Genomic DNA, 144,179 nt, shown 5'->3' on the forward strand with positions numbered 1-144,179 from the left:
ATGTCCGCTGCACATCGATAAATGCCGACAGCATGCTGCCCCCTGGAGATTAGGGGTGTCAATCAACCCGATCGTATTTGATCGGGTTGATTTCTGTCCGCCGCCTCAGAGCAGGCGGACAGGTTATGGAGCTGCTGCTTCATAGACCGCTGCTTCATAACTTCTGTTTCCGTACGGAGCTTGATAAATTGACACCTTAGACATTTTGAGGTAAAATATCATTCTTTTTTACATAGAGATGTTCAGGTGATATGTTCTAGTCAGCTTTTTACAGCTATGCAGCATCGCTTTCAAATGTTTCAACATTTGTGTATCATGGCCCTTTAAGTATTAGTTATAGAACTTTGTTTGTGAAATGTGCATCATACACAGGTATCTTTTCAGTTTACATATTTATTCATGTCAAAATCTAACAAACCATTTGTGCACCATACAAATAACTACTACACACATTTAGCATTAAATCAATTTTAATCGTGTCACATTTGTCAATAAGAAAAGTCTAGATTTTTCTTGAGAATAAAAAATGAAACTGAGCAATGTATAATTGACAGCCACATTCTCTGATGTTTTACTCATTGTAAAATGGAAACATCAGTATGTTTGAAGCTTTATAAATATCACTCTTATAATTCCGCTGCAAAGCGGCCAAGTGCTGACATAATGAATTTGCAGCTTGATAGGAGATTAGTTTTCAGATCATGAGAGATCCATCAGTCATTTACAGTCATTATAGCATGATAGAATAAAATAAGCTTGGTATTATGCTTCTTATCAAGCCTTATAAAACATGTACAGATAAATGCTAGAAGATTAGAGTTTAGGTTTTTCCCTGTTTTGTAGTTTTAATCTTGTTTTCCAATATAAAATGGCTACATATTATTGCCAATTTTTATTTTTTCAAGTGTGCTTTACAAAATCACATACTAACATAATATAATAAGCACTTGTATTTGAGGTTTCATTCAGCTTTCCAATATCATTTTTTTTTATCTCTACTGAGTTTATACTGTATACTATATTATGTCTCCAAATAAAAAATATAAAGGCTTGTGTTTTTAATATCTGGTTATAAACTTACAAAGATTATTATACTCCAAGAATTCAGCAAAAAAATATAGGTATGTATGTGTCTCGCTCAGCAGAGTAGCTCCTGTGTGGAGGTGTCAGACATAGGGCTGTCTTGTGCACTAAAAGGGGCCTGGAAGATGGACTACACATTTCATGCATAGATGAAGAAACAGACAGTCAAAGTTTATTGTACAGTACACTGAAGGATCAAATACTGGAAGCAGGATAGGTGAGCAGGTGTGCCCACTTCAGAGCTGGAATCAGAGGTAATGCCCATGATAGGGCCAGGAACAGGAATGCCCATTCTATGGCCACAACAGGAATGCCCACTTGAGGCTGAATACAAGAATTCCCACTTGAGGCTGAATACAAGAATGCCCACATGAGGCCAAAGACAGGAATGCCCACTTGAGGACGAAGAGTGGAATGCCCACTTGAGGATGAAGACTGGAACAGGATACAGAAGCTGGGTGGATATCCACTGCACAGTTTGGGTATAATAGCTGGATACTGGTATGTTGCAGATACCCTCTGCAGAACTTGTAAGCAGGAACTGGAGACTGGCACTTGGCAGATACCCTCAGTAGAACTAGGCTACATGAACGGGATACAGGAACTTGACAGACACCCTCTGAAGAGCTTAGGTGCAGTAGCTGGAAACTGGCAGTTGACAGATACCCTCTACAGAGCTTGAGTGCAGTAGCTGGAGACTGGTACTTGGCAGACACTCCCTGCAGAGCTTGGATGTAGTAGCTGGTAGACTGGAACTTGGCAAGCACCCTCTGCTGGGCTAAGCACTGAAACAGGAATGGCAACATTTCGATGTGTTAACATTAGATAATTCTGAACAAATTACACATAGAAATTATTACTTCCAAATGTTGGGTTGTATAAAAGAAATATATTTATAAACTTAATAAATAATATTTTACTCTTATTGTTAAGCCTGTCCAATTTACATGTAGTTTACTATTCTCTGGGGGGGAGAAAGAAAAGAGTAAAGTGCCATGGCTATCGGAAATTCTTAGAGTTTACTATCTAAGGCTCTATATTAAATGAAAATGAAGGTAGAAGATTGGCTCACAACCCCACAACCCTTGACTATTTTTGATAACCACTTCTATGTCTTACAGGGGAAATTCAGAGCAATAACTGTACGTAGTGGTACATTTGAAATGGTCAACCCGCATCTAGTATTGAAGATATGACGTTATCTCTCCCCCTCATGACAGAAATTAATTTATCAGGTAAGCATAAATGTTGTTTTCTTTCATCAGATGTTTAGAGTCATCACATGTGGGAATCAATACATCCCCCCCCCCCTCTATATGTCATTCTATATGTATATTCATTCCATATGTACATCTACATGTGAATATTTGTTATTCATTTATTGTTCCTTTGTTCCCACTATTTATTCCTGATAGACTGATTTCATTATTTAGTACCAACCAGAACCTATCAATGAGTCTGATATGCATTAATAGAAAATCTTATATATAGCTACTATCACAATGTAATATGCATTAGTATATGTTCCTTTAAAGCCCACCTCTTTAAGAGTTGGATATGTACCAACAGATGTCTATTTATGATCGTATATATGTTGATTATCATAATGTACTGTATTAGCAAGATAAAATACGCATTAATATGCATTCTTTTAAGAGCTTACTCCTATTCATCATGAGAAGGAAAGATGTGAATATTTATGTGATATAAAGTGAATAAATTGTTGACACTTACTCATTGAATAGCATTTCAGATATAGGTTATCAATGTAAAAGAAAGAAAAATTCCACTGTTTGCCCTTTTCCATAATGGAATCCATGTATAACAATAAGGACATTAAACAAACTTGCCATCTTCAAAAATGGAGGACGGAGCGTGAAAAACTTTACGCATCACGCAATCGCCAATGGCAGGATTTTTTCACCGTATATAAACTACAGAGGAGAAGATGCACACCATCCCACTTCCTTGAAAAAGCTGTATGCTTACGCCGAAACGTATGTTGAAAAATAGTCACGCCCCCCACTGTCAGTCACCAGGACAGGTATTGTGTGTATCACTTACCCAGCATTTTTTTTTCCACTTTTTATTGTATTTCTATTATTGCACCAAGTGAATTTTGTACTTATTTGCTTTTTACATGTGGGAATCAATACCCAAGCCATGGAGTCCCCAAGATCACCGTGAATGGGGGGACAATCAGTGAAAGCAGGACGTAACTAACCAGGCACTATGGCCCGCAAAACATTCCTGCCAAAATCGGCCTCAGAAAAATTGTACACATCAAAGTGATAAAACTTTGAAAAAGTAGGTAAAGAAGACCAAGTAGCATCCTTACAAATCTGATCAATAGAAGCCTCATTACGAAAGGCAGACAATATTTTTAGGTATTGTGGGGTCAAGGGAAAAATACAGCTATAAGAGACACACTTTGCACTTGACATAGCTTTAGCAGCACTTTTCTTTGTATTACTATTCTACAGTTTACTACAATGCTCACAATTACCCCTGCATTGTGAGCTGGCTTGCCAGCCATTCCTAGTTTATTAAATACAAAGAAGGCACCTCCTAGTGCAATACTATGGGTATAGCCAATAGAGACCAATAATTCAAGAGAAACTGTTATACTTTCAAGCATGGCAGCACTCTCATGTGATGATAGAAGCCTGCTAGGATATCTAAATGGTCCAGCTCACTGAACGCCAGCATTGCACAGCTGATCAAAGCTCCTGTGGACTCCAACACAAGGGACTAGCTTGTGTGATAAAATATTAAAACTATTTACTAAAACATCTCATAAAAAAATAATGTAGAGGGAAAACAGAATCAATCCTCAGTAGCAGCATAACAGCAACACCTTAATTATGTTTTTCCCTCTACATTATTGTTTTTATAAGATGTTTTAATAAATAGTTTTAATATTTTATCACACAAGCTAGTCCCTTGTGTTGGAGTCCAGAGGAGCTTTGATCAGCTGTGCATTGCCGGCGTTTAGTGAGTTGGGCCACTGAGATATCCTGCTGCCATGATTGAGAGTATAACAGCTTCACAAGAATTATTGGTCTCTATTGGATGTATCCATAGAATTGCATTAGGTAGCACCTCCTTTGTATTTACATTTGTAGATGGAACTTTTATCTACATTTGGAAGAGCTGCCAAGTGTTATTCCTTATGATTCATATTTGGGACATTTATCCAGATAATATTTTATAATTATTCTAGCTGGTGTTGGTCTTTTTGGAGCTGCCCCCTAGTATCTGGAATTATTTTGCTCAGAGTTCTGTTATCTCTTTCATATTTGACCTGTCTAGTGACTAGTCAGCTCATTCCAGGACTAGCTGCAGGCTGTGGGGGAGTTAATGTAATGGTTAATGAAATCCAGCTACATACAGTCCCAGATTGGGTCAAGAGAGCAGCTGTGCCTTAATTGGCTGATTAACCTGTCACTTAGTAATGAACTCCTCCTCAGCTTTGCCATGCCTGTCAAGAATGTTTTGCAGGAGCTGCACATGGTCATACTTTCTAGTAAGCATTAAGCACACTGCCTAAGCTTACTTATATATTAAAAACCAATGCTATATATAGTTATGTATGCCATTTAGATATGTACAGTGAATATTTATATTTAGTGAATATTTATATTTATATATATACATGTTGTATATACATTTCCTATTGAGAGTTGTGAGTGTATACATAATTCCTTAAAGGGACTTGAAAGTGATGCTGCATAACTGTAAAAAGCTGACGTGAAAATATCACCTGAACATCTCTATGTAAAAAGGTAAGATATTTTATCTCAAAATGTCTTCAGCTCACTAGAGTAAGTGCTATGTGATCAGTTAGAGCTGCTGTAAAGCTGCAAGTTGAGAAAAAAAGAACACAATAGCCAATCAGCATCAGCATTGCTGAGGTTTTGCATTGCTTTGCTGTGATCTCATGAGATTTCACTCAAATCTCATGAGATTTCACAGTAAACTTCCTTAAACTGAATAGGAAAATAACATGACTGTGTCTGCATATTTTAGATGCACATTTCCTTGGAATTCCTGAGACTAAAGTCTCTTTACAGTGGGGTGTAAATACTTAGGAAATTTTGAGGTAAATATCTTCCTTTTTTACATAGAGATGTTAAGGTGATATTTTCTAGTCAGCCTTTTACAGCTATGCTGCATCACTTTCAAGTGCTTCAACATTTGGGTATCATGGCCCTTTAAATAGCACTCCAGTCATATCCTACTTTATTTTTCCACGTGCCTTCTTTTGCCTCTCTGATTCCTTCATGCACCTTGGATTTACAACTGAACCAAATAAATGTTTTAGGTTAATGTTTGAATTTTCTACAAACTACAATATTAATCATCAAAAGTGAAATCATTTTATGGGGTGGAATAATAGCCCTTTACCAATTTGTTGTGGGGGGGGGACAACAAAATGTATCTTTACCTGTGTTGTCAAAAATCCTTGCTCAGGCTGTGGTCACTTTAGGTAAGACATATGACACAGTGAAACCTGAGTAAGGATAAAGAGTGTGGCATCCACAATGGACCGTTACTATAAGGAGAGTTACTCTATAAAGATGTGTGGCATCTCAAATTTAGATAAACCAGCAAAGGTGCACACAATCTAGATCTAAAACACTTAGCAGAGGGAGGTCATACAGTGGTAGCAACACAATTCATGTTTCTTTTAAGGGCACCTTAACAAGCACCCCTAACCATATGGGAGATTACAGGGGTAAGAAGGAGCTATGCTGTTACTGACTGGGTCATGTAGACAGGCCTAACTATACCAGTAGCTGTATAAATCCAAATCAATATAAAATATGTTGTAACTTGATGAGAATATGGATTTTTAGTGGACTTCCCTTAAAATCACATATGTGTTTCACTAGCTGCAGTTAGAGAGGAGTCATTAAAACTTGCTCACTCCATATGCTCTGTGCTGTTCTTTCTACCGGGTGCTAACATTTATTTATAACACATACAGGGCTAGATTACAAGTGTAGCGTTATTCAATGCTCCCGCTCCAGCATTAACTAAGCTTTTTGCTCGTAAAAAGCCGAACTTAGAATATCGCTCACGCAATAACGTATTCACCCATAGAGGACAATGGAGCAAAAAAGTTGAAAAAACCTAACACCCTTTTCACACACAAACCCAATCCCATGTTCTCAAGTGCGCTAACCCACAATGAAAATATGAATTTTTCACATTCCAATGTTCATCACATAGAAGAATATGTTCTATTTATTTATAAATATATATAAATATATATATATATATATATATATATTAAAATTATGGGGGGAGATAAAAAACTGAAATTAAAATCCTCCATGTCTCAAAATTAAATCAATGTAAATATTTGCATAGGAAATTAGTACATCTAGGCAAGTATCCCCACTTGCTTTCCCCCAGAGACAAGAGAATTGTGGGTAAGATATGCAAATTAGGTATGCAAATTCTCAGTTTTTTTGCTTCAAAAATACTGTTTTAACACAGCGATCCTTTTAAACAGGAATATGACAGCAAACCAGAATTTCTGATCACGTTTACGTTCAACTATAATACGAGCTGCAAACCCGACGCACGCAAACAGCCGTGATAAACTTCTTATCGTTTGCGTGTAACTGTAATCTGGCCCACAGTTGTGTATAATTGGAGATTCCTCTGAAAAATAATAGTATTCTGTGTGTGAAGAATGATGTATTAGAAGGAAAATACAGCTGTAATTATAAGTCTTTCTGTTGGTAAACGTTTTAGGATTTTGGGGAGGGACTTTTGGTTCTAAACAGAGGAATTTCAGGGTTAGGGGTTACTTTACTTGGAGGCTGCTTGGGATTTCTATTTCTACTGCAGAATAAATTTGAAAATCATTTTGTGGTCCCAGTCCAGCCCTGCAGGGGGTGTAGCTAGCATTAAATGAGTATTGTATATAGCTAGTGATTTTAATCCCCATATATTTTTAATTTAAAGCAAGGTAAATTACATTTTTATTAATCATATATTTTTATTGGGAAATTAAATTGGGGGAAAACATTTGTTGATTTTAAAAGTTTAAGTTCTTATTCAAACACGAAAAAAAAAAAAATCAGGGAAATACTCTCTTAATAAAAATGTAATGCATAAACTGTGCACTGCTACATAAAACATTGTATTACATTAACAGCTCCTGAATATGTTTATTCAATTTAATGTGAAACTTACAGGAAAAGCATGATAACGCACAACTACGTCCTGTACAAATGTTTGAGTTTTATGTCCCTTTAAACTGAATTTCTTTTAATAAAATATTTTCTTGATTTTTCATTTAATGGAGAACTTTGTACTAACTATTATATATGTATTCTATACATGTTTTTAGAGTATCCAATATTATAGATGAATTAACTTGAAAAAGTTGGGACACCTGCACTATTCTCAGGAATCAATCCATTTCAAGTGATCTCTATTAATATAGGGCAAAAAGATAATATAATTGAGGTAAATAGCAAATCAAAGGCAACACAATGTCCCCTTATAGAAATAATACAAGACGACGAGACGGTTATACCTCATGTCTTTGTATTTACCACGTCCATAATTCCCCGGGGAATATGGGCCCTTTGTTTGCATGAGCTTAGCTAATGACAGTTCAAGTGGACTTTTATTATCAAAGAAGAGAAATACAATTTCATAGATTTCTTTACAAAACACTGCCTGCAAGCAATGGTTCCAACAAAATGTTAGTGTTATCTATTGCTATATATGTGTATATATATATATATATATATATATATATATATATATATATATATATATATATATATAATGATAATAAAAATGCCATATATTTTGTAATTGCATAACAAATTTGTTGTTTAAATAAAATATGTATCTTTTAAATAAAATCATAAAAAATGCTATAGATTGAGATTAAACAACAATATGTTTTTCTATGATTTCCATATTCAACAAATTTCCTGATTTTGTCATTTATGGTAACAAACATGATTAATAGCATAATTTTAAAAATCCTTGACAATGTTATATATCAGGTATGAGATAATTCACCTACATTAATGTAAGATCTTTCATGATTGATTCATTATTAGGGTAATTTATTGGTTATAATGGTTACAAAGTAGTATAGTACTTAAAGGGAAACAACCCAAAAAAAATATTTCGTGATTCCGATAGAGCATACAATTTTAAGCAACTTTCTAATTGACTCCTATTATCATTTTCTCTTTGTTCTCTTGCTATCGTTATTTGAAAAATAAGGCATCTAAGCAATCTTTTGGTTCAGACTATGGACAGCGCTTGTTTATTGGTTGTTGAATTTATCCACCAATCAGCAAGAACAGCCCAGGTTGTTCGCCATAAATGGTCCGGCATCTAAACTTACATTCTTGCTTTCCAAATAAAGATACCAAGAGAATGAAGACAATTTGATAATAGGAGTGAATTGGAAAGTTGCTTAATATTGCATGCTCTATCTGAATCACGAAAGAAACAATTTGGGTTCAGTGTCCTTTTAAGTGTTTGTATTGTGATTCAGTGGTATCTGAATTTTTGAGCTTATAAAAGATCGTGGAGTATATTAGCCCCCAGCTCATAACCTTCTGGGCTGCTTTAGAACAGGATCTCCCTATCAGCTCTTATCTGTCACTTCCTACAGTACAGCCCTCAATGATTTTCTAAACCAAATTCTCCAGGTTCTTTACAGAACTATAATATAATCCAAAATTACGATCAACTACATTCCTGGCCATTCTATTCATGATTAAGTCTATGGTTTACTACATAAGGTTAACTTGCTTCCATAGTCAGACTATTTATTTCTTTAGAGGGATACTGAACCCACATTTATTTCTTTGCATGGTCTATCTGAATCATGAAAGAAAAGAAATGGGTTCAGTATCCCTTTAACATTAGTTATTACTAAAGATAGAGACTTTTGAGTAGAAAAAGAAAATAGGAAACCACCCATGGCTATCCAGGACAGAATCATGTGTTTTTCAAACAACAAAAATCTGTAAAATATTTTGAAACGTCCTCTTTTAGAGTAAGCAAATACAACAGTAAACTACAGTGGCCCTTTAAGATTTATCAACTTAAATATAGTATTTTCAATTTCTTCATGGGTCAAATGTTGGAAACTATTAGTTATTTAGCTCCTTTGTTTTGTAAATGATATTTATTGTTGAGGTCTCAACAAGTTGTGTATTCATCTAAAACACTGTCTTACTTTTTAATCCCCAGGACGGAACAGCGTGCAGAGGTCTTTATGTAGGGAAGTCTTTTGAATGTCACAATGTTGCTATATCCGACATTCAAATGAGGAGCAATATTTAGTAAGTGATAAAGTGGTGCCAGATAGCTGCTGCTACACCTTTTAATGTCTCTAGTTAATCTTTGGTATACAACTGACCCATCTAATAATACAAGATTTTGCTGTAACAAGATAATTAAAAGTAAAAAGATACATATAAGTTAAAGAAGAAGGTGAATGTGATCCAGTGGAAAAATGAGTTCAGCTATAAAAAGAGCCTGAAGCATTATAAACACACTATCACAGAAGAAATAGAAACAATATTATGTCCATTAGATTATATGTCAGCAGATTCCCTATAATTTATTTTTGTTTATTATTACTGCTTGTAACAATCATTTGTTAATTGGAATGTTCATAATAAAAAACTAATTATATACAATTAATTCATTACTTAAACAGACAATATGTATGGACTATTTAAATTTTTAAATTTCCTGACTATTCTAATTTTACAGTGACTGTGGCGGTCATATAGCAGCTAAGTGTTAAAGGCCCTAATTTCTTGTGTTTTACAAAGGCCTTTATGCTTTTATTCATTATTCATATTTTAGTCACATAAAGGCTATAGGGTCAGATTACGAGTGGAGCACTATAATTTACTCACGAGCGATATTGGGTTTTCGCATTTGCACGCAAGTTAAATTCCGATGGTATTACAAGTTGTAAAGTTATAAAGGCTCAAGAAAAAAAAAGGAAGGCAAAGGGTTTTAACAGAGATACATACATATACATGTCTAAAGATGTATATATATTTCTGTCTCTGTATCTTGTTTGCATAGCTTTTAATACTGCACTGTTGAAATTTTCAGTATAGAAGGATTTTTCAAACTATTTAAAAAAAGGAATGAAGCCATTTGTCAACAATTTAATGCACACCAGCAGGTAAAAAGGATCCTGGAAAACAGAGTAGATGGGAGAAAATTTTACTGTACAATTTCCATTTAAACAAAAACATATTTTAATGCAGAAACTGCTAAATTGTGAACAAAATAACAAAAAGCATCATTTTTCCTATGTATTATGCTTCACTAAAGCCTGACTTATAATAAACTCAGGTTTAAGTTGCAATATGTGGACAATATTTGATAAGCCCCCAAATAAAATATGTTATGGAAGACCCAGAATCAGAATTTCCAACACTACAATTTTCCTTCTCAGAAAGCTTTAAATAGCTGTATTGTATGATAATCTAGGTGTAATCCAGGGCAGAACTATAAATGTGTACCATAGTTTTATGGCCACAGGAAAATGCGGATCTATAAATATGTGCTTTGGTAACTTCTGGTGGATGGACAATCAAAATGGCCACAACTCAAATGAGCTCTCTGAAAGGGAGAACAGTAAACAGGGGGTACCTTGCAAATGTACTTAAATCTAGCCCTGAGGCACTGGACATTCATAGGAAATATATTATTATTTGTGTGTTTGTCCAGCAAGTAAATAATAAGGCCCCTGGTTTTGGGCGCCAAAGGGGGCACGATATGATTGGCTACAGCCTGAATCGTCAGTGAAGCAAGAAATAGAGTATTCATTATGGGCAGAGGAATGGCGCAATATATGAAAACATGAAAGCGAAATTATTAAAATAATTAAGCGTTTACAAAGCTTTTCATCAATGAAAGTCCCCATCTTTTACTTTATGATTATAAATATTGTAAGTACAAACGATGAAGGTTACAATCTCTTCAAGGCCTCCAAAATATTGATCTGTGACCATCACTGATTAATCTATAGCCACAAAAAAATATAGAACTAGAGTTAGACTACTTTACCGTAACAAAACAGATATATTATATTACTAAATTATATGGGATGGAGGAGTTTTACTTGCATATTTAATGTTTGATTGGTTACTTAAACATGAGTTTTTTTAACATTGAATTTCTTTTTTATTGCAAAAAAATGTATATGTGTGCATGCCAGTGGTATATAGTGTGTATGTGTGTGTATAATCTAGCTTCCATGAGCACACACACACACACATATGTGTGTGTGTTTGTTTGTGTGTCAAGGTGATGTTAAGGGAGCAGAATATCTATTCATTGCTATTAAAACTAACATATTTAGCAAGTTATAATATGTAATAAATGTAGTTCACAAATAACTTTGCAGTCCATTATTATCACAAGATAGTGGTCCACGTATTCCCCCATAGAAGCCAATAGAGCAAAAAAAGAGGGGGAAAAACCCCTCTCAAACCCGATCTCATATTCTCAAGTGTGCTAAACCGACATGAAAATATGAATATTTCACATTCCAATGTTCTTCACATAGCAGAATATGTTCTGTTTATTCATAAATACATATTTCTACATATATGTATAATGTTATTTTGATACAATATATGTCTATACATATATATACATATATATATATATATATATATATATATATATATATATATATATATATATATATATATAATTATATATAGGTATAGATATATACAGATACTGTATATATAGCAATATCTATTTATAAATACAGAGAACATATTCTGTTATGTGAAGAACATTGTAATGTTAAATATTTACAGTAAATTTACTATTTTTGTAGTATAACACTTTATTAAATATGAATATTGCATAAATATGTTTATACATGTTTTTATCTACTTAAAGGGACAGTCTAGTCCAAAATATTCTTTCATGATTCAGATAGGGCATGTCATTTTTAACAACTTTCCAATTTATTTTTATTACGAATTTTGCTTTGTTCTCTTGCTATTCTTAGTTCAAAGCTAAACCTAGAAGGTTCATATGCTAATTTCTTAGACATTGAAGACCGCATCTTATCTGAATGCATTTTGACAGTTTTTCACCACTAGATGGTGTTAGTTCATGTGTGTCATATAGATAGATTGTGCTCACACACGCAGAGTTACCTAGGAGTCAGCACTGATTGGCTAAAATGCAAGTCTGTCAAAAGAACTGAAATAAGGGGGCAGTTTGTAGAGGCTTAGATACAAGGTGATTGCAGAGGTAAAGCGTGTATTAATATAAATGTGTTGGTTATGCAAAACTAGGGAATGGTTAATAAAGGGATTATCTATCTTTTAAAACAATAAAAATTCTGGTGGACACTGTCCCTTTAACTGCAATTCTATGTTATAGCCTCATATCTTTGAGCCCTTATAACTTTTTTGTGCAATATTTTTTATAAAATAATTTTTATTAGATGATGTTATTATGAGTGTAACTGTACTATGTAATGTATTTTTTATGTGTTCTGTGACACTTTTTGTTTCGCGAAACAGCTAACCAGAGCTCTGAGGACGCGATATACCAACGAGCGCAAACTTTAATTGTATCAATTGATCGCGTTTACTTTCAACTTGTAATACAAGCAAAAAACCTGACGCGCACAAACACCTGCGATAAACCTCTTATTGCTCACACGGAATTGTTAGCGCTCCACTCGTAATATGGCCCATAGTTATGATAGTAGTTCTAAACCTCGTACAGTTGCATGAGGTTCTATTACATAAGGGCCAAAAAAGCAGGAAAAAAACATATTCCATTTATTTCAAATAATAAAAGCAACGTGTTTCTCAGATAACTGTTCGATCAGGCTATTTCAGATAAGTCTTTCATATATATGATACCACTACACATACTCAGTGCCCTTCAGCCTATAGAACCATACGGACAAGTATCTGGGCCTTCAAATTACTCAATCTCATGCCAAATCACTACTCAATATGTGTTGATTATTAGATATTTATCTTATTTAAGTACTCATATCATTTTTGTGTTTAATTAAACTTTCAAAGACTAGGTTGTGTTAGATAAAGTTTAGATAAATAAAAGTACAAAAACATAATTTTGTAATTGTGAAACAATATGAAAGAAACATTAAAATGACTAGGAATAAATCAAACAAAACATATTTTAAACTGGGCGTTAGTAAACAACTCCTCTCTATTTTTTTTTCTTTGAAACATTCTGAACATAGCTAACTATTGTTAAACAGCCGCCTATTTAAACTATTTTCTGAAGTGTGAACAAATACAATATTAGTATTCTTCTGCCCTCTAGTGGTTATTTTATTTATTGGGTTTTCTAGTATAGAGTTGATTTAGAAATGGAAACACTTCGATTTATTATTATTATTATTATTATTATTGGTAATTTGTAGAATGCCAACAGATTCCGCAACGCTAAGAGTTTATTATTTTTCTCATAAAAAAGTTCACTGTTATTTATAGTAAATAGAATACTGATTATATACATTTTATAACCATCACCTAGATAAATTAAAGGAGCAGAAAATGCAGATATATAAGAAATACAGCTGAACAATTTATATGTTTAAAAGTAGTTGGGCCTTTTCACATGTTTTATTACTAAACTTACTTTCTCCTCAAAGACCATTAGCTAACTCACAGTCCTTAATGCACTCACCGATCATACCATTTCACATACTGTACATGCACAGATTAGTTTCACTTTAAACCATGAACAAATCTCCTAGACTCAATGAGCTGTTGTGCTTGCTTAAAGATTTAAATAATAATTTAATCATTCTATTGGATGATAAGAATTTAAAAAAAATAATATGTTGCTATTGGCTGATTAAAAATCAGCCAAGATGGATGAAGCGGTACCCCTATATAAAGCGGTTCCGCACATCCTGAAATTCAGTGTGCGGCAGAGACTGCATGAAGAGGAGGGCTATAGGAAGAGAGTTGAACAATTGAAGATGCGGACCGGAGGCACGGAAAGAGTCCACTGGGAAGTCCGCCGTTGCGAAGATGGACCCCGACACCTAGATCCTGGATGAAGAGGGCCCTGGCATGGATAAAGATCGTGGAGCGGAAGAGGGTTGTGGCAGTTTAGGGGTTAATAGTGTAGGGTACTTGCTGCAAGCTAGTGGTGTTTTAGGGGTTAATAGATTAGATGGGTACTTGCGGTGGGTATGTGGAAGTTGAGGGGTTAATAGGATAGATACTTGTGGTTGGTATGTAGCGGTTGAGGGGTTAATAGAGTGAGGTTAATCCTCTTTTTCTTAGATAAGCCCCTTGTGCAATCCGTGAGCATTTTTTTTGGTTTATACTTGCCTGAGGTTTTTTTACCTTGCCATTCATTACTAGTTTTCCTCAGACTTCTTGAGTACTAAACTTGGTTCTATCCTATTTGATGTGTGGTTTTCACTCTTACTTGCACATAATAATGATTTCTTGTGCAGCCTGTTTTCAGTACATACCTAGTTTAGTATTAACCCCTGCTATTATTAGGATTAACCCTTAATTGGTAATACCTGGGTTTGTTGGTACTCATCTCTTTTGGCGATCTCTCCTACCTTTTACTGTTGTAATGGTATTTCTTCTTTTTTTGAGTGCTCTAAGACTGTCTATCTTTTCCTCCTTGTTCAACTAATCTCTGATCAGGACAGTGAGCACCCCCCATCACCTAATAATAGTACACAAGGGTTATTAGACCCTATCTGCACTACTATAATCTTTTCTGGTAAAGAATTCTTTCTGGCAAATAATTTCCTATTTCCCTTTTTTTATTTAAGGTTAATAGAGTAGACAGGTACTTGTGGTGGGTATTTGGTGGTTAAGGGATGAACAGGATAGCTACTTGTGGTGGGTATGTGACAGTTGAGGGGCTAAAAGGGCAGACGGGTACTTGTGGTGGGTATTTGGTGGTCAAGGGGTGAACAGGATAGCTACTTGTGGTGGGTATGTGACAGTTGAGGGGCTAAAAGAGCAGACGGGTACTTGCGGTGGGTATGTGGCAGTTTAGAAATTCATTAGTGTAATGTTAGTTTGCGATACATGAAAAACCTAACTCTAAAAAACATTTAAGCTACCCATTGCTCCTAAAGGGGCATTTGTATGGGCATTACCGTTAAAAGGGCATCAGCTCTTTTACTGCCCTTAAAAAGGGCATTTACCCCATAAAATCTACTCACGATTCCTGAAGTCCGGACATCCATCTTCATCCAGGCAGCGAGAAGTCTTCATACAGGCGGTGACACCTTCATCCATCTATTTTTTGGGGTGTTTTTTTTTTAGATTAGGGCTTTGGGCAATTGTAAAAGAGCTGAATGGCCTTTTAAGGGTAGTAAAAGAGTTGAATGCCCTTTTAAGGGCAATGCCCATACAAATGTTCCTTTAAGGGCAATGGGTATTTTAGGATTTTTTAGAGTTAGGTTTTTTATTTTGGGAGGTTGGTTGGGTGGGGGGTTTACTTTTAGGGGGGGACTTAGTAATTTTTAAGGTAAAAGAGCTGTTTAACTTAGGGCAATGCCCTACAAAAGGCCCTTTTAAGGGCTATTGGTAGTTTATTGTAGGTTAGGGGGGTTATTTTGGGGGTCTATTTTATTTTTATAGGGCTATTAGATTAGGTGTAATTGTTTTTATTTTTGACAATTTAATTTATTATTTTTTGTAAACTTAGAGTTTTTTTATTTTTCGTAATTTTTACGTAATTTTTTCGAATAGTTATTAGAATAGTTTTTTTTTTTAAATGTCATAGTGTTATGGTTTTTTAAAATTTTAAATTTAGGTTTTTAATTGGCAGTATTTTTTTATTTTATTAGAATAGTTATGTTAGGTTAATTTATAGTTTAAACTTAGTTTTTTTTATTTCAGAGGTAAGTTTTTATTTTTTTAAAGATAGTTTTATTGTAATTTTAATTTATAGTTAGGGGGTGCTAGGTGTAGGGGTTAATAGTTTAATTTAGTGTTTTGCAATGTGTGGGGGCAGCGGTTTAGGGATTAATACTTTATTATAGTGTTGGCGATGTTGGGGGCCGGCGGTTTAGGGGTAATAAGTTTATTTAGGTGTCGGCGATGTCAGGGAGCAGCGGTTTAGGGGTTAATAGGTTTATATAGTGTCTACGATGTCGGGGCAGCGGATTAGGGGTTAATAGGTTTATTTAATGGTCGATATGCGGGTGGGATTAGGGGATGCAGATTAGGGGTTAATAAGTTTAATATAGTGTTTGTGATGTGGGAGGGTGGTGGTTTATGGGTTAATAGGTAGTTTATGGGTGTTAGTGTACTTCGTAACAGTTTAGTTATGAGTTTTGTGAAACATTTTTGTTTCGCAAAATCCATAACTACTGCTCACAGATGGCGGGATGGATCGTATTAGTATAGGCTGTAACGCAAGCATTTTAGCCGGACCGCACAACCTGTAATATGGCGCTATGGAAAATCCCGCATTCAAACGGGCTAAAGGCTAAAATGCTTGCGGTATAGTTATACCGTCGGGTTTAATAATATGCATTCCTGACCATTCCAACGTAATGGCCCATTTTTCAGCGTTAAAAGCCGTACTGCAAAACTCGTAATCTAGCCGAATGTTATTAAAATAGCTGGACATACAGGGAGTGCAGAATTATTAGGCAAATGAGTATTTTGACCACATCATCCTCTTTATGCATGTTGTCTTACTCCAAGCTGTATAGGCTCGAAAGCCTACTACCAATTAAGCATATTAGGTGATGTGCATCTCTGTAATGAGAAGGGGTGTGGTCTAATGACAGCAACACCCTATATCAGGTGTGCATAATTATTAGGCAACTTCCTTTCCTTTGGCAAAATGGGTCAAAAGAAGGACTTGACAGGCTCAGAAAAGTCAAAAATAGTGAGATATCTTGCAGAGGGATGCAGCACTCTTAAAATTGCAAAGCTTCTGAAGCGTGATCATCGAACAATCAAGCATTTCATTCAAAATAGTCAACAGGGTCGCAAGAAGCGTGTGGAAAAACCAAGGCGCAAAATAACTGCCCATGAACTGAGAAAAGTCAAGCGTGCAGCTGCCAAGATGCCACTTGCCACCAGTTTGGCCATATTTCAGAGCTGCAACATTACTGGAGTGCCCAAAAGCACAAGGTGTGCAATACTCAGAGACATGGCCAAGGTAAGAAAGGCTGAAAGACGACCACCACTGAACAAGACACACAAGCTGAAACGTCAAGACTGAGCCAAGAAATATCTCAAGACTGATTTTTCTAAGGTTTTATGGACTGATGAAATGAGAGTGAGTCTTGATGGGCCAGATGGATGGGCCCGTGGCTGGATTGGTAAAGGGCAGAGAGCTCCAGTCCGACTCAGACGCCAGCAAGGTGGAGGTGGAGTACTGGTTTGGGCTGGTATCATCAAAGATGAGCTTGTGGGGCCTTTTCGGGTTGAGGATGGAGTCAAGCTCAACTCCCAGTCCTACTGCCAGTTTCTGGAAGACACCTTCTTCAAGCAGTGGTACAGGAAGAAGTCTGCATCCTTCAAGAAAAACATGATTTTCATGCAGGACAATGCTCCATCACACGCGTCCAAGTACTCCACAGCGTGGCTGGCAAGAAAGGGTATAAAAGAAGAAAATCTAATGACATGGCCTCCTTGTTCACCTGATCTGAACCCCATTGAGAACCTGTGGTCCATCATCAAATGTGAGATTTACAAGGAGGGAAAACCGTACACCTCTCTGAACAGTGTCTGGGAGGCTGTGGTTGCTGCTGCACGCAATGTTGATGGTGAACAGATCAAAACACTGACAGAATCCATGGATGGCAGGCTTTTGAGTGTCCTTGCAAAGAAAGGTGGCTATATTGGTCACTGATTTGTTTTTGTTTTGTTTTTGAATGTCAGAAATGTATATTTGTGAATGTTGAGATGTTATATTGGTTTCACTGGTAAAAATAAATAATTGAAATGGGTATATATTTGTTTTTTGTTAAGTTGCCTAATAATTATGCACAGTAATAGTCACCTGCACACACAGATATCCCCCTAAAATAGCTATAACTAAAAACAAACTAAAAACTACTTCCAAAACTATTCAGCTTTGATATTAATTAGTTTGTTGGGTTCATTGAGAACATGGTTGTTGTTCAATAATAAAATTAATCCTCAAAAATACAACTTGCCTAATAATTCTGCACTCCCTGTAGAAGTCTTCGTAAAAGTAAAGAATTAGCACAACATCATTACTGGTGGCTTACCATGTCATTTGGTAAAACCACCTATACGAAATATGCGATAAATATATAAATATTGATACTCCATATCCACATAGTTAACAAATTATCTAATTAAAGGGACATACAACCCACATTTTTTTCTTTCATGATTCAGAACGAACATGCAATTTTAAACAACTTCACAATTTACTTCTATTATTTAATTATTATTCCTTCTCTTGTTATCCTTTGCTGAAATGTTTCTCTAGGAAAGCTCAGGAGCAGCAAAGAAACTAGGTTCTAGGTGCTGATTGGTGGCTGCATATTTATACCGATTGTCATTGGCTCACCCATGTGTTCAGTTAGAAACCAGTAGTGCATTGCTGCTCCTTCAACAAATGATACCAATAGAAGGAAGCAAATTTGATAATAGAAGTAAATTGGAAAGTTGTTTAAAACTGCATGTTCTACCTACATCATGAAATATTTTTTTTTGGGCTTCATGTCCCTTTAACACCTCTAATTATAATTTGTTCATATATGTCTCTCAGGAATTTTATCTTCATATGAACAAAATAGATCTAGCAAGTACACACATGTATAAAAAGTCACAATAATACTCCAGTGCTAAGAAGTTGTATCTCTTTATGGTGGGTATAACAGTGTAAGTAGGAGAGTCTAATACTTGCCCTGAGGCTGAAGGCTTTATACTGTCTGTATATGGAAAAGCATCTTACAGATTTGATCTTCTATATGGCCAAGGAAGATGTAGTGTAGTTAGTGTCAATTAAGTCTCCTCAACAGTACCTTTTTTTAAATATCACTACTAAATCTATACTATACTATACTATATCACTTTAAGTATCACTACTAAATCTATACTATACTATATCACTTTACGTATCACTACTAAATCTATACTATACTATACTATATCACTTTAAGTATCACTACTAAATCTATACTATACTATATCACTTTAAATATCACTACTAAATCTATACTATATTATATCACTTTAAGTATCACTACTAAATCTATACTATACTATATCACTTTAAGTATCACTACTAAATCTATACTATACTATATCACTTTAAGTATCACTACTAAATCTATACTATACTATATCACTTTAAGTATCACTACTAAATCTATACTATACTATATCACTTTAAGTATCACTACTAAATCTATACTATACTATATCACTTTAAGTATCACTACTAGCATCACTAAAGATAACTGTACTTTTATACTGCATACTAGCGGTGTGCAGGGAAGATAATTTCATTGGTTTTCCTAAATATTCGTTGCCTACACTATTCAGTTTTCATTTATTTTAAAATGAAACAAGGTATTAAGCTCTTAAAAAAAGAAAAGAATGAATACTGACAATCTTTTTCAGTATTTATTAGTTTTCTTTATTTTTGTTGGTGCATTCTTTTGGATTTTCGTGACAAATGTTCACACATACATGTACAGTCCAGATTTGTATGTGATATACATATATAACCAAAGGATTAAAACTTGTATTTAGTTATCCATTTAACATTCATGGTATAGTTATAGTTCAAGGCTTTATGTTCACAGCATATTTTTTCCTTCAATGCTGTAACAATAGATATAATGAAGCTCTTTAAACACAAAACATAACACTTATAATGTGGTTGATTGTGAGTTTGCATTTTGACATATATAATAGTAACAGAAGGCAAAGGTTGTTAAATGTAAGGTCAAAGAACTTTGTATTAATTCAACAAACAGCAGCTAACCAGCATGAAATCTTACAATAGACTTTATTTTATTTCAAACTAAATAGTTCTATTTATTTATATCCATAAAGACTGTATGTTGAAAGAATCAGAATTCAATAAACAGTGATTATGAAATGTCCCAAGCTGTCACTTTATTTGCTACTATATGTATGTGTGTTACACGTGATAAAGATAATGTGCCACCAACAGAAATCACACCCTGCATATTGCTACGCCCACACAATAAAGCTCTCAAAATACTCCGTTTTATAGATTTTCTTTCTTATTATTAAGCTTTTAGCATTGTCCTATAAAATACCTTTATGAAAAGGGCATAATAAACATTTTAAAATATGATGATGCTTTTATATAATTTGTACATTTTAAAGCAACTGCATCCGCTATAGCCGGTAACAGCAACAAATATCTGTATAAACTGTAAGACGTGCATTAAACACTAAATAAATGCTAGGTAGAATGATGCATTCAAAGAAAAGATTAGTCTGACAATAACATGTAGATGTATTTTTTTAAAGTAAAGTTTTAGTGTTATAAAACAATGGGAGCTGCCATGTTGTAACTTAGGTTATCTTCTCTGCTGTAGCCAATTAGGGGCAGTTATAAATAGGTCACTAGAGTGAGCAGTCAATGGCTGTGGGGATTATAACAGTGTCTTGCACTTCCATTTCTAACAGGAACTGAAATCCTCACAATTTCAGAATGGAATTACATGAAGAAGGGACAAAATAAATAAATATATTGCAAAGTTTTTTATATATACAATTTATCATTTTATATTACCATGTCAAAGTGTTTAATGTCCATTTAAAGGACCATGAAAAACAGACTAATTGCATAATTAGCAAATGCATAATAAAAAGCGGGAACATCTGGGTGACAGAAATGACCATGATCTCTTAAATAACATCAGATTTCTAGCCTAGTTACACTCTTTCTCAGCGGAGTGTATACCCCTGGAGCTGTTGCAGCTGTTGGTGGCCATATCCTCAAGCAGAAGATCGAGTAGGATCACACCACTAACCAGACTGGACTATACAGTACTAAAACTAATCTAAGCTGAGAGGTCACCCTAGGTACAGCTCAGGAGGAGATCAGTATTAGTGCTAATGTGCTGGAGATTCTATTAAGCATTTGCATCACCCATTCACTGCCTACTAACCTGCTGCTCAAGACGGAGAGATTAAGGAACATTGCAAAACTCTGCTTTCAACTATGAAATTGGTTTACCCGTCATTTAACCCAGAAGCAGATGAATACTATGGTTTGATAGGGCCTCATGACTTATACTTTATGCCTTTGCCTCCTCAGAGCCTGGTTGTTCTTGCATATCGGGTGCAGGGTTTATGCTCCTATGCTTAATACTACTGTAGTACTCACAATTATGTTTTTACTCCCTTTTTCAAGTTGTGGTATTGAGTTAGCTGTCAAATACAAATGTTCATGTACTATATAAATTGCATTGTATGCTTTTATTATATACCTGACATAACCACCAGTTATTATTTTATCCCTAAAATACTGTCATTACTGTGTTAGAGCTTCAATGCACCTATATACTGTCAGGTCTACCTTTATCTTACTATATCCCTTATACAGAGCTGTCTCTCAGCCCTGAGCATTTTGCAATATTATATAGCTCATAACCTGCTTATAAAATAATAGCTATAGCATCATGGTTGGTAGAGACCTAACATTGTTCCATTTTTATAGAATTATTAGTCTCAACATGTTGTATGAAATCTCTTGCACATACAGACAAAAATAAAACACACATTTTCTTTCACATTTCAGACAATTTTCTTTCATAATTCAGAGAAACCAATTTTAAACAACTTTCCAAATTACTTCTATTATCTAATTTGATTTATTCTCTTGATATCCTTTGTTGAAGAAGCAGCATTGCACTACTGGGAGCTAGCTGAATGCATTGGGTCAGCCAATAACATGAAGCATATATGTACAGCCACCATTCAGTAGGTCCTGAGCACACCTAGGTATTCTTTTAAATAAAGGATACCAAGAGAACAAACCAAATTAGATAATTGAAGTACATTGGAAAGATGTTTAAAATTCTATTCTATGAATTATCTAAATATTGAAAGAAAATGTTTGAGCTTCATGACCCTTTAATAATAGCTGGTGCATCTGAAAGTGTGCACATAAAAAGACTGTGCATTCTCCTCCAAGAATGACCAGCTGTCCATATAAAAATGGTTTGTTTGCACTAGTTTTTTACAGACGAGGGGCCAATTTACCAAAGTGAAAGCAGACACGATACAATGTAGCGTATCATGTCTGCCGTACATCGATAAATGCCGACAGCATATGCTGTCAGCATTTATCATTGCACAAGCAGTTCTGGTGAACTGCTTGTGTAATGCCGCCCCCTGCAGATTTGTGGCCAATTGGCTGCTAGCAGGGGGTGTCAATCAGCCCAATCGTATAGGACCGGGGCGGATTGATGTCCTCAGCCTGAAGGCTCGCGCGGAAACAGGGGCATCAAGCTCCATTCGGAGCATGATAATTCGACCCCATATGCTTTATTCAGACTCTCTTCATTATTTTTGCCATGGAGTATCCTGGTCTACTACAAAATTATTATTATATAACAACCTTTTTTTTTTTTAAAGCTAAACATTTGTGAGTTTGAAAAATAGACATTGTTGTTACTTGAGTGCATACTGTCTAGAGTAAAAGAGAGTTGACACTGCATGGAAGCAGCCAACTGATTTAGGGCCAGATTACAAGTGGATTGGTATATAACGCTCCTGCTCGCACACTAACCCCGCTAGAAGTAAGCTTTTGGCGTGCGTCGGGTAGTGCTAGTATTACAGGTTGAAAGTAAAACGTTTTTGCTTGTGCACTAACCCGATACGCGCAAAAAGCTGAAGTTACAATATCGCAATTGCGTTATCGTATTACCCCAAAAGTAAAAAGAGCACAAAAAGTGGAAAAAAACCTACTCAGGCATAAACCCAATCTCATATTCTCATGTGCGCTAACCTGACATGAAATATTAATATCTCAAATTCCAATGTTCTTCAAATAGCAGAATATGTTCTATTTATTCTTAAATACATATTTTTATATATATATATATATATATATATATATAAAATATACATACATATATACACATATAGAACACTTGTAATCCGGCCCTCTATGCACTACTGCCATATAGTTCTAACAACAAAATAAGTTAAATTTCAACAAAAAATAAAAATAAGTTAATTTGACAATAGATGTACCGTGAATATAAAAATCTATACACCCTTTTGCAGGTTTTTAAAATGTAAAGAAAAAGGGGGAAAAAACAACATGAATGTCAGACAAATAGTCAGCAAATAGTTTATTATTAGAAACTTTAAAGAAAATAAAACTACAACACCCTGATTGCATAAGTCGTAAAGAGGGCTCTAGCTGTGTTCACAGTTAACCAATCACATTCTAAATCATGCCTGTAGGTAAATAGCATACACCTGCCATCAATTAAAATAATTCTGATTAAACCCAGATAAAAGTCAGCTGTAGGATTTGCTTGAATGATTGGAGTTGCAGTCTACTGGGAGAGTTATGGCCTGCAAAGAGTTGCCAAACAAAATCTGAGAGCTAGTTGTTGAAAAGTACCAATCAGGAGATGGATATAAAAGAATATTGGATGCACCATGTTCTGAAGAGACAAAGGTTGAACTAAATGGTGAAAGATATGTTTGGTGCAAAGCTAATAAAGCTCATTAAAGAAAGAACACCATACAGACTTTGATGCATGGTGGTGGTAACATCATGCTATGGGGCTGCTTCTCTTCTGCTGGGTCAGGGGCTCTTGTCAAGATAGATGGAATAATGAATAGTTCCAAATATCAACATATTTTGGCACAAAACCTGCTGGCCTCTGTCAGAAAGCGGAAGATGAGGAGGAATTTAACATTCCAACATGACAATGACCCAAAGCAAAGCACACATCCAAGTCGTCCAAGGCTTCAGTATGGCTTCAGAAAAGAAAAATCAAAGTCTTTGAATGGCCCAGACCACAATCCCTTTGAAACCCTGAGGAATGACCTAAAGAGAACTGCATATAAGAGATCCCCATACAATTTGAAAGAACTTAAACTTTTTTTGCAAAGAACAGTGGGATTAAATTCCAAAGTCTAAATGTGAAAAGTTAATAGAGATTTATTCACAAAGACTTGCTGCTGTAATAAATAAATCGCAGACGTATGCAAACAGGGAGCCCGGTACTGTAAGATTTTTATTATTTAAAATGTTCCTAAATATTTGCTGTTTTTTTGTTTTTTTCTTCTCTTTTTTATTTGTTGGAAGATGACATTGCAGATGGAAAAAGTCTGACATTTACATTGTTGTCAATTCTATCTTTCAAAAAAAACTGCAATTTCTAAAGGGTTTGTAGAATTTTTTATATTCACTGTAAATTGGTATTTTAAAATAACACATTGTGAAACTTGAATTTTTACTTCTTTGTCCCTTTAACACCAGCGCATCCACCAAACACGTCCAGCTTGTAACATGTTCAGTATGAAGGCCTCACTATTAACAATAGGGAGCCAGTGATTTTTTTTTAATAATGGCTCCACTTTGCACCGGATATTGTAATCTGGCCAATATTTGGAAAGTACTTCCAAAGTCCTATACATCTGTATCTAAAGCTTCTTTTAATTTGAACAAAATGCAAGTTATAAAAAGCACACAAGAACATTAAACACATACTCAAACAGACACAAAAGTCATTTTTATTCTGTTAAATAGGGCATTTTAAAATATATTACATTTTTTGTAAAATAGATATTTCTGTAATTAGAAAAAGCAAACTGTTATGTTTACGAGGTGTTATACTGCCCACCATAATGCAGTCAGTCAGGCTTTATAGCCCAGTTGCACTCCCTGTTAGCTTCTAATTTAAAGCAAGAAAAAAAAAAAAGGAAAAAAGAATGACGATTAAAGGGCCATTATAGTTGAAAAATAACATCCATCATCTAAATTGTTAGAGCATGAAATTTTAAGACTAGCAACCCTGCACCTCTATGTGTTTAACCCCCGCAAACACACATGGTTTAAACACATAGTAGAAGCACAGCACTGAACATGCAGAGTACTACTAGAAATGGCCAATGCCACAATTAGCAGCACTAGTCACGCAGCTTAGCCCTCTAAGTAGTGCTCCTTCATATGCATAATAGATTGTTTTAGAGTTTTATATCCCTATAAATAGAACAAAAAATACTATGAGAAAAGGCTTTTCTTGGTTTTAACTGGTAGAGAGAATTTGTCCTTAAAAAGTTCCTCAATTGATTGCAAGCAACTAACATTTTGTAGAACGTTAACTCTGCACCAAAAAAAAAAAAAAAAGAATGAAATATATAGTTCATACATTGATAATATATTTTTGTAATCATTATACTTTATAAACCTTTTTTTTTTAATGGATGCATGAGAAACTATACACATATAAAATACATATAGCCGTTTTTTCCCCCATAATCCTCAAACACATTTTATAAAAAAAAAATATTTAAATGTTGCATTAGATAAGATAATAAGGCTATTCCTCCACTGTGCAAAGTATTTTCATTTACCATATTTATTTAATCTTTCTGCAAATTATTCCTATATAAGATTTGGAAAGTCTAATATTTGCATAAAAAGCTTTGATGATGATTGACTCAGATTTTTTTTCTTAGACCCAGGGTAAGAAGTGAGTCAGAATGAAAAGATGATGAATTCTTTACCAGCTGTGCACACAATCAGGAGCTCTGTATAAACTCAGAGTCATTTTTATGATAACCATAATGTTTTTGATCACATCCTCCACATGCTGATTTTATTAAACTTTTTGTATTAAAGGGCAATTGTGTTATCCTGCTCAAAGCTGAGGTTTCTTATACTTTTGTGAAATATTTAACTCTAATTCTTGTAACAGACTGTTTCATACAAACAAAATAAATGTGTAATATTTTTTTTAAGCAATTATAACTTTTAGTGGTAATTGTAGAAAAAAAAAAAATGTTTAAAGAAAAAAAAATTCCAATAATTTTTTTTGAGGACTATATATTATTAGTACACTTAGCATATTTGACTATATTTGTATCCAGTTGTATATAGACCCACCACCCCATAGCAAATACACTGAAAGAGCAAGAACTACAGAGAATTCAAAGCTATTCAATACCTGCTAACCGTTTAGCATTGATGTCACAGGGATGCCAGTGACATCAACACACGTGGCTGTGGTGGTTACCAAGCCCTGGACACACAGAAGTGCTGGGCTATAGCTTGTAGGATTACCAGCTGTCTTCCACCAAAATATGGGAGAATCTGTTGTTGATGGGGCACAATGATAGGAAGGCTCACACAAAGTGGTAGATTTATCAAAGCTTCAACTGATAATATGCTGGAATCACGCATCAAATTCAACGCAAGATTGATCCGCCAGAGTTAACAAAGCGTCAAGATCATCAAATGTTGAAACGTGTGATGTAATAAACGCTCCCGTGATCTCAATCCGACGCAGATCGATGCTTGCGTCATTCCAGATGTTTCAAATTCACATTCGACTCTATATGACCGACTTCCCAATTTATCAAACATTCAACAGGTACGCTCGCATCAATTCTGACGCAGCGTACCTATCGTTCAAACTTCCACCCTTGAGGCTGCGAATGCCATAGAAATCAATGGGAGTCTGAAAACACAGAAAGGTTATGTTCAATGCTGCAAGACAATGAAGCATATTAGATAATAAAAGTAAATTAGAAACTTTATTAAAATTGTATACTCTTTCTAAATCAAACAATATTATTGCTCCAAATTTGGTGCAAAGTATTGCTCCAAATTTGGTGCACTAGTAGATATAGGGATAAAAATGAAATACATTACTACTTATGGATTATGTTACATCTTTGTCTCTCAATACACAGCAAGGGGATAATATTATTGCTCCAAATTTGGTGCAAAGTAGTGCTCCAAACTTGGTGCACTAGTAGATATAGAGATAAAAATGAAATAAATACATAACAAAATATAGCTAACTTCCTTTTTTTTTGCTAAATCTATTTGCACCATGTTTAAGACATGTAATACAAGTCCCACTCTCCACTTTCACACCAAATTTGACGCAACACTTTTCGCACCAAATTTGACGCAATACACCTAAACAACCCACAAACTAGTGAAAGTTTCCACCACTTTTGATTGGGCAATGCATAATCACATGATTTATGACATCAGTCAATCTGATTTAAATACACATTTTATACTATCACTAACTAGTAAAATTGCTCGATACTTGTGTCATTGATCACTCATCAGAACTTGTAAGTACCATTTGTAAAAATTGTGTATTATACTTTGAAAGTATGTATATGTGAAATTAGTATTAAATTTAAACATTTATGATGACATTAGGACACACAGTGTAATACTTTAGACAATGATTTTAAAATTTGAATGATGTTTGATTCAATATAATCTTAAGCTGATAGCTCAAAGGGATAGTTTACCCAACATTAAAATCATGATTCAGATACAGCAGAAATTAAAATCACCTCTTTACTGTCATGCTATTTTCAGTGTTTTTGCTTCTTCTCTTGAATTTCATTTTCATTAAGAAATGTAATCTTATATGCCAGCCCATTTTATAACACCTGTGTAGGGGTGGTGTTTAAAACTAGACTGCAATCAGGAGAGGTTACACAGGTGCAGAGAGAAAACTGGCCCAGCTGTTAAAATATCCATTTGCAAATAAATACAATAGGAGTATTGCGTAAACTTTGGTGCGAAAAGTGTTGCGTCAAATTTGGTGTAAAGTGGAGATTGGGACTTGTATTAGGAAGTTGTATTACTAGGAAGTTAGTTATGTTATGTATTATTTAATTTGTATCTCTACATCTACTAGTGCACCAAGTTTGGAGCAATACTTCCCACCAAATTTGGAGCAATATTATTGTCCCCTTGTTTTGTAATGAGAGACAAAGATGTAACATAATCCATAAGTAGTAATGTATTTATTAAATTTTTAGCCCTATATCTACTAGTGCACCAAATTTGGAGCAATTATATTGTTTGATTTAGAAAGAGTATACAATTTTAATAAAGTTTCTAATTACATGTTTTATTATTATTCTGAACATGAATAATTGCAAATATATTTACACTATATACATATAGTATATTCATCTTCACATATTTTTGTGAAGATTTTACTGGTCAGTCTATTAAAATACTGGACTGTCCAGTTTACTACTGGACACCTGGCCACCCTAGCAGCTGGCAGAAGAAGACAGCGGAATCATAGCTCCTTTAAGGCCTATAAACCTCTAAAACTCACCTTTTGAAATAGGGTTGCCACTTTGGCCATGTTTTCCTGGACATTTATATGTTACACAAGCTGCATGGTGTGCAGAGAGGAACATACATTTTACCCCTGGACAATACTATTTATGTTCCTCCCTGCACATACTGCAGCAGTTGTAGCACATACCTGTCTAGAAAAACATGGCCAAATTGGCACCCCTAGTTTCAATCACTTGCTCTTTCAAATAGTTTTTATGCTGAGTGCATAAAGTTTAAAGGGACACTGAACCCAAATTTTTTCTTTCATGATTCAGATAGAGCATGCAATTTTAAGCAACTTTCTAATTTACTTCTATTATCAATTTTAATTCATTCTCTTGCTATCTTTATTTGAAAAAGAAGGCATCTCAGCTAAGGAGCCAGCAAATGTTTGCTTCAGGACCATGAACAGCACTTGTTTATTGGTGCTGACCAATCAGCAAGGACAACCCAGGTTGTTCACCAAAAATGGTCCGGCATCTAAACTTACATTCTTGCTTTTCAAATAAACATACCAAGAGAATGAAGAAAATTTGATAATAGGAGTAAATTAGAAAGTTGCTTAAAAAAGCATGCTCTATGTGAATCACGAAAGAAAATTTTTGAGTACAGTGTCCCTTTAAGCACTTTTTTTTACAACGATAGCAACAACAACTAAAACACATTGTGTACCAGTTTAGCAGTGTGTGTGTCCCTTGGCACACATGTCATGAAGAAGGCCTAGAAACTGTCAAGACACCTTGTTTAAAAGCCCAAACCCCATAAAAATGAAGGGCTTTAAAAACTGAGAAAATCTGCTTACCAGTTGTCAACTCCTGGAATATAAACAGCAGAAATTTGACAAAAAAATATTTCTGCTCAGGAAAGAATTTGAGATATTTCCCTCATGGCTAAGGGACTATGAGTTCCCCCTCATAATAAGCTAATGATTCAGCCACCAAAACAGAGACTGGCTTGTTCTGAAGTCTAGATGAATTCTCTGAGATAGCTAAGTCTGATCTCTGCACCATTTCCGAAGCATACAAAGCTGAAGAGGTCTCATGTAAAGATGAGCAAACAGAATAGCATGATCATAAGACATAATACCTCTATGTAAGTAGCAACTTAGGAAAGGAAAGAGACTAGATTTAGACAAGCAGACACTAACTTTGCCCTCCTTAGATCCGTCAAAGATAATCTCATGAAAACTGAATCTATCTGCTCCCCCAGAAAAGTAACCTTGGTCTGAGGAACCAATGAACTCTTTGGAAAATTGATTTTCCATGTTATTGAAGGAACAGGGGAAATAGGAGCTATTCTGCTAAGGGTGTAGGTAAGTGTGGAATTATATGCAATAGATAGAAGCATGTAAATAGCAAAGAAATTTAAATATCACTTTTTTACAATAGCAGTTAACTTCACATACCATAAAATATCATGGGGCCGATTTACTAAGCAGTCTATGCTGCTTATTCCGCACAAGCCTTCAGGCTCGCCTGAATCAGTAGTTAAGAAGCAGCAGTCTTAAGACCGCTGCTCCTTAACTTGTCCACCACCTCTGAGGTGGCGGACAGCAATCATCACGATCAGATACGATCTGGATGATTGACACCCCCTGTTAGCAGCCGATTGGCCACGAATCTGCAGGGGGCAGCATTGCACAACCATTTTTCTAGAACTGCTTGTTCAAAGTTAAATGCCGACAGCGTATGCTGTTGGCATTTAGCGATGTCGGACGACATGATCCGCTATAGAGGATCATGTCCGTCCTACATTTAGTAAATCGGCCCCCATGTATCCATAGAAGGCTTAAATGGACATTGTATTCAAACATTTCTATCATCTGTGTGAAAGAACAATATTTAATTTTAATTGATCTATTTTATTTGCCTGAGAAATATGTTAAAACTCTTATGAATGTAAATAAAAACTAATAAAGAAGTTCTATAATTCTTCTAAAGTTTATTGGTTCTTCCACCTAGTGGTCATCAGATCATACGTACTAAAGAGCATTACTAACAATTAGAGATGTGCAAGGAAAAAAATGTGATTCAAAATTTTCGTTGAGAATATTCGTTCCCTGCACTAATCGGTTTTAAATTAAATAAACATGTAATTTAAGTTAGACATTTACATTTGTTTTCGATAAAACGAATGTAAATGTTTTGAAGCTACGTACTTACCTTAACGTGCTCTGGAGAGCTCACTAACATAATCCTCTTCTAGCCAGAACCCTGGCCGCGCTAACAGGAGGCTTAGCAGTTCAACTCCCAGGACCTGCACTAAAGTTAGTGCAGATCCTGGGTGCCAAAGCGCTAAACCTCCTGTTAGCGCGGCCAGGGACCTGGCAAGAAGAGGATCGGGTTAGCAAGCTCTCCAGTTTAAGGTAAGTATAAAGCCTTAAAAATCAATTTAAAGAAAACAAATAAATACTGATGAATTTCATTAGTATTTTTTATTTTCTTTCATTTTTGTTGGTGCTTTTATTCAGATATTCGTTTTAGTTTCCGAAAACAAATATCCGATTTTAGTTACGAATGTAGATTTGTCTGAAAACGCATGTCTTCTAAGAATTGCCCATCAGACAATGAGCTGCATTAGTTTAAAGTTAAACAGCTTTTGTCTAACATTTCTTAAAGGGACATTATAGTCCAAAATAAACTTTCATGATTCAGATACAAAATGTAATTTTAAACAATTTTCCAATTTACTTTTATCACCAATGTTGCTTTGTTCTCTTGGTATTCTTAGTTGAAAGCTAAACCTAGGAGGTTCATATGCTAATTTCTAAGCCCTTGAAGCCCACCTCTTCTCTCAGGGCATTTTGACAGTTTTTCACCACTAGAGGGTGTTAGTTCATGTGTGTCATATAGATAACACTGTGCTTATACACGTGAAGTTCCAGTGAGCCAGTTTTGATTGGCTAAAATGGATGTCTGAAAAAAAAATTTAAATAAGGGGGCAGTTTGCAGAGGAGTAGATACAGGATAATCACTGTGGTATTTATATAACTGTGTTAGTTATGCAAAACTAGGGTATGGGTAATAAAGGGATTATCTATCTTTTTAAACAATAAAAATTCTGGTGTAGACTGTCCCTTTAAGGCAAAAGAAAAAACAACACATGATTAAATGCTGCTATGAAATATGACATTTTTAAGAACAATGTTCATTTAAACCTAATATTTATGTGTTATTAGTTGGCAAACTCATTCATTGATTCGTTTCACAAACAAATGCCGAATATGGCTGCGGGCAGTAGCATTCAGCAATTTTCAGCACTTTCATACAAATAAATCCGGTGCCAAAATTAGCTGAGTGCTGCTGACATTCGTTTGCAAAAAAAAATCAACAAATGTGCATGTCTATTACAGGTAGAAAACCCTTTATCCAAACTGCTTGGGCCCGGAAAAGGTTTGGATTTCAGAATAGTTTATATTTTGGAATATTTGCATCTGTAAAGTGGAACATCTTAGAGAGGGGATGGGACCAAGTGTAAATATCAATATCTTACATCATTTAGTCAATAGTTACATGTAGTAATACAACTTATACATGCAACCTAATGGTCATTTTATATAATTTATATTACTTTTATACATAGCCCATCAGATAGTACAGTACTGTAATCAAAAAGGTAATAGAAGCCGTTTTAAATAAATATAGACTATTTGCATTTTAGAACAGAAAAAAAAATCAAACAAAGGATACAAGCAGAGAAGATTGTGACTTACAGATGGGAAAAAGTGATGTTTGATCATTTTATTTATAAACAAAATATTAATTAAAAAGCTTTGTTTTCAGAATAAGTTTGGATTTTGGAAGTCTGGGATTTTTACCTTTATTTACTTTTGAAAATACTTAATAGATGGCTATGGAAAAGATCCAGATAAACTTTTTGACTGAACCTCTAACATAACTGTACAAGGTTACATATATTAAAAGTAATAATTTCTTAAAAAGTATTTTTACTTAACATATCTTCAGAAAGGCAAATTGCATATGAATAATTTATCAGTGAACGTATGCCGCTTTAAAATGTATAGTTGACATGAATGCTAATGTAATTTAATAGAGAAACTATGAAGCTCAGAAATTAAAGTCCAGAGGCTTTTATTGAGAACATTTATGAAATGCCTTTGATGAATCTAATTAGTATTGTGAACTTAAAAATATTAGAACATAAAAATGGGTAAAATACAGTTGGTTCTAATCAGTTTATCTTGATCAATGTAGTAAATTATTTAAATGTTCCAGAGGGCAATATCTTCTGAGTTGACAAATTTGCCCAATTTTATAATATTGTACAATGTAATCTTTCCAAATGAAATGTCTTTGCTCCAGTTTGCATGTGAAAGCTTTATACGCTTATCTTTTTAAAGAGACAAAATCCAGCATTCTCTTATGTGCGTTTAAAGCAGTGTTCTTACAAGAACATAATTATTAAGGTTCATACAATATTAAACTACTTTCCTGCTCACTTCCATTGTAAAATTAGCAAAATTCTCTTGGCATCCTTTGCCGAAGGAGCAGCAATGCCTTACTAGCAACTAGCTCAACACAATGGGTGAGCCAATGACAAGACACACGTATGTGCAGCCACCAATCAGCAGCTAGCTCCGTTGAGTGCATTGTTTCTCCTGAGACTACCTATGTATGCTTTTCAACAAAGGATACCAAAAGAACAAAGTACATTTTGGTATATCTGGGATCCTCTTTGTTCGGAAATAGCAGAAAAGCAAATATTTTCCATTGTTTTTTTGGTAATTAGGAGGCCGCTAATTGCAGCTATGCACCACACTTGTGAAATTACTGGCAGTGAAGGTGTTATTAAGTTAGATTCTAAGGTTAATATTTGCTTTAGTGTAGGAATCACCCTCTGATCCCCCCCCCCCCCAATCCAACACTGGTCATTTCTTACACCTACACTACATACTCTGCCAGCACCCAGTTTATCGATTTGTTTAAGATTTATGGATTTATTTTCTGTAGTGTAGGGATCCCCCCCCCCCCCACAAAGAGCTCTCTAACCCTCCCACTGTTTTTGCTGTCTGTTACGGGCTGCTAGTCTGCCAGTAACAAATTATAGTATTTTTTAAATTTATTTTTAAGATTTATTTCTATAGTTTTTTTTTTCTGTAGTGTAGGGACCCTCCCCATCCCTCTTTATTTCTATAGTGTAGGGTCCCACCTCCCCTTCCAACTGATTTTACCTTAGTGTAAGGGACCCATCCCTCTCTCTTCCCTAACATTCTTTGTTGCCATAGTTTAGGCAATCTGGCCCTCTACTAACACTTCCTGTGACAACATGCTGTATGAAATAATTTCCTGTGATAGTAATATGAAAGAGAGCACACTAAAAATTATAATACTAAGAGAAAAAAAATGCCTAGTGAAAAGTCCTACAAGGTAAGCAGATCTGGAAATATATTGTGACATAGCTTACATAAAGCTTCAGTAATTCAAGTAGTTGTACTATCTATGAATAGATGTTAAGATGCATTAGGCACATTCTTTAACTAAAACGTGCATTTAAAACGATTTAATACAAATATTAGTGTCTAGGTATCCTTTATTTGTTACGAGTCATTTTGGACTGTTATACACTTTAGGAAATTATGAAGAAAAAGAGCTAGGATAAAATTAAAGCACATAGAAAATTACATAGTAAATTTATAAAGCTGCTTTATTACACAATGTATTTACAAAATACCCTTCAGCTCTTAGCGTAGTGTTAAAAAATAAACAAATATTTTAGCAGTTTTCCTAAACCTAGGGGTTAATCTGACATGTTATCAAAACCCGATACATTCCTTTTCATGCTATTTCCCTTGTTTGCAGTCCATAACAAATACATTTTCTGTTTGCATTTCTCTTCTGCCCCCATGTGGTATAAAATAGTAATAACACGTTTTCTTCATTTTTTACTTTGTAAAAGGAGATTAAATCTTAAATGCACACCACTGTTTTAGATTTACTTATAAGCATTTTAGTAAATAACCTTGCATTTCCAAAAGTGATTGTGTAAAAAATGTCCAAGTACTTTGATAACCTCATCTATTGGCGCTCTACAAATAACTGACAATAATAAAAATAAATCATTGTGCCAGCCAAGCATTCATGCATCTGGCACACATTCGGCATTATTATGCCCCATTATATGTGCAGCTTCGAAAGATCACATCTGATGACATAAACTGTGACTGTCCCTGGTAAATTGTAACAGTTGGAAAGTATTTTAACTGGGGAACAAATACATATGAATCTAAACAAATCTATTGAAATCACATTGGATCTGTAGATAATAGCGCAATTTTTAGCTATGGTTATTGTAACAATGTGTAATTCTGTTCCAGCAATTGTTTCCAATTTGCTGTGTTCTCTTGCTATTCTTTGTTGAAGAGATATCTAGATAGGTAGCGTGCACTTGTCTGAAGTACTACATGACAGGAAATAGTGCTCTTACTAATGTATAACATTGTTGCAATGCTGCTGCCAAACTCCCTGCTTTTCAACAAAGGATAACAAGAAAACAAAGACACGTTGATAACAGAAGTAAATTGGAAAGTTGTTTACAATTGTATGCTCTATCTTAATCATGAAAGACAAATGTTGGGTTTGAGATCCCTTTAACATCAATGGGTTTTTTTAAAACTACAGTATATTACCTAGCCGTTAATTTTTTTTTAATTTATTTTTTTCAAACCCTGATCTACCATTGACTGCACCTACTATGCTTAAAGGTCTTCATATGCATATAAGACACAACTTAGTAATAAAATAACGATACACCAGGGTCATTTTTGAAAAGTAGAATAAAAACAACAGATTTGTTTTCAGTTCTCCAATAGGAATGTTAAGTAGCATCAACTAACAGGTAGGTTAGGGTTACGTTGTCAGCACTAAAAGTCCAATTTGATGCTGTATGTGTATGAATAATTAAAAATAAGCACCAAATAACAACACAACTCACACATCAACCAAATGGTGACACTTAATGAGGAAGAGCATAGGGGACAGAGGTTCTTCTTCACTGCTAGTGGTACAGAGGTGAAGGCTCTCAGAACCCATATCTTACCCCTCATACCGCAAGATACCCATTTAAGAGACGTCTATCCTCTTAGATGCAGGTAATCACCTAACTAGTCATCTGGGAGGTGCTTGATAAGAGAGATATGGGATCTCTTAGAGTCCCTATCACTCTGCCATAATGCACAGGAGCCTTAAGATCACATTTTGGAAGAGAGGTCTCAGACCACAGTCATTTTTATGCTAATAATCACCTAGCTGATGCGTTTACTAAATGGGGATTAGTTTCCCCAAGGAGCCTTTATCCACTAAGGATAGCATACCCCAAATACAATGCTGGTCATATGAAAGAAGGCATTGCCACAATCTTATAGATAAGGCTGGTTGTAATAGGAAGGGAAATTAACTGTCTACTTAAAGGGACACTCAATCAAAATGAAACTTTCATTATTCAGATAGAGCATGCTATTGTAAACAACTTTCCAAATGACTTCATTTAACAAAATGTGCACAGTCTTTTTATAGTTAAACTTTTTGAGTCACCAGCTCCTACTGAGCATGTGCAAGAATAAGTGTGTATGCATTTGTGAATGGCTGATGGCTGTCACATGGTACGTGTATGCATTTGTGATTGGCTGATGGCTGTCACATGGTACAGGGGGAGTGGAAAAAGACGTAACTTTTAAAATTGTCAGTAAAAAAATCTACTACTCATGTGAAGTTCAGACTAAGTGCTATTGCATTGTCTTGTTATCTTGCATTTGTTGATTATGCAAATCTACTGTGTTGACTGGTCCTTTAAAGTATTTCTCTTGAGCAATAAAGGTAGAGAATCCTAAAAACTTTAGTGTTTTGGGAAGTGGAACCAATGATAAATGGGGACCCATGAAGTGTGTTTGCATCTTTTTCTGCATTTCATATTGTAGGTTTTTCTTGTATTTTGGGTATTTCTGCAAAGTAAAAGTTATTTCTAAATGTGTTGAGTCTGCTGAAAAAAAACATCAACATGGTAAATGAAATACAAAAACGATTAAGCTAGTAAAATTTCTTAATTTACATCATTTTATTGTCATCCCTGTATTAAAGCTGTTAACTCATGTTTGGAAATTATCACAAAATAATTAAAAAGGGACATTGAAGCAATTTAATTTTTGGTTTCACCTGAAAGAGGAAGGTGCAGAAGTCACCATTAAAAGCCAGTGAGGAAGCTATCCCTAGTGAGCAGTTCAACATTTTCATCCAAAAAAACTAATATGATGTTACACATGCTTCATGTGTATGGGAGAGGTTTCTCTATTCATTTAAAACATTAAAAAATGAAGAAAAAAAAGCAGACAGTTCTACGTAAAGCATGAACATATAACCAAACAAAATAAATAAATGGTTATACAGTAGCCATATGCTATCATTGTATTTGCCTATGAACAAACGGTTTCATGTTTTATAAATAAAAAAAACTTGCCTTCAAATCATATAAAAAGATACATAATGAGCACCCATAAATAAAGATTTTAAACAGAATTGAAAACCTTTAATATTATGAAAACTATAAATATTTGCTGAGAGCCTCTAATTACAGCAAGTTGACTCGTATATAAATTATTTAAACCTTTTGTTCTGTTATGTAACAAGGATGATAAAAAAACTGAATGCACATTTAATATTATACAGTACAAGACAGAGAAATGGCAAATTTAAGGGACATTCAGTTATTATTAATGAAATATAACACAAATATTACCCAACAGTCTATGATGCCATATCGCAATAGGTTAGCCAAAAGGTATATACTGTGTATGTATATATATATATATATATATATATATAAATAAAGTATGAAATATACACCACAAATTGGAAGCATTAAAAATGTATAATCAAATGAAAATGATGTGACTTATTTACTAGCAATTCACAACAGTGAAAGTTGAAAGGCACAATGTATTTTATTTTTTTCACGACAAAGCTGAAAGGAAACACTGCTGTTTATTTGATTTTAAATGTTTATTATGGATTTTTCATTCACTTGTACATCCTTTCTGAACTTTTGCATACAAGGTTTCTTGATGCAATACCAAAGGGTTCAATGTTATTTATAGCTGTTGAAGCATATTATTTCTTGTACCTGGAACTGCAAAAGCAGAAGAGTCTATGGAAGTCAGTCTATAAATGTCCCAAACTACATTGACATATATTGTCCTTTACAAGGACAGTGATGTTCTTCTTACAAACACAAATCAAGGCAACGTTTTGATGTAAATAATATCGAATGGAAATGCTGGTTTACTTTGGCGACTTCTTTGCAATCACTGGAAGCTTTGCAGCTAATTTTTCAACAAGTGCATTATGGTCTAGCCCAACGCTTGCTAACAGTCCCCCTTCATTCCCATCTGATCCTGTATAAATAATTGATTCTCCTTTAAGGGTTGTCATGTGACCACCAAGGGCATTCAATATAGCATTCCCAGCACATATGTCCCACTTCTTAATAAAGGTCACATGAATATAGACATCAGCAGCATCTTGTTCTTCCTCAGCTACATCCAATAATGAAAGAACTTTATAACCTAAAATAGAAAAAAACATATCCATATGTGAGAGATATGCAGTATACAAACAACATATCAAAAGAAGAATATAAATAGTGATCAACGGCTCAACATCAGGGCATTACTCTTTTGATTAGAAGTATTTTGCAATACGGATGCAATACTAAAACATTCAATATTGTAGTAAGTTTTATGGTCCAAGTTAAAGTTCACATAAAAAAGGAAAAAACAAGGACATTCTGAAAGTAAATTTTCAAGCACAGACCCTGGGAGATTTATTCTAACATCATTGATGGTATTTGTTATACATAAGACAGCATCAATTACCTCATAAATGTCAAGTAATTCCATATAGCATCATTGTAATTTCATGTAGTCTTCTAATTTAACAAGTCTTTACCTCTTGAAATCATACTTTTGTCATATTTACATACAGCTTCTAGTTTATTTATATCTTTCTGAAGATATGGTCTCCAGAACTGTACTCAGTATTCCAGATTTGGTCAAACTAATGATCTGTAAAGTGGCATAAGAACCTTGCTATTTCTGCTACTAAAACCTCTTCCAATGCAACCAAGCATTTGACTGGCCTTGCTGGCTGCACTGCGGCATTGTGTACCAAATTTTAAATCATCTGAAATAATAATTCCCAAATCCCTTTCTTCTTTAATTACAGTCAGAAGAAAGGGATTTGGGAATTATTATTTCAGATGATTTAAAATTTGGTACGCAATGCAGCAGTGCAGCCAGTAAGGCCAGTCAAATGCTTGGTTGCATTGGAAGAGGTTTTAGTAGCAGAAATAGCAAGGTTCTTATGCCACTTTACAGATCATTAGATAGACCAAATCTGGAATACTGTGTACAGTTCTAGAGACCATATCTTCAGAAAGATATAAATAAACTAGAAGCTGTCCAAAGGAGGGCTACTAAAATGGTACATGGTCTAAAATATAAAACATACAAAGAAAGACTCTATGATCTAAATATGTATAGTTTAGTTTAGAGGATAGAAGGGAAAGAGGTGACATGATAGAAACCTTCAAATATATGAAGGGACTTAATAAAATAGAAGCTGAAAGCATTTTTCACAAAAAAATAAATGCCAAAACAAGGGGTCACAATCTAAAGTTAGAGGGTAGCAGATTCAGGAGAAAGTTAAGGAAGCATTTTTTACAGAAAGGGTGGTGGATTCATGGAATAAACTTCCATTTGAGGTGGTAAACACAAATACTGTAAAGGAATTTAAAAATGCCTGGGACATGCATAAGGCTATCCTAAGGAAAAAGTAACATGTAATATGGGTAGACTTGATGGGCCTTTTTGGTTCTTATCTACCGTCAAATTCTATGTTTCTACACCTTATACATGCAACCTATTCATAGTTTTATATTATTTTATTACTTTTGTACACATAGTACCATCAGAGAGATAATACAGTAAATGTAATCTGGAAGATAATAGCTGTGGTTATTATAAATATAGATAAACCATCATTTGCATTGAACTGTGCACAAGTTTAAAGGGACATAATACACTCATTTTTTTCTTTGCATAAATGTTTTGTAGATGATCTATTTATATAGCCCATAAAGTTTTTTTTTTTTATTTAAATGTATAGTTTTGCTTATTTTTAAATAACATTGCTCTAATCTTCAGACTCCTAACCAAGCCCCACAGTTTTATGAGAATACCGTCAGCTACCTTCTCCAGCTTGCTCTTGTCTGTGTAAAGGGTCTTTTCATATGCAAAAGAAGGGGGAGGGGAGAGTGTTTTATTTCCCACTGGCAGTGGGCTTTCCAGCTACCTTTTTAACAGAGCTAAACTGAGAGCTTCTAAGTAAGTTTTTAAATAGTTTTATACTGGATTTTTATATCAGTATCTGTGCATCTTATTCTTTATATTAGTGTATATTACATGCAGTTACATGGAAATGAGTGTATACTGTCCCTTTAAGGCAGATGAGGGAAAAAAATGCTTTAAAGTTGTTTTTTAAAGTGTAATCGTTTATTTTTTATCAAATAACAAAATGCTAATTAAACAAAAGGAAGAAAAATCTAAATCAAAAAATATTTGGTGTGAAACCCCCTTTGCCTTTAAAATAGCATCAATTCTTCTTGGTACACTTGAACATAGTGTAGGGAACTCGGCAGGTAAGTTGTTTCAAAGATCTAACCACAGTTCTGTGGATTTAGGCATCCTCAGTTGCTTCTATTTCTTTATCTAATCCCATACAGACTCAATGATGTTGAAATCACGGCTCTGTGGGGGCTAGAACATCGCTTTCAGGACTTGCTCTTCTTTATGCTGATGATAGTTCTTAATTGGCTGTAAGTTTGAGGTCATTTTCATTCTGCAGAATAAATTTGAAGCCAATCAGATGTTTTCATGATGGTACTGCATGATGGATAAGTATTTGCCTATACTTCAGTATTGAGGAGATTCTGAACAATTCCCCAACTCCATTTGCAGAATTGCTGTTGTCTGCAGTTACCAGTCCAGTTTGAGAGTGCAGTACATTTCCATGTTTGTTTATATATATATATATATATATATATATATATATATATATATATATATATATATATATATATATATTGTGACAGACCCTTCTGTCAGTACTGAAGGAGTTAATTGTGTTTAGCTAAGAAACTAATTTCTAAAGACAGAGTTGCTGGTTCCAGCTATAATCTAATTAGTGCTAAGCATTCTATTGTTTGATCACCTCCAGAGAGAAAACGCCTAAGTGATAAGAAGGGCCAAGAGTGTCTTGTGGTTGAAGTGTTTAAGTAATATAATTCTATTGTATCATGTCAAAGGGCTTGTTCCCTCCATGTAATGTACAACAGTCTTTCAACCCCCATCTGGGGGGGGGGGGTGTCAAACCTGTATAAATACTAGGCATCTAGCCTTTAATAAATGTCATTCTGTTTTAAACCTGAAACTGGCTGGGTTGTGAATTGCTGATTCCCTATGCAGGACATTGTTCCCTGGTACTAACCCTTGGTACACTGTTGGTACCGTAACAATTGGTGGCAAGCGACGGAATGAACCTTATCGCCCAGAAGAGCAACTACACAAGCCAGTAACCTCAGGAAGAGGGGGATTATTACAATACTGACTAAGATGGAAAGAGTACCAGGGACAGAAGGAACCAATGGGCCCAGCATATCAGACAGAACCCCTGAAGAAGCAAGCTTTGATCGGGCGGTTAAAATAAGACTGGCATATTATGGCCCCAACCCATCTGCGGAAATTATCGACCGGGTCATAGCAGCTGTGGAGGCCAACCTACTTCGCCAAAGCAGCGCTGCAGCAGCCCAAGTGGAAAAGAGAAAAGTAAATTTTGCAGCTTTTAAAAACTTCCTGGAAACAGAAGGAGAGATTGATGGGTTCCTTGCGGATTTTGAGAGGCAATGTGCACTACACAAGGTACCCGCAGAGGACTGGGTCACGATATTATCCGGAAAATTATCCGGCCGGGCCAGTGAGGCTGTTCGGGCCATTCCAGATGAGGAGGTTGGGGATTATAATACTGTGAAAGAGGCTCTGCTCTCCAGGTATGCGGTTACACCGGAGGCATACCGGAGGCGGTTCAGAGACACTGTTAAATTAGCTGGTGATTCCTACGTTGAGTGGGCATGTAAGGTGCACCGCACAGCAGCTCACTGGATAGCGGGGTGCCAAGCCGTATCTGGGGAAGAGGTGCTACAGCTATTCCTGTTGGAACATTGCTTTGACAAGTTATCAGCAGGAGTTAGAGAGTGGGTTCGGGACCGTAAACCCTCCACCCTGCATGAAGCTGCTCGCCTGGCAGATGAGTATATGGATGCCCGCAAACTGGACACTGCTACCACTAAGCCCCCTGCTAGAGTGGAGTACAGACCCCCAGTCACCCCAGCAGCTGCCAGTTACCAACCCCCGGCGCACCGCTATACCACACGGCCTCCGGCCACGAACTACCCTCAGAGAGCCCGGTTCAATTCACGGGGCTACTCACAGCCTATTTGGTGCTTTGGATGTAAGCAACTAGGGCACAAAAGACCAGAGTGTCCCCTAAATACAGCGAACCAAGCACAGTCCTGGAGAAGACCCGCCGGCGGAATCCCACGTAACTCTCAGCCTGTGGCCCGCTACGTAGAGGCGCAAGAATGCTGGAGCATCCTACATGAGGCAGACCTTGTGCAAGCTGCCCACCGGAATAACCGGCAACTGGTTAAAGTGAATGGGAAGAAGGTCAGTGGTCTACGGGATACTGGTGCTACCATGACCTTGCTTCAAAAGAACTTGGTGTCTGAGAAACAGTACACTGGAGACACTGTGGCTGTGAGGGTAGCAGGGGGCGATGTGTTCAGCCTACCTGTTGCCAGGGTACATTTGGATTGGGGAGTGGGCGCTAGACCTGTGAATGTGGGGGTCAAGAAGGACTTACCTGCTGATGTTCTTCTTGGAAATGACTTGGCTCCCCTTGTTTCTGCCTATGCTCCCATGGGTCCCGCTGATGTTAACCCTGTGACTACCCGTGCTCAGATCCGTGCAGCAGAGACTGACCCCCCTGCTGCTAAGCCCCAGGACGCTGAGCTCAGTAAATCTCTATCCGCTATTGATACGTGGAAGTCCCGTTACAATGCGCTGATGAAGGAGAAGAGGAGCGCAGAGGAAAAAGCACGTTTAGAACGTGAATCTCTGCTAGACAAGCTGCACCGACAGACTGCAGAAAACACCAGCTTGAGAGTGGGACATGAAACCTTAAAGACAAACTTAGCGACACTTGAGGAGAAGCTGACGCTGGCTCATAGTGAGGTGCAGCAACTCAAGGGCACCCTATGTCAGTATGAAGGGATTGTGGATACCTATAAAGAGCAGGTACAGAAAACTCGTAAAGAAGCTGATGGGATTTTGAAGGACTGTTTAGCCCTAGTCTGGGCACTGAGGAAGTTGAACCCTTCTTTGTATGGACAGGAATTCTCTCTCATAACGGGAATACAGATGGATTGTCCTGGCAAACTGACATGCCTACCACCTCCTAGTCCGGTCATCCCCAGGTTGACCCGCCAAAGGGTCAAGCCGGGTCTGCCGGAGTGTTCCACAACGGGGGAGATATGTGACAGACCCTTCTGTCAGTACTGAAGGAGTTAATTGTGTTTAGCTAAGAAACTAATTTCTAAAGACAGAGTTGCTGGTTCCAGCTATAATCTAATTAGTGCTAAGCATTCTATTGTTTGATCACCTCCAGAGAGAAAACGCCTAAGTGATAAGAAGGGCCAAGAGTGTCTTGTGGTTGAAGTGTTTAAGTAATATAATTCTATTGTATCATGTCAAAGGGCTTGTTCCCTCCATGTAATGTACAACAGTCTTTCAACCCCCATCTGGGGGGGGGGGTGTCAAACCTGTATAAATACTAGGCATCTAGCCTTTAATAAATGTCATTCTGTTTTAAACCTGAAACTGGCTGGGTTGTGAATTGCTGATTCCCTATGCAGGACATTGTTCCCTGGTACTAACCCTTGGTACACTGTTGGTACCGTAACATATATATATATATATATATATATATATACACATACATATATATATACACACACACATTTTCATTTATAAATAATAATTGGGTGTTTGGATCAGCAATTTCATTTTGATCTTTCAAATAACTGAAGGACACAGTGAAATGAGGTTTATTGGATTAACAGAAAATGTGCAATATGCATCAAAACGAAATTAGACAGGTGCATACATTTTGGCACCCTTGTCATTTTGTTTATTTGAATACCTGTAACTACCTAGCACTGATTAACTGGAACACACAATTGGTTTGGTGAGCCCATTAAGCCTTGAACTTCATAGACAAGTGCATCCAATCATGAGAAAAGGTATTTAAGGTGGCCAATTGCAAGTTGTTGTTCTCTTTGACTCTCCACTGAAGAGTGGCAGCATGGGGGCCTAAAAACAACTCTCAAATCACCTGTAAACAAAGATTGTTTAACATTATGGTTTAGGGGAAGGCTACAAAAAGCTATCACAGAGATTTAAGCTGTCAGTGTCCACTGTGAGGAACATAGTGAGGAAATGGAAGTCCACAGGAACAATTCTTGTTAAGGCCAGAAGTGGCAGGCCAAGTAAAATACCGGAGAGGCAAAGGATGGTGAGAACGGTCAAAAACAGCCCACAGACCACCAACATCATCTTGCTGCAGATGGTGTCACTGTGCATCATTCAACAATTCAGCGCACTTTTCACAAGAAGCTGTATGGGAGAGTGATGCCACGCCACAAACAGAGTTATTTGAGGTATGCAAACACACATTTGGACAAGCCAGTTTCATTTTGGAAGAAGGTGCTGTGGACTGATGAAACAAAGATTGAGTTATTTGGTCATAACAAAGGGTGTTATGCCTGACGGCAAAAGAACACAGTGTTCCAAGACAAACACTTGCTATAATAAGTAAAATTTATTTGATGTTCCATCATGCTGTGGGGCCCTGTGGCCAGTGCCAGTACTGGGAATCTTGTTAAAGTTGAGGGCCGCATGGATTCCACTCAATATCAGCAGACACTTGAGAATAATGTTGAGGAATCAGTCACAAAGTTGAAGTTACACCAGGGCTGGATATTTCAACAAGACAATGACCCAAAACACTGCTCAAAATCTACTTTGGCATTTATGCAGAGGAACAAGTACAATGTTCATCCCAGTCCCAAAACCTGAATATTATTGAAAATCTGGGGGGTGATTTGAAGCAGGCTGTCCATGCTCGGCAACCATCAAACCTAACTGAACTGGAGATGTTTTGCAAGGAGGAATGGTCCAAAATACCTTCATCCAGAATCCAGACACTCATTACAGGCTATAGGAAGTGTCTAGATGCTGTTATTTCTGCTAAAGGAGGCTCTACTAAATATTTATGAAATATTTCTGTTGAGGTGCCCAAATTTATGCACCCGTTTAATTTCGTTTTGATGCATATTGCACATTTTCTGTTAATCCAATAAACCTCATTTCACTACTGAAATATTACTGTGTCCTTCAGTTATTTGATTGATCAAAATGAAATTGCTGATCCAAACACCAAATTATTTATAAATGAAAATCATGGAAATTGTCAGGGGTGCCTAAACTTTTGCATACGACTGTATATATACATATAAATAAAAAAAAAATAAAAAAATATTTATTGTGACATAGAAGAAAATCAACGTTTCAGGTCCCACAGACCCTTAGAGCATGACTAAGGGTCTGCGGGACCCCAAATGTTGTTGTTCTTCTATGTCACAATAAAGATTTTTGTTTAACTGAAGAAGCAGTGCTGACGCCATCTTTGTTCCTTTGTATGTACATATTTGAGAAGTTGCACGACAGCTACACCCCAATCTCACTGCTGCCCAGGCATTAGCCCTGGAAACCCTTAAAAAAACATAATTTATGCTTACCTGATAAATTTATTTCTCTTGTAGTGTGTTCAGTCCAAGGGTCATCCATTACTTATGGGATATATTCTCCTTCCCAACAGGAAGTTGCAAGAGGATCACCCAAGCAGAGCTGCTATATAGCTCCTCCCCTCACATGTCATATCCAGTCATTCGACCGAAACAAGACGAGAAAGGAAAAACTATAGGGTGCAGTGGTGACTGGAGTTTTAATTAAAATTTAGAACTGCCTCAAAAAAAAGACAGGGCGGGCCGTGGACTGAACACACTACAAGAGAAATAAATTTATCAGGTAAGCATAAATTATGTTTTCTCTTGTTAAGTGTGTTCAGTCCACGGGTCATCCATTACTTATGGGATACCAATACCAAAGCTAAAGTACACGGATGATAGGAGGGACAAGGCAGGAACATTAAACAGAAGGAACCACTGCCTGTAGAACCTTTCTCCCAAAAACAGCCTCCGAAGAAGCAAAAAAGTGTCAAATTTGTAAAATTTTGAAAAGGTATGAAGTGAAGACCAAGTTGCAGCCTTGCAAATCTGTTCAACAGAGGCCTCATTCTTAAAGGCCCAGGTGGAAGCCACAGCTCTAGTGGAATGAGCTGTAATTCTTTCAGGAGGCTGCTGTCCAGCAGTCTCATAGGCTAAACGTATTATGCTACAAAGCCAAAAAGAGAGAGAGGTAGCCGAAGCCTTTTGACCTCTCCTCTGACCAGAATAAACGACAAACAGAGAAGAAGTTTGCCGAAAATCTTTAGTTGCCTGTAAGTAGAACTTCAGGGCACGGACTACGTCCAGATTATGCAAAAGACGCTCCTTCTTTGAAGAAGGATTAGGACATAATGATGGAACAACAATCTCTTGATTGATATTCCTGTTAGAAACAACCTTAGGTAAAAACCCAGGTTTAGTACGCAGAACTACCTTGTCTGAATGAAAAATCAGATAAGGAGAATCGCAATGTAAGGCAGATAACTCAGAGACTCTTCGAGCCGAGGAAATAGCCATCAAAAACAGAACTTTCCAAGATAAAAGTTTAATATCAATGGAATGAAGGGGTTCAAACGGAACACCCTGAAGAACTTTAAGAACCAAGTTTAAGCTCCACGGAAGAGCAACAGTTTTAAACACAGGCTTAATCCTAGCCAAAGCCTGACAAAAAGCCTGGACGTCTGGATTCTCTGCCAGACGTTTGTGTAAAAGAATAGACAGAGCAGAAATCTGTCCCTTTAACGAACTAGCGGATAAACCCTTTTCTAAACCTTCTTGTAGAAAAGCCAATATCCTAGGAATCCTAACTTTACTCCATGAGTAACTCTTGGATTCACACCAATATAAATATTTACACCATATCTTATGGTAAATTTTTCTGGTAACAGGTTTCCGAGCCTGTATTAATGTGTCAATAACCGACTCCAAAAAACCACGCTTTGATAGAATCAAGCGTTCAATCTCCATGCAGTCAGCCTCAGAGAAATTAGGCTTGGATGGTTGAAAGGACCCTGAATTAGAAGGTCCTGCCTCAGAGGCAGAGACCATGGTGGACAGGACGACATGTCCACTAGGTCTGCATACCAGGTCCTGCGTGGCCACGCAGGCGCTATCAGAATCACCGATGCTCTCTCCTGTTTGATCCTGGCAATCAGTCGAGGTAGCAACGGAAATGGTGGAAACACATAAGCCATGTTGAAAACCCAAGGGGCTGCTAGTGCATCTACCAGCACCGCTCCCGGGTCCCTGGACCTGGATCCGTAACAAGGAAGCTTGGCGTTCTGGCGAGATGCCATGAGATCCAGCTCCGGTTCGCCCCAACGAAGAATCAGTTGAGCAAACACCTCCGGGTGAAGTTCCCACTCCCCCGGATGAAAGGTCTGGCGACTTAGAAATTCCGCCTCCCAGTTCTCCACGCCTGGGATGTAGATCACTGACAGGTGACAAGAGTGAGACTCTGCCCAGCGAATTATCTTCGAGACTTCCAACATCGCTAGGGAACTCCTGGTTCCCCCTTGATGATTGATGTAAGCCACAGTCGTGATGTTGTCCGACTGAAATCTGATGAACCTCAGTGTTGCTAACTGAGGCCAAGCTAGAAGAGCATTGAATATTGCTCTTAATTCCAGAATGTTTATTGGGAGGAGTTTCTCCTCCTGAGTCCACGATCCCTGAGCCTTCAGGGAGTTCCAGACTGCACCCCAGCCTAGTAGGCTGGCATCTGTTGTTACAATCGTCCAATCTGACCTGCGAAAAGTCATTCCTTTGGACAGATGAACCCGCGACAACCACCAGAGAAGAGAATCTCTGGTCTCTTGGTCCAGATTTAGTAAAGGGGACAGATCTGAGTAATCCCCATTCCACTGACTTAGCATGCATAGTTGCAGCGGTCTGAGATGCAGGCGCGCAAATGGTACTATGTCCATTGCTGCGACCATTAAGCCGATTACTTCCATGCACTGAGCTACTGATGGGCTTGGAATGGAATGAAGGACACAGCAAGCATTTAGGATTTTTGATAACCTGGACTCCGTCAGGTAAATCTTCATCTCTACAGAATCTATAAGAGTCCCTAGAAAGGGAACCCTTGTGAGTGGGAACAGAGAACTATTTTCCATGTTCACTTTCCACCCATGCGACCTCAGAAATGCTAGAACTATCTCTGTATGAGACTTTGCATTTTGAAAACTTGACGCTTGTATCAGAATGTCGTCTAGGTACGGAGCCACCGCTATGCCTTGCGGTCTTAGTACCGCCAGAAGCGAGCCCAGAACCTTTGTAAAAATTCTTGGGGCCGTAGCCAACCCGAAGGAAAGAGCTACAAACTGGTAATGCCTGTCTAGAAAGGCAAACCTTAGGTACCGATAATGATCTTTGTGAATCGGTATGTGAAGGTAGGCATCCTTTAGGTCCACTGTGGTCATATACTGACCCTCTTGGATCATGGGTAGGATGGTTCGAATAGTTTCCATCTTGAACGATGGAACCCTTAGGAATTTGTTTAAGATTTTCAGGTCCAAGATTGGCCTGAAGGTACCCTCTTTTTTGGGAACCACAAACAGATTTGAGTAAAAACCCTGCCCTTGTTCCGACCGCGGAACTGGGTGGATCACTCCCATTACTAAGAGGTCTTGTACACATCGTAGAAATGCCTCTTTCTTTATCAGGTTTGTTGATAACCTTGACAGATGAAATCTCCCTTGTGGAGAAGTTTTGAAGTCCAGAAGGTATCCCTGAGATATGATCTCCAACGCCCAGGGATCCTGGACATCTCTTGCCCAGGCCTGGGCGAAGAGAGAAAGTCTGCCCCCCACTAGATCCGTTTCCGGATAGGGGGCCCTTTCTTCATGCTGTCTTAGGGGCAGAAGTAGGTTTTCTGGCCTGCTTGCCCTTGTGCCAGGACTGGTTGCTTTTCCAACCCTGTCTGTAACGAGTAGCAGTCCCTTCCTGTTTTGGAGCGGAGGAAGTTGATGCTGCTCCTGCCTTGAAATTCCGAAAGGCACGAAAATTAGACTGTTTGGCCTTTGATTTGGCCCTGTCCTGAGGAAGGGTGTGACCCTTACCTCCAGGAATGTCAGCAATAATTTCTTTCAAGCCGGGCCCGAATAAGGTTTGCCCTTTGAAAGGAATATTAAGCAATTTAGATTTAGAAGTTACATCTGCTGACCAGGATTTAAGCCATAGCGCTCTGCGCGCCTGTATGGCGAATCCGGAGTTCTTAGCCGTTAGTTTGGTTAAATGCACCACGGCATCCGAAACAAATGCATTAGCTAGCTTAAGGGCTTTAAGCTTGTTCATAATCTCATCCAATGGTGCTGTGTGAATAGCCTCTTCCAGAGACTCAAACCAGAATGCCGCCGCAGCAGTGACGGGCGCAATGCATGCAAGGGGCTGTAATATACAACCTTGTTGAACAAACATTTTCTTAAGGTAACCTTCTAATTTTTTATCCATTGGATCTGAGAAAGCACAACTATCCTCCACGGGGATAGTGGTACGCTTGGCTAAAGTAGAAACTGCTCCCTCCACCTTAGGGACCGTCTGCCATAAGTCTTGTGTGGTGGCGTCTATTGGGAACATTTTTCTAAATATCGGAGGAGGGGAAAAGGGCACACCGGGTCTATCCCACTCCTTGCTAATAATCTCTGTAAGCCTTTTAGGTATAGGAAAAACGTCAGTACACACCGGTACCGCATAGTATTTATCCAGCCTACATAATTTCTCTGGGATTGCAACCGTGTCGCAATCATTCAGAGCCGCTAACACCTCCCCTAGCAATACACGGAGGTTCTCAAGCTTAAATTTAAAATTTGAAATTTCTGAATCCGGTCTCCCCGGATAAGATCCGTCACCCACAGAATGAAGCTCTCCGTCCTCATGTTCTGCAAAATGTGACGCAGTATCGGACATGGCTCTCGTGTCATCGGCGCGCTCTGTCCTAAACCCAGAGCTATCGCGCTTGCCTCTTAACTCAGGCAAATTAGATAATACTTCTTTCATAACATTAGCCATATCATGCAAAGTGATTTGTAAGGGCCTTGATGTACTTGGCGCCACAATCTCACGCACCTCCTGAGCGGGAGGCGAAGGTACTGACACGTGAGGAGAGTTAGTCGGCATAACTTCCCCCTCGTTGTCTGGTGATAATTTCTTTACCGGTAAAGACTGACTTTTATTTAAAGTAACATCAATACAATTGGTACACATATTTCTATTGGGCTCCACATGGGCTTTTAAACATAATGAACAAGTAGATTCATCTGTATCAGACATGTTTAAACAGACTAGCAATGAAGGCTAGCAAGCTTGGAAAAAATCTTTCAATAAATTTACAAGCAATAGAAAAAACGCAGCAGCGCTTTTAAAAACACAAAAAAAAAAAACTGTCACAGTTGAATAACAATGAACTAATTCAGTTATAGCCAACAATTTTAACAGTAAATGTATGAATTTAGCAGAGGATTGCACCCAGTAGCAAACGGATGATTAACCCCTCAATACCCAAAAAACGGATAATCAATTTAAGAGTTAACGTTTTTCTCACAGTCAAACACACTGGCACAGGTCTGCTGTGACTGATTACCTCCCTCATAAATGAATTTTGGAGACCCCTGAGCTCTCTGGAGACGTCCTGGATCAAGGAGGAAGAAGCAGGAAGACTGTGCTAGAATTTTAACTGCGCAACAAGGCGCTAAAAAAGGCCCCTCCCACTCATATTACAACAGTGGGAGACCTGTTACAACGGTTTCTATGCAGAAATATACGATAGCCATGTGGGAAAAAATCATGCCCAAAATGATTTATCACCAAAGTACCTTACAAAACGAATAACATGCCAGTAAACGTTTTAAAAAGCAACTTTCCATTATGCAAAGTTATCACTAAGCCTGCTACCAGTCGCTTCTACTGCAGTTAAGGCTCATACATTAGTTTCAGTATTAACAGTATTTTCTCAGTCAGATTCTAGTCCCTAGAAAATAACTCAACTGTGCATACATTTATCAGCCTGATACCAGTGGCTACTACTGCATTAAAGGCTGTACTTACATCATATGGGTAACAGCAGTGTTTTCTTAGTCAATTCCATTCCTAGAAAATATTTACTGCACATACCTCATTTGCGGGGGACCCCGCCTGCTATTCCCTTTTCTGAAGTTACCCCACTCCTCAGAATGTGCGAGAACAGCCAGTGGATCTTAGTTACGTCTGCTAAGATCATAGAAAAACGCAGGCAGATTCTTCTTCTAAATACTGCCTGAGAGAAAAAAACAGCACACTCCGGTGCCATTTTAAAATAATAAACTTTTGATTGAAGAATAATTAGGTAAAAAACTCTTATCTCCTCTCGCGACCTCCTTCTTTGTTGAGACTTGCAAGAGAATGACTGGATATGACATGTGAGGGGAGGAGCTATATAGCAGCTCTGCTTGGGTGATCCTCTTGCAACTTCCTGTTGGGAAGGAGAATATATCCCATAAGTAATGGATGACCCGTGGACTGAACACACTTAACAAGAGAAACAGAATTTATGCTTACCTGATAAATTTCTTTCTCTTACGGTGGATCCAGTCCACGGATTCATCCTTACTTGTGGGATATTCTCAATCCCTACAGGAAGTGGCAAAGAGAGCACACAGCAAAGCTGTCCATATAGCTCCCCTCAGGCTCCGCCCCCCCAGTCATTCGACCGACGGTTAGGAGAAAAAGGAGAACCATAGGGTGCAGTGGTGACTGTAGTTATTTTAAATTAAATTTGAACCTGACTTAATTGTCAGGGCGGGCCGTGGACTGGATGCACCGTAAGAGAAAGAAATTTATCAGGTAAGCATAAATTCTGTTTTCTCTTACTTGGTGTATCCAGTCCACGGATTCATCCTTACTTGTGGGATACCAATACCAAAGCTTTAGGACACGGATGAAGGGAGGGAACAAGTCAGGTAACCTAAACGGAAGGCACCACTGCTTTCAAAACCTTTCTCCCAAAAATAGCCTCCGAAGAAGCAAAAGTATCGAATTTGTAAAATTTGGCGAATGTATGCAGTGAAGACCAAGTCGCTGCCTTACAAATCTGTTCAACAGAAGCCTCATTCTTGAAAGCCCATGTGGAAGCCACAGCTCTGGTGGAATGAGCTGTAATTCGTTCAGGAGGCTGCTGTCCAGCAGTCTCATAAGCCAATCGGATGATGCTTTTCAGCCAAAAGGAAAGAGAGGTAGCAGTCGCTTTCTGACCTCTCCTCTGACCAGAATAGACGACAAACAAAGATGATGTTTGTCTGAAATCTTTAGTTGCTTTTAAATAGAATTTTAAAGCACGAACCACGTCAAGATTGTGTAAAAGTCGTTCCTTCCTAGAAACTGGATTAGGACACAGAGAAGGAACAATGATTTCCTGGTTAATATTCTTATTAGAAACCACTTTTGGAAGAAAACCAGGTTTGGTACGCAAAACAACCTTATCTGCATGGAATACCAGATAGGGTGAATCACACTGCAAAGCAGACAATTCAGAAACTCTTCGAGCAGAAGAAATGGCTACTAAAAACAAAACTTTCCAAGATAATAACTTAATATCTATGGAATGCAAAGGTTCAAACGGAACCCCTTGAAGAACTGAAAGAACTAAATTTAGACTCCAAGGAGGAGCCACAGGCTTGTAAACAGGCTTGATTCTAACTAGGGCCTGTGCAAACACCTGAACGTCTGGTACAGCTGCCAGGCGTTTATGTAACAGGATAGACAGAGCAGATATCTGTCCCTTTAAAGAACTAGCTGAGAGACCTTTCTCCAATCCTTCTTGGAGAAAAGCTAAAATCCTTGGAATCCTAACCTTACTCCACGAGTAACCCTTGGATTCACACCAACAAATATATTTCCGCCATATCTTATGGTAAATTTTCCTTGTGACAGGCTTCCTGGCCTGTATCAGAGTGTCTATAACTGATCCAGAGAAACCACGCTTAGCTAGAATTAAGCGTTCAATCTCCAAGCAGTCAGTTGCAGAGAAACTAGATTTGGATGCTTGAAAGGACCTTGAATTAGAAGATCCTGCCTCAATGGCAGTTTCCATGGTGGGACCGATGACATGTCCACTAGGTCTGCATACCAAGTCCTGCGTGGCTACGCAGGCGCTATCAGAATTACCGAAGCCTTCTCCTGTTTGATTCTGGCTACTAGCCGAGGAAGAAGAGGAAACGGTGGAAAGACATAAGCTAGACTGAAAGACCAAGGCGCTGTTAAAGCATCTATCAATGCCGCCTTGGGATCCCTGGATCTGGATCCGTAAATGGGAAGTTTGGTGTTCTGACGGGACGCCATCAGATCCAATTCTGGAATGCCTCATAGCTGGGTCAGCTGAACAAAAACCTCCGGGTGGAGTTCTCACTCCCCCGGATGAAAAGTCTGACGACTTAGAAAATCCGCCTCCCAGTTGTCTACCCCTGGGATGTGAATTGCAGATAGATGGCAGGAGTGATCCTCCGCCCATTTGATGATCTTGGATACTTCCTTCATCGCTAGGGAACTCTTTGTTCCTCCCTGATGATTGATGTACGCTACAGTCGTGATGTTGTCCGACTGAAATCTGATGAATTTCGCCTCCGCTAGTTGAGGCCACCCCTGGAGCGTATTGAACATCGCTCTCGGCTCCAAAATGTTTATCGGGAGAAGGGATTCTTCCCGAGACCATAGACCCTGAGCCTTCAGGGAGTTCCAGACCGCACCCCAGCCTAACAGACTGGCATCGGTCATGACAATGATCAACTCCGGTCTGTGGAAACTCATTCCCTGAGACAGGTGATCTTGAATCAACTACCAGAGAAGAGAGTCTCTGGTTTTCTGGTCCATTTGTATTTGAGGAGACAAATCTGCGTAATCCCCATTCCACTGTTTGAGCATGCACACTTGCAGTGGTCTGAGATGAATTCGGGCAAAAGGGACCACGTCCATTGCCGCAACCATTAAGCCAATTACCTCCATGCACTGAGCCACAGAAGGCCGAGGAATGGAATGAAGAGCTCGGCAAGTATTCAACAGTTTTGACTTCCTGACCTCTGTCAGAAAGATTTTCATTTCTACCGAGTCTATTAGTGTTCCCAGGAAGGGAACCCTTGTGAGCGGAGACAGAGAACTTTTTTCTACGTTCACCTTCCACCCGTGAGACCTTAGAAAGGCCAGAACAATGTCCGTATGAGCCTTGGCTCTGTGGAAAGACGACGCCTGTATTAATATGTCGTCTAGGTAAGGTGCTACTGCAATGCCCCGCGGTCTTAGCACCGCTAGAAGGGACCCTAGCACCTTTGTGAAAATTCTGGGAGCGGTGGCCAGCCCGAAAGGAAGGGCAAACCTTAGGAACTGATGGTGATCTTTGTGGATAGGAATATGTAGATATGCATCCTTTAGATCCACGGTAGTCATATATTGACCTTCCTGGATCATCGGCAAGATTGTCCGAATGGTTTCCATCTTGAAAGACGGAACTCTGAGGAATTTGTTTAGAATTTTTAGATCCAGGATTGGCCTGAAAGTTCCTTCCTTTTTGGGAACTACGAACAGGTTTGAGTAAAATCCCAGTCCTTGCTCTGCAATTGGAACTGGGTGTATTACTCCCATTTTTAGGAGATCTTCTACACAGCATAAGAACGCCTGTTTCTTTGTTTGGTCTGAAGACAAACGAGAAATATGGAACCTTCCCCTTGGGGGAGAATCCTTGAATTCTAGAAGGTACCCCTGAGCAACTATTTCTACCAGATCCGATCCCGGATCGGGGGCTAACCCTTCATGCTGTCTTGGTAGCAGGAGCAGGCTTCTTGGCCTGTTTGCCCTTATTCCAGCCCTGCAAGGGTTTCCAGGTTGCTTTGGGCTGGGAAGCGCTATCTTGCTTTGCGGCAGCAGAGGTTGCAGCAGGCCTGCTCCTGAAGTTGCGAAAGGAGCGAAAATTAGCCTTGTTTTTGGCCTTAAACGGCCTATCTTGTGGAAGGGCATGGCTCTTGCCGCCAGTGATATCTGAAATAATTTCTTTCAGCTCTGGGCCGAATAGGGTTTTCCCCTTGAAGGGAATATTCAACAGTTTCGTTTTGGACGACACATCCGCCGACCATGATTTAAGCCAAAGCGCTCTTCGCGCCATGATGGCAAAACCTGAGTTTTTCGCCGCTAGTTTAGCTAATTGGAGAGCGGCATCAGTGATAAAAGAATTAGCCAGCTTTAGAGCATGAATTCTATCCATGACCTCATCGTATGAAGTCTCCCTCTGGAGCGACTCCTCCAGGGCCTCGAACCAAAAAGCCGCTGCAGTAGTTACTGGAATAATGCAGGCAATTGGTTGAAGCAGAAAACCTTGCTGAACAAAAATTTTCTTCAGCAATCCTTCCAATTTTTTATCCATAGGATCTTTGAAAGCACAACTGTCCTCTATTGGTATAGTTGTACGCTTAGCAAGTGTTGAAACAGCCCTCTCTACCTTAGGGACCGTCTGCCACGCATCCCGCCTGGGGTCGTTTATGGGGAACATTTTCTTAAAGATAGGGGGGGGAACAAAGGGTACACCTGGTCTCTCCCACTCCCTAGTGACAATATCCGCCACCCTCTTTGGGATCGGAAATGCCTCAGTGTATACGGGGACCTCTAAAAGCCTGTCCATCTTATACAATTTTTCTGGGACCACCATGGGGTCACAATCATCAAGTGTAGCTAAAACCTCCTTAAGCAGGACGCGGAGGTGTTCCAGCATAAATTTAAACGCTAAGGAATCTGAATCTGCCCGCTGAGAAACTTTTCCTGTATCAGAAATTTCTCCCTCAGACAGACCGTCCCTCACTGCTACTTCTGAGTTTTGTGAGGGTACTACAGATAAATCATCCAAAGCTTCTGATTGCTCATCCTCTGTATTTAATACAGAGCTATCGCGCTTTTTTGGAAAAACTGGCAGTTTGGATAAAAATGCTGCAAGGGAATTATCCATTACTGCTGCTAATTGTTGTAAAGTAATAGGGGCCAATGCGCTAGAGGTACAAGGCATCGCTTGCGCAGGCGTAACTGGTGTCGACACATGGGGAGAGGAAGAAGGACTATCCTCATTACCCTCTGTTAAAGAATCATCTTGGGCTACGTTTTTAAGTGTCACTGGATGGTCTTTAAAATGCTTAGATGTTTTAGCACACTTTACACATAAATGCAATGGGGGTACCGCCATGGCTTTTAAACATAAAGAACAAGGTCTATCTGAAGTCTCAGACATGCTTGACAGACTTAGACAGCACTGCAATACAGAAAAAATCACTTTTTGAAAAAACGTTACTGTGTCTTTAAATAATAAAAAGCACACACTTTTTTACAAAATCACCAAAAAACATCCGATCTTTATGAAATTTTCACCACATGATCCTAATGCTTTGAAATGATTGCACACAAATTTTCAAATCAATTAACCCCTTATTGCCCAAACCGGAGCAAATTGAAGTAAACAACCGGTTTAACACACTACAGCACGGTGCCACAGTCTTTGCTGTGGCCCTACCTTCCTTTAGGGTTATTTGTAGAAGAAAAATAAGCCTCTCCCTGATGTCCTCCTGCACTCTCAGGACTCTACACGTGAAGCTGCATGAAGCTGTCTTGTAAATCAACTGCGCAACTGAGGCGCGAAAATGAGGCCCCCTCCCTCTTCAGTTCAGAGTCATGGGGCCTTCCTGAGTCAGACTAGGCGTCTAATAATATGCCAGGCGTAATAAAAAAAAACAAAAGTGTTTCCAACGTTTCAAACAGTTGAACAAATATAAGATTCCACTAATAAAGTAATCGATTTAGCCCATCACAGTGTCTACCAGTATTTAAGCCCTTAACTGAAGCCTTCCTTCTATACTGCGTCTCAGAAAATGGCTTACCTTCCCTCATGGGGAGTTCTGTCAGTCTTCTAGCATTACCAGGTCTTGTTAGAAAAAAATGACTGAGCATACCTTAAGCAGTTAAGCCTGCAAACTGTTCCCCCCAACTAAAGTTCTCCGGTACTCAACAGTCCTGTGTGGGAACAGCAATGGATTTTAGTTACAACATGCTAAAATCTTTTTCCTCTCAGCAGAAATCTTCATCACTTTCTACCTCAGAGTAAATAGTACAAACCGGCTTTTTTTTTAAAATAAACTCTTGATTGAAGAAATAAAAACTACAAATCTAACACCACAAACTCTTTACCCTCCAGTGGAGATGCTACTTGTTAGAGCGGCAAAGAGAATGACTGGGGGGGGGCGGAGCCTGAGGGGAGCTATATGGACAGCTTTGCTGTGTGCTCTCTTTGCCACTTCCTGTAGGGATTGAGAATATCCCACAAGTAAGGATGAATCCGTGGACTGGATACACCAAGTAAGAGAAATAGAGATAATATAATAATCAAGCAGGAAGACGAGGGTGGGTATGTCGTTGTTCAAGATAAGACAGCCTACATACAAGAAGCTAATAGGCAGCTAAGTGATACAGATGTGTATCAGGTCCTGAGATGTAATCCCACTGAAAGCTTTAAGAGGGAGCTTGTATCACTCTTGGATGACGGTCTCGAATTGGGGATCCTTGATCAGGAAATGGTTAATTTCCTTTTTGTTTCTAATCCCATTATTCCCATTTGTCTTCACCTCCCCAAGGTACACAAGTCCTTGGAGGAGGTGAAGGGTAGGCCCATAGTGGCCGGGATTGGCTCCCTATTCGAGAATATGTCAAGCTGGGTGGAATCTGTACTCCAGCCCTTAGTGTATAAACTTCTTTCATACTTGAAGGACACTAAGCACCTTCTTAATTGCTTGCAACAAACCACTTGGAGTAATCACTCTGAATGGCTAACAGTTGATGTGGTCGGCCTATAAGTGGACTAGAGGCCGTCCCATACATGTTGGACACTTTCAGTGACTATGATGAGGTACTTAAGAGGCCTCTGGTGCAAACATTGGAATTTCTGCTTTCCCATAATTTTTTCCAATTTAATGGAGTCTTCTATCTCCAGAGACGTGGCACGGCAATGGGTGCAAAATCTGCACCTGTCTACGTCAACCTGTTCAAGCGTTGGTGGGAGGTGCGCCACGCCATTGGAGATGAAAACCCATTTAAAATCAGACAAACAGATGTATAAGAGATACATCGACGACCTCCTGTTTATTTGGACAGGGGGTAGTCAGAAAATGATTGAGTTTGTTCATTACTTGAACACTAACAACATTAATTTTCAGTTTACACACGCTTGGGATTCACATTCAATGCCATATATGGATCTTCTTTAATAGGAGATACTGATACAAGTAGTGTAAAAAACACTTTATACCGTAAACCAATTGCCACCAATGCCATCTTTCATGCTCGTAGAAACCACACGAAACATACAGGTTTTGGTGGGGCGAAGGGACAGTTCATCTGCGTCAAAAGAAATTGCACGGATGAACAAGATTTTGTGAAAGAAAGCTTGACGCTGGTGACAAATCTATTGGACAGAGGTTATTCTAAGAAAGTGGTCAATCGAGCACTCTTAGAGGTTAGCCGAATGGATAGAGATCAGTTACTTGTGGAACAATCGTCCACAAGAAGGAATAGGAATTTTGATGTATCCAAGTCTACCTTTATAACTACCTATAGTACACAATTTGATCAAATCTGTGAAATAGTTAAGAAGCACCTTCCGATTCTTACAGCTGAAGACAGCCTTAAAGACTTTGTGTCTCAAGGCTGTAACTTTGTCTCAAGGAGGGGTTGCACACTTTGCAACACCTTATCTCCTAGCTTGTTATGTCCATCACTAACAAATAGGAGCAGTTGGTTGGAAGTCAAGTGACATTTTAAATGTAATTTTGGTAACTGTATATCGTGTGGATTTACCCAGATCTCACAGAATTTCCAGTCACGTGTTACCCAGAAGGTTTATGACCTTGACTCCTATACGAACTGTCGATCCACCTTTATGATTTACATGGTGGACTGAACCCAATGTGATAAGACAGTTGCAACATTTAAATGGCAGGTGATTGATCTTATCAGACCTTCATGGAGGTGACAGAACATCTAAATTGTTATACAGAGAAGCCTTCTGGATCTTCCAATTGAAGACCAGAATACCTAATGGCTTTAATATAGATGGTGACATCATCAATTTTTGGTGTCGACAAAATTGAGTGAGGGCCTGTAGCCCGCATCCAATCATCAAGTTCAGTATCTATAGAGACTAGGGCAGATACTGGCCTCTGTCCTTCTGAGTGGGTTGGCCTAGACAGTGCTATTACTCCATCATATAACTAATCCATATTTGATGCAATGTTTCACAGCAAATGGTTCAATAAATTAATCAACTTAATGTATACTGCACAAATGTCCAGGTTCTCTACTAGTCCACATGTGTTGGACGATTTCCTCCTGCTTATCCCGTAGTCAATAACTAAGGTTAGGTTATGAGGCATTAAATGCAAGCTGTTATAGGACTTATGAGGCTATCCTCTAACACATGAGACTCAATGTTCCATCCAATGGTATATTGATAGAAGTAAAGAGAAACTAGTTAATTCCATTCTACCTATGTACCCTTTTTGAGAGTGTTTATTAACAGATGTTACAACCTTGTTAATTAATGGTGTGAACTAGCGCATCAATAAGGACCAGTTCAGGTATTTGTATATACCCCTCAATATATATTGGAAAGCTATATTAGTATCAGTGTTATCTGAATATTCCATGTAGGGGATATGAGTATCGTTATATACCCGATCAGTCCTGTGATTTAATTTAAAAGTGCTTAGACATGTAATTGTCTGGGCTGTCATACCAATTTTATTATGTTGCCATATCAAGTCAATGGATATAAGGTTCTTAAAATTTAGGATAGTTCTGTACCCGGTATATGTCTAGGTTTAGTTGATGCTTTCCCCTCCTTTCTGCTCTTAAATATGTCAGCTCTGCCCTGTATAAAGTGTAATTGTCATTTGGTATGTATTTGTCTATGATATGATCATTTACATGATAATTGTTTATATTTTGTTCAAATATGTATGTTCCTATTTTCAATGGTGCTAGCGTATCCATGCTGTTTGTGTTCTACATATATATGGTCATGTCCCTTTAAGAAGACAGTATGGGTTTGATCACACCTGTGGTGTATTTAAGAAGCTTCTACAATCATTGTAGTCATGTCCATGAATAAGGCAGAGGGCTGCCAAAACGCGTAGGACATTTCCCAAGGCTGCAAGGGTTTTTTCTGCTTTTATGCTGAACCTTTTAATATCTCTCCACAATAAAGAACATTACTTTGATTCATAAGTGCTTTGAAACTCGCTGGTTTTTGCTACTTTGATACTCCGTTTACTTGTCTAGCTGAGTCTCAGCGCTGCCCGGACCAACAGAGGCTTCCTATAGGTCTACGTCACAGTGAAGCGTCATCTGGATGAGCCGTTTATTTTGACGGCGGGATGGATATCGGCCCTGCTTTGGGACTACGCTCACCCTGTTAAGACCTGCGGCACATTTTGGCCTTACAGGAGGATTGCGACACAGGGACCCGGACCTGTGTGGAGGATTACACAGTGTCATAAGGAGAATGATCCATTGCCGCATTATTGGGCCTCAGCCACATATGACCGTTTGCCGGGTGAGTTTCCCTTTTCCACTGAACTTGTACTGTGTATGTGTTTGGAGCTGCAGAGGGGGACACTTTGTACACACATATACACATACATATCTAGCGCTGCGGAATCTGTTGCCACTCTACAAATACCGGATATGTATGTATTGTCTGACGAAGGGGGTAACACCCCATTAATGTAACTTTGGAAATCCTGACGAGTGCATCCCCATTCTTTTTATATATATATATATATATATATATATATATATATATATATATACACAGATAGATAGCAATATAATACTCCCAGCACTGTTTCTTTAGGAAGACATCCCCTACATAGCACTTACTCATGCTATAGAATACAGGTAATGCACCTTAATTTATACCACCTGTAGTACACAAGTTAACTCTTAATTGTCATGTACATATGATCTTTTCTACAGCATACTACCATCTAGTGAGAATCTAACAGAGGTACTCTACCTGTTGATTACAATAAAAATTTGTTTAAAAACATTTCTTACATATAACTACTGGCTACATAATTCCAGTCTAATATTAAGAACAAACAAAAACATAAAATACATCTCAGTTAATTTACAGAAACAAATGTAAATCGTAATCCCTGTTTAGACCAATCGGATAAAGGGTGCCTAATTGATGTATCCACTAAACCTTTCTTTTTAAAAAAAAAAAACAATTATCTATTGCCTCCTCTCCTAGGCTTGGGGATGTGATCTATTATTTGGAATCTTAATTGGCTAACTGTATGTCCTGCACTAGTGAAATGAGCAGACACTGGCAATGTCATATCCTTATTCCTGATACTGGACTTGTGGGCACTGATCCTATCTTTGACGTGGTTAATGATTTCCCCTACATAGCCACGCCCACATGGGCATTTAAGTAGATATACTACATATTCTGTATTACATGTATCAAAGCCTTTAATTTCCCTTTTTTTATTGTCATTAATTTGAGCAACATACTTGCCCTTAATCATTGAGTTGCATTGTGCACACCCCAGACATGGATAGGTTCCTTTCTTGGGGGAAGTTAAATAGTTGATACCCCTTACCTTGTTGCTTCCTACATCTGCACATACTAATGTATCTTTCAAATTCTTTACTCTTTTAAATGACTGTATAGGCGGTTTTTGAAATTCAGCAACATTTGGGAGCAATTTACTAAGTAGATACCAATGTTTTTTTAAGCACTGAGGTGATGCTATCACTATATTCATTAAACTCCCTACAAAATATCAACCTATTCTTGTTTTTATCATTTTGTTTTTATTTTGATGACATGTTTTTATTAAGGGTTTCATATTTGCATTGTGTAACTATCTCCTTTGGATAACCCCTGTCCAGAAATTTTTGTGCCATCTGGTCAAGCCTTAAGTGGAGTTCATTATCCCTCACATTGCGTATTGTTCTATGGAATTGACTCTAAGGGATAGCCTTAAAGACCCTGTCTGGATGGAAGCTTTTGAAATGTAAGTGTTACGGTCTGTTGGCTTACTATAAATAAATTAATTTAATAATTTGTTTGTATACAGTAGTGTCCAGAAAGTTAACCTTTACTGTGGAATATTCCAGGGTAAATTTAAGACTATTGGTAGCATTATTCAGATGTTCCACATATTACAGTAATGAGCCCCCCCACATGCCAAACACATCATCGATATAGCGAAGTCACATCCTACAATTCTCTTGGTATAAATAATGAGTACAGGTGACCCTCGTTTTACAACGGTTCAATTTACACCGTTTCAGAATAAAAACCTTTTTTTCCAGTCATGTGACTGCTATTGAAAAGCATTGAGAAGCAGTGCATTTATTAAAATAGCCAGTAGGTGGAGCTGTCCGCTTGTGTTGCAGCAAAGCCAAGCAAGCTGAAATTAATCAGTTTAACCAGACCTGAGCTATCGAGCAGATTTCAAAGGAACAAGATCTTCCTGTCTATAAATCAGTCCAGATTGGAATGCATAGAAAGAACTGTTTGCAGAAAAATGCAAGTGAAGTCTGTGTTGTGTGATTATTTTATTAGGTTTATAATGCTGTTTAGCAAATGTTTTTGTTCATTTAACTTAGTTTAATTATATATTCTGTGTTGTGTGATTATTTTATTAGGTTTATAATGCTGTTTAGCATTTAAAGTCTTCATTTCAAAGCTTTGAAAATAATGTATTAGGTGTTACTTATGACAATTTTGAGAGGGGCCTGGAACCTATCTCCCTCACTTCCCATTGACTTACATTATAAACTGGGTTTCAATTTACGGCGGTTTCGATTTACAACCATTCCTTCTGGAACCTAACCCCGGCGTAAACTGAGGGCTATCTGTATATACATATTTCTTCTCAAATTGACTTACAAAAATGTTGGCATATGAGGGGGCTACATTATGGCCCATGGCAGTACCCTTCTTTTGCAAATAAAATGTGTCTTGAAATAAAAAATAATTTAAATAGAGTACAATACCTAAAAGATCTTCGACAAACTTAGATTGGGGTGGAGATAGTATTGATTCATGTTCAATTAATTCCATGATTGATTGTATAACAGCTTCATGTGGGATTGCTGTATAAAGACTAACTATATCAAGGCTAAAGAGGATGTCTGTGTCGGTGCAAGGTGTTTCACATACTTTTGATAAAAAATAACCAGCATCTTTAAGGAATGATGGCTGTTTGGAAGCCAAGGGATCAGAATCCTATCTAAAAAGATGGCTATGTTTGAAAAAACTGACTCTGTGCCAGCAACAATTGGCCTCCTGGGGGGTTCTTTAAGGTTTTTATGCACCTTTGGGAGGGTGTAAAATATAGGTGTGATAGACAAACAAAACACAAAGACACACACACATACATACAGGTATATACATACACACATATATATACACACACACACACACACACACAAACGCAAGACCACTCAAGGTTGCAGACAAGGCCTTTGAAAGTAGTCAGGGAAAAGCTATTGCAACAGTACATACCTGATGGTAAATTTTCCTATCTACTAAAAGTGCAAGTTGGTGCAGAGAACAACATATTTCAATTAGCTAGATACTGAACTAATATGGGCAAAAAGACATGTAATATATGGGAATTAATGTATTTAACACAATTAATGTATTTATTTATATTTTTAAATACCTGAACCACCAGCAGATATTATTTCAGTTTTGTTGCCAAATGTTTGAAGAGCTACTTCTTTAACCTCCCCAGAATGTGAGCGAGAGACAATGATGGTTGGGGTCTTTTCATTGTATGTACTGCGTTGTTTTATATTCGAGCCACCATCTACCATTGCCCAGGCTGGAAAAAGAAAAAAAAATGGACTGAGTTAATTGATTCCCTAAAAAAAAACAGAATTTATGCTTACCTGATAAATTACTTTCTCCAACGGTGTGTCCGGTCCACGGCGTCATCCATAACTTGTGGGAATATTCTCTTCCCCAACAGGAAATGGCAAAGAGCACAGCAAAAGCTGTCCATATAGTCCCTCCTAGGCTCCGCCCACCCCAGTCATTCGACCGACGGACAGGAGAAAAAACAGGAGAAACTATAGGGTGCCGTGGTGACTGTAGTTAAAGAAAGAAATTCATCAAACCTGATTAAAAAACCAGGGCGGGCCGTGGACCGGACACACCGTTGGAGAAAGTAATTTATCAGGTAAGCATAAATTCTGTTTTCTCCAACATTGGTGTGTCCGGTCCACGGCGTCATCCATAACTTGTGGGAACCAATACCAAAGCTTTAGGACACGGATAAAGGGAGGGAGCCAATCAGGTTACCTAAACGGAAGGCACCACGGCTTGCAAAACCTTTCTCCCAAAAATAGCCTCCGAAGAAGCAAAAGTATCAAATTTGTAGAATTTGGCAAAAGTGTGCAGGGAAGACCAAGTCGCTGCCTTACATATCTGATCAACAGAAGCCTTGTTCTTGAAGGCCCATGTGGAAGCCACAGCCCTAGTAGAGTGAGCTGTGATGCGTTCAGGAGGCTGCCGTCCGGCAGTCTCATAAGCCAATCGGATGATGCTTTTCAGCCAAAAGGAAAGAGTGGTAGCAGTAGCTTTTTGACCTCTCCTCTTGCCAGAATAAACGACAAACAGAGAAGACGTTTGTCTGAAATCCTTTGTTGCTTCTAAATAGAACTTTAAAGCACGAACTACATCTAAATTGTGTAACAAACGTTCCTTCTTTGAAACTGGATTCGGACACAAAGAAGGCACAACTATTTCCTGGTTAATATTCTTGTTAGAAACAACCTTTGGAAGGAAACCAGGTTTAGTACGCAAAACAACCTTATCTGAATGGAACACCAGATAGGGCGGATTACACTGCAGAGCAGATAACTCAGAAACTCTTCTAGCAGAAGAAATAGCAACCAAAAACAGAACTTTCCAAGATAACATCTTGATATCTATGGAATGTAGAGGTTCAAACGGAACCCCTTGAAGAACTGAAAGAACTAAATTCAGACTCCAGGGAGGAGTCAAAGGTCTGTAAACAGGCTTGATCCTGACCAAAGCCTGAACAAAAGCTTGAACCTCTGGCACAGCTGCCAGTCGTTTGTGTAACAAGACAGATAAAGCAGAAATCTGTCCCTTTAGAGAACGCGCTGATAATCCCTTATCCAAACCTTCTTGGAGAAAAGAAAGGATCCTAGGAATTTCGATCTTACTCCATGAGAATCCCTTGGATTCACACCAACAGATATATCTTTTCCATATTTTATGGTAAATTTTTCTAGTTACAGGTTTTCTGGCTTGTACCAGAGTATCTATCACAGAATCCGAAAACCCACGCTTAGATAAAATCAAGCGTTCAATTTCCAAGCCGTCAGCTGGAGGGAAACTAGATTTGGATGTTCGAATGGACCCTGTACTAGAAGATCCTGTCTCAAAGGTAGCTTCCATGGTGGAGCCGATGACATATTCACCAGGTCTGCATACCAAGTCCTGCGTGGCCACGCAGGAGCTATCAAGATCACCGAGGCCCTCTCTTGTTTGATCCTGGCTACCAGCCTGGGAATGAGAGGAAACGGTGGCAACACATAAGCTAGGTTGAAGGCCCAAGGCGCTACTAATGCATCCACTAGAGTCGCCTTGGGATCCCTGGATCTGGACCCGTAGCAAGGAACCTTGAAGTTCTGACGAGACGCCATCAGATCCATGTCTGGAATGCCCCATAATTGAGTCAACTGGGCAAATATCTCCGGGTGGAGTTCCCAGTCCCCCGGATGGAATGTCTGACGACTCAGATAATCCGCCTCCCAGTTTTCCACTCCTGGGATGTGGATCGCAGATAGGTGGCAGGAGTGATCCTCCTCCCATTTTATGATTTTGGTCACTTCTCTCATCGCCAGGGAACTCCTTGTTCCCCCTGGTGATTGATGTAAGCAACAGTCGTCATGTTGTCTGATTGGAATCTTATGAATCTGGCCTAGTTGAGGCCAAGCCCTGAGAGTATTGAATATCGCTCTCAGTTCCAGAATGTTTATCGGGAGAAGAGACTCTTCCAGAGACCATAGACCCTGAGCTTTCAGGGAGTCCCAGACCGCGCCCCAGCCCACTAGACTGGCGTCGGTCGTGACGATGACCCACTCTGGTCTGCGGAAGCTCATTCCCTGGGACAGGTGATCCTGGGTTAGCCACCAACGGAGTGAGTCTCTGGTCTTCCGATCTACTTGAATCACTGGAGAAAAGTCTGTATAGTCCCCATTCCACTGTTTCAGCATGCACAGTTGAAATGGTCTTAGATGAATTTGCGCAAAAGGAACTATGTCCATTGCTGCAACCATCAACCCTACTACTTCCATGCACTGAGCTATGGAAGGTCGAGGAACAGAGTGAAGAACTTGACAAGCGTTTAGAAGTTTTGACTTTCTGACATCTGTCAGGAAAATCTTCATTTCTAAAGAATCTATTATTGTCCCCAAGAAAGGAACTCTTGTCGATGGAGACAGGGAACTCTTTTCTATGTTCACCTTCCACCCGTGAGATCTGAGAAAGGCCAGAACGATGTCTGTGTGAGCCTTTGCCTTTGAAAGAGACAACGCTTGTAACAGAATGTCGTCCAAGTAAGGTGCCACTGCAATGCCCCTTGGTCTTAGAACCGCTAGAAGGGACCCAAGTACCCTTGTGAAAATCCTTGGAGCAGTGGCTAGCCCGAATGGGAGAGCCACAAACTGGTAATGTTTGTCCAGAAAGGCGAACCTTAGGAACTGATGATGATCTTTGTGGATAGGAATATGTAGATATGCATCCTTTAGATCCACGGTACTCATAAATTGACCCTCCTGGATTGTAGGTAAAATCGTTCGAATAGTTTCCATTTTGAACGATGGCACTCTGAGAAATTTGTTTAGAATCTTTAAATCCAGAATTGGTCTGAAAGTTCCCTCTTTTTTGGGAACTACAAACAGATTTGAGTAAAACCCCATTCCTTGTTCCACAGTTGGAACTGGGTGTATCACTCCCATTTTTAACAGGTCTTCTACACAATGTAAGAATGCCTGTCTCTTTATTTGGTTTGAAGATAAGTGAGACATGTGGAACCTTCCCTTTGGGGGTAGTTCCTTGAATTCCAGAAGATAACCCTGAGAAACTATTTCTAGTGCCCAGGGATCCTGAACATCTCTTGCCCAAGCCTGAGCGAAGAGAGAGAGTCTGCCCCCTACTAGATCCGGTCCCGGATCGGGGGCTACTCCTTCATGCTGTTTTGGTAGCAGCAGCAGGCTTCTTGGCCTGCTTACCCTTGTTCCAGCCTTGCATCGGTTTCCAAGCTGGTTTGGTTTGCGAAGCATTACCCTCTTGTCTAGAGGCTGCAGAGTTGGAGGCCGGTCCGTTCCTGAAATTGCGAAAGGAACGAAAATTAGACTTATTCTTGGCCTTGAAAGGCCTATCTTGTGGGAGGGCGTGGCCCTTACCCCCAGTGATGTCTGAGATAATCTTTTTCAATTCTGGCCCAAAAAGGGTTTTACCCTTGAAAGGGATATTAAGCAATTTTGTCTTGGAAGATACATCCGCTGACCAAGACTTTAGCCAGAGCGCTCTGCGCGCCACAATTGCAAACCCTGAATTTTTCGGCGCTTATCTAGCTAACTGCACAGCGGCATCTAAAATAAAGGAATTAGCTAACTTAAGTGCGTGAATTCTGTCCATAACCTCCTCATACAGAGTCTCTCTACTGAGCGACTTTTCTAGTTACTCGAACCACGCTGCTGTAGTGACAGGAATAATGCACGAAATAGGTTGCAGGAGGTAACCTTGCTGTACAAAAATCTTTTTAAGCAAACCCTCCAATTTTTTATCCATAGGATCTTTGAAAGCACAATTATCCTCGATAGGAATAGTAGTGCGCTTAGCTAGTGTAGAAACTGCCCCCTCGACCTTAGGGACTGTCTGCCATAAGTCCTTTCTGGGGTCGACCATAGGAAATAATTTCTTAAATATAGGAGGGGGGACAAAAGGTATGCTGGGCTTCTCCCACTCCTTATTCACTATGTCCGCCACCCGCTTGGGTATAGGAAAAGCGTCGGGGTGCACCGGAACCTCTAGGAACTTGTCCATCTTGCACAATTTTTCTGGAATGACCAGGTTGTCACAATCATCCAGAGTAGATAGCACCTCCTTAAGCAGTGCGCGGAGATGCTCTAATTTAAATTTAAATGTCACAACATCAGGTTCTGCCTGTTGAGAAATTCTACCTGAATCAGAAATTTCCCCATCTGACAAAACCTCCCTCATGGCCACTTCAGATTGGTGTGAGGGTATGACAGAGCAATTATCATCAGCGCCCTCCTGCTCTACAGTGTTTAAAACAGAGCAATCGCGCTTTCTCTGAAATGCAGGCATTTTGGATAAAATATTTGCTATGGAGTTATCCATTACTGCCGTCAATTGTTGCATAGTAACAAGCATTGGCGCGCTAGAAGTACTAGGGGTCTCCTGCGTGGGCAAAACTGGTGTAGACACAGAAGGAGATGATGTAGAACTATGTCTACTCCCTTCATCTGATGAATCATCTTGGGCAACTTTACTATCTGTGGCAGTACTGTCCTTACTTTGTTTGGACGCTATGGCACAATTATCACACAATTTTGAAGGGGGAGACACATTGGCTTCCATACATACAGAACATAGTTTATCTGAAGGCACAGACATGTTAAACAGGCTTAAACTTGTCAATAAAGTACAAAAACCGTTTTAAAACAAAACCGTTACTGTCTCTTTAAATTTTAAACAGGGCACACTTTTTTACTGAATATGTGAAAAACTATGAAGGAATTGTTCAATTTTAACCAAATTTTCACCACAGTGTCTTAAAGCATTGCATCCCAAATTTCAGACCTTTAACCCTTAAAATGACAAAACCTGAAGTTATCTCATCTCAACAGTCCTATGTGGGAACAGAAACCGATTTTAGTTACTGCTGCTAAAATCATACTCCTCTCACAAACAGAACTCTTCATCCTTTTCTGTTTCAGAGTAAATAGTACATACCAGCACTATTTTAAAATAAACTCTTGATAGTAGAATAAAAAACTACAACTAAACACCACATACTCTTCACCATCTCCGTGGAGATGCTGCTTGTTCAGCGGCAAAGAGAATGACTGGGGTGGGCGGAGCCTAGGAGGGACTATATGGACAGCTTTTGCTGTGCTCTTGCCATTTCCTGTTGGGGAAGAGAATATTCCCACAAGTTATGGATGACGCCGTGGACCGGACACACCAATGTTGGAGAAAACATTTAGATAAAGTGGAAGAGAATTCAACAGGTACAGAATCAAACAGCAGAGAGTATGTAATGGGGATATTAAACAATATCATATCAAGATTTATAAATAAATCAAATGCTTTAGATATAAAATGGTTGCATAATATTTAGATACTAGTAGCAAGAGCCTTCTTGGAGTAGGTAAAAACCCTCACATAAGTATTGACGGTGTCTCCCTACCCAACATAAATCCATCAGATTTATTATATTATAATAATATATTTCTGAAAATATTTGTATACCCATTTGTTTACTCCATTTTAGTGCCATATTCTTTACAATCTCCTCTTGTCTCTCGCTCAACAAAAATGTATAATGTTTACAGAAAGTATGCAGATAAAACTTAGGGGCTGCTTTACAGAAATCTTCTGGTGTAAGTCACAGCTCTGGAAGAATGCACATTAAAAGGGAGATTTTAATTCATCATCTAATATGCTAAAAGGGTCAGGGACATAATCCAGCTAGTCAATGAAGATTTAGAAAGTCTGTAACCAAAATAAATCACAAAGTTTCTAAATATTTACATAAATAACACTTAATTGTAATATCTATATGTTACGGTTACCCTTAGTCTCGCTGAGAGATGGACCGCTTAGTAGCCTGGATCCCTATTGCTAAAGAGGGGAGAAGCTGCTTTCCATAGTATTCTATATGAGTCTCGCAAATATAGAATAATCTCCCTTAGCTGCAGTACAGCTAGGATACCCTTCTGCCCACAAAAACGAGTCAACGCTGCGATTGAGGGTCAAACAAGAACTCAGGACTGGGATGCCCAGCCTGCTTTTTATTAAGGTTACATGCACACAGGGCACTCCCAGGGGGAGAGGGGGGGGAAGCACAAAATCCCCCATCACACATTTAGATAGAGAGCACTGTCCTTTGACAGGCCACAATAGGATTACAGTACTTAAGATAACAAGTTTACAAGTTCATCTTATCAATTAGCAGTCTGGCTCCAGAGGTGATTAGACAATAGTTTCTAAAAGCTGAAAAAAAAAGAGTTAACTCTTTATGAAATGATACTTGTTACGGTTTTCTTGGAGCCCTTCTTAGGCGCTGGCTTGCTGGTTCAGGCATTGCTGCTGGGAAATAAGCTCTTCACAACAAAATAACTAATGCTTCTGTAACAGTGCTCCCTTTCTGTGGAACACTCTGGCAGACACGGTCTGACCCCTTTTCGGGGCAGACTAAGGCTGTCCAGACCGCTGGTTATGCGGGGCTGAGGTCGGTTTGTCTGGACAACCCGTCGGCGTTGCCATTCTGTTTCCCAGGTCTGTAAGTAATGGTGAAATTGAAGGGTTGCAACGATAAGCTCCAACGTAATAGCCTGCCGTTATCTCCAGAGACCCGGTTCAGCCACACCAACGGGTTATGGTCGGTGACCAGAGTGAACTCCTGACCATATAAATAGGGAGTCAATTTCTTTAATGCCCACACCAAAGCCAAACACTCCTTTTCGACCGCTGCATAGCTGACTTCGCGGGGCAGGAGCTTCCGGCTGATGTAGGCAACTGGATGCTCCCCTCCATCTTCGCCTACTTGGCTGAGGACGGCTCCCAGCCCGAACATGGAAGCATCTGTATGGACGATAAAACGTTTGTTAAGGGCTGGGGCCGCCAAGACAGGAGCATTAATTAGAGCATTTTTGAGAGCCTGGAAAGCCGTTTCACAGTGGGGAGACCACAGGACCTGTCGAGGTAAGTTCTTTTTGGTCAAGTCAGTCAGGGGTTTGGCAAGTGTGCTGTAGTCTGGTACGAACCGTCTATAGTACCCTGCCGTGCCCAGGAAGGCTAGGACCTGAGTCTTAGTGATGGGGGTGGGCCAATTGGCGACAGCTTCTATTTTGGCCGGCTCTGGTCGCTGCTTTCCACACCCCACCCGGTGACCCAGGTACTGTACCTCGGCCATCCCAAAGTGGCATTTTTCTGGCTTCAGAGTCAGGCCAGCAGCCCGGATCTGATCCAGAACCATTCCCACATGAGCTAAGTGGTCCACCCAGGACTCACTGTGGATCGCTATGTCGTCCAGGTAGGCGCAAGCAAAACTCTGGAAGCCATCCAGGAGCCTATCCACCAAGCGCTGGAATGTAGCTGGGGCATTCTTCATCCCAAACGGCATTACCCTAAACTGATATAAGCCGAATGGAGTGACGAATGCCGACTTGGGGATAGCCTCCGGGGCCAGGGGAATCTGCCAGTAAACTTTGCAGAGGTCAATAGTGGTCAGGTAATTTCCCCTGGCTATACGATCGAGTAGCTCGTCTACCCTGGGCATAGGGTAAGCGTCCGTCGCGGTCTTTTCATTGAGCCTCCGATAGTCTACGCAGAACCGGGTGGTCCCATCTTTCTTGGGCACCAAGACAACTGGGGAGGCCCAGGGACTATCGGAGGGCTCAATTACCCTGAGCTGGAGCATCTCATCGATCTCCTTCTTCATTCCTGTCCTAACTGCTTCGGGGATTCGGTACGGAGCCTGGCGCAAGGGAGCTTGTCCCGGAGTATCTACCTGGTGGGTGGTTAAAGTAGTGTACCCTGGCTTCGGGGAGAAGGTGAGGTGTTTGGACTGGAGGAGTTGGTTGAGCTGCTCCCTTTCAGTGGGGCTAAGTCGGTCCCCTATCTGAACCTGCGCCACTATACCTGTGGGGAGGCTCTTTTCTAATAGGTCTGGAATGGGTAAACTGTCGGGGTCTTCCTGAGGGGAACAACATACGGCCGTCACGTTCTCTGGTCGCTCAAAATATTCCTTGAGCATGTTTACATGGAATGTCTTTCTAAGATTGTTGTCGTGGCAGCTAGCTATCACATAAGTGGTGTCTCCCCTTTTCTCTACGATCTGGTAGGGACCCTGCCAGGACGCCTGCAATTTGTCTGTCTTCACCGGCTTAAGTACTAACACCTTTTGTCCTATGGTGAAGATTCTCTTTCGGGCCCCCCGATCGTACCATACTTTCTGTCTTCTCTGGGCCAACTGGAGATTAGCCCGCACAGATTTGGCTAATTGCTCCATTCGGTCCCTGAGTTCCAGCACGTATGGCACAATTGGGACACCGTCAGCCTCCATCTCTCCCTCCCAGTGCTCCCGGATCAGGTTTAGGGGTCCCCGTACCTTTCTTCCGTAGAGCAACTCGAAGGGAGAGAACCCTGTCGTTTCCTGGGGCACCTCCCGATAAGCAAATAGGAGGTGCGGCAGGAAGCGTTCCCAGTCTCGGTATTCCTGAGTGAACGTCTTGAGCATTTGCTTGAGGGTCCCATTGAACCTCTCACACAGCCCGTTCGTCTGGGGGTGGTATGGGGAGCTCAGGAGGGACTTAATTTTGCAAACCTGCCAGAGTTGTTGGGTCAATTCAGCCGTAAATTGGGTGCCTCGGTCGGATAGGATTTCTTTTGGAAATCCTACCCGGGAGAACACCTGTACTAGTGCATTCGCTACCGTATCCGCTTGTATGTTGGATAGGGCGACAGCCTCTGGGTACCTGGTAGCGTAGTCCACTACGGTAAGAATGTATCGCTTACCGGAGGGACTAGGGGTAGCCAGTGGTCCCACTAGGTCAATAGCAACCCGGCTGAAGGGTTCCTCTACAATGGGCATATTTACTAGCTGGGCTTTAGGGTGATCGCCTCGCCTTCCTACTCGTTGACACACATCGCAGGTTACAGTAAGTTCTAACGTCAGCGTGCACCCCTGGCCAAAAGAACGTGTGAGTAATGCGGTGTAGGGTACGGGTAACGGCTAGGTGGCCTGCTAAGGGGATGTCGTGGCCTATTTTGAGGATTTCTTGACGGTATTTGTGGGGCACTACCAGCTGTCGCCTACGCTGTCCCCTTTTCTCTGTCCAGCGGTATAGTTTCCCTTTTTCCCCATAAGAATGTTTCGTTATCTGCCCCGCCCCCTCCGGTCTCTGCTCGTTCCCGGTACTTTTGTAAGGTCGGGTCAGTCTTAGACTCTGCCTCGAAAGCATCTGGGGTGTCCCAGGGTATGGGGCCTAACCTGTCAGGCAAGGTCGGGGTAGGTCTTACCTGTGTCTCCCGCACTGGTGAGAGCTCTCGCTCCGTCCGGGCTTGGGCCCGTGTAGTCACTGGGTCCGCCTCGTTGTTGCATACTGGAGCATAGGCAGAAGTCATGGGGCCCAAATCGTTGCCCAGTAGTACTTCGGCAGGTAAATTATCCATTAGGCCCACGTTCACAGCCCCCTTTCCCGCTCCCCAATCAAGATGCACTTTAGCTGTTGGAATTTTGTACACATCCCCCCCCGCCACAGTCTGTCCGGATCGCTTGTGCTCTGGCACCAAATGACTCTGTACCAGCGTGATAGTAGCCCCTGTGTCTCGCAATCCCTCGGTAGATCGCCCCTCGAGCCATACCCTCTGCCGATGGTGCTAGCGGTTATCTGAGGCAGCATATACAGGGTCTGCCTCGTGAAGCGGCCCCACATATCCCTCCATAGGGGCCTCTTGGTTAACACAGAGGGCCCGGGCCGGACGATAGGACCCAGAGGGGTAATTGTAATTCCTGGGTGTCTGGTGCGTATTAAGGGGGCAGCTAGCCATGAAATGCCCTGGTTGCTTGCATCGGTGGCAAGTCGGTCTGGGACGCTCAGAGCTGTTATTGGGTGGTCCTGAGTGTCGGACGGGCCCTGTGGGCACCGGGGCTCGGAATTCAGCACGAGGGGGTGCACGGTAAACCTCTCTGGGTTCGACCCGTGCTGGAGCTCGGTAGTTCATGGGTTCGTGAAGACGGGAGTCATAATGTTCATCGGCCAATTTGGCTGCTTCTTCTAAGGTAGAAGGCCGCCTGTCTCGCAGCCATTCCTTCCCTTGCTGTTCCATGCCATTATAAAAATGTTCTAAGAGAAACAATTGTAAAATTTCCTCCCCAGTCACCGCTTTACTTCCGCTCAGCCAGTGATTTGCCGCTCTCCGCATTCGGTGCGCCCATTCCATATGGGTATCGTTAGACTTCTTTTCCGTGCCCCGAAACTGTCGGCGATACGTGTCCGGAGTTACAGCGTACCGTCGCAACAGTGTCTCCTTAACTAGCTCATACTGTGTCACTTCCTCAGCACCCAGAGTACGAAAGGCTTCCAGGGCTCGCCCGGATAGTTTCCCAGACAATATCGTGGGCCACTCTCTGTTGGGAATCTGGTGCAGGGCACATTGCCTTTCGAAGTCCGCCACATATTCATCAATCCCTGTCTCGCTCTCTAGGAAGGGTCGAAATGCCGCATAGGGTATCTTGGGCCTCCCAGCATTTTTGACAGGGATGATTACCTGCGGGGCTTCAGCATTGCGGTGTGCGTTCGCTAGGTTGAGTTCGTGGGCTCGAGTCTCTCGTATATCCTCGTCCGCCTCCGCCATCAACTGCTGTACCAATTCCATGGAGGGGTTCGGCCCATATAATGAGAGCCTTTCCCGAACAATCCTGTTTTTTTCGTCACTAATCGTGGTCGGTGTTTCCGCCATTGTGAAGCTCTGATCCAGTTCGGTCAATTCTGCGATCAGCTCTCTCCTCGGCCGGTTGCTGGCGTACCCCCCTCTGCTTTCAAGTAAATCTTTTAGGGTTGTACGCTTCAATTTTTCGTAAGCGCTCTCCATCCGTTCTGTACCTCTCCTAGGAAATCCAGGAAAATCCCGCCGCTGCCGCCAAATGTTACGGTTACCCTTAGTCTCGCTGAGAGATGGACCGCTTAGTAGCCTGGATCCCTATTGCTAAAGAGGGGAGAAGCTGCTTTCCATAGTATTCTATATGAGTCTCGCAAATATAGAATAATCTCCCTTAGCTGCAGTACAGCTAGGATACCCTTCTGCCCACAAAAACGAGTCAACGCTGCGATTGAGGGTCAAACAAGAACTCAGGACTGGGATGCCCAGCCTGCTTTTTATTAAGGTTACATGCACACAGGGCACTCCCAGGGGGAGAGGGGGGGGAAGCACAAAATCCCCCATCACACATTTAGATAGAGAGCACTGTCCTTTGACAGGCCACAATAGGATTACAGTACTTAAGATAAAAAGTTTACAAGTTCATCTTATCAATTAGCAGTCTGGCTCCAGAGGTGATTAGACAATAGTTTCTAAAAGCTGAAAAAAAAGAGTTAACTCTTTATGAAATGATACTTGTTACGGTTTTCTTGGAGCCCTTCTTAGGCGCTGGCTTGCTGGTTCAGGCATTGCTGCTGGGAAATAAGCTCTTCACAACAAAATAACTAATGCTTCTGTAACACTATAAAAAGATGTACGTCTCCTCTACCTTTCTATGGAATGCACAACTTGCTATATGAAGCATTATTTTTAAAAATTTACATGAACTGATAAAGCCAGAAAAAGGTGATATTTCTGGCACTAATGTTAATAACTGCTTGAAATTGCACTAATATGAAACGGACATGAATAATGATCAGTCGTCAGTCTTATCACACAAATTAAGAGAGAAATGTTCCAATTTACTTCTATGATCAAACTTGTTTTGTTCACTTGGTATCCTTTGTTGAAGAGTAGGTGCAGCAATGCACTATCTGGAGCTAGCTGAACACATCTGGTGAACCAATGACAAGAGACAAATATAAGCACAGCTATCAATGACCAGCTATCTTGCAGCAGTGTTTAGCAGCTCCTGAGTCTACCTAGGTATACTCTTTACCCAAGGATAAGGAGGGAACAAAGTAGGAGAAGTAAAATAATATTCAAATACTACTAATTCATGTGCAGCCAGTTTTTCATGTGAATGTAGTTGTGCACAGATGCTGCCTGCCACAGAGACCTCACATAAAGTATCTGCATTGAAATGCATTTAAAGGGACACTCAATCAAAATTAAACTTTCATTATTCAGATAGAGCATGCCATTTTAAACAGCTTTCCAATTTACTTCCATTAACTAAATGTGCACAGTCTTTTTATATTTAAACTTTTTGAGTCACCAGCTCCTACTGAGCATGTGCAAGACTAAGTGTGTATGCATTTGTGAATGGCTGATGGCTGTCACATGGTACGTGTATGCATTTGTGATTGGCTGATGGCTGTCACATGGTACAGGGGGAGTGGAAAAAGACATAACTTAAAATTGTCAGAAACAAAATCTACTACTCATTTGAAGTTCAGACTAAGTGCTATTGCATTGTCTCGTTATCTTGCATTTGTTGATTATGCAAATCTACTGTGTTGACTGGTCCTTTAAGAGTACTGTACCCTGCCCCTCTTCCCAATGACTACCATAAGAACTACAAACCATCAGGTGGAATTTATTTGTGCAAGAACAGCCAGTACTTTTTGCCTATAGAAGTAACCAAGAGGGATTTCTCGGTTACTAACCTCTTGAATGCAAGTGAAACACATAGGAACTAAAACCTACAGCTCTCTCAGTTGGTTCACATAAACACAGCATACAGCCTGCTACAAAAGCAAAAAGCCCTCACAAGCTTCCATAACTCACAGGAGATACTTTGTCATAAGTTCCTAAAGTTTATATAAGCGTATTTACTTCCTTCCGATATTATATAAATGCCTAAAAGCTCATTACGATTGTGCTGGCTTCTAGATACTGCACACATTTGTCAACTCCTGGTACATATGGATAGACAAACAGACAGGAGTATCAGGTTAGACAACTATGCTTGAGAAAAACCACAGTCATTGTTTAAACATAATGGGTACTTACCAGTGTAACCTATGAAAGGTTTATGTATTACTCCAATGATAGGTTTCCCATTCACAGCAACACACACCATAGTAGTCACATACTTGACCAGGTTCTCTAAAAATGTAAACAAACAAGAAAAAGGATAAACCCCCACATGAATACTTCAATTGTTTTTAAACTGTCCAAATAAGAAAACAATAATTGCAATTGTTTAAAGGTATTTTTTAAAAATGAAATTCTTAAAAAAAGAAATAAAAAGCACACTATGGGCAAAAAAAACCCAACTATCACTATTATAATGTCTAACTTTTTCACTGTAGATTAATGTTTGACCCTCACTGCACAAACATTTTAACTTTTTTTTCTGTGAGGTAACTACACATATTATACCATATTTTTTCAGAATACATTTTTAGAAAATATCATAATATGAAAAACAACACCATATGAAATGCGGGGGGGGGGGGGGACACCTCAACCCGTACCTGGGTAGCTTGGTATTGAATTCAATCCAAAGTAGGAAGGCAGCAAAAAGTGGTATTCAAAGGTTTATTAAGCACTCAAAACAGCTAAGTTTCGGGAGTAAACCTCCCTTAATCATGCAATATAAAATACTGTTACAAAGTATCCTTAAATACCCAACTACCACAAGGGGGCAGTAAAGGAAATTTACAATAATTAACTCTTTCATATACACGACTTGGTTAAAGTACTCCATTGGGACACTAAACAGTATTAAGAAATCCAACTCAAGACAGAAGCATAAGTGAATATATATAAATTTAAAAATTAAACCAAGAAACATTATATTAAAGGACATTATCAAAAAACATTAGATACAATTAATACATTTTAAATGGTCATAAGGTAACAAGAAAAATGTTGTATTTTATTGAATTTTACAAGATGTTGATCTACAAAAATATAGAAAGATCCCAATCCCTATTCATACCATCATGTTCCATAGTACCTAATTCGAATATCCAAAAGCATTCCCTTTGTTTTAATAGGAGATGTCTATCCCCTCCTAGGTCTATGGACAAATTCAATAATTTGGAACCGCAGCCGATTTACAGCATGGCCCATTTTGGAAAAATGCCACAAAACGGGGGCAAGTATGTTATTGTTCCTAACTGAGCTCTTATGTTCAATGATTCTATCTCTGCTAGATCTAGTGGTCTCACCTACATAGCCACGCCCACATGGACATTTGACCAGATAAACCAAATATTGGGTGTTACAAGTGTGAAAACCCTTTATGGTATACATTTTGCCGGACTTAGGATGAAAAAATGAGGACCCTTTAATCATGTTCCCACAACAGGAACATCCAAGGCAAGGGAAACATCCATTGTTTTTATTAGTTATGTATCTGTTTATCAAGAATATTCACAGGGCCAATATCTGCCCTAATTAATTTTTGGTCATTGATAGCACCTCTCTTAAAGGCGGGCATAAGTGTATTCAAAAACTCAAGAATGTTAGGATTGCACTTTGTCAAAATTCCCCAATGTTTTTTAATGATATTTAATATCAAATGGCTTTGTGAATCTGCTGACTCTTAGATTTTTTAGTTTGATCTTTCTTTGGGCCTAAAAGGCTCTCTCTAGAAATGTTAGATATAACATTCATTTATTTTTCAATCAGAGTTTGCGGATAGCCCCTCTCAATGAAATGATCCCTCATTTCCCTCAGTCTAAGATCAAATAGTTTTTCATCAGTAACAATATGACAAACTCTAAGTAATTGACTTCTAGGTAAGGCTTTTAGAAGGCCTAATGGGTGGGCACTATCAAAATTCAGAATGCTATTTTGGTCTGTAGATTTCCTAAACAAATCAACTTTTAGAAAATTATCAACTTTGATGATCTTAGTGTCAAGGAACACCAGCTCTTCTTCACTATAAGTGAGTTTAAATTTTAAGTGTGTAGTGAAACTGTTCACATCATTTACAAAGGAAAGTAGGGTTCCAACATCGCCAAGCCAAATGCCAAAGATATCATCGATGTAGCGACACATCGAATGAAATCCAAATTGGCAAAAACAAATTTTTCCTCAAACATATTCATAAGTAAATTGGCGTAATTAGGGGCAATGTTGGAACCCATGGCTGTACCTTATATCTGTAAAGAATATTCATCCTGAAAAAAAAAAAATTATGATAAAGAACAAATTCCAATAATGAAATGAAAAACTCAATTTGAGCAGTAGAAAAGTCACCACTGTTGTTTAGAACTGATTTAACAGCCCCCACAACGCTTACGTGGGTTATTGATGTATATAAACTTTCAACATCAAGGCTGTATGAATTTATTAGTACTCAGACCCAATGCCTCAAATTTTAGTAAGAAATTACCAGTGTCTCTAATGAATGGATTAGTGTTCTCCACATAAGGTCTAAGCATTAGAAGATGATGAACCAATACTAGAAACTATAAGGCGACCTGGGGGGTTCCATCTCATTTTTGTGAATTTTGGGTAAAATATAAATAACAGGAGTCTTAGGATGTTTAATCTCCAGGAATTTAGATAAATCTTTACCAATAATAGCATTATTCACAGGATTAAGTGCAATTTTAATAAGCTCTTTTTGGATTAGAAAAATAGAATTGTTAGATAACTTCTTGTACACATTTTCGTTGTTTAATTGACTATTAATTTCATTAACATAGTAATCTTTATTTAAAATGACAATAGCACCGCCTTTATCGGCTCTTTTCAGTATGATATCATCTCTGGATTTAAGGGATTTCAATGCTTCAAAATCTTTTTTAGAAAAGTTATTTAGTTTAAAAAGGAATATCAGGATAACTCTTTCTAACGTGAGACATCTTATGTCGTTTGTTACTGTTTTTGTTACCTATTCTTTCTTTATCAACTTTATGTTTAAGAGAATAAATATCACAGTTCCAAGTTCACAAAAGTTTCAACGCTATGATTGTTTTGATTAGGAATATAGGAACTTTTATTTCTTAAACCCACTTTCTTAAGATTTAACCGATTATCAATTTTTGTGGTAGTTCCAATATCCTTATCAAAACAAAGAGTTTTCAATCTAATATTTCTAAAGAATCTATAAAGATCCTCATACAGTTGAAAAAAGGTACAATTATTTTGAGGGCAGAAAGATAAACCCTTATTTAAAACAGAAGATTCGTCATGTAAAATAGGAGAATTAGATATGTTAACTATGATGTTAAATACAACATTTTTTTCTTTACCTTATGATCATTTAAAATTTATTAATTGTATCTAATGTTTTTTGATAATTTCCTTTAATATAATGTTTCTTGGTTTAAATTTAAATATATTCACTTATGCTTCTGTCTTGAGTTGGATTTAATACTGTTTAGTGTCCCAATGGAGTACTTTAACCAAGTCGTGTATACGAAAAAGTTAATTATTGTAAATTTCCTTTACTGCCCCCTTGTGGTAGTTGGGTATATAAGGATACTTTGTAACAGTATTTTATATTGCATGATTAAGGGAGGTTTGCTCCTGAAACGTTGCTGTTTTAAGCGCTTAATAAACCTTTGAATACCACTTTTTGCTGCCTTCCTACTTTGGATTCTATTGGATATCATTAGGTCTTTGTGGTGACCTTGGTTGGCGTGCAGTGGCCTGTTGTGCTGGACTGAGTTAGTTTTTTTTAGCTTGGTATTGAGACGGAACGCGATGAGATCTATCTTCGGCGTCTCCCACTTTCTGCAAATATATGCAAACACCTCGGGATGGAGAGACCATTCCCTTAGATGGAAGGATTGCCTGCTGAGAAAATCCGCCACCTAGTTGTCCACACCCGGAATGTGGAACGCTGACAGCGAACAGCAGAATCTGAGATACTTCCTTCATCGCTAAGGAACTTCTCGTTCCCCCCTGATGGTTGATGTAAGCCACCGAGGTTATATTGTCTGATTGGAATCTGATAAACTGGGACGAACCCAGAAGTGGCCAAGCCTTCAAGGCCTTGAAGATTGCCCATAGTTCCAAAATATTGACCGGGAGGGAGGACTCCTCCTGAGTCCACAACCCCTGTGCCTTCCTGGCATTCCAAACAGCTTACCATCCGAATAGGCTTGCGTCCGTAGTCACAATCTCCCAGGATGGTCTTAAGAAGCATGTCCCTCGGGACAGATGATCTATACAGAGCCACCAAGAGAGCGATTCTCTCAACCAGTCTAATACAATCTGTTGAGACAGATCTGAATGATCGCCGTTCCCACTGCCTCAGCATGCCCAGTTGTAAAGGTCTGAGACGGAACCTGGTAAAAGTAATTATGTCTATGCAGGACACCATGAGACCCATCACCTCCATACACTGAGCCACAGAGGGACTCAAGGAGGTCTGGAAGGCAAGACATGCCAAAGTTAGCTTGCAACGTCTCTGGTCTGTTAGAAATATCCTCATGGATATGGAGTCTATTACAGTACCTAGGAATTCCACCCTGGTACTAGGGATAAGAGAACTCTTTTCCAAGTTTATCTTCCATCCATGTGATCGAAGAAGACTGAGAAGGGTCTCCGAGAATTCTTCCGCAAGACAAAAGGATGGTGCTTCCACCAGAATATCGTCCAAGTATGGGGCTACTGCAATACCCTGAGTTCTGGCAATGGTTAAAAGAGCCCCCAGAACCTTTGTAAAGATTCTTGGAGCAGTAGCTAGGCCAAATGGAAGGGCAATGAACTGGAAGTGCTGATCCAGGAATGCAAACCTCAGGAACTGAAAGTGTTCCCTGTGGATTGGAACATGAAGGTAAGCGTCCCTCAGATCTATAGTAGTCATAAACTGGCCTTCCTGAATTATTATTTTTTTTCCAAAATTAGCGATAGTTACACTGATATCTGTCAGGAATCCCTGAATAACCCTTCACATGTATATATTTCATTTTAGTAGACAACCCAAAGTATTGATCTAGGCCCATTTTGATATATTTCATGCCACCATTTCACCACCAAATGCGATCAAATAAAAAAAAAATTGTTCACTTTTTCACAAACTTTAGGTTTCTCACTGAAATTATTTACAAACAGCTTGTGCAATTATGGTTGTAAATACTTCTCTGGGATCCCCTTTGTTCAGAAATAGCAGACATATATGTCTTTGGCATTGCTTTTTGGTAATTAGAAGGCCGCCAAATGCAGCTGCGCCCAACACTTGTATTATGCCCAGCAGTGAAGGGGTTAATTAGGTAGCTTGTAGGGTTAATTTTACCTTTTCATAGATATCAGCCTCCCAACTGACACACCCCACCCCCTGATCCCTCCCTGACCCCTCTCAAACAACTGTCTTCCCTCCCACACCCCACAATTGTCCCCGCAATCTTATGTACTGGCAGTATTCTGCAGTGTAGGATTCCACCCTTAGTCCCCAACCTCCCTGATCCCCCCCAAACAGCTCTCTAACCTTCCCCCCTCTACCAATTTGCCGCCATCTTGGGTACTGGCAGCTGTCTGCCAGTACCCAGTTTGCCATATTAAAAAAAAAAAATTCAGTAGTGTAGCTGTCTCTCCCAACAACCTACCCCCACCCCCTCCCAGATCCCTTTGACAACATTTATCCCCCTCTCTCTCCTTCCCTTTACACCTTAACTTCCATAGTGTAGCAGTCCCACCCATTCCTGCCCCCATGCGATTTCCGGCGCCCCCGTGTGCGATCACGCCCCCCTCTTCCCACTGCACCGTATATCCTCCAGCGATGGGCCGCCCACCCGCCTCCCTGCAATGGCTCCCACCCACCAACGATTGGCACCATCGCTGGCCCATGCAGAGAGGGCCACAGAGAGTGGCTCTCTCTGCATCGGTTGTTAAAAAAAGGATATTGCGCGATGCCTCAATATCGAGGCATCGCTACAACATGATAACGATCAATTCCACCGCTTGAAATCCCTGAGGACGTACAGGGTACGTCCTTGGTCATTAAGTGACAGTTATTTAAGGACGTACCCTGTACGTCCTTAGTCGTAAAGGGGTTAATACAAAACTATAATACCCTATATTTTTAAGGCAATTAGGGTGCTTTTAGAAAATTAACCATAGAATTTCCTGAGCATGAATTGCTACTGCAAGCTTGCTGTAGCAATAACCAGCCACTTGTAATGGCTTGTTATTTATTGCATACCCGCAAACGGGCAAATTTGCATGTTTCCGGCCACACAATACACTAGCGTGCCACTTGTAATCTAGTCCAAAGTGTGCAAATTATTTTCTTCAAATCTCACCATTTTTATAGTATTTGTTTGTCTTTTTTTATGATAATGCAAACTCAGCTCAAAGATAAATAAAAATATGAGGTAAATATACAAAATGTAGTCATACAAAACGGAATAGAGTGGTGATAGTCAATTTAACCACAATGAGGTGCAAATCAGATGCCTCTCTGCTGGATCAATGTAACCAAAATCACTCCCCTTGTGCGTCAATATTTTGTTCATCCAGAACTTGATGCATAAACACGGGTGGGCACATTTCAAAGTGCTCTCTTACCCTCCACCTTGGACTTTACGATCTGTGGGAGAATACTGGGACCTCGATTCCAATCGATAAGAGCTTGTCGCTCCCTGGTCTCCTCCGCCTCCCTCAGCGTCTCCGACGATGTGTAGTCCCCAGGTGATCCAGCGTTTCCGGGTGACGTCACTCGTGTAATGGAGGCTGGAACTTGATCCGAAGGCAGCAGAGTGTGGAGTGGACAGCTGCACGGCAGTGCGGATCTCTGGAGTCAGCAGATTTAAGTAACAAAGAAAGTATGATCCACACCACCAAATTAAAAAACCGGATCTTTATTTGGAATATTTAAAATTGCGATGGAAAGTTATACAGCAAACAGAGTGAGCGCAGCACTGTGGCTTACATGTTTCGGCTAACAAGCCGTAGTCATAGCCTATAGTGCTGTGCTTACCTCTGACATTTAAAAGCAAAGAAAAAAAGCCCATTGGCTAAAATTCAATTCAATTGATTCATTCATTAAAAGCACTTGTGCGCTACTCAGTTAACCTTATAATGCCTGGTTCTGAAAAGATGTAAAGCAAAACCAAATACTTTCTGGAAAACAAAAGTTAATATACCAAACTTATATAAATCTAAATGTACAAATTGTATTGTATTCAGGTATCTTAGTATATGATGTATGGGTTTAAATGGGTAATAAACACCAATGTTTTGAATAAATAAATACATTTCATGTCAAACCTCTGGGGTAAGAAACAATTATTAAGGCATTACGCTAATATTATGAACCATCAACATATTCTATTGAATGGAAAATAATATTGTTAATTTCCCCTTCGGCAAACAACTTATTTTGACCTGCTATTGCATACACAGTTGCTAAACTCCCAGGCCTTAATTTAATCTCTGATGCAATTTTACCTAACCCATAAATGTTGACAAACCTAAAGATACGTGCAGGGTATGAAAGTGTGGTGCTTACATGGACTTCTAAAAGTGTATCAATGTTATTCCCAATAGTTAATCATGTCAAATTTAGAATTAAGTTCCTTAGGCACTCTGGTTTCCAATTTGAAAATCCAGAAAATCTCTCTTTTTGACAACAGTTGGTCCAAATTACCACCACGTCTGGGCAGGAATACCTTTTCAATTGCTGCGCTCACTCTGTTTGCTGTATAACTTTCCATCGCAATTTTAAATATTCCAAATAAAAATCCAATTTTTTTAATTTGGCGGTGTGGATCATACTTTCTTTGTTACTTAAATATACAAAATGAGCATATTTATATTTTCTGATTTTATAGTTTCTAAAATACATTGTACTTTATGTTCTGAAAAGTTGTTCATACTTTTTGTGTAGATTAAAACATAGTTAAAATGTGCTGTAATTCAGAGATCATTTAGAAAACATTTGTTTAATGATCTTGTACAGACACATCAAATATCCCCGGGAGAAACATATAGTAAAAGAGGAAAGCAAAGCACAATATAATGTGGACAGTGTGTGTTTGTAAATTGCTTGCTAAGAGGTGCTACTAGATAATTAGTGAGTTAGGAAAAAGGAATACACAAGCCATCTGTGTTGCAGGGATGAGTGGGGAATATGGGATTAATGGGTAATCACAGAACATAGAAATGCACAGTGCTAAATTGTTAAAGGTGCATTAAATGCTAAATAAAAACTAGATACAATTATGTATTCAAAGCAAAGATGATCTTGAGAATACTATGCAGATGATAATTTCTATTATATTAGTAGTTTAAACAATTAAGAAATGAGTGTAAAGTTTTAGGTTCAATTAAGTAATGGTATCTCCAAGTTGTAACCAATTCTCTGTATGTTTAAATGGCTGATGTTATGTTTTACCTCATATCTTCTGCTGAAGCACGTTAGGGACAGTTATCAATAATCTAGTAGAGTACACAAGTTTTACCTCATATCTTCTGCTGAAGCACGTTAGGGACAGTTGTCAATAATCTAGTAGAGCCTGGTTTCTCAACAGCCGGGCCGTGGCCCAGTACCGGGCCGTGATAGCCCTGCTGGTGGGCCCTGACCTGTCATGCCCCCACTGCACACTCTTACCCCACTGCACACAAGGGGCAAAGAAAGGGCCCCCAACCTTCAGGGCCAGACCTCACACTCCATGTCCCTCACAGCGACAGACCCTTGGCAGGACCCCCACACTCCAGGGCCCCCACTAAACCCACATTGAACTGCTTAGTTACTGATAGGGCAAATCCCTGCTGCTTACTATATATATATATATATATATATATATATATATATATATATATATATATATATATATATAAAAAAAACTACCGGGCCCTGGACATGTCCAGCTAAAATTTACCGGGCCTTGAGGTCACTTTGGTTGAGAACCACTGTAGTAGAGTACACAAGTGCCTATATCGAATGTAATCTTTGTTAAATAGTCACAAACATAAAAATAATACAGGAAACTGCCTCATAGATCACAAAAGATACCTGTGTACTCCTGCGTCGCATCTAATGGGTCTATCCAGATAGTAATACTGTCTGAAGAAACTAGCACAGAGTCCTTTATTTCATTTTTTATTTCATCTGGAATTATCTGATTCCATGAGACTGGTTCCTGTTCGCCAGCATCAACGTGCTCTTCAGTGTTGACCTAGACACAAAAATAGCAGTTCATTTGTTATTGTTTTTAAACGCTTTAAAATTAAAAGGGACATTTTTATCATTCATGTAAAGAGCATCATTTTAATATGCTGAAATATGTTTCTGCCAGAACAAAATGTGAAGTAAACGCTGTTTAAATTTAGATTGAAACTAATACAAACTTTATTGGATGTGTATATTTTTGTTAATGCTCATTCAGGGTTTGATGATCTAAAGCTGTCTGCTCTGGTGAGATTATCTAAGATGTCTCGTCAGTACTGTGAGGTCCTTCAAACAATTTTAGAAAAGCAAGTTATCTTGAGACCGGTTTATCTTGCAAAGCTGGCTTCTGGTTGTTAATAGAGAAACACATGAATTATATAATTATAAATATATAATGCTGCAATGCTCCTAAAGTTTTGTGTCATTTCTCTCCATGCTGTCGAGTTTGTGATCCTCACTCCCTTAAGTGAGAGGTGCTTCCTTCAAATGCTTATGTTTAACCCCTTAAGGATCAAGGACATACAGGGTACGTCCTACAAAAACGGTCACTTATCCCTTTGAGTGCTAATGACGGCTCTGAGCCGTCACAGAGTTTCCCACTCTGGTGCTAATGACGGCTCAGAGCCGTCACTAGCACTCTCCCAACTTGAGGGAGATCTGGGGGCTCCCACCCACTCCTACCCCGGCGATCGGTGCTGCATAATGAAAGGCATCGCCGGGGCTTCCGTTTTGCGTGGTGACGTCACTGCGCAACTTTATTTAACATTAACAATGTTAAATATAGGAGCAGGGGGCATGCTGCTTAGAAGCCTGTATCTCAGGCATCTAAGCCGCTACAGACCCCCAAGACCCACCGTTGGAAAGGTAATCTGAAATAAATAATAAAAAAAGTTAAAAATTTTTTTTTTTAAAAAACATTTAATAAAAAACCCTTTAAGAAAACCTTAGCACCCAGGTGGGAAAGTGCTTAGCACTCAAAGGGTTAAAGGGACATTAAACCCATTTTTTTTTCATGATTCAGATAGAGAATACCATTTTAAACAACTTTCTAATTTACTTCTATTATCTAATTTGCTTCATTCTCTTGATATTCTTTCCTGAAAAGCATATCTAGATAGGCTCAGTAGCTTCTGATTGGTGGTTGCACATAGATGCCTCCTGTGATTGGCTCGCCCGTGTGCATTGCTATTTCTTTAACAAAGGATATCTAAAGAATGAAGCAAAATAGATAATAGAAGTAAATTAGAATGTTGTTTAAAATTGTATTATCTGTCTGAATTATGAAAGAAAATTTTTGGGTTTAATGTCCCTTTAAAGACCAAGGATGTACCCTGTACGTCCTAAGGGTTTTCAAGCACTGGAAGCGAACGTGATCACTTCCAGCCACTTTCATGTTACTGCAGTGATGCTTCGATATTGAGGCATCCTGCAATAAAATTTTTTAGGCATCCGATGCACAGAGAGCCACTCTGTGGCCCTCTCTGCATCAGCCAGCAATGGTGCCGATCGTTGGTGGGTGGGGAGCCATAGCAGGGAGGCGGGTGGGCGACCCATCGTTGGTGGATATCCGGATACTGTCCAATCTTTGTTTCGTGGAGCGTACACAGTCAAAGAAGTGAGAGGGAGGGTGGAAAAAATGTTGGGAAAGTGGGAGGGGGATAGAGTATTGATAGGGGCAGCTACAATACAGAAAAATTGGGGTTTTAAATTATTTTTTTTTTTTTTACAAAAAAAGACAACATTTTTAGCAAACTGGGTAGGGGCAGACAGCTGCCAGTACCCAAGATGGCAGCAAATAGGTAGAGGGGGAGGATAAGGGAGGTTTGGGGCTAAGGGAGGATAAAACTGATTTTATATATATATATATATATATATATATATATATATATATATATATATATATATATATATATATATATATATTTATTAAAAAGTCTCTTATTTTAGTACTGGCAGACTATCTGCCAGTGCTTAAGATAGCGGTGACAATTGTGAGATGGGGGAGGGAAGAGAGCTGTTTAAGGGGGGTCAGGGAGGGATCAAGAGGTGGGATGTGTCAGGTGGGAGGCTGAACTCTACACTAGAGCTAAAATTAACCCTACAATTAACCCCTTAACTGCTGGGCATAATACAAGTGTGGTGCGGAGTGGCATTTAGCGGCCTTCTAATTACCAAAAAGCAATGCCAAAGCCATAAAATGCCTGCTATTTCTGAACAAAGGGGATCCCAGAGAAACATTTACAACCATTTGTGCCATAATTGAACAAGCTGTTTGTAAATAATTTCAGTGAGAAACCTAAAGTTTGTGAAAAAGTTTATGAAAAAATTAACGATTTTTTTTATTTGATCGTATTTGGCGGTGAAATGGTAGCATGAAATATACCAAAATGGGCCTAGATCAATACTTTCGGTTGTCTACTAAAAAAATTTATACATGTGAAGGGTTATTCAGGGATTCCTGACAGATATCAGTGTTACAATGTAACTATCGCTAATTTTGAGAAGAAAAAAAAAGTTTGGAAATAGCAAAGTGCTACGTGTACTTATTGTTCTATAACTTGCAAAAAAAGCAAAGAACATGTAAACATAGGGTATTTCTAAACTCAGGACATTTTGAAACTATTTGGCATGGGTGATTTTTGGTGGTTGTATGTGTGTAATATGGGTCCTATAATATAAAAAGGCCAAGTGTGTTTGTCCGAAGCCGTCATGCGCAGTAGAGACAGCGCAAGGACAAACACACCTGGCCTTCAACACACTGACCTCCTGGCATCTGAGCCTGGGTTGACCGTGCATGACGGGGGCGGAAGTGCGTGATGGGGCGGGGCCGGACGTGATAAGGGCGGGCGGGGCCGGACGTGATAAGGGCGGGCGTGACATGAGCGGGACGGACGTGCGCGACGGGGCCGGACGTGCATGATGGGGGCTGGGTCGGGCGTGACGTGAGCAGGGCTGGGCGGACAGGAGAGAGAAAGCTCAAAAGAGGGGGGATAGAGAGACAGCAAAAGAGAGGGGGAGAGAGAGAGCAAAAGAGAGGCGGGAAAGAGAGAGCAAAAGAGAGGCGGGAGAGAGAGAGCAAAAGAGAGGCGGGAGAGAGAGAGCAAAAGAGAGGCGGGAGAGAGAGAGAGCAAAAGAGAGGAGGGAGAGAGAGAGCAAAAGAGAGGAGGGAGAGAGAGAGCGCAAAAGGACAGGGGAGAGAGCGCAAAAAAGGAGAGGGGAGAGAGAGAGCGTAAAAGGAGAGGGGAGAGAGAGAGCGTAAAAGGAGAGGGGAGAGAGAGAGCGCAAAAGGAGAGGGGAGAGAGAGCGCAAAAGGAGAGGGGAGAGAGAGCGCAAAAGGAGAGGGGAGAGAGAGCGCAAAAGGAGAGGGGAGAGAGAGAGCGCAAAAGGAGAGGGGAGAGAGAGAGCGCAAAAGGAGAGGGGAGAGAGAGCGCAAAGAGGGGGGAGAGAGATCAAAATAGAGGGGGGAGAGAGATCAAAATAGAGGGGGGAGAGAGATCAAAATAGAGGGGGGAGAGAGATCAAAATAGAGGGGGGAGAGAGATCAAAATAGAGGGGGGAGAGAGATCAAAAGAGAGGGGGGGAGAGAGATCAAAAGAGAGGGGGGGAGAGAGATCAAAATAGAGGGGGGAGAGAGATCAAAATAGAGGGGGGAGAGAGATCAAAATAGAGGGGGGAGAGAGATCAAAAGAGAGGGGGGAGAGAGATCAAAAGAGAGGGGGGAGAGAGATCAAAAGAGAGGGGGGAGAGAGATCAAAAGAGAGGGGGGAGAGAGATCAAAAGAGAGGGGGAGAGAGAGAGCAAAAGAGAGGGGGGGGAGAGAGAGAGCAAAAGAGAGGGGGGAGAGAGAGAGCAAAAGAGAGGGGGGAGAGAGAGAGCAAAAGAGAGGGGGGAGAGAGAGAGCAAAAGAGAGGGGGGAGAGAGAGAGCAAAAGAGAGGGGGGAGAGAGAGCAAAAGAGAGGGGGGAGAGAGAGAGCAAAAGAGAGGGGGGAGAGAGAGAGCAAAAGAGAGGGGGGAGAGAGAGAGCAAAAGAGAGGGGGGAGAGAGAGAGCAAAAGAGAGGGGGGAGAAAGAGAGAGCAAAAGAGAGGGGGGAGAGAGAGAGCAAAAGAGAGGGGGGAGAGAGAGAGCAAAAGAGAGGGGGGAGAGAGAGAGCAAAAGAGAGGGGGGGAGAGAGAGAGCAAAAGAGAGGGGGGAGAGAGAGAGAGCAAAAGAGAGGGGGAGAGAGAGCAAAAGAGAGGGGGGAGAGAGAGAGCAAAAGAGGAGGGGGAGAGAGAGAGCGAGAGCAAAAGAGGAGGGAGAGAGAGAGAGAGAGAGAGAGAGCAAAAGAGAGGGAGAGAGAGAGAGAGAGAGAGAGAGAGAGAGAGAGAGAGAGAGAGAGAGAGAGAGCAAAAGAGAGGGGGAGAGAGAGAGAGAGAGAGAGAGAGAGAGAGCAAAAGAGAGAGAGAGGGAGAGAGCAAAAGAGAGAGAGAGGGAGAGAGAGCAAAAGAGAGAGAGGGGGAGAGAGAGCAAAAGAGAGAGAGGGGGAGAGAGAGCAAAAGAGAGAGAGGGGGAGAGAGAGCAAAAGAGAGAGAGGGGGAGAGAGAGCAAAAGAGAGAGGGGGGGAGAGAGAGCAAAAGAGAGAGAGGGGGAGAGAGAGCAAAAGAGAGAGAGGGGGAGAGGGAGCAAAAGAGAGAGAGGGGGAGAGAGAGCAAAAGAGAGAGAGGGGGAGAGAGAGCAAAAGAGAGAGAGGGGGAGAGAGAGCAAAAGATAGAGAGGGGGAGAGAGAGCAAAAGATAGAGAGGGGGAGAGAGAGCAAAAGATAGAGAGGGGGAGAGAGAGCAAAAGATAGAGAGGGGGAGAGAGAGCAAAAGATAGAGAGGGGGAGAGAGAGCAAAAGAGAGAGAGGGGGAGAGAGAGCAAAAGAGAGAGAGGGGGAGAGAGAGCAAAAGAGAGAGAGGGGGAGAGAGAGCAAAAGAGAGAGGGGGAGAGAGAGCAAAAGAGAGAGGTGGGGAGAGAGAGCAAAAGAGAGAGGTGGGGAGAGAGAGCAAAAGAGAGAGAGAGGGGGAGAGAGAGCAAAAGAGAGAGGTGGGGAGAGAGAGCAAAAGAGAGAGGGGGAGAGAGAGAGAGAAGCGAGGGGGAGGGGAAGAGAGAGCAAAAGAGAGGGGGCAGAGAGAGCAAAAGAGGGGGGATAGAGAGAGCGCAAGGGAGGGGTGGAACCACTGTACTGCAAAAAATGGCCTGCGTACACGGGCTTTAGGACTAGTATTTTATAAAATTGCTTTTATAGTAAATTATATGACATGATGAAAATAATGTTATCTTTAGAAAGTCCATTTAATTGCGAGAAAACTGTATATATGTGTGGGTATAGTAAATTAGTAAGAGGAAAATTACAGCTAAACACAAACACCGCAGAAATTTAAAAATAGCCCTGGTCCTTAAGGGTAAGAAAATTGAAAAATGGTCTAGTCACTAAGGGGTTAAAAGCTCTTTCATGTCGAAGGTAAAAAAAATTACTGTGAATGAGTGTCACTAATGCATCTTTAACATTTAAATGAGAAAACAAAAACATGAATAAGCTACATGAAATAAAGAGGTACAGAATAAGAGATAACTAATACCAATTGATAGCACATATCAACTTATAGAATCACTTCACAAAAGGATTGCATAGATGGTTATTTATTGGCACAATGCAAAAACATACTGAAAGCTTGTGTGTGTTAGCGGGCATGTAGCCCAGTGCAGTGATGCAGTAAACCCCTGGCAAGGCTTAAATGATTAGGTTGGGTCTTGCAATTTATATACAAAATTATATTACAATTTAAAGCCGTAAAACACATTCTTTATATAATATCAACTTAAAATGTTATTGTGACTACTTGTGCTCCTATAACAGTTATTTGATTCATGTTTAAAAAACAAAAAACAAAGAATAAATAATATTTTGCAAAGAAGACCAGCATTATCTTGTGTCGATTGAGCTAGTAACCAATCAAACTTCCTGCTAATGTATGTATGCAAGTATGTATGTAAGTATGTATGAATGTATGTATGTATGTACGCAAGTATGTATGTAAGTATGTAAGTAAGTATGTATGTAAGTATGTATGTATGTACGCAAGTATGTATGTAAGTATGTATGTATGTACGCAAGTATGTATGTAAGTATGTAAGTATGTATGTAAGTATGTAAGTATGTATGTATGTACGCAAGTATGTATGTAAGTAAGTATGTATGTATGTACGCAAGTATGTATGTAAGTATGTAAGTAAGTATGTATGTATGTAAGTATGTAAGTATGTATGTGTGTAAGTAAGTAAGTTTGTATGAATGTATGTATGTACGCAAGTATGTATGTAAGTATGTAAGTAAGTATGTATGTATGTATGTATGTATGTATGTATGCAAGTATGTATCTAAGTAAGTATGTATGAATGTATGTACGCAAGTATATATGTAAGTATGTAAGTATGTATGTAAGTATGTATGTATGCAAGTATGTATCTAAGTAAGTATGTATGAATGTATGTATGTACGCAAGTATGTATGTAAGTATGTATGTATGTATGTATGTAAGTATGTAAGTATGTATGTAAGTATGTATGTATGTACGCAAGTATGTATGTACGCAAGTATGTATGTACGCAAGTATGTAAGTAAGTATGTATGTATGTATGTACGCAAGTATGTATGTAAGTAAGTATGTATGTATGTATGTATGCAAGTATGTATGTAAGTAAGTATGTATGAATGTATGTATGTACGCAAGTAAGTATGTATGTATGTACGCAAGTATGTATGTAAGTATGTACGCAAGTATGTATGTAAGTATGTAAGTATGTATGTAAGTATGTATGCAAGTATGTATATATCTATGTAAGTATGTATGTAAGTATGTATTTATGTATGTGTATATGTATGTAAGTAAGTATGTATGCATGTAAGTATGTATGTAAGTATGTATGTGTGTATGTATGTAAGTATGTGTGTATGTATGTAAGTATGTGTGTATGTATGTAAGTATGTATGCATGCATGTAAGTATGTATGTATGTAAGCATGTATGTATGCATGTAAGTATGTATGTATGTATGTATGTATGTATGTATGCATGTACGTACGTATGTAAGTATGTATGAATAATGCATAAAGCCACCAGGCTATATTTCTAGTATCAACTACAGAAATGTATATATCATGGTCTATCCGATTCCTATCTAATACATACAAGGTGAGACCTCCTCTCAAAAGTGGGCATGGACAGAAAGAAACCACTCCCTTTTACCTGTATATATGTGAGCTGGATTACAACTATTCCTACCATGTACATCATAAGATGAAGAACTATGGAGGTTAAAGGGACATGAAACCCACATTTTTTCTTTCATGATTTAGAAAGAGAATGCAATTTTAAACATCTTTCTGATTTACTTTTATTATCTAATTTATTTTATTCTCTTGATATTCTTTGCTGAAAAGCATATCTAGATATGCTCAGTAGCTGCTGATTGGTTGCTGCACATAAAAGCCTTGTGTGATTGGCTCACCATGTGCATTGCTTTTTCTTCTACTAAGGATATCTAAAAAATGATGCAAAATAAATAATAGAAGTAAATTGTAATGTTGTTTAAATTTCTATTCTCTATCTGAATCATTAAAGAAAGATTTTGGGTTTAGTGGCCCTTTAAATAGCAAGCTGCTGTAAACCTGTCTGTTTAGCAAGCAAGATATGACAGCAATTGGAGCAAAAGCATACCTAGTCTGAAGTTCCATATGAAACCGGCACCTAGCAAAATGTAATGCACACTTTGGTTGGGGGGAAGTGCAGGGATCAAAGACACGCCTTTCCTTGTAGTGCCTTTTAGTGACAGACACTATATGCGAACTGAATACAACCAATACTAAATACAGTAGTAAAGGCTTCAGGGGTAGCTGTTCTTCCAACAAAGAGGTGTGCTCTTTTCAGCTTACGGGTTTATGTCCCTCCCCCTCCACGATCAGATAACAGGCAGAGTGACATGTAGTCTTCATCTTTACCCTACTATTTCAGAATTACTGTTTATACATATAAAGGGAAAATGTATCTGGCTGCAGTCATAGCTTCTGAGACCATGTGGTGAAGACTTGCTTGTTTTCTGAGACAAAAAACCTTAACTTGCTTGTCCAGGGTGATTGATAGGCCCTGCCATTAAACAATTGGTTGCACAAAAAAGAGCATGAGTGGTATTGCACAAGAGAGCTCTTGTGCAGTCATACATTTTACCAAGCATTGCAATCACAAAGGTTTCCTGCTTAAAGGGACATTATACACTCATTTTTTCTTTGCATAAATGTTTTGTAGATGATCTATTTATATAGTCCATAAAGTTGTTGTTTTTTAAAAAAATGTATAGTTTTGCTTATTTTTAAATAACATTGCTCTGATTTTCAGACTCCTAACCAAGCCCCAAAGTTTTATGTGAATACCGTCAGCTACCTTCTCCAGCTTGCTCCTGCTTGTGTAAAGGGTCTTTTCATATGCAAAAGAAGGGGGAGGGGGGAGTGTCTTATTTCCCACTTGCAGTGGGCTTTCCAGCTACCTTTTCAACAGAGCTAAACTGGCAGCTTCTAAGTAAGTTTTTAAACAGTTTTATACTGGATTTTTATATCAGTATCTGTGCATCTTATTCTTTATAGTAGTGTCTATTACATGCAGTTATCTGAAAATGAGTGTATACTGTCCCTTTAAGAACTTGTACGTCTTGGGGGGGGGCTTGGTAGATTTGGTCAGTTTCAGTAAATAGTATATGTAAATTACACATAGTAGATAAACGTGCTTCCCCCTCTTTAAAAAAAAATAATTAAATCAGTGTATGAGTTGCTTTAGGTTTGTCCCATATATACACATTTTCGGAAATCTTTTTTTTTTTTTTTTTTTTACATCTTTGAAAATATGTTGTGTGCAAAGCAGGAACAAGCTATAAATCAGTCCCTCCTGTAAGGAGCTGATCAAGTTACTCTGGTTAAAACAATTTTTTCCTTGTGTTGCATTCTTGATTTTTAACCCCTGAATGCATACATTTAAATGAAAATGAAACATGAATAAGCTACATGAAATAAAGATGTACACAATTCATGTAAAATCATAAATTTATGTATGAAATCTACATGAATTCTGCACACAGGCAGTAAAGGTATTATTGTATCATTTTTAAGTTTAGTTTTTTTAAGTTAATTGTATACAATCTGACTATATACATTTATGAGGTTTGTGTTTATTTGGTATATCATGGGGTTAAACGCATAAAATGAGACACATTTTATATAGTATGTGTGAGGGCTTGATAAATCTGTTCTAAATCTAAGTGCCAGAATCTTTTGGCCGTCCCTATGAGATATACTTTATATATGCATACACACAATGTAAACAATAAAATAAATTAACTGCACTCTTAAACTGGACCGAGTAAACATCATATGACCCTGCAAAATGCACAGCCCTGGGTTCTCAACAGCACTCACAGCCAGCTGCACAGTTCTCAGAGACCAGGCAGTTAACCCCAGACTTATCAATTTCCATGTTTTGCATGTGTCTAGGGAAATTACATAAGGCCTGTGCACCCTTGTGTAGTTCTCAGTTTGTTTGACTGAAAGTATGCATTCTATGGCTGTAGATAAGAGGCCCAGGAGGGAAGAGACTTTGATGTGGTCCTGGGTTTGAACCATTTGGCCATATGCTGTAACATTTTTTTTTTGCTTTTACTCTTAGCTGTGTATGTATATATATATATATATATATATATATATATATATATATATATATATATATATATATATATATATATATATATATATATACACACAGGTAGCCCTCAGTTTACGCCGGGGTTAGGTTCCAGAAGGAATGGTTGTAAATCGAAACTGTTGTAAATTAAAACCCAGTTTATAATGTAAGTCAATGGGAAGTGAGGGAGATAGGTTTCAGGCCCCTCTCAAAACTGTCATAAGTAACACCTAATACATTATTTTTAAAGCTTTGAAATTAAGACTTTAAATGCTAAACAACATTATAAACCTAATAAAATAATCACACAACACAGAATATATAATTAAACTAAGTTAAATGAACAAAAACATTTGCTAAACAGCATTATAAACCTAATAAAATAATCACACAACACAGACTTCAATTGCATTTTTCTGCAAACAGTTCTTTCTATGCATTCCAATCTGGACTGATTTATAGACAGGAAGATCTTGTTCCTTTGAAATCTGCTCGATAGCTCAGGTCTGGTTAAACTGAATAATTTCAGCTTGCTTGGCTTTGCTGCAACACAAGCGGACAGCTCCACCTACTGGCTATTTTAATAAATGCACTGCTTCTCAATGCTTTTTAATAGCAGTCACATGACTGGAAAAAAAGGTTGTTATTCTGAAACGGTGTAAATTGAACCGTTGTAAAACGAGGGCCACCTGTATATATATATATATATATATATATATATATATATATATATATATATATATATATATATATATATATATATATATATATATATATATATAAAAAAAATATGTGTGTGTATGTATGTATGTGTGTGTGTGTATGTATGTGTGTGTGTATGTATGTGTATGTATGTATGTTTGTGTATGTGTGTATGTGTATGTGTATATGTGTGTATATGTATGTGTGTATGTGTGTGTGTGTGTGTGTGTGTGGTGTATGTATGTATGTGTGTGTGTGTGTATGTATGTGTGTGTGTGTGTGTGTGTGTATGTATGTATGTATGTATGTATGTGTATGTGTGTGTGTGTGTGTATGTGTGTATGTGTGTATGTATGTATGTATGTATGTATGTATGTTTGTTTATCAGTTGAAACTGAAAATTGCTGGCTGCAAAAACAGCCTCACTCCAGGAGGGGACCCAGCATGTCTCATGGACAACAGCAGGAACCAACATTCATGGTATGTGTTACTAGCTGAGGTGGGTAAGTAAAAGCTGAACGAACCAGTCCTGTCCATACAATGATGGAAATAACTAATGATGGGTTTGTAATCAAACTTACCAATATAAAAAGGCAGAGTCATAGTTTATGTCTATCCATGCCCAACCCCCTTTCTGAGGGGGGTCCCATCTAGTATTAAAGGGACATTAAACCCAAACATTTTATTTCATGGTTCAGATAGAGCATGCAATTTTAAACAACTTCCTAATTTACTTCTATTATCTAATTTGCTTCATTCTCTTGATATTCTTTGCTGAAAAGCATATCTAGATAGGCTCAGTAGCTGCTGATTGGTCGCTGCACATAGATGCCTCGTGTGATTGGCTCACCAATTTACTCAACAAACGATATCTAAAGAATGAAGCAAATTAGATAATAGAAGTAAAGGAGAATATTGTTTAAAACTGTATTCTCTATCTGAATCACAAAAGAAATTGTTGGGGTTTAACCCTTTGGCTGCTAAGCCATTTCCCACCTGGGTGCTAATATTTTATTTAATTTTTTTTATTTTTGAAATTTTTTTTTTAACTTTTTTATTTTTTTTTACAGACCCCCAGACTTACACTGTTGGAAAGGTTAGGTGATTACCTTTCCAACAATGGGTCTTGGGGGTCTGTAGCTGCTTAGATGCCTGAGATACAGGCTTCTAAGCAGCATGCCCCCTCCTCCTATACTTAACATTGTTAAGTATAAATAAAGTTGCGGGGTGACGTCATCACGTTATTGTGCGTGACGTCACCGCACATCACGTGAAGCCCCGGCGTTGCCTGTCACTCTACAGGCACGATCGCCGGGGTAGGAGCAGTAAGGAGCCCCCAGATCTCCCTCAAGGTGGGAGAGTGCTCATGACAGCTCTGAGCCGTCATTAGCACCAGAGTGAGAAACTCTGTGACGGCTCAGAGCCGTCATTAGCACTCAAAGGGTTAATGTCCCTTTAAGAAGGACAAGATAAATGCTTGTAGAGCCTAATCGTGTTAAAGACAACATCAATGATTACAGACACCTGGTTTCCAGGCCAGATTGGCATTTCCATAAGGACCAGGACTGGACTGAAGACCGGGCAAGTCTAAGCCTTAGCCCCACCCCTATCAATCAAGCCTCACCAGTGGCGGTTCTATGGGCGTGCAGTGCATGGGGGCAAAAAAAATCCAATCTTTTCTGCAACTCAATTTTGTTTACAGTCTATTTTTTTATTATGTAGAAATCATCATCATAGAGCAGGGGCGTGCCTGACTGGCTCTCAGATGCCGAAACCACATCATAGCTTGGAGGGGGGTTGTGGACAGCATTCCTGCTCTAATCATAGAGCTTTTGTTTGTCCAGCCTCAAATAACAGAGAGAGAGAGAATTAAGATTAAAGGGACATTATAATCTTGAATTACTTGAAAGTATTGCGACATGGCTGTAAAAAAAAAACTGACAAGAAAATATCACATGCATATCTCTGTAAAAAAAAGAAAAAGAAACTGCTATGTGATCCTGAGCAATTCTTTTAAATGTCATCTGCATAGTAAAAAAACAAAAAAAAACAACAACAAAAAAAAACAACAACAAGAGCCAATCAGCTTCATCAGTGCCGAGTTCATACTTTTGCTTTACGGGGATCTCATGGGATTTCACTGAAATCTTGCAAGATTTCATACTAAACTTCCTGAGGAGGGAAATAAAATGACTGTTCTTCACACACCAGATGCACACTCCCCTATAAGACCCAGAACTATCTTCTAGCAATTACTGAAACCTGACTATCTTCCTCTGACACTGCTTCCATTTCTGCTCTAACGGACGGCAGTCTTCACTTTAGCCACACACCTAGGCCAGGTGAGAGACATGGTGGCGGTGTTGGAATCTTACTATCCCCCTCCTGCTCCTATTAGCACCTGCAATCTCATCCATCTCTCTCCTTCTCCTCCTTTGAAGTCCACTGCATCTGCATTTTCTCCCCCCTCTCAATCAAGGAGGCAGTTATCTATCGCCCCCCTGGACCAACCTTCCAATTCCTCGACAACTTTGCTGCCTATCTTTCTCATTTCTCTCTACAAATACATCTGCTCTAATCCTAGGGGACTTCAACATTCCCATTGATAACCCATCTGCTCCTGCTGCCTCTAAACTTCTCTCACTCACAAACTCCTTTAGTCTCTCACAATCCACCCTATTCCCTACTCACCGTGACGGACACTCTCTTGATCTGGTATTCTCCTACCTCTGCTCCCCTTCTGTTGTCACCTGTCGCCCATTTCCCATCTCAGACCACCATCTGCTCACCTATAATCTCAATGTACATGCTAAACCTATTTCTCCCCCCCGCCTCCGCACTGGTAGAAATCTGCACACTGTGGATCCTCTCCAACTTTCTAACCTTATTCAAAAACACCTTGCCCACACTTCCACGGTATCCTGCCCTGACCTTGCTACAAACCACTATAATAATACTCTCTCCTCTGAACTCGACACCCTTGCTCCTCCACAAATACGCAAAACCCCACTTCGTCAGCTCCAGCCCTGGCACTCTCAGCAAACACGCTATCTACAAAAATACTCCCGTGCTGCTGAACGTGCCTGGAGGAAATCCCGCTCTGAACCTGATTTCCTACACTATAAGTTCATTCTTTATTCTTACTCCTCTGCCCTTCACTTAGCCAAGCAAAACTACTTCTCTTCTCTCATATCTTCTCACTCCTCAAACCCTAAACGTCTCTTCTCCACTTTCAACACTCTCCTCTATCCACCTGCACCACCTCCATCTGACTTTAGTGCTCAAGACTTGGCAGACTACTTTTTCAACAAAACACTTAACATCCAAAGTAACATCCCACCACAAGACTGCAACCTTCCAACTCCGCCCCCGGTCACCCCCTCCAACACTCTCAGTACCCCCCCCTCCCCAACCACTGAGAATGAAGTGCGTTCCCTAATATCTTCCTCACACCTCACTACCTGCCCCCTTGACCCTATCCATCCTTCACATCTAATACCTTCTCTGTCCTCTACCCTCACCCCAGCTCTTACTCACATATTAGACTGATCCCTTACTATTAGTTCAAAGGTCACCCCCATCCTCAAAAAACCCTCCCTCGACCCCAATTTTCCTGAAAACTACCGCCCCATATCACTACTTCCGTTAGCTTCTAAAGTCCTGGAAAAACTAGTTTTTGATCGCCTAACACACTTCCTATACTCCAACTCATTGCTTGACCCTCTGCAATCTGGCTTCCATCCCCAACACTCAACTGAGACTGCCCTCACCAAGGTTACAAACGATCTTCTGTCTGCTAAAAACAATGGCCACTATTCTATACTTATCTTATTTGACCTGTCTGCTGCCATTGACACTGTTAATCATCCCCTCCTCCTATGGACTCTCAGCTCCCTTGGGCTCTGTGACATTGCCCTCTCCTGGATCCACTCTTATCTCTCTAATAGGTCCTTTTCTGTCTCATATGCTGGCGACTCCTCCTCTCCATTGCCTCTGTCTGTTGGAGTACCTCAAGGCTCTGTTCTAGGCCCTCTACTCTTCTCTATTTATACTTCCTTACTGGGTAAACTTATTAGTAGCTTTGGATTCAACTATCACCTCTATGCTGATGATACTCAGATCTACCTATCCACTCCTGCAGTCTCTCCTTCCGTCATTTCCCACATCAGTGACTGCTTATCTGGCATTTCTTCCTGGATGGCCTCTCACCACCTAAAAATCAACATGTCCAAGACTGAGCTTCTTCTAATCCCCCCCCCCCATCTACTTCTACTGCAGTTTCTAACTTTACTATCACTGTTGGTGATACCACTATCTCCCCATCACCCCAAGTCCGCTGCCTAGGAGTTACACTTGACTCCAATCTGTCCTTCATACCCCACATCCAATCGCTCTCTTCATCCTATCGCAACCACCTACGCAATAACTCCAAAATGTGTCCTTTTCTGAGTGCTGAATTAAATTCAAAATTCTCACTCTGACCTACAAAGCCCTTACCAATGCAGCCCCCCATACCTTTCCTCACTCATCAACAAATATACGCCAGCCCATCCCCTAAGATCCTTCAACGATCTACTCCTTGCCTCTTCTACCATCACCTCCTCTGATGCTAGACTACAGGACTTCTCTTATGCAGTACCAACCCTCTGGAACGCACTTCCTCGAGCTGTCAGACTTTCCCCCAACCTCTCCTCCTTTAAACGCTCCCTAAAGACCGTCTTGTTCAGGGAAGCCTATCACCAAATCAGTAACTAATGAATTCCACTTGCCTAATAGTTGCCCTCATCTAACTCCACACTAATATCATTCCCACCTTTGCAGTCCCCACTTCCTGTTTCTCACCCTCCTACCCATTTAGATTGTAAGTTCCCACGGGAACAGGGCTCCCAATTCCTCCTGTATTTGTTTGTTAAATGCCTCATATTGTACTGTCCTTTTTATCTTTGTTACCCATGGACAGCGCTGCGGAATCTGTTGGCACTTTATAAATAAAGAATAATAATAATAATAACTAGCATACTTTACAATGTGATGCGGCTTCTGAGGAAATTTTGAGGCAAAATGTCTTTCTTTTTTTATAACAGGATGTTTATGTAATATTTTCTAATAAGCTTTTTACAGATACCCATCATTTAAAAGAGAGGAGTGAGAGATATTTTGTATATCACATAGAAAACCATAGCTAAGAGTATTTTCACCTGAGCAGGGGATTATGGGTAGGGAACTACAAATCATCTCCATTTAAAACATGATCATATGTGTGTGTCCATGAGACTGCAGACATCCCAACTCTTCCGGAAGGTCCGGGAGTGTCCTGCATTGAAAAAGCTGCTCCCTGACACCTGCAAATGAAACACAATCTCCTGGAAATAGCGGTGCCAGAGAATATCAAATTTGTGACTGCACTTTTCGTTTCTACCTCTAGGTGTCACTGTTCCGTTATAGCTCAATGTAAATAGTTACTGCGTTCCTTTCTAGACTTGTTCCCCCCTTCCTGAACTCTACTCTACTCTAATGCGGTGCGAGACATAGCAGTAGACCTGATATATATAGGTGAGATGTACAGACTCCCATACCTCTATATTGTGCAGACTCCCATACCTCTATAATGTGATAACATTTTCAACTATTTCATAATCAGAGCACTGAGGAATTCTGAATTGGGGTTGGGGAGTACAATAGTGAGGTGGTACAGTGAGGTACTATACAGAGGTGGTACAGTGAGGTACTATACAGAGGTGGTACAGTGAGGCACTATAGTGAGGTGGTACAGTGAGGCACTATACAGAGGTAGTACAGTGAGGTACTATAGTAAGGTTGGCATGCAGTGAGGTAGTATAGTGAGGGGCGCGGGCGGGGGACCTCCCTGAAATGAGTTTTTGCAGGTTGGGATGTCTGAGACTGTCTTCAAATGATGGTGTCCAATGCAAAATTCCAAGATCCATTTCTACTTGGCTGCCAGGATTTGTCAAACCTCAATATAATGTACAAAAGAAATAAGATGGCGTAGATTATATATATATATATATATATATATATATATATATATATATATATATATATATATATATATATATATATATATATATATACACACACACATACATATATACATACATACATACATACATACATACACACATACATATAAACACACACATTTTTTTATTATTATTTTTTTAAAGGAAAAATAGGATCCTACACAAAAAGTAAAATGATTTAAAGAGGAATCATTTAAAAGTGATTTGGGCATTTCAGAGGTTTCTATGTTACACAATATTACAATATTAAAAGGGACGTTGCAGCCAAAACTGGAATCCACACGGATGCATTTCAGTTTTGAACAGAAGCATTTTTGTAACATATGTATTAGCAAAAATGCATCTAACAAACGCTATAGCTGTTTTAAATGTGTATTTAAGTATGCACCATGCATTTTAAACACAGCACTTGCTCAGAGAGCCTAAGGTGCTTGTATCATCTGGTAATTACTCAATTTGTTAATTGCTGACATACAAGCCCCACTGATGCTCTGAACAGCTGTAGTATTTAAAATGCTGGTGCACAGAAAATATACAGCTATCCTTCACATGCACGTGCAGAGAAAAATGTTAACACAAAAACAGTGGTAAATTTTACTAGAAGCATTTTTGCCAATACATTTTATATATAAAGATGTAATTCATCTATCAGAATATCCCTTTAATGCTTATAACAAATTCTGCTTACACACAATCCCTAGACTGTATTCAGTTTCATCACCCTTTGGAAGTAAAGGTACACACATGCCCGTCCACCGCCCTGCTCAATGCAAGAGCAGAGTGTCAAGATGTAAGGAAATATAGAATTGCCAAGGAAAGAGAAAAAAACACAGAAACCAACACAAGAATCCTATTGAAATAATCAGCAGAACAAGACCTTGTTCACATTATTTTATTCTATTAAATGAACTAACCCCTTGTTAGACAGGATCTATACTCCCAGGGAATAGGGGGGGAAATCTTGGAATGTCACTAAACGTTACCTTAAAGTACAAGGCAGCACTGTATAAATGTCAGATAAAAGCTGCTTTACAATATCAAAATAATAATTATAAAAATAAAAAAAATTATTTAATGATTTGGATAGAACATACAATTTTAAAAAAACGTTCCAATGTACTTCTAATATCAAATTTGCTTCATTCTCTTGTTATCCTTTGCTGAAGGAATTGCATTGCATTGCACTACTGGCAGCTAGCTGAACAAAACCAGTTAGCCAATCACAAGAGACAAATGAGTGTAGGCACCAATCAGCAGCTAGCTCCCACTTTTGTGGGATATGTGCAGATTCTTTTTCAACAAGGGATACCAAGAGAACAAAGCATAATTGAAAATGGAAGTGAATTCAAGTGTCTTAAAATGAAATGCTCTATCTGAATCATACAGGTTTCATTTTGACTTTCCTATCCCTTTAAGCGCATGTTTTAATTGGCTTTTGAAATAACATATAGTATCAAATTTACTCTGCTTTCCTTTGTTGAAACTCATACCTAAGTATGCTCAGGAGCAGCAATTCACTACTGGGAGCTAACTAGTGATTGGAGGCTACTCATGTCTCCTGTGATTGGTTCAGCAGATGTGCTCAGCTAGGTCCTAGTGCATTGCTGTTCTGGAGCATACTTCAACTATGTGTTTAACACATTGTTAAATGCAAGTGTAATAATAAAAAGGTACTAACTCATTAACACATTTAATTGTTGCTCTTTTATGTCCCTTTAATTTAAACTCCTTATTTGATTACCCACAACACATCCAAATCCATGAGAGGGTTCTATAGAAAACAAGGAAGGCTAGTGCCTGTAATTATATTAGCAAACCGGTCTTCATAAATGGAGACAATATATTTAGCATTTCTTTAAATCTGGCTTTAAATATATCTACTAAAGCAATGGTCTACAAATCTGTTTAAAGTTTAGGAATCAGGAAGAATATTTAGTAGCCAGACAGTGGTATTTGTATATAGATATATGAAGGGTAACCCAAAAAGTTTTAGGAGCCAGAGGTAAAATCCTGGGAGCAGCGGCTCCCTGGTTCCTTGGTTTGTCAAGCCCTGTACTAAAGGAATGGTGTTTTTTTATAGTGCCAAGTGATACTTTAGAAATCTCATATCCCTGGAATAAAATGACACTTGGAAGCTCATGGATTTCAATGAGCAGAGAGTTATGAATGCCTTGCATTATTATTCCTACTGTAATTGTATATTTATAAAATGGCAATATATTCCCAGTAACTTTACGAAGAGTTAAACAGACTATAAAAAGGTACTGACAGTTCTGCTATGAGTTGCCACCTGACCTACACTACCCTTATGTTTATAGGACAGGTTAGCTTGTCAGCTTACATTGCATGTCATCATTCTCTTTTAAAGGGACAGCAAACACCAAAAATTGTATTGTTTTAAAAAGATAGATAATACCTTTATTACCCATTCCCAAGTTTTGCATAACCAACACTGTTATATAGAGCTGCAACAACTAATCGGCATAATCGATAATAATCGATTATGAAAATAGCTGTCAACAAATCTCATAATCGATTAGTTGGTTTGCAATTAGTTGTGCACAGCACCAGCTGCTTCACTCCAATGAACTCCTGCACATGGTATTGTGTTTTATGGTTATGCCCTTAACCTAAAGGAGGTCTACAGAAATTTTACGTTTCACTTTTTCAGGACACTATCAGTTGTTTTTTTAAGTTTACAACTACTCCTGGCTTATGTGCAACCCAGAAATAATAGGAGTCATCATTTGGATTGTTATTTACACCTAGCCTTAGATTAATGGGATTTGTTATATGAATTTATGTGCACTTTTATCATTTTGCACAAGCGGATCACTTGCTATTGCTGATTATTTATACTCTATAGATAATTGTGTAAGGCTGTTACCTGTGTGTCTTTTTTCTTCTTCTATATTTTTAATTAATGTAATATGTACCAAATTCAACCTCTGTAAGTATATATCTGTTAGTTTAAGAGTTGAGTAAATATATTTTTCCCTAACCTTATAGCTGGTTGTTTACCATTGCATATAGATATTCAAGATTATTTTTATGTCAGAATGAAGTCAATGGTTACTTTGTTAAGAGGCCCCTTGCATTGGAGGAGAGCTAACAAAGATAAATAGCCCACCTTGGGGAAATTGACAAAACCCTACTTATACATCTCAGGCACCTCAACACCATCTGAGCACCTCTTCTCTGCTGCAGGCAAAATAGCTTGCAAAAAAGAGAGCCAGCCTCAGCCAGGAGCATGTGGACATGGTGCCATTTTTGCATTTCAATGCAAAGTTTCTGAAAGAGTAAATAACAATATTATAAGCAGTGGTAGTCTACCTATTACTAGTTCTACCTCTTTTCAAACAGTTTGTGGTTTTGTTTTGCTTGATTATAAAAATTTGTTCTGCAGCTTAAAAAATTGTACCAATAGTTGTGTTGATGTAAAGTTTTAGTCTGAAGTTTATATTTGTAACACTCAGTATGTAGATTTTATTTAAAATATAGGAAAATATTATTTATTTATTTTTCATCCGATTAGTCGATTAATCGAAAAAATAATCGGCCGATTAATCGATAATGAAAATAATCGTTTGTTGCAGCCCTACTGTTATATATAGCTCTGTGATTACCTTGTTTCTAAAACTCGGCAGACTGCCCCCTTTTCTCAGTTCTTTTGACAGACATGTATTTAAGTCAGTTAGTGCTGGCTCATAAATAACGCCACGGGCGTGAGCACAGTGTTATCTATATGGCACACATGAACTAACGTTCCTAGCTGTGAAAAACTGTCACAATGCACTGAGATAAGAGGTGGCTTTAAGGGCTTAGAAATTAGCTTATGAGCCTACCTAGGTTTAGCTTTCGACAAGGAATACCAAAAGAACAAAGCAAATTTGATGATAAAAGTAAATTGGAAAGTTGTTTAAAATCACATGCCCTATCTGAATCAAGAAAGTTTAATTTTGACTTTACTGTCCCTTTAAAATGTATTTGGCTTTCTCACCACAGCAATATCGATCTTTCAAAACCCAGACTAGTGTAATGCACTGTGAAATATTCTCAAGAATAGAGACAAATGTGCGCAAGCACAAATCAGCAGCTAGCTCCCGCTAGTGTAGGATATGTGCGTATTAATGTTCAACAATGGATACCAAAAGAACAAAGCACATTTGAAAACACACACACTGTAAATATTTCACATTACGATGTTCTTCACATAACAGACATACACATACATACATATACATACATATACATACATACATATACATGCAGGTGGCCCTCGGTTTACAACGGTTCAATTTGCACCATTTCAGAAAAACAACCTTTTTTATCAGTCATGTGACTGCTATTGAAAAGCATTGAGAAGCAGTGCATTGATTAAAACAGCCAGTAGGTGGAGCTGTCCGCTTGTGTTGCAGCAAAGATATGCAAGCCAAGCAAGCTGAAATTAATCAGTTTAACCAGACCTGAGCTATCGAGCAGCTTGCAAAGGAACAAGATCTTCTTGTCTATAAATCAGTCCAGATTGGAATGCATAGAAAGAACTGTTTGCAGAAAAATGCAAGTGAAGTCTGTGTTGTGTGATTATTTTATTAGGTTTATAATGCTGTTTAGCAAATGTTTTTGTTCATTTAACTTAGTTTAATTATATATTCTGTGTTGTGTGATTATTTTATTAGGTTTATAATGCTGTTTAGCATTTAAAGTTTTCATTTCACAGCTTTAAAAATAATGTATAAACCTAATAAAATAATCACACAACACAGACTTCACTTGCATTTTTCTGTAAACAGTTCTTTCTATGCATTCCAATCTGGACTGATTTATAGACAGGAAGATCTTGTTCCTTTGAATTCTGCTCAATAGCTCAGGTCTGGTTAAACTGATTAATTTCATCTTGCTTGGCTTTGCTGCAACACAATCGGACAGCTCCGCCTACTGGAGATCAGGTTCTGTCTTAGTGAGCTCCAGGCAGGGATCCTCTTGATTCGGATTCTGGTAGTTGTCCCCAAAAGAAGGCAAAGAATCCACTTGTAGATGTTCACCCCAGTAGGTAGGCGTTTCAAAGGGTTGTGCTATATGTAGCTCCTTCCTCACCAGAATCCGAATCAAGAGGATCCCTGCCTGGAGCTCACCTGATCTCGTGTACAAGACTTGGAACTTAATCATCCGTTCAGTACCAACCTGATCGTGCTTCACACTCACCTCATATTATTGAGGGTGATTTTTGTAAGTAGTACATACAAACCTCTTTGGGATAGATATTGCTTACTACTCTATAAACTTGGTCAAATAAGACTATATCACCTAGCGGCCATACACCATTGGCAAATTTGAAAACCAAGACTGTGTCTATATCTCCTATCTAGAGAACAGAGGGGTTATATTGTGACCTCCATCAATATTCTCTATGATTTAACCTTTTATCAATATATTCACTCACTGTGTTTATTATTCTTTATCTTTGTTGAGGGGGCACACCTACTGGCACGGTATCCCTTCCAGTATCCTTCTATTTTATATATACACACACACACAAACTCTAAATATTTCACATTCCGATGTTCTTCACATAGCAGAATATGTTCTAAGAATATATATATATATATATATATATATATATTTATTATTTATAATTTCTTAGAACATAGTCTGCTATGTGAAGAACATCGGAATGTGAAATATTTACAGTATATATATATATATATACACACACACACACACACACTGTAAATATGTCACATTACGATGTTCTTCACATAGCAGACTATGTTCTAAGAATTTATAAATATATATATATATATATATATATATATATATATATATATATATATATATTTTCGATAGATAGAGATATATATAAATTCTTAGAACATATTCTGCTATGTGAAGAACATCGGAATGTGAAATATTTACAGTAAATATACAGTATAACAATTAAAAATGAATATTGCATAAAAAGTATTTTACATGTTTTCAGCTACTTAAAGGGACAGTCTGCTCCAGAATTTGTAGTTTAAAAAAAATAGGTAATACCTTTATTACCCATTCCCCAGTTTTACATAGCCAACACAGTTATATTAATATACTTTTTACCTCTGTGATTACCTTGTTTCTAAGCCTCTGCAGACTGCCCCCTTATTTCAGTTCTTTTAACAGACTTGCATTTTAGTTAATCGGTGCTGACTCCTAAGTTACTCTACGTGTGTGAGCACAATTGTTATCTATATATCACACATGAACTAATTCCCTCTAGCTGTGAAAAAACTGTGAAATGCATTCAGATAAGAGGTGGCCTTCAAGGGCTTGGAAATTAGCATATGAGCCTACCTAGGCTTAGCTTTTAACTAAAAATACCAAGAGAGCAAAACAAATTTGAATATAAAAGTAAATTTTAAAGTTGTTTAAAATTGCATGTCCTATCTAAATCATGAAAGTTTAATTTTGACTAGACTGTCCCTTTAACTACAAAGGGCTCCAGTGCACTTACATATATGTCTACCTGTGTATTTATGTGTTTATGCATATATCTCTGTAAATATAAAGCTTCACATATAAATACACTTTTTATGTGTTTTGTGACACTGTGAAACCAGAGCTCTACGGTCGCAGCAATCATTTTAAAGCAAATCGCAATTGCGCCTAAGCGTTTGCATTTACTTTTAACTTGTAATTTGAGTGCTCCTTTCAACGCGCACAAACAGCCGCAATAAACCCAATATTGCTCGCACAAAACAGCATGCACTCGTAATCTCGCCCTAACTCGGATCCACTTGCAGGGTTTTGCCACTGTAATTTTTCATTGCGTTGCATCAGTATTAGTAAGTGGAAGGGATAGTAGCAACAATAAAGCCTGTTCAAGAGTGTATAGGAGCTGAGAGTGAGAGGCTGATGAGACCTGCACTTGCTATGACCATGTGTTCTAAAATATTTTGCAAAATCACAGCATCCTAGGAAAAAAATAAGTATTGGTGTAAAGTACTAAAGGTTTGGAATCTGGCACTAATAGTAGCATTTAAAACTGTGATCTGAAAAGACACTAAAAGCTGCAATTATAAAAGAAAGCACAGATCTGTTGTCAGCAGATAATTAATGTGATGACACAGAAAATCAGCATCCCTGGTTACTGGATTACAAAACATGTGCACAACTTTGTAGTGACAACTGAGTCATAAAGTTTGCATCCAGTGTTAGACATCTGTACCTATTTTCACTCAGACAATGTTACATTATTTATAAAAGTTGTATTATGTTAATATACATCTGTAGTAATAATATGAATTGCAATTAGTGCACATTACTTTTCAAACAGCCTAAACTTGTTTGTAATTCATATATCTATATAAAGTGCACAAATAAAAAATATCACTCGCTAAAAAAATCTAAAAAAAATGGAGTAAAAAAATAATATTAAAGTACATGAAACTGTAAATGTCAAAAGGTGAATGTGCAATTATGCTCCTTTATTATAGTAGGTGTGGTTACAGTGAATGTGTTTCTAAGCATTAAAGACGTGGCTACTTAAAGGGACACTGTACCCAAAAAATTTCTTTCGCCATTCAGATTGAGCATGAAATTTTAAGCAACTTTCTAATTTACTCTGATTATCAAATTTTCTTCATTCTCTTGGTATCTTTATTTGAAATGCAAGAATGTAAGTTTAGATGCTGGCCCATTTTTGGTGAACAACCTGGGTTGTCCTTGCTGATTGGTGGATAAATTCATCCACCAATAAAAAAGTGCTGTCCAGAGTACTGAAACCAAAAAAAGCTTAGATGCCTTCTTTTTCAAATAATGATAGCAAGAGAACGAAGAAAAATTGATAATAGGAGTAAATTAGAAAGTTGCTTAAAATTGCATGCTCTTTCTGAATTACAAAAGAAAAAAATTGGGTACAGTGTCCCTTTAAGATTGGTGTTAGGCTTGGTATGAAGAAGTAGGCCAAAGGTGACTTTTTTTTTTTATACATATACACACACAATGATTTCATTGTATTAATAATCAATTCAAAATGCTACAGTAACACTCAGTCTGTCAGACCCTAAACAATATAAGGATTAACAAATGTACATGAAGTATGGGAGTTATCCAAAATATGGAATAGCATCTAACACATTTTGAAACCCAGTGAAGAAACTTGCATATGGCATAATCAAAAAATAATTGGACCAGTACACTGCCACATTTTATATATATATATATATATATATATATATATATATATATATATATATATATATATATATATATATATATATATATATACACACACACACACACACACATATATATATATATATATATATATATATATATATATATATACACACACACATATATATATATATATATATATATATATATATACACACACACATATATATATATATATATATATATATATATATACACACACGCATACACATACATATGGAGCTGCACTACTCCCAGAATTTGTGAAGTTCTAAAATATTATAGCTGTAATTAAAGGGATAGTATAGTCAAAATTAAACTTTCATGATTCAGATAGTGCATGATATTTTAAGCAACTTTCTAATTTACTTCTATTATCAATTTTTCTTCATTCTCTTGGTATCAGGAATGTAAGCTTAGAAGCTGGCCCATTTTTTGTTCAGAACCTGGGTAGTGCTTGCTGATTGGTGTCTAAATGTAGCCATCCAATCAGCAAGCGCTACCCAGGTGCTGGACCAAAATGGACCTTACATTCTTGCTTTTTTAAAACAAAAATACAAAGAGAATGAAGAAAAATGGATAATAGGAGTAAATTGGAAAGTTGCTTAAAATTGCATGATCTATCTGAATCATGAAAGTTTATTTTTGACTAGACTATCCCTTTAATAATACCTAGTAGTAGTACAATACACATCTACAACAAAAAAGTGCCCACATTAAAAAGTTCAAAGCTTAAATTGTAAAATGACTTGAAATGCAACCAGTTATATACAGTTGAATATATATTAACAATGTACACAATATTTTATTAGACACCTGAGAATTAAAGGGACACTGTACCCAATTTTTTTCTTTTGTAATTCAGAAAGAGCATGCAATTTTAAGCAACTTTCTAATTTACTCCTATTATCAATTTTTCTTCGTTCTCTTGCTATCATTATTTGAAAAAGAAGGCATCTAAGCTTTTTTTGGTTTCAGTACTCTGGACAGCACTTTTTTATTGGTGGATGAATTTATCCACCAATCAGCAAGGACAACCCAGGTTGTTCACCAAAAATGGGCCAGCATCTAAACTTACATTCTTGCATTTCAAATAAAGATACCAAGAGAATGAAGAAAATTTGATAATCAGAGTAAATTAGAAAGTTGCTTAAAATTTCATGCTCAATCTGAATGGCGAAAGAAATTTTTTGGGTACAGTGTCCCTTTAACAATGAGAATAAAGTAGAATATCGATCTATAAAATATGTCTAGTTATCATGACTTTTCTATAAATGTGATCTGTGAGACGTCAAGGATCTCATAAGATAACTATGTAGTTTATAGTACTTTAATACAGTTTTTTTCTTTAATGTTAACAATCGAAAAATATTATTTGATTATTACCTGTACTCCAGGGAAAGTGTTTTTGATTAGGTGAAACATTTTCTTATTGGAAAGGATGTCCCCTCTGGTCATTTTTTCTTCTGCTCCTTCTCTTGTCTTGCTTTTGGCTTGTTCATTGAGATTGTTGCTTATCCGTACCCTCTTCACTTCCTTGCCCCCTAACTCTGCAGCCATCACAGACACCGCCAGCAGTTCTCTGAGGTCTACCATGCCTCCTACACTGGAGTCTACTTTCTCGCCCCCAAGGAATGTGGAGAGCCTACCAGTGAGGAAGTTGGAGTACACATGGTACAACAGACCGAGTCCTAATAGACAGACGACCCCAATCCCCAGCGGGGAAAGCCTGATTCCCATGGGCGCCATCACTGGCTGCCTGGGGAAGCACTGATCACTGGATTCTGTTTTCTAGATCAACCAGGAATCGCTGCATGAAACTTCACCATTCAGATCTTCTTACTCCAGTCTCATAAAGTGCAGTTATTCCAATGGAATGTTTGTAGATGTTGCCTACATTCAGCACTGTTTCCTTGCCTGGGTCACCAGTTTACAGTCCAAGGAGAAAATCCATATGTTTTATTGTTTTACGAGTGTTTGATACAGTATATGATTAATTAATTTTCTTTGCAACGCTATTCAGGTACTGATAATCAGGCAATGTTTTAGGCCGGTGTTACACTGACACTGTGTCACATCAAATCTTGTATGCCTTTCCTGAACGGTGGAGGCTAGTTCCCATCCAGCCAAGGTGCCTGTGAGTGACGTCACATATGTCACGTGGCTGTTGTGATCACATGGTACAGGCTTAGAACTCAACTCATCACTGTAGGAAAAAGCTGTGGGTTTTCCCACATGAGCTGCTTGGTCCAGGTGTCACGTCGAAAATGGAACCCGCTTTTCGACAGATCACCAGACCAGACCTGACCTAAACGAACTAATCAGTTAGTATAATAATATATTAGAACCCTGAGTATCACATTGAATTTATAGTAACATGTCGGGGACCTGCATGTACATTTAATATTTTCTGAGCTCATGTTAAGTGTGTTTCTAATACTACTGTACTGTGTGTGCAAGGTAGATCTTATGTTTGACAGGAGGGGGCTTCAACTAACAGCCAAACCTAAAAAAATTAACTGATGATGCGTGGAAATAAATTGTTAAAGCAGTTTTGGTTAAAGGGATATTCCAGGCAAAATTGGAAACCACGTGGATGTATTTCGGTATCGAACAGAAGCATTTTTGTAATATACATGTAATGGCAAAAATGCTTCTAATAAAAGCTATAGCTGTTTCAAAAGTGTATTTAAGTATGCACTGTGCACCAGCATTTTAAATACAGCACTTGCTCAGAGAGCCTATGGTGTTTGTACCATCTGGTAATTACTCAATGTGTTAATTGCTGACATGATACAAGCCCCACTGATGATCTGAGCCGCTGCATTATTTAAAATGTGGGTTCAGTGACAATATCTAGCTATGCTTCACGTGCAGAGAAAAATGTTACCAATAAAACAGTGATAACTTTTACTAGAAGCATTTTTGCCAATACATCTAAATTCTATTCAAAGATAATATAAATCTATGTGCATTTAATTTTTGACTGGAATGTCCCTTTAATAGCCGCTCTTTTTGTGAATCGTAAGTAACAAATAGTTAACACTTATTTTGTGTGTGCTCAATAGGGAAGGATTGACATGTTCATTTTGTAACCGTAATGTAGCTGTTATTGCTCAATGGCACCAAATAGTTAATAAGCTAATTGGGGGGGGGGTAAAAGTTGGATCCTGCTGGATCTTGCCGGATTCATGCCTAATTTAGAAAAATACACACAAATTTAAGTGTTTTCCACACAAGCACATCCAGACACTTCTGGATCCAACAACATTTTACTCAAAAACATCTGGGTCCTTTCAGATCCAACAACATTTTACTCAAAAACATCTGGGTCCTTTCAGAACCAACAACATTTTACTCAAAAACATCTGGGTCCTTTCAGAACCAACAACATTTTACTCAAAAACATCTGGGTCCTTTCAGAACCAACAATATTTTACTCAAAAAGATCTGGGTCCTTTCAGAACCAACAACATTTTACTCAAAAACATCTGGGTCCTTTCAGAACCAACAACATTTTACAGAAAAACAGCCGGATCCTGCCGAATCCATGCCAAATTTAGACAAATACAAATTTAAAGGATTACTAACTATTGTTTTTTCTATGCAAAACGGACCATCCTTTTAACATTGCAGTTATCACACAAATGATTTGTACCTTATTTTGTGCAGAATTGAAGCTCCCTTTATTATTAAAATAACGTTTTATTTTATCCCCATGACATCACGTCATCCAGCCCTCAAATGTGGGCCGTCTAAGGTATAACTTACTTGCCAATCAGATGGCGAGTATTTGCATGTAATTAAAATACAATTGCGTCAATCTACGCATGTGCGATTACATTTTTTTACACTCGCATGTGCATATTGCGTCACAGAAGCCGATATGACCGACAGAAGAATCAAAATAACGCATTCATATTTCAAATTTAACATGCGCATTGCGTCAAGGAGTCGCCATCTTCCAACTGGAGTTGTCACCCCGGATTAGAAATCAATAACGGCGATAAAGTCAGTGGGTTTGGAAAAATGTAATATTTCTCAGACTAATATATAATAAACGGTAAATGTTTACGTGATCAACATTGAAAATGTCTTTATTTACAGGTACTGTATACTATTGAAATATTACAAATCTATTTTTGACTACAGTGTCCCTTTAAGTGTTTTCCACACAAACACATTCAGACACTTCTGTATCCAACAACATTTTACTGCAAAACGTTTGGGTCCTTTCAGAACAAACACTTTTTTACAGAAAAACAGCCGGATCCTGTCGGATTCATGCCTAATTTCAACAGATACACACAAATTTAAGTGTTTTCCACACAAACACATCCAGATACTTCTGGATATATCAATATTTTATACAAAAATATTTGGGTCCATTCAGAACCACCAACACTTTTTTACAGAAAAACAGCCGGATCCTGCCGGATCAATGCCTAATTTAGACAGATACACACAAATTTAAGTGTTTTCCACACAAACACATCCAGACACTTCTTTATCCAACAATATTTTACTCAAAAACATTTAGGTCCTTTCAGAACCAACACTTTTATTTACAGAAAAACAGCCAGATCCTGCCGGATCCATGCCTGATTTCGACAGATACAAACACATTTAAGTGTTTTCCACACAAACACATCCAGATAGTTCTGGATCCAACAACGTTTTACTTAAAAACATCTGGGTCCTTTCAGAACCAATGCTTTTTTACAGAAAAACAGCCAGATCCTGACGGATCCATACCTAATTTAGACAGATACACACAAATTTAAGTGTTTTCCACACAAACACATCCAGACACTTCTGGATCCAACAACATTTTATTCAAAAACATTTGGATCCTTTCAAAACCAACTCTTTTTTACAGAAAAACAGTCAGATCCTGCCGGATCCATGCCCAATTTAGACAAATACACACAAATGTATGTGTTTTCCACACAAACACATCCAGACACTTCTGGATCCATAAATATTTTACAAAAAATTTTTTGGGTCCTTTCAGAACCAACACTTCATTTTAGAAAAACAGACATGGATCCATGCCTAATTTAGACAGATATACACAAATGTAAGTGCTTTCCACACAAACACATCCAGACACTTCTTTATCCTTCAATATTTAACACCAAAACATATGTGTCCTTTCAGAACCAACAACCAGCCGGATCCTGCCAGATTCATGTCTAATTTAGACAGATATCCTCAAATTTAAATATTTTCTATACAAACACATCCAGACACTTCTGGATCCAATAATATTTTACACAAAACATCTGTGTCCTTTCAGAACCAACACTTTTTTATAGAAAAACCTCCGGATCCTGCCGGATCCATGTCTAATTTAGGCAGATGTACACAAAATGTAAGTGTTTTCCGCACAAATACATCCAGATACTTGTGGATCCATCAATATTTTACAAAAAAACATCTGGGCCCTTTAAGAACCAACTATTTTTTACACAAAAACAGCCAGATCCTGCCGGATCCATGTCTAATTTAGACAGATATACACAATTGTGTTGGTTCTGAAAGGACCCAAATGTTTTTGAGTAAAATGGATACAGAAGTGTTTGGATGTGTTTGTGTGGAAAACACTTAAATTTGTGTGTGTCGAAATTAGGCATTTCCCATACAAACACTTAAATTTGTGTGTATCTGTATAAATTAGGCATTGATCCGGCAGGATCCGGCTGTTTTTCTGTAAAAAAGTGTTGGTTCTGAAAGGACCCAAATGTTTTTGTGTAAAATATTGATAGATCCAGAAGTGTCTGGATGTGTTTGTGTGCAAAACAATTAAATTTGTCTGTATTTTCTAAATTAGGCATGGATCCGGCAAAGATCCGGGATTTACCCACACCCCTAATTGGGTGGCAATGAGCTTAATTTCAGTTGTGTAAACATATAGCTAAAGGCCTATCAGGAGCTACATTGTTTTGCTGCTCCTGAGCAAGACTTAAATGGACACTGAACCCAAATTTTTTCTTTCATGATTCAGTTAGAGCATGCAATTTTAAGCAACTTTCTAATTTACTTCTATTATCAATTTTTCTTCGTTCTCTTGCTATCTTTATTTGAAAAAGAAGGCATCTCAGCTAAGGAGCCAGCAAATGTTTGCTTCAGTACCATGGACAGCACTTGTTTATTGGTGCTGACCAATCACAAAAAATGGGCCGGCATCTAAACTTACATTCTTGCATTTCAAATAAAGATACCAAGAGAATGAAGAAAATTTGATAATAGGAGTAAATTAGAAAGTTGCTTAAAATTTCATGCTCAATCTGAATCACAAAAGAAAATTTTTGGGTACAGTGTCCCTTTAAGCCATGTTTTTAACCATTTTTTTGGTTAGTGCATGTAATTTGTGCAGCATAATTTTAACCTATTGTTTGCCCAGAAAACCCTGCAGCAGCAGTTTAGTCCTTGCTTGCCTATAAGACAAATGTCAAATCAAGAGGTTAAATCACTGCTGCAACCACATTGACATTAGAGATATAAACCATTGACTGGCCAAACACAAACAGCTGTTAACTGACCTTTACCTCACAGTCCAATAAGCCACATGATACTCAGGAGCTGATTATAGGTTGTGGCTCACCAACTGGGAAGAAGTTATGAAAGGCTGTGCCAGAAGAACAATCCTGCCTTTCTGCCAATGAGCATGGCCTTCAAGCCCTGACATATGGTATGTGAGGAGGCAGGCTAGCTGGTAAAACAACCCTTGTTTCTCTGGATCTGGGGTGTGATCCCCTTTCCCTATTGGAGCTTCTTGGCTTTACAGGAAATACCATGTCTCAGTCTGAAGTTGCTGTCACAGCAGTAGATAAGCAGTGTTTACAAAAGCACCATAAGTGTTACCTACAAAGCCTGTGTTTAGAAAGAAGAGCAGAAACCAGCTAGATTTGACTCCTTTAGAGTCAAGTACATGTAAAGTACTGTACTGATCTGCCTCATTAGGAAATACCTATAGTCCTGGTAACTAATAATCCAAAAACTTTAGTAAATACACACACCCACTGTACACTGTGTTGCTACAGATAACTTGGCTATGTCCTGCACTTTATAGAGAATGTATGCTGTATATGGCAGCACCATGTGTTTATACCAGGAATAGGCAATGAGTACAGAGGTGCTGTCAGGTTAAGTATGTTCAGAGTTAGATTGGATGGAGTACAAAGAGTTACTACTGTGCACATGGGCGTCTGGAGGGGGGGGGCACTTGAATTTAGCTTCAGGTAAAAAGTAAGGAACACTTTTATAAACGCACAGCTAGATTAAAACTGTCTCTTCCATTTTGCTTTTAATCTAGCTGTGTGTCTGCAAAGGAGGGCCAGACTCTATATGTGTTGTGTTAATTTTTTTGTTTTGTAATTTCCCTATGGGTTTTGCACTAGGGATGGATGATTGTGTTGAAGGTGTAATTTGTTTGGTGGAACGAATAGTCCTGTGGACATTCGATTTGGATAATCAAATGTTGATAAGAATGGAAATACATTAAAATTCGGTATATGAATGTTATTTCCGGATTTGGAATATTACTTTCATTTTCAAATATTTATAATTAAATCGAATATCTACATTTGAAATTTCAAATCTAACATTTGATTTAACAAATACTATTCAGAGGTTCAATAGTTCATGTGGTAGGGAATTTAGTAAATTGATTCATTATAGATACAAATACATCAATTTGAATGTTTCTATTTTGAATATTGCATAATTTGAATATTACATTTAAAAAGAGCATTAGAAATACTATAAGAAATATATTGATTCAAATTCGAATATTGCATAATTTGGATCAAATTAATAGAAACATTTGAATCAAATATTACATTCAAAGAAAGCACTAGAAATACTATTAAACAAATGTTAGAATGTTATACAAACATTAGAAATTTGAAATGAACCAACAAATGTGTTAAAATTTGTTTCATTTTTCGAATGTTGCAAAACATTCACCCATCCCTATTTTGCATACAGGCTGGTCTGGGGTTGACTGCCTGAGTTGCAGGGAGCTGCACAACTGTCTGTGAGTGCTGGTGGTGCGTGCCCATTGCTGTGAGTTATATAGTGACATAGGATGTGCACACAGTCCAGTTTGAGAGTGGAGTCCAAGGAAATTACAAAATACTTGTGTCTCCCTTGTTGGTATCTCAGTGTGTTTGGTGGAAGGCATGCATTGTGTGGCTGTAGGTTAGGGACCCAGGGCAAAAGTGACCTTTATGTGGTCATGGCCTATCTACATTTGGCCAAATGCTGTAACTAACTCTTCCATTTTGCTTTTAATCTGTGTGCTTGCAAGAGTGCCATACTTTGGGGCCTATTTGTTAAAGGTCTTGTGGACCTGATCCGACAGTGCGGATCAGGTCCGCAAAACCTCGCTGAATGCGGAGAGCAATACGCTCTCCGTATTCAGCATTGTATGAGCAGCTCACAAGAGCTGCTGGTGCAACGCTGCCCCCTGCTGACACGCGGCCAATGGGCCGCCAGCAGGGAACTGTCAATCAACCTGATCGTACTCGATCGGGTTGATTTCCGGCTTGATAAATGGGCCACTATGTACGTGTTGTGTGTGTATATGTATAAATATATAATTATTGCACAGGTCAGCACTCCTGAAGACAGAATCCTTTACCGGGGTGCTGCACATAAAATCAAAGTTTAGCACAAGCACTCACTGGACATAAAGATGATGAAATAAAAAGTATTTTCTATATGTAAACAAGTGACATTTCGGAGCATTCACCCCTTCATCAGACCCCAACAATAGTGCAAAGTGAGACAAACATTTTATACCTCTTGATGTTTGTCTCACTTTGCACTGTTGTTGGTCTGATGAAGGGGTGAATGCCCCGAAACGTCACTTGTTTACATATGGAATAAATACTTTTTATTTCATCATCTTTAAGTCCAGTGAGTGCTTGTGCTAAACTTTGATATTGAACTTCCTATAGCACCCTGGCTGAATTGGAGTTTATTTTTTGTGGGAGTATACTCATTCCAGTTGTATATATGCCAGCTCCTAGATTTTTAAATCATTTTTGTTAATCCGCTCATTATATCTAAGTATATATAAGCATAAACACTCACTTGAGTCACTCTTTTGATGCAAGTGAGTTACGATGTTTAAAATTATGTGCAACTCACATCTATGACATCTACTTCACATGTTGCCACTCATATTGTTATTTTTAGGGTATATTATTTTTTTGCCCTCCCCTGGAACAAAAAAGTACGGACTCCCACGACTGTGCATCTTTCAAATTGTATGTAGCTAGGTACTAGATTATCTAGTAAACATAAGGAAGTTTAACATACCACTGTGTGTACTGACTTTCTTTTTTATATGTGTCAGGATCTCATTGTGTATATGTTTGTGTTCAGCATTATACCACTATTTTACTGCCTTTCTTCTATATCTCTGTAGCCAGTCCAGATCCAATATAGGCATATGCACAAAAGTGTCAATATGGAGGGCACTAGAAAGGCAGAGGCAAATAATTAAGGAAGCTATTTTGAGAGCATTGCTATGTTTATCATCTTAGAGGGATAGTAAACAATGCTTTGCTATATAATTTGTGCCCCTTTTCTTCTAATTTAAGGCTGAAAATTGTGCATTTTCATGTTCTGAGAATTGGAAGTTCACATCTACAAATAACTGATAATTGCAGACTTCACAAGCCTAACCATGCCACATATTTGCACTTAATTGTTATTAACAAACTGCAACACATGGGATATTTTGCTAACAATCTACTAGATTACGAGTTTTGCGTTATGAGTGAAAAAGCAGCGTTATGGGTTATAATGCTGCTTTTTTACTACCGCTGCTATTACGAGTCTTGTCAAAAAAGCTGTACCACACACATTTTTGGCCGTAACTCAAATGAACTTACGCAATTTGCGTAAAGTCTTTTTTCAATGGGACTTCCATAGTGCCGATCTTACAAGCTTTTTCTGGGAGGCCAAAAAGTGAGCGGTACAGCCTATCCCGCAAGATTCGTAACGCAATCTAAAGTCAGTAGTTATGAGTTTTATGCTACAAAGCTGTAGCATAAAACTCATAACTAAAGTGTTAAAAAGTACACTAACACCCATAAACTACCTATTAACCCCTAAACCGAGGCCCTCCCGCATCGCAAACACTAAAAGAAAATTATGAACTCCTAATCTGCCGCTCCTGACATCGCTGCCACTATAATAAACATATTAACCCCTAAACCGCCACACTCCCGCATCCCAAACACTAGTTAAATATTATTAACCCCTAATCTGCCGCCCCTAACATTGCCGCCATCTACCTACATTTATTAACCCATAATATGCCGCCCCCAACGCCGCCACTATACTAAAGTTATTAACCCCTAAACCTAAGTCTAACCCTAACACCCCCTAACTTAAAAATAATTAAAACAAATCTAAATAAAACTTACTATCATTACCTAAATAATTCCTATTTAAAACTAAATACCTGTAAAATAAACCCTAAGCTAGCTACAATATAACTAATAGTTACATTGCATCTATCTTAGGTTTTATTTATTTTACAGGCAAGTTTGTATTTATTTTAACTAGGTAAACTAGTTAGTAAATAGTTATTTACTAGCTACCTAGCTAAAATAAATACAAATTTACCTGTAAAATAAAACCTAACCGAGCTACACTAACACCTAACCTTACACTACAATTAAATCAATTACATAAATACAATAAAATTACCTAAATTACAAAAACAACAAACACTAAATTACACAAAATAAAAAAAGACTATCAGATATTTAAACTAGTTGCACCTAATCTAATAACCTAATCAAAATATAAAAGCCCCCCAAAATAAAAAACCCTAGCCTAAACTACCAATAGCCCTTAAAAGGGCCTTTTGCGGGGCATTGCCCCAAAGAAATCAGCTCTTTTACCTGTAAAAAAAAAAATACAAACACCCCCCAACAGTAAAACCCACCACCCACATAACCAACCCCCCAAATAAAATTTTAACTAAAAAAACCTAAGCTCCCCATTGCCCTGAAAAGGGAATTTGGATGGCCATTGCCCTTAAAGGGGCATTTAGCTCTTTTTCAAGTGCCCAAACCCTAATCTAAAAATAAAACCCACCTAATAAACCCTTAAAAAAAACCTAACACTAACCCCCGAAGATCCACTTACAGTTTTGAAGACCGGACATCCATCCTCAATGAAGCCGGGAGAAGTCTTCATCCAAGTGGCAAGAAGTCCTCAATGAAGCCGGGAGAAGTCTTCATCCAAGCCGGCAGAAGTGGTCCTCCAGACGGGCAGAAGTCTTCATCCAGACGGCATCTTCTATCTTCATCCATCCGGCGTGGAGCAAGTCTATCTTCAAGACATCCAGCGCGGAGCATCCTCTTCAATCGAAGTCTTCTTCCAGAATGAAGGTTCCTTTAAGGGACGTCATCCAAGATGGCGTCCCTTGAATTCCGATTGGCTGATAGAATTCTATCAGCCAATCGGAATTAAAGGTGAAAAAATCCTATTGGAGCAGCCAATAGAATGCACTCTCAATCCTATTGGCTGATTGGATTAGCCAATAGGATTGAAGCTCAATCCTATTGACTGATTGCATCAGCCAATAGGATTTTTTCCCTTTTAATTCCAATAGGCTGATAGAATTCTATCAGCCAATCGGAATTCAAGGGACGACATCTTGGATGACATCACTTAAAGGAACCTTCATTCTGGAAGAAGACTTTGATTGAAGAGGATGCTCCGCGCCGGATGTCTTGAAGATGGACCTGCTCTACGCCGGATGGATGAAGATAGAAGATGCCGTCTGGATGCAGACTTCTGCCTGTCTGGAGGACCACTTCTGCCGGCTTGGATGAAGACTTCTCCCGGCTTCGTTGAGGACTTCTTGCCGCTTGGATGAAGACTTCTCCCGGCTTCTTTGAGGATGGATGTCCGGTCTTCAAAACTGTAAGTCGATCTTCGGGGGTTAGTGTTAGGTTTTTTTAAGGGTTTCTTGGGTGGGTTTTATTTTTAGATTCGGGTTTGGGCACTTGAAAAAGAGCTAAATTTCCTTCTAAGGGCAATGCCCATCCAAATGCCCTTTTCAGGGCAATGGGGAGCTTAGGTTTTTTTAGTTAGGATTTTATTTGGGGGGTTGGTTGTGTGGGTGGTGGGTTTTACTGTTGGGGGTGTTTGTATTTTTTTTTTACAGGTAAAAGAGCTGATTTGTTTGGGGCAATGCCCTGCAAAAGGCCCTTTTAAGGGCTATTGGTAGTTTAGTTTAGGCTAGGATATTTTATTTGGGGGGGGGTTTATTTTGATAGGGCTATTAGATTAGATGTAATTAGTTTAAATATCTGATGTCTTTTTTTATTTTGTGTAATTTAGTGTTTGTTTGTTTTTGTAATTTAGGTAATTTTATTTTATTTAGGTAATTTATTTAATTGTAGCGTAAGGTTATGTGTTAGTGTAACTCAGGGTAGGTTTTATTTTACAGGTATATTTGTATTTATTTTAGCTAGGTAGCTAGTAAATAGTTAATAACTATTTAGTAACTATTCTACCTAGTTAAAATAAATACAAACTTGCCTGTAAAATAAAAGTAAACCCTAAGCTAGATACAATGTAACTATTAGTTATATTATAGCTATGTCAAGGTATTTGAAATATTATTAAATAATATATAGAGGTATATTTGTCTTTATTTGATAGATCTGTGGATGTGAACATGGTCTGTAGGACAAAGGATTGTTTCTAGGAGATCTCCCCCACTCCAATTGCACAGGAGACATTCTTGGCTGAAAGGAGAACAAAGGATTATCTCTGGGAGACCTCACACACTCAATATGTTAAATTATGCAATTGTATAATTTAGCAAGGAACTAAAATATAACACAGTTTCAGGATACAGGCAAATATATGGAGACGAAGTGTCTGGGTTACCCTTTTGGAGCTGATCAGGGTCGTGGAGAGGCAGCTTTTATGCACATGGGTGTTAATTATCAAATACACATCTGCACTGCTGGCTAAACAGGAAATATGCTGTTTTAAAGACTTTTAAAACTCCTCATGGATTGACCCCATGTGGAGCAGTGGAGGCATTGAAAAACACAGACAAATGCTAAGGTGTGACTCTGAAAGCTCACATAAGCAGGCAGCAAATAGACATCAATTAATTTTTTTTTCTATTTGAATGCATGCCTCAGAATGTATCAAATATAGAAATTGAAAATTGTCTAATTCTCTATTATTACATGGATATTTGCTACGCTTGGGAGGTAACTGTTTTAGTCAGTCAAAAATGTGTAATAACCTCTGTTTTGCTTATATTTTTCAGACAGATAATCTCAAATCTACATAGAAATGAATGTGCATATATATGTGTATATATATATATATATATGTATGTATATATATATATGTTTTGAAAACATGAAAGATCTTACTTAGCCTCTGTGTTTTTGAGAATATAAATAAATACTTATGGACCATAGACATATAAATGCTTGGATCATCTCTAATAATTATTTCTATTTTTATTGCAGACAACCATTGATCATGAGCATCAATCTATGCACTTAGAAAGAGATGGAATGCCTGAATGAAATGAAATGTCATATCATATAAACGTGAAACAAATATTTATAAAGTTTTAAATACATCTCTTAAAATATAGTGAGATGAAGATATGGAAGTTACTTTGATGTGATATGACTGAGATATAAATTTTCTGTTAGGCTAAATGAAATATAAATTATTTTAATATAATGTTAGATATATGTGATGTTTCATATCAAAATGATCAGAAAATTCATTAAGATATAACTTATCCAAAACAAATATTATGAATAGTTGTCGCAGTAAATTGTGATAAAATTAATAACCATTTCATAGAAATACTGACTTAAGTTGTTTCAAATGTTGCTGTGTCTGTTTGTGCTGCCACCTGGTGTTATGTTGCGAGAACTACAGCCAGAAGGTTCTCTCTGGCTGTTAAAAATGAAATTTCCAAGGGCCAATCCGATTTAGACTTCCCAGATAACCAATGGGAAGGTCAGCTCCCGCAGGGCCACCCACAATTTACCAATGATGGAAAACCAAATAAAAAGTGAATGCAATGGAGAGAAAGGGACAGATTTTCTGCTGAAGCTAAAACTTGTAACTGGTTCCCGCTGGGTGTGAGATACCACTTTACTTGAGCAAAGCTAATCTACCCTTCTCATTGATTGCGATATACACTTATTGGTGATCTGAGGTAAAATAATCCCTACCAAGGAATATTGGATATCGACTGCTTTTTACTTTGGTAACGTATTCAAGGTTTTGTAAGATAAGTTATATGCATAGTTAATTTGTATTTAATAGATTTAAAGAAGCAGTGTGTTGTTTTTTTTTTTCAAGTTAGCATTTCACAGCCTATATATATATTGTTTAAATCTGCGTCTGATTGACCAAGTAACTCATCTATGCAAGTTCTGATATTGTCAGTTAATTTTGTATTAGGATAAATTGCAGTTAAATAGCAGAATATATATATTATCCTATTGTTTTATAAACACTGTTTAGAATTGTATTGCTTGGATGTTAAAGGTTTTTAGTCCCATTGTGTTAAATAAATAAAAGGCTGAATTGTGAAGGTATATTTTTCTGGGTTTTGTAAGAAGGATAGCATATCTTAAGAGTTGGTTTTAACGCATATAAACATTTATTTAGTTTCCTTTTATTGCAAATATAGTTCAATATGTTCATGGATATTAACTAAATAAAAGAATTCAGGTATTTATATTAATTGTATGGTCTAGTAGATGCATGGTTGATTAGGGTTGCTATTTTTTTTTTTTAATGTGTTTGTAACCCTGCCATAAACGGATATATTATTTGGATAGCACTACTAAGATTCTTATAAATATACTGACATAATAATTGGAGGCACTGCTGAGATTTAATAATATCCATCATAATTGATATAATATATTTGTAAGTAAATAGAAATTATTATAAAAGAGAAAAAAAAAATTAAAAAAAAAAAATTCATATTTCGATATTAATATTTTGAAGATATAATTTTTTTGAAAGGTTGAAATATTAATTTTCATATTTCGAGATTGACATTAATATCTTGAAATATTATTAAAGATTAATTTTGAAAAATTAATAAAAATATTAATTTTTAATATTTCAAAATTAATCAAAAATATTGATTTTTCATATTTTCAAAGTTAATCAAAAATATTAATTTTTCATATTTCGGAATATTAATTTTTCATATTTCAAAATTAACAATATTTTTTTGAAATATAAAATTTTTCCTTCTCTCTTTTTATTGGCAAAAATTGTATTAGCGTTTTAGTTTAACTAAGTACTAAACCAATATAATAATGTCTGTAGCCAGAAGTGACTCATTTAATTCTATACATAGCAATGAAATTGGTCCCATTACAATACCCATTACTAAAGGTCAGGTCCTTAAGAAAGATATCTTAAGTTACATTAAAGGGAAGTTAAATATTGCTGGTGAATTAAATGATTTTGTGGATATGCTTGAAACTAGGGCTAAAAATATTACCGTTAATAATAATATGTGGAATGAGGAGAATGAATTCTTCCAGGAATTATTAATGATTAATCAATGCAAAGATCCCAAGAAGCGAGAAGAACTAATACTAAAATCTTGGCCCCTTTTTATATGCATAATTGACGAAATGTCGTTTTGTGTCACAGACAAACGATTGCAAATACAGGAGCTAGAAAATAGTATTCGTTCCTCGCGCAGACGTGAAGAGGGTTTAAAAATAGCTAAAAATAAAATAGATGAATTTGCCCAAAACCTAGCCGCCTTAGATAAGCATAATACTGACTTTATCGCGCAGATACAAGATTTAAATAAACAGCTTGCGCAAAGCCACAGAGAATTAAGCGATGTAAAAAGGTCATATCGCCATAATGAAAACCCCTATATTAGCAATGAGAATAATACAGATAATGCTAACTCCTTTAGCGAACGCGTTAGGGACGAGGTACGAAAATATATAGAACAACATAGACAAATGACCCCTAACGGGTCAGAAGTAGATTTCCCAAATAGACAATCCCCTCAGGATGTAAATCCAGAGGACAGCTGTAGCGCAGCTGATGCGGGGGAGGGAAACTCTAACAGAGAATCCCAAAATAAGTCTGATAAAGTCTATGATTCCCATAAAATAATCACCTTCGTACAATGCGCAGTACCTATATTCTCCAATAAGGGAACAACATCTGTAATTGATCATTTACAGGCTTTTGAAAATGCGTTAGCTATAATGAATGTTACAAGTGAGAAATTGAAAATTGAATTTCTGCCTTGGGTATTTGACAGTAAGCATCACAAATTCTTTGTTTCACTAAAGGATATGAATATTCATTCCTGGAATGGGGTAAAACAACTATGCAGAAAAGAATTCGGGCAATATCGCACTAAAACTGCCGCGAAAATAGCGGTATATGGTTTAAAGTGTCGTGCAAATCAGAGTCCAGTCGAATTCCTTTCTGTATTGAAAAATGCGTACAGTATGGCTGAAGATAATCCCAGATTTGATGGCTCAGAATTTGTAAATTTATTTTTTGAAGCATTGCCTACACCCATCAAAATCAACTTAGCTAGAGATTTTGATGAGGACTGCTCATTGGAATGGCTGATCAAAGAGAGTACGAAGTTATACTCTATTCAGCAGTCCAGTGAGCAGGGGGTTAAAAAGGAGTCAAAACCCAAAATTGTGGCAGAAACTAGGGTGTCACCTAGCCCCCTCAATTTGGAGTCTAACAAGAGGACTTATGCAGAGGTGGCCAGTCAAAACAGGCCATCTCCACAGAGGTTTAATTCTGCCCCTCCCCCTACACAGGTTGAGGCGCAGGGAGACTATAACCAAAGTGGGGGACATAATCAGGTGAATAATTACTCACAAAGAGAATACTCACCAAATAATTGGTATCCGCGCAAGGGTAGATACAATAGACGGCGAAGATATTCTCAGGGTAACCAGACACCCCAGGTATATAATGCTCCCCAAAGTACTAATGCTGAACAAGCTGAACCCCAGGGGCAACCACGGCAGAATAGAAATAGTGGCCCTGATTCTGAGGGAACCCAATGGTCCAGGAATCAGTACAATGGGGCACCAAGAGATAGGCCCAGGGGTAGAGGTAACTTGTACAATCAGGTAGATATGCTGTTTACCCAATTAAATCGGTTGAGCGAACAAATCGCTAATATGAGTCAAAAATCTACGGCTCAGCAACCGAACAATACTTTTTTAGGGGTACAGCCAGTGGTCAGCAGTGGACCACAGGCACAGTCATAAATACTGCAGTATCACCTGAAGGGGAGGGGAGAGATATACAAAATGTAGTAATAAATATCAATGATACTAATCATGTTATCTCCCCACAGACCGGAAACGGACAAATTAGCTGTGACAATGAGCGACATCAGCCGGGAAAAATTAACCAAACTTTTCCTCTGCAGTGTTCTCTTAACATTATTTCCACAGATGCAGTACACAAGAACCCAGCTGACCTTGTCATAGGGGAAACAGGTAGGTATGAAATTTCCTCTGCATCGAATGACACAGCGGATCCAGATAAAACGTGGCGAAGCCCACAGATGTACAAGAATGCAAATTTTATGTGTGAAATGATAGAAACTGCAGGAAGATATTATGTACTAGTTGAGCTGCAAGATTCAGTCTCCAACCCTATCAGGGGATTAATTGACACTGGGTCACAGGCAACTATCTTATCCCACAGGTACTACACACAGCTAAATGAGCTAACACCCCACAAACCCAAAATAAGAGAATTTGACGGTTCTCTAATAGGTGTTGGGGGTGACTCCCTAAAAGTCTACGGTACTGCCTGGTTAAAATTTAAATTGGGGAACAGGGTCATAAGACACCCTGTCATTATAGTGGATCTGCCAACTGATCGTTTAATTATTGGTAGTGATCTCCTGAAACGATTAAGCACCATAATTGATTGCATAAATAATGTAATTTGGTCGCAAGTTAAACGGCCTATCAATTATGAAAAATCTGGTGTATCTCGCACCCGACACAGCTGTCACGTGGTGGAAGAGAAACCAGATGCTGTGGAGATTCATTTCAGGAATAACTCTACACCTGAAATCACTATTCTACAAATAGATGATCAGACTCCTTTTAGTGGCTCTGATGGTAATACTGGAAAGATAGCGAATATTTCCCTAGATAGCGATGTATTAACCATATCACTCCACAAGGGGGATCATAAAATCCCTAAGGGGGGAGGCCACACTCAATACCTCACAGGGATTGAGAGAGTTAAAGAGGATCTATTTATCCCTATACAAGTGCATGACCTTGGTAAAACCGAGTATGCTAAAATAAACTTAAAACAGGAAGCTAGCTATATAAGCGAAGGTTTATTAACGCAAATAGCTGAACCTAAAGTGATTAAATATCTTTCTCCCCAAGACCACAGTGTCAACGGCCTGGATGACAGGTCTGAAAGCTATAACATCACAGCTAAGTGCTTATTATCTATCTCTATTGGTAATAAGTCAGTGAAGCACCTGTTTTTAGTTTTAAATACTCCCCATAATCAAATATACATTGGCAATGATATCTTACATAGATATGCCATACAAATAGATCTGATTAATTCTTGCCTTTGGAGCAGGTTAAAGGGGGACCCTGAAGTATTTCAGGATGAAAATGCAGCCCTAAAATCAAACCAGCAATTGCCATATGCTGTGAATATGCAGGTATCTAGCGATGTTATAATTCCTGCTGGGGCTGATAAATTTATTTTACCCTTACAGGTAAAGAGAGGTCAGAAATTAAAAACTTCTGAAACACTGATTTGCCTCTCCCATAGAATACAAAATCTGGGTGTCACAGTAACCTACACTCCTATGGTGAATATTGGAACTGTTCCAATACATATTGTTGTGCATAACATGACCCCACAGGATATAACATTATCCAAGGGAACTACCATAGGATATGCACTGGAATCAAGTTATTACACTTTTGGATTCCAGAATAATGTAATTGGGCTAATACCTGAAGGATACTTAACTTAAGAACAATTAATAGAACAATCCTTTGCATCTATGCCAGAGGGTCTATTTAATATTCAGTCCATTTATCCCTTCAGCTCAGAGGAAGGCATCTGTAAAATTGAAGAAGCCTCTCTAGTGTTTGATCAGCCAATCAAACAGCAAGATTACCCCAATCCCCAGAGTCATGGGAGCAATATAAATTATAATCAAGGGGATCTCACCTCTAGGTTGGAAGAAGCCTATGAAATAGGACAGCCTGAAATCTTTCCAGGATTTCAGCAAATAGTCGAAGAGCAAATATCCTTAGCCAATGGCTGTTCTAGCGATGATGAACGCCAACAGCTGCGAGAACTCCTGATGGAGTACAAGGATATTTTCGCTAAGGATTCTTATGACTGTGGTACCACAGACTTGCACATTGCAAGAATACAAACAGATCCTAATGCGCCACCTGTATTTGTCAAACAATACAGACTTCCCTTAGCCTCATATGATTCTCTTGCAGAGATCATAAGGAATTTGGAAGAAAGAGGTATTATCAGACAGGTGCACAGCTCTTATAATAATCCTATTCTAGGTGTCCTTAAGCCCAATGGACAATGGCGTTTGTGTGCTGACTTAAGACAGCTAAACAAACGAGTATACATGTCTGGCTGGCCTGTACCATACATTGACCAGTGCCTAGCACAAATGCAGGGATCAAAATATTCACTGCCATTGATTGTGCACAGGGATATTGGACCATAAAGGTACATGAAGAGGACCAATATAAGCTAGCATTCTCCTTCCAAAAGGTCCAATATGCATTCCAGAGACTTCCATTTGGATACATAAATTCTGGACATGAATTTGCTGTATTCATGCATAAGGCTATGCCTGACGCACTGGAAAGGGGGACCTTATCTTATGTTGATGATGTTTTAATCAAAAGCACAGACTTTGAAAAACACATCACAGAACTTAAACACGTCCTCAGCCAACTTAAAAGGGCAGGTGTCAAATTATCCCTGCAAAAAGCTCAATGGTGCTGCACTCGTGTAAACTTCTTGGGACATGAAGTTACCTCTGACGGATTAAATCCCCAGAAGAAAAAGGTGGAAGCTATAGTGAATTCTAAAAACCCAACTAACTTAAAGGAATTGAGATCATTCCTGGGTATGACGAATTATTCTCGCAAATTCATTGATAATTATGCGGAATTAGCTAAACCACTACTACTTCTTCTAAAGAAGGATGTGAAATGGCACTGGAGTGAGTCTCAAGAGACAGCCATCAGAGAGCTGAAGAGAAAACTCACTCAAGCACCTTGCTTAGCGTACCCTGAAGGTGGTAAACCTTTCTACTTAGAAACAGGGTACACAGATGTAAGCATGAGTGCTGTGTTATACCAAAAGCATGATAATTTGAACAAAGCCATTGCTTATGCGAGCAAAAATCTATCCCCAGTAGAAATAAAGTTTAACGATTGCGAAAAAGCCCTCTTATCTACTGTATGGGCTCTACAAAATTTCCGCAGCTATATACAGGGCGAGAAAATTATTGTAGAAACGGCCCACCAGCCTTTGCTATATTTGCAAAGTGAGAGAATAAGAGATGGGAATTTGTCTAATAGCCGCATAACAGCGTGGACTCTTTCCTTGCAAGGCTGGCCATTAGAAATTCGCTACAAGCAGAATAAAAAGAATCCAGTCGCACAAGGACTTGCTGAGCTCCACGACTGTACTGATAGAGATCCTGGGGAAGAATTATCAGAAGATGATTTTCTGGAGGAACAATTGCTTTCCCCATATAAAATGTACAATGAGGACCATTGTCAAACACTACCTTGGGTGTATGTTGATGGTTGTTCTTACCATGCCACTATTGATAATGAGCGCAGATTAGTCGCTGGCATTGGTATAACTGGGGCAAATGGATTCCCAAATATATCTATAGGTTTCAACATTGGACCAAGATCAAGTCAGGTTGCAGAACTAACTGCTGTTTTCAAAACCATTGAAATGGCTATTGAACATAGTATTAATGAATTTGTGATCATAACTGACTCAAATTATGTGCGTGACAGCTTTGTTGAATACCTGCCAACTTGGAAAAGAAATGGCATGCAGAAAAGCAATAACAAACCAGTCAAGCATGGCAAATTGTTCTGCGAGATTGATAATCTGGTAGTATCCAATGATTTAACCATACACTGGAAAAAGACCAAGGGTCATTCCAGAGTTTTAGGTCCTGATAAGGAAGGCAATGACCTTGCGGATTCATTAGCCAAACAAGGAGCCATAACTGGAGAACTCCTTAATATTGACCACTTAATGGGTGCAATTCAGGTAGAAGCCATTACCAGAAACCAGGCAAAACAACAGAGTGAGCCTAACTTGGTACAATGGAGTCAGGATTCTCCTAGTGAGGACCTGATCACTAGTCAAAAAGAAGACCCCATTGTAGGCATCTTCTATAAACACATAGAAGATTCTGAAAGCAACCCCATCTCAAAAGATGATTGTATTGGCAAAGAAGATCTGAGAATCTTAATAAAATCTAAATCACAATTCAAATTACAGGATGGTTTGTTAATTAGAACCTCCAAAACTGGCATCCAGCAGTGGGTAGTACCCACCAAGTTCAGAGGTCTAATGCTTCAACATGCCCATGATGCTCCCACATCTGGTCATCGTGGTGCCAAACTCACGTATGAAATATTACGTGATTATGCTTTTTGGCCACACATGTTGAAAGATGTTCAAACCTACTGTCAAGGGTGTTTAATCTGTCCACAGTTCCAACCCACTGCACCAACGCATAGAGCGCCATTGCAGAAGAGGGGGATGGTAATGCCATGGTCAGATATACAAATTGATTTTATTGGCCCAGTAACAAGATCATCAAGAGGTAACAAATACATGTTAACCGTGACATGCCTGTTCACTAAATGGGTAGAATGCATTAGTGCACCTAACAATAGTGCTGAAACATGTGCAGCGTTGCTCATCAACCATGTATTTTCCAGATTTGGTTTGCCCCAAAGAATCGAATCAGATCGGGGAACCCACTTCACTAGCGAAGTGATGACGAAAATGTGGAAAATACTAGGGGTTAAAAGAAAGCTCCATATTGCTTATAGAGCTGCCTCAAGTGGTGGTGTAGAGCGTTACAACCAGTCCATTGTTAAAATCCTCAAAAAGTTTGTGAGTGAAACAGGTAAAGACTGGGATGTAAAACTACCTCTAGTCTTAATGGCATTAAAAGCAACTCCAAGTAGTGCTACCAAGATGTCACCTTTTGAACTGATGACTGGTAGAAGAATGGTTCTACCTCAGCATCTACTGTACCGTACATCAGACCAAAACTTGATAAACGCTGCCAATACACATCAATATGTGGAAAACCTAAGAAAGCACCTGCAATATGCCTTTGCATTTGCTCAAAGGAATTTAGAAAGAGCCGCAACTGCCACTAAAACCTATTATGATCTCAAAACATCCAAAAAGGAATATGAAATAAATGAAAAAGTTTATCTTTATAACTTTGGAAGAGATCAGGTTAGGGAGAAGAAATTTCTTCCGTCATGGAAAGGTCCTTTCGTCATTACTGACAAAATATCTCCAGTGGCCTATAAAATACGGATCCCCAAAAATGAAAGTTTCATAGATAAATGGGTCCATATCAATCAATTGCGAGCGTGTCATCCCAGATCCCAACTACAAGTCATAGAGGGAGAATGAAGTGTCATATCCCCAAATGAACTAAAGACATACTGTAGTTTAAAGATGCCTAACTGATAAACATGAAGGTTCAAAATTGACAGACTATCTACATAGAAGACTGTCCATGATGTGTACGGTCAACATCCTCACCAAATACCACTAACTTTGATCCAATTCAAATACATGTGTCCTACATATTTTTGAATTGGAAAGGGGGAGTTATGTCAAGGTATTTGAAATATTATTAAATAATATATAGAGGTATATTTGTCTTTATTTGATAGATCTGTGGATGTGAACATGGTCTGTAGGACAAAGGATTGTTTCTAGGAGATCTCCCCCACTCCAATTGCACAGGAGACATTCTTGGCTGAAAGGAGAACAAAGGATTATCTCTGGGAGACCTCACACACTCATTATGTTAAATTATGCAATTGTATAATTTAGCAAGGAACTAAAATATAACACAGTTTCAGGATACAGGCAAATATATGGAGACGAAGTGTCTGGGTTACCCTTTTGGAGCTGATCAGGGTCGTGGAGAGGCAGCTTTTATGCACATGGGTGTTAATTATCAAATACACATCTGCACTGCTGGCTAAACAGGAAATATGCTGTTTTAAAGACTTTTACAACTCCTCATGGATTGACCCCATGTGGAGCAGTGGAGGCCTTGAAAAACACAGACAAATGCTAAGGTGTGACTCTGGAAGCTCACATAAGCAGGCAGCAAATAGACATCAATTAATTTTTTTTTCTATTTGAATGCATGCCTCAGAATGTATCAAATATAGAAATTGAAAATTGTCTAATTCTCTATTATTACATGGATATTTGCTAAGCTTGGGAGGTAACTGTTTTAGTCAGTCAAAAATGTGTAATAACCTCTGTTTTGCTTATATTTTTCAGACAGATAATCTCAAATCTACATAGAAATTAATGTGCATATATATGTGTATATATATATATATATATATATATATATATATATATATATGTATGTATATATATATATATATGTTTTGAAAACATGAAAGATCTTACTTAGCCTCTGTGTTTTTGAGAATATAAATAAATACTTATGGACCATAGACATATAAATGCTTGGATCATCTCTAATAATTATTTCTATTTTTATTGCAGACAACCATTGATCATGAGCATCAATCTATGCACTTAGAAAGAGATGGAATGCCTGAATGAAATGAAATGTCATATCATATAAACGTGAAACAAATATTTATAAAGTTTTAAATACATCTCTTAAAATATAGTGAGATGAAGATATGGAAGTTACTTTGATGTGATATGACTGAGATATAAATTTTCTGTTAGGCTAAATGAAATATAAATTATTTTAATATAATGTTAGATATATGTGATGTTTCATATCAAAATGATCAGAAAATTCATTAAGATATAACTTATCCAAAACAAATATTATGAATAGTTGTCGCAGTAAATTGTGATAAAATTAATAACCATTTCATAGAAATACTGACTTAAGTTGTTTCAAATGTTGCTGTGTCTGTTTGTGCTGCCACCTGGTGTTATGTTGCGAGAACTACAGCCAGAAGGTTCTCTCTGGCTGTTAAAAATGAAATTTCCAAGGGCCAATCCGATTTAGACTTCCCAGATAACCAATGGGAAGGTCAGCTCCCGCAGGGCCACCCACAATTTACCAATGATGGAAAACCAAATAAAAAGTGAATGCAATGGAGAGAAAGGGACAGATTTTCTGCTGAAGCTAAAACTTGTAACTGGTTCCCGCTGGGTGTGAGATACCACTTTACTTGAGCAAGGCTAATCTACCCTTCTCATTGATTGCGATATACACTTATTGGTGATCTGAGGTAAAATAATCCCTACCAAGGAATATTGGATATCGACTGCTTTTTACTTTGGTAACGTATTCAAGGTTTTGTAAGATAAGTTATATGCATAGTTAATTTGTATTTAATAGATTTAAAGAAGCAGTGTGTTGTTGTTTTTTTCAAGTTAGCATTTCACAGCCTATATATATATTGTTTAAATCTGCGTCTGATTGACCAAGTAACTCATCTATGCAAGTTCTGATATTGTCAGTTAATTTTGTATTAGGATAAATTGCAGTTAAATAGCAGAATATATATATTATCCTATTGTTTTATAAACACTGTTTAGAATTGTATTGCTTGGATGTTAAAGGTTTTTAGTCCCATTGTGTTTAATAAATAAAAGGCTGAATTGTGAAGGTATATTTTTCTGGGTTTTGTAAGAAGGATAGCATATCTTAAGAGTTGGTTTTAACGCATATAAACTTTTATTTAGTTTCCTTTTATTGCAAATATAGTTCATGGATATTAACTAAATAAAAGAATTCAGGTATTTATATTAATTGTATGGTCTAGTAGATGCATGGTTGATTAGGGTTGCTATTTTTTTTTTTTTTTAAATGTGTTTGTAACCCTGCCATAAACGGATATATTATTTGGATAGCACTACTAAGATTCTTATAAATATACTGACAGCTAGCTTAGGGTTTATTTTATAGGTAAGTATTTAGTTTTAAATAGGAATTATTTAGGTAATGATAGTAGGTTTTATTTAGATTTATTTTAATTATATTTAAGTTAGGGGGTGTTAGGGTTAGATTTAGGTTTAGGGGTTAATAAATTTAGTATAGTGGTGATGACGTTGGGGACGGCAGATTAGGGGTTAATAAATGTAGGTAGGTGGTGGCGATGTTAGGGACGGCAGATTAGGGGTTAATAATATTTAACTAGTGTTTGCGATGCAGGAGTGCGGCGGTTTAAGGGTTAATATGTTTATTATAGTGGCAACGATGTCCGGAGCGGCAGATTAGGGGTTAATAAGTATAATGTAGGTATCGGCGATGTTGGGGGCGGCAGATTAGAGGTTAATAAGTGTAATGTAGGTGTCGGCGATGTTGGGGCAGCAGATTAGGGGTTAATAAGTATAATCTAGGTGTCGGTGATGTCGGGGTCGCAGATTAGGGGTTAATAAGTATAATGTAGGTGTCGGTGATGTCGGGGGCGGCAGATTAGGGGTTAATAAGTGTAAGATTAGGGGTGTTTAGACTCGGGTTCATGTTAGGGTGTTAGGTGTAAACATAAATTTAGGTTCCCCATAGGAATCAATGGGGCTGAGTTACGGAGCTTTACGCTGCTTTTTTTCAGCCGGCTCTCCCCATTGATGTCTATAGGGAAATCGTGCACGAGCACGTAAAACCAGCTTTCAGCAGCGCTGGTATTGGAGTGCGGTATGGAGCTCAATTTTGCTCTATGCTCACTTTTTTGCCTGATAACGCCGGGTTTTTGTAAACCTGTAATACCAGCGCTGTAGGGAAGTGAGCGGTGACAATAACGTGCAAGTTAGTACCGCACCCCTCATAACGCAAAACTCGTAATCTAGCCGAATAAAAATGTCAAGCCTTGTTACTCCAGTAATAAGTTCAGATTGGCTCCACCAAATAAGGCAAGTGGTGGGTGGAGTTTAGGAATTGAAAAGCAATTGCCACAAACATGGTGTTAATGTATGCAAAACATGATCGCTCGCACCTAGTAAGTTATTTATGTAAAAACTGCAGGAAAAGGGTGTTTACTGCCCTTTTAAACACGTTTGCTCTTTGATGTGCCTTTAAGAGTAATAGGGGTATTTATTCTTGCTTCAGCAGTTTGCTATTTTTCTTTCATACATCCCTTTATCATATAGTTCCTAAAACGCTATATGGCTGGCTTCTTCACATACTGCTTGTCTCCTATGTTTCACTGCCATATCAAATCATACATTGCTCTTTATTACCATAAAGTCCTAATACCATAAAGATCTAAAGAAGATGTGCTTCTTCACAAGACTGTGCTAAATAATTTATTGTCGAGTAATTGTAGTGCTTCTGCTAAGTTTAGTATGAAGGCTTGGTCTGTAATGACAATAAAAATCACTTTGTATGCCAAGTTAAAGGGACAATCAAGTCAAAATTAAACTATCATGATTCAGATAAGGCATGCAATTTTAAACAACTTTCCAATTTACGTTTATCTTCAAATTTGCTTTGTCAATCTGTATTCTTTGTTGAAAGCTAAACTTAGGTAGGCTCATATGCTAATTTCTAAGCCCTTGAAGGCCACCTCTTATCTCAGTACATTGTGACAGTTTTTCGCAGCTAGACAGCGCTAGGTCAAGTTTCATATAGATAACATTGTATCAAAAGACAGAGAAAGAGGAGAGGAGAAAGAAAAAAAGGGGGGGGGGGGTAATACTAAACCAAAAATACACTAAAAACAGGCAGAGTCCAAGGCTGCAGCGAAATTCGTAAAAGTCTTTAAAGTCAAATGTAGTGATAGTTGGTGAAAGGTCACCAGGCAGCTCCCCGGGTGAGGTCACGGCTGTCCCTCTGGTGGAAGCTGAAAAAATAGCAAGAGACAGGGGCGCACAATGGCCTAGCACAGTGGTAGCAGCGGATGGTAGTGTGTAGGTGAAGATGAGATACTCACAAATAGGCAGTACCTCCTGGTGCTATATACGCCTACTGGAATATTGCAGCCTCCCAGCTAACTGGTCATCGGTCAATCTCCAAGAAGGATTGGTCACTTCCATGTGAACTGGAATTTAATGAACAAAACACAACAGACACCCAATGGCCTAGCACAGTTGGAATAAGGGGTGATAGTAAGTTCATCAGCAAAATACTCACAAAGAAGGCACACTGCCAGATGCTATAGGAGCAGACTTGGAACTCACAGCTTCCCAGCTGACTGGTAGCCCAACGTTCTCCAAGAGGGGGGAGTAGAGTCTCCAGCAGTGTGGAAAAATAAAAATGGTATCATAAAACAAATGAGCAGAACTGCCGGGATGATAAATGTATAAAAAAAATGGTTTATTAAAAATAACAGGCAATGCATTTCTCAGCTCACAGGCTGTTTCATCAGGCCAATATAGGTCTAGATGATTAAAATCAGTTGGACCAAAGTTTTATATATATATATATATATATACACAGTAAAGAAGAGTAGCTCTCACCAAATAAGTGAGGGTATTTATATATACACAGTAAAGAAGAGTAGCTCTCACCAAATAAGTGAGGGTATTTATATATACACAGTAAAGAAGAGTAGCTCTCACCAAATAAGTGAGGGTATTTATATATACACAGTAAAGAAGAGTAGATTTCACCAAATAAGTTATAGGACTGGAGTGACGGAAGTGACTGATCCTTCTTGGAGATTGAGCGGTAACCAGTCAGCTGGGAGTCTGCAATATCCCAGTAGGCGTATATAGCACCTGGAGGTGCAGCCTATTTGTGAGTATCTCATCTTCACCTACACTCTACCATCTGCTGCTACTATAATATATTATTATCTGTTTGTTTAATAGCTTCTAAATGGACATGAAACCCAAAATGTTTCATTCATGATTTACATAGAACATACAGTTTTAATTTACCAATACTCATGGTATTTTTGTTGAAGAGAAACCTATGTTGATAGTATGCGCCTGTCTGGAGAAGCGTATACCATTATTTAAAGTATTCTTGCGAAACTGCTACTGCGTAGTTCTCCAGACATGCACACTCCTGGTGCTACATACCTGCTTTTCAACAAAGGATGCCAAAAGACCAAAGTGAATTTCATTTTAGAAATACATTGGGAAGTTTGCTTCTTTTTAATTGAAAGTCAATAGAAGGAGGATCCAAACGAAGTAGCTTAAAAATCTTTCAATTCTTTATTTCCACTTTAAAAACAGCAATTTCAGCAAACTGTTTAAAAAACAAGTGATATGTTCAGATCATATAGGCTGACATGTTTCAGCTTTCACAGCCGTACTCATAGACCTTCTTTTTAATTGTACACTCTGTATAAATCAAGAAAGAACAATTTTGGGTTTCATGTCTTTAAAATGACTTCTAAAATATTTATCTTTTTCCCTCGTATTAGAAAGTTGGCCATTGCTAGTGTTAATAATGATAGGGAAGCTAGCCAGACTCATCTAGGATTTATCGCATTAATAACATCCCAAGCTATTGTTTGGATGTCCGGATGGGTGGAGCCAACAGGTTACATGACGCTGACTTTGCGCTCTCTGAAGAGCGATGCTGAGATCCCCAAGCTGCTAGGATCCATAAGCCAGCTAGTGCTGCATTAGGCCCGGATCATGTGATCGGAACTCAACAAGCAGACGGAGTCCCACAAGCCAACCGGCTCAGTCGCTGAGCCACTTCCAAAATCCTGTTGCCACCACAGTACGAGCATGCGGAGTAGGCGGTTTAGACGAAGGGGCCAAAAGACCACAGTGATCTTGGAACGTCTTCTCCCCTATCTTTCCAGAGGGAACCCGAAACTCGGCAAACGGTTGCACCTGGTGAGGTGGTTGAGATCCTGAGCAGGCGAAGGTGTCCGGCGCTGGTGTTACCCTCCCACCTGAAAAGGAAATACCCAAGAGGCGAAAAGAGCTGGCCTGGTTCCAGCATTCCAGAACGGCACCCCAGGATTGTCTAAACCGCAAGTATTCTGTATTTATTCTACATGCTGGGCAGTAAGCTGCAGTACAATAGCAAGACCTGGGTTAAGCAGCTATTACTTGGAGTAAGCCGGAATCATTTAGTGCTCTGGATACTAACTATATCTGCTGAGGAAGCACAAAATAGCGTACTTGCATAAAAGAATAAAGTCAAAATCACATTATATGTTCAGAGTGGAGAATTCTTAAATTGTGTGACTCTGGTTGGTATGTGAGGAGAGACCTACTACTGGATAAAGGTCTAAACCACCCCCACACAAACAGATCCAGCTAAAGCTTGAGTTTACCATAAGGAAAGTGGCATGAATCAACAAAAATACATACCAAAGGTTTTTTAGGCTCTTTTTGTTTAATAATTCAAGCAGAGGGTTCCACGTTAGAGAAGCAAACTTTATTTCATCTTGGAATAGTCATCTGTTGCTCAAATATGTTAAAGCTAACATCTCGTGGTTTAATAGTCTTGGACTTTTGGGCTTTGTTTTTCTGTATTTTTTCATTGCTACTTAAGGTCTGTGTCATGTATCTGTTTAATATGTATCAAAGTTTCTATTAGACCACAGTTAGTTGTGCTACTTGAATTGTCATGGTTTCTTTTGCTGGTCTGATTTTGCTGAGCAGCTTAGAGTATGCAGAAGGAGAGCTGAGCGACAACATTATTTTGATCAACAAAGCAGATTACTTTAAAGCTAATTTCTGGACTGGCAATTTGTAGATTTCTGCTAAAAGAAGTTAATGACTGGGAGTCAGGAAGAATAAAGATTTGCCGGAGCCACTATATAAGAAGTGGTTCATTCTAAGATTCTCAAATCTAGACTCTATCCAGTACTAGCATATTTGTTACAGAGGTCAAAGATTAATTGTATGTTTAGAGTTTAAGATAAGTTGTTAAAACTATTAACAACTATCTTTGTATACTGGGTCTAAACGTACATAAGCCTTTATTAGACACCATTTTACATATTGGTTAGAGGGATTTTTCGAATTGTATTCTTATATGTTAACATTATTACCTGTTGTAAGTAGGTTTATGATGCAATCACTGCAGGATAGTGATTACTGACTCTCCCAAATGTTGATAATTTATTTAAGGCCACTAGAGAGAGAAAGCTTACACACAAAGATGCCCTGTTATACTAAGGTGTCACTGATTTGAATGATTTGGTATAGTCCTAATTCTACACACCACTTTATTCACACCTGCCCTTTTTTTCATTGTGTTAGTATATTACTGGGTTACAAAATTATTATTTACTATTATCTTAGCAGTAACTTCCAAGAAATGTTGATGTACTTATCTCAGAAGTTGCCAACGAATAAAAATGTATATATGTAACAATATATTTATTAAAAATCAATATGTATTCCTTAGTTCTTGATTAGTTAGCTTTATAGACACCTTGAATTATATTTATGTAGAAACTAGATTATGAATCAATTATGCACTCTTATTCCGTTACATTAGTCTATACAACAGATCATAAAATGCACCTCTAAAAATTAACCTTACTCACAATGAGTCTCTTGTTAAAATATCACAATGAAAACACCAGAATATGGACCGCTAACTTAACAGTGTTTAGTTAAACAATATAACAAGATACTTCACACAAATCTTACTAAATCTCAATAGATTTAAAGGGATAGTCTAGTCAAAAATAAACTTTCATGATTCAGATAGATCATGCAATTTTAAGCAACTTTCTAATTTACTCCTGTTATCAATTTTTTTCATTCTCTTTGTATTTTTGTTTTAAAAAGCAAGAATGTAAGGTCCATTTTGGGCCAGCACCTGGGTAGCGCTTGTTGATTGGATGGCTACATTTAGACACCAATCAGCAAGCGCTACCCAGGTTCTGAACAAAAAATGGGCCAGCTTCTAAGCTTACATTCCTGCTTTTTAAAATAAAGATACCAAGAGAATGAAGAAAAATCGATAATAGAAGTAAATTAGAAAGTTGCTTAAAATAGCATGCGCTATCTGAATCATGAAAGTTTAATTTTGACTATACTATCCCTTTAAGATAACTTCCAGACAAGTATAATTAAACTATTTAGCCCACAAATGGTTCTATATAACTTCAATTAAAACACCAGAAAATATATATATTATTATTATTATTAATGCAACAGCCAATTTATATGCCAGTATGTCTGGCCTGGAATAACCTCTTATTCAGCCACAATAAAATAAATTCTAAAGTATATATAGCAATAACTATAATTAACTTATGATATTAAAATACAAAAAATCTTTCTAAACATTAATATTTAAATACCAGTATACTTTACAAAATAACCAGTATGAGAATTCAGCTTCTGGGGTTTCTTGTAGGTCATATAAGAAGGTTTTATCCACTATACGCAAGGGTACAGACCTCAAATTATCTTTCTTGTCCAAAGAAAGTGTCCCAAAATTGCAGAGAGGTACTTAGCACAAATCTGTGTGTTTCTCTCTCAGTCAAAGCTAAACCACTCCTTTTCTTTAATCACTCCCACAGAATATTGGATACGCCCTGATCGATGCTTCCCTGAGCAGCTAAATACATTTTGGTTGCAATACCATTTTTATTCTATCGGGGGCAGCAGACAGAAAAATGCAGTTTCATTTTCAAGCCTGCTAACAGCTTACTATATATCTTTTAATTTTTAAAATGTATATTTAGTATACTCACTATTTCTTGCCTCAGCAAACAAATATGTCCAATTTGTATGGGATCATTTAACACTATTTAATCTGAGTATTTCCATACTAAACATGATATACTTCTTTATAATATTTTAAAAATGTGTTTTAAAGTCACATTTGCTATGAAAGGATTTAGGAGGATTATTTTATACTTTCAGCATGGATTCAATTCATATTTTACAATTGTTATCTTTTCCAGTTATTATAAATATTTAGTGTATAACTATATGATAGGACTCAGGGTAGGCACTCCTGTAACAGCATTTATTAGCCCCATTTGGAGCCCAATCTGTTCCTCAGATGTCTGGAAATATAAGAAACAGTGTCATTATTCTGAGATTTTTTAACACATTTTAAATCTACCAATGCAGCTATTATTCAATTCACTTCATATTTAATATTATACAAACAGACAATCTCATATCCATTTATTTATACCTATTGTTTGGACAGTCTGAAGCACATATTGAATATTTGAAAATTACACAATTTCATTTTATATGAAATTCTAACTTCTCCTTTAAAACCAAGATTTAAATTCTTATATGCTTTCAGCATTCACAGGGTTAAAGATGTTTCTCTGTTTTCTGTTGCTATTTTCCATTGAGACGTACGTCTAAGCTTCGTATATTTGAACTCAGTATGGGACAGTTTTACACCTAGATGATAAGAGCTACATCCTCTAAGATTCAGCTAGCTTCAAAGATCACTTCAGACTGAGCGACTACTGTTCACAGGGGTCTGTAACTTTATTACACATCTTGGGCAGGAAATCCATATATGGGCGTTCAAACTTGAGAGCGTCATTCTAAGATTTTTTTGAAAGCAATTCCTTTGATGAATTGGGACAAAGGTTTGCAATGTCCTTGACAAATGAGAAAGGGGAGTTGTGTTACAAACAGCTTCACAAATAAATTAACTATTTGGTGTATATATATATATATATATATATATACATATATATATATTATTTAATAACACTCACAGATATCCTGACAATTGGTTCTTAGTGTTTGAACCTACTACTCTGACGCATTTACACTAAGGTACCAGCTTCTTTTATTGAGCCTTTTTTTCCACTATAACGACATGAATTTAAGTTTACACTTGCACTATATTCACTTTTTTTTAAATCTATAATTTACCACACCCTCCCATCTATGGAGTTTTGCCTTTCCTTTACATGGAAATTTTTTTATCAAATTATAAAAATAAGTCACCAACAATGCCGTCTAAACACAGGGACAAGAAAACCAAACAATTTGATAGTAGCTTATAAATTATCATCGACACCTTAGGGGCTAACCCTGAGGCTAATTTATCTCTCCAACAGATATCCAAACTGATTATGCCACAGTTTGACTCACTTAAACAGGACATAGCTAGCCTCACTAATGAGGTAAGACAAATCTCCACTGGAATTGCAGAGGTTGAGGAAAGGATATCTGATGTAGAAGACCGAGTGAATATTCAGGAACATTCCAATCTAACTCAGGGGAATGCCATTAAATTACTTCAATCTAGA

General features: G+C 38.3%; 1 protein-coding gene across 1 annotated transcript; it reads right to left on the reverse strand.

The window, feature by feature from the left end:
• Positions 1-34,089: 34,089 nt before the first annotated feature.
• BPNT2 (3'(2'), 5'-bisphosphate nucleotidase 2) lies at positions 34,090-112,815 on the reverse strand. The gene is made up of 5 exons (XM_053715057.1): positions 112,066-112,815; positions 85,845-86,007; positions 76,931-77,026; positions 63,648-63,809; positions 34,090-38,017 (listed from the first exon to the last, which is right to left on the reverse strand). The coding sequence occupies exons 1-5, from the start codon at positions 112,426-112,428 to the stop codon at positions 37,734-37,736; spliced, it is 1,068 nt and encodes a 355-aa protein (XP_053571032.1). The 5' UTR covers positions 112,429-112,815; the 3' UTR covers positions 34,090-37,733.
• Positions 112,816-144,179: the final 31,364 nt, after the last annotated feature.

Source organism: Bombina bombina, chromosome 5, assembly GCF_027579735.1.
Source record: "Bombina bombina isolate aBomBom1 chromosome 5, aBomBom1.pri, whole genome shotgun sequence".
In the NCBI taxonomy this organism is placed as follows: Eukaryota; Metazoa; Chordata; class Amphibia; order Anura; family Bombinatoridae; genus Bombina; species Bombina bombina.

Excerpts from the sequence above, each read along its gene's own strand:
- BPNT2 (XM_053715057.1), bottom strand. The coding sequence starts at position 112,428 with ATGGCGCCCATGGGAATCAGGCTTTCCCCGCTGGGGATTGGGGTCGTC. Across the intron at positions 77,027-85,844 it reads TGCGACGCAGGAGTACACAG|AGAACCTGGTCAAGTATGTG; the intron begins GTATCTTTTGTG and ends TTACATTTTTAG. Across the intron at positions 63,810-76,930 it reads ACCTTTCATAGGTTACACTG|CCTGGGCAATGGTAGATGGT; the intron begins GTAAGTACCCAT and ends TTCTTTTTCCAG.